Below are 144,179 nucleotides of genomic sequence, written 5' to 3'. Positions count from 1 at the left end.
CTAGCGTACTTTTTCTGGTGGAGTTTGAAACCCTTCCTCTTCTTCTCCTTTCTCTGTCTTGGTCACGGGTACTGGTGGTACTGGTACTGGTACTGCTGATGGTGCTGGACTTTTCATCAAGGTCTTAAAATCTTTCAGAGTGGGTAGAGCTGTTTCGTCTAAAGCTTTCTGGTGAAAGAGTTGCAGTCGTTGCAAGAGTTGACCGTACTTTTGCGATTTTTCTGTTTCGGACAAATCTTGGCGATCCATCAAGGACTGCAATTCGTGTTGGAACTGGGACATCTCGCTCAAATGGGGATTGGGAGGTAAATGCGGGGTGTGTTGTTCTTGCCACCGATGGTATTCCATCCATCGTTTGTAAGGTACTAAAGCTAGTTTTCGTCCTTCCATGGGGTTGTCAGGGATCGATTCTGAGATCTTGGAACTTCCGAGGCCTTTTTATCTTGCTCCCACCAGTCCTCCCAATATGGTTCCCAAGACTCCTTTCAGTATGGGGCCTAACAAGAGAGGTAAAATACCTCCACGTTGCACTAACATCTTCTTTTTTTGACGAATGGGAATTTTCTTTTGAACCATTTGGCGAAGAACGTGACGATGTTTGCCTAAGCATTGTTTCTGGTGTTTGGACAAAGGGATCGTGCCTTTCAAAACGTTCAAACAACATTCGCACACGGTATCGATGACCTCTTTGGAGGCTGTTTGAATGAGTTTTTTTTCGTACGGGTGGAGAAGCTTTGGACAGGACAGATAACATGTCCCCATGTTTGGCTAAACGTGGTGGCAGTCCTTTCCTTTTCTTTCCTTGGGGTTTTCTGGAGGGTGACATCTTTGAGTCTTCAGGAGCACCAAAAAAAACACTGATACCCGACTTGGTCACAGGCCTATTTTATACTGGAACGCGTCGCCACTGATTGTCTTTACGTCGTATTAGTTTGAGGACAGGCATGACACGTCGTGCAGCGGTACGTAACGGACTAAATCGAGCCAGTTCTTGCTTGGACAAATCCAGCAAACTTTGTAACATGCCCGATCTTTCTTGAACTTTGATTTTGGGAGAAGGTACTTTGTGAGGAGCAGCCACTGCCACTAAATTGGAAGGTCCTGCCACTGGGGAAGTTCTTTTGGGGGTCATCAACGGAGAAGTTCTTGGTGTGATCAACGTCTCCAAGTACTCTTTAGTTCTGGGTGTCATTAACGGAGAAGTGGACAAACGTGAAGCTGCCGGAGACGCAGTCACCGCCGTGGCAGGTCGTGGTTTGCGAGTGTAAGGTTGCGTCCTGGCCGAAGTGCCTCTCTTGCGACTAGTTTTCTGTGGACTTTTCTTTTTCTGGGGGCTTCTTTTCTTTTTCCGGGGTGGTGGTGGTGTCTGGTCAGAGGAGGGTCCTGCCACTGGAGAAGTTCTCCTTGGGGACCTGGTCTTTTTCTTCTTGGGGCTTCGTTGGACTTTTGTCTTGGGGATAACTTTGGGGGCATTAGGATCCCATCTTAAGAGTGAGCGAATGATGACCCCTCCTAGAGTACCGCTCCCTCCAGGTTTCAAAATGATTTGTTTTTTGGTTTGAGTGTCGATGCGGGGATCGGCCAGTTGGACCAAAGCGACTTTGTTTCGATCGAAAAAGCGTTTGGTTTGATGAGGAATCTGAATGATTCCTTGGAGTAATTGACGTGCTGTCACCGTGAACCATCGTAAGACTTCTTTGAGACTAGCTTCTAAGACACGAGCTCGTGTTTGTGGATCTTTTTCTCGACTGATGCCATACAAGGCACGAATCAATTTGACGGGAAGATGCGACTGAAGGGACGTCATGTTCGCACTGAGAGTGAGACAGACGAAAAAGGGTCTGAGGTTTTTATAGATTTTTTTATGGGGAGTGAAATGAAGTCGAGGACGGAGACGTGTACAGGACAGGCCCTCCGTCTTGGCACCAGTGGTGAAACAAGTGGGTACGAAATCGCAAATCCTCGGGAGTCGTAGGTTTCAAATCGACGAGTAAATAGGCGTGTGGAGTTTGAGTGGCATCGTCGTACGCCTGAGTCAGCCAAGGCGTTCCTAACTGTTTGGCTAAGACTTGCACTTGCGATTTATCTCGAGGGCTTTTAAACAAGACCACGTAATGCGCATTGAGACTGATGGTGCGATGGGCTTTACTTTGTTGAAACAAATTTTGGGTGATGTAAACGACACTGGCATTACGGTGATGCCCTTTGCGCGTGAACCACAGTTTAATTTCTTCTTCGTCTTCTCCTAACATGTCGTCGAAAATGACCAAATGGGTTAGACGGGAGTCAGAGACGATGCCGTCGTCTTCTTTAGGAATGCCTTCCACAAACACGATGGAATCGCCTTGACTTTCTCGCAAGAGGCTGTACGCCGATTGCCACTCTTTGTAACACCACACGATTCGTTGAGGGGGTCGATCGATCAAATGATGTTTATGTTCGATCAAACGTTTGACGAATTCGGTTTTGCATGAACCGCTAGGTCCAGCAATGAGCATGTTAAAGGGATGGCGAAGATACAAAGCCTCCCAACTGGCACGATCTAAGTGTTCGTCGATGACTTTGACAGTAGAGGAAGAGGGAGCAGAGACAGCAGAGGTAGCCATGGTGTGAGAAATGTCACTTGTGACACGAAAAAACAAACAAGACAAGAGTTTATATACTTTTTCAGAACACGTTTATTGAATGTTTCAAACATGAATATGAAAGACAAAAATGCATAAAAGCCAAAGGCTTAAGTACAAGAATAAAAGGCACATGATAACCGTGAACGTGGAATAAACACAAGTGTCTGTACAACATGTTTTGGGTAAAGTTCTAACCAGTTCTATAGTAGGGGTAAGGTCACACAAGTGTCCTCCCGAAAGGGTCTTTCAGGCCTGTCCACGACAGTCCTGTCCTGGGTGACGGGTTCTTCTGGCACCGTCACTAACACAGGTTGAAAAGTAACTTTTTTCCTTGAATAACTCTCGTGCATACTGGGTCACCTCTTGTGTCCAAGCCTCAAAACCCTGGTCTCGGTGATGTCCAACATTTGACTCCTAACCAATCTGGCTTCTTCGTCGTCAACGACATGGTAAGTTACTTCAATGAACAATGAACTATCGATCTTGCCTAGGGTTCCTTTTCATATACAGACCAATACCAACGTGACCGTACGGTAAGGTGAAGTGATTGGGAAGTCGCACTCGCTTCTGGTATACAATTTGATAGACTTTTTCCAAGGGTCGACTGACGATGTGGTGAGTGGGTAAACGTACAATCTTGTTCGGTTGATAGGTGGTCACTTTAAAGTTTCCATCCTCTCCCGATTGCAAGGCTTCTTTCAATACCCCAAAGTTGACCACTCGACTGGTACGATGATTCAGAGTCAGTCCTTTCACTTTGCACGTCGTGTGCACTTCTCCTTGTTTGTCCCGGTATTCGTAGCCGTAATTTTTGGGACCACCACTGACGAAACTTAGAATCTTGTCGTCGGGATGCTCGTCTGTCCAGGCTCCTAAACGGTCTCCTTCGATGTCAGGGTGCTGTTGACTCGGGTGATGGATGTAAATGCAACTGTCCGTGTCAAAGTACAGGACGCGTTCTTCTAACAGTTCTAAAGCTTCGTACAATTTTAAGCGAGCATGAGCTGTCACGTAAGCCGCAATGATGACGTTTCCAAAAGGGTCGTCTTGTACAAAGTCCAGATCTTCTTCGTAATTGACCAAGATCAAATCCTCTCGAACGACGTCCACGTGTTTCATGTATTTGGTTTTGTCGTGAATCATCTGGAAGTAGCGGGAAGGTTCTGTCAAATATTCCGTCTTGGGTAAACACGGTCGTTGTGCCATTTTACCCCACAAGCAATTTAACATCACTTTGGCAAACGATCGCCTGCCTTCGTTTTTTTCGATGTGGTCTAAAGAGATGCCTTCTTGTGCGTAGTATTTCTCTTTGAATTGTATTTGGTCTTCGGGAGTGTGACACCAGGAAGGATAGCCGCTGGCTTCTTGTTTCAGTTTCAAAAAGGCATCCACGTAGTCGGCGAAAATGCCTTTCTGAGTAGGGTCACCCTTGTGGTACTGTTGTGTCTTGGGAAAGTGGCAAATTTCGTACACTTCTAACAGTTGGTATCCCATGTCCAGAGCTTTGAACAATTCCACGCTGACCCAGGTTCCCGTCAAGGCACGTTCTTCCTGGCTGTGATGGCAAGGTTGGTCCTGGTTGCACGTTTCGGCACAAGTACGGCACAATGGAAACATCAGTTTGCCTTGACAATGGTGAGGTAAGACGGGATGGTATAGGTTCGTGGGAGGCAAAACTTTACACTTGATCAAGCCTTCGTATTGTCGAATGTTTTTCAGGTCGATGTGTTCCGTGAACAATTGCGGGTGCCCTACAGGAAAGCGACAATATTTGCACACGTAGGGATACAGCGAACACACGTCCAAGTATTTGATTTCTTCTCCTTTCTCTTCGTCGGCTTGGTACAGAAAACAGGTGGCATTGGTCCTTCCTCCGTACAAACTATCCCTCGGGTTCAGCGGGTCCATGAACTGGTAACTTTCCACGAGGCGTTTAAACTCGGGATCGGTTTTCAAACGGTGATCGTACTCGTGTTCCCACATTTCCACCACTTGGTATCCTTGCTGTTCTAACTTTAGGCGTCGCTGACAAGTGTCCTGGTACAAGTCTTCCATGGTTCGTTGCAAAAACTGATTTTTAGTGTCACGGTCAGGGTAACAAACGGGACATCCGTGAAATAAGCAACGGTTAAACTCGTACACGATGTTGGGGTTTTCTAAGTCTCAGCCATCTACCGAATACGTTCCTATGGTCTTTTCGCCTCCTCCGTTGCGGGCATGCTGAATCCATTTGTCTTCCTTGTCGCACAAGTAATGTAACCAACGTAGGGCTTTGACCGAGTATTGACGCTTGACATAGTGGGTCGTTTGAGGACTGATGACAGCCACGGTGTTTTCAGGCATGAATCGTTGGCGGTACACTAAGGAACACGCTTTGGCAATGGTGCAAGCTTCTTTCAAAGGATCGACCCCTCCGTGTTCCATGAACAGTTCTCGAAATTTTCCACAGCAACGCCGTAAAATGTCCACGTCGGAACGACAATACTTTAACATTTCTTCCTGAAAGTCGAAAGGGTCCGAGGCGTGAGCCTGGTACCAAGCGTAGAAAGCTTCTCGTTGTTCGGTACGCATGTTGTCGGGGTCGTAATAGTGAGCCTCAGGCAAATGGGGTAGAACAGCATGTTGATTGGCTTCCGTATTGAAAAAGTGTGGAAAGTACCCTTTAGCCATTTCTGTCATTCCAAACGTTTTAGGCATTCGGCTCAAAGGCATGGACAAGTAACTCATCGAATCTTTAAACTGTACTTGTCCCACTTGCATGAAAATGATTTTGGCTCCGTTCAAAATCACTTTAGGACGTTCGGTGCCATGTTCCGTATAGTACCTCAAATGAAACTGTCCATCGTATCCGGAGAAATTGTGAGCCATCACCGTGGCATGACGATGACAATCTCCGTAACGTTCGATGTCCTCTTGGCTCCACGTCTTGTCGATGGGGTCTAAGACCCATTGGGCAAAATCGGCTAACGTGTTTGGTCCCCGAAAGATTTTTTCACGTCCTCCAGGAATCTTGCTGCAGTGAGGGCAATCACTGAAGATAGGTTCTTGAATGCACTTCTCGCACGCTCGATGAGCCACGCAGAAATTAGGGATGTGAATGCCAGTCTCTTGCATGCATTCGAAATCGAAAAAGATGAAATTGCCTTTCTTCTTGTGACCGTCCTCTTTCTCTGGTGGGGGTTGGTATTTTTGCACGTAACATTCGTGTTCCAAGTCCACGATGTGGTGACAAATGTGACATTTTTTCTTTCCTCGACATACGTGTGCCTTGGCATTGTTGGTACGTATGCCTTGTCTACACGTAGGGCACAATCTCAGGAGTTGACAAGCACATTTCTTCTTTGAACCTTGTGTTTTCAAATGTTGTTGGTAACAGGTAGGGCTGACAAACGTGCGCAGACAAGTCGAACAAGGCACTGGTTCTTCGCTCAGACAGGGTGGAGAGGCCAAACATCCTGGGCATTTCCATCCACAATGCTTGTGTTACTCTCGATTATTATAACCATAGTCACATTTCTCACAGTAATATCTGTATCCCAGGAATCCGGTGATACTGGTAATGGTATCGAAATGGTCATCGTGATGATAAACATGAATGTATTTTCCGTCCTTAAAGTCTTGGCCTCGAAACAACAGAGACCCGCGCATTTCTTGATGGTGCACTTTCAAGGTGTAGCGTGGAGCTAGGGCATCTTGCAATTTTTGCATCTCAGGAATGCCACAGGGTGTGTCTTTGGACAGGCCAGCTTGTTGCAACAGGAGTTCTGCTTCGTTTCGTTGTTTGGTTCGGTTCGATTTTCGAATGTTCTCCCAGGTTCTTTTCCATTCTGTCGTGTCGTTCTTGTTGGCATAGGTTCGTCCCACCACGATGGCACGGGCTAAACACATCTGGTCATGAGGATTGTGAATTTGGACAAGACTACGCTTAATGCTGCGAAGCTCGTTCACCAATAACATCTTTTTGCGTCCTGTCCCTTGAGGAAGAGAGACGTGGGCCATTTTCAGTGTGGCTTTACCATCGGTGATGTCAAACTGGTCATTAGATTGTTGTACGTGTTGAATCTTGTCCATGATTTTGGAAGGGGTTAGTTCTGCAGGTCTGCTAAACTCGATCCAAACAGGGGATTTCAAACCGTCGTGATCTATGGATAGTGTCAAGCGATCGTCTTCTTTGGGTTGACATTGTCGCTTGAGTGCGGTGAGCAAAGAATCCCACATCTCGGTGATGAACCCTTCTGCTTTCTCCAAGGGTACGTCGGTCTTGAAATCTTTAAACTTCACCGTGTAGGTGTAAGCCGTGGTTCTAAATTTTCTAGAGGAGCGCTTTTCCGTCTCTCGAATGGAATAGTATTTTTCAGGGTTCACTAAGGGTGACGAACTTGGTTTAGAGGTTTCAAATTCTGGTTCACTCATGTCCTCTTCAAAATCACTGGCATGAATCTGTGCCAAGATTTCAGCCCTGGTACGAGGCGATAGATCACGTTTCTGCCTCTTACTTTTTTCTCGAATGAATTGGATCGTTTCATCTTGAGTGCAAAACGTCAAATGACTCAAGTTTAAACACCATAGACTAATTTATAGTCTTGGCCAACCAGCGTATATAAAAAGGGTGTGTGTCTTGTCCTTTCACTATTCATTTCACTCTCAAGCTGAGCACAACGATGGAAGAGACTACCCAGATGGAACGTTTCGTCAGAGCTTTGCGAGGGGTCATTAGAAAATTCTCTTCAGACCAGCCGACGGACTACTCTCCTTCCTTTCGAGATAAAAGTCAAGATACTTGCTATATCTGTCAGAAGAAAGGGCATTGGTCTTCAGAGTGTCCAGACCGTCAAAAAAGAACAAAAACAGGGGCTAAAAAAGACAAAAGTCAAGATACCTGTTATTATTGTAAAGAAAAAGGACATTGGTCTCCAGATTGCCCAAAAAAGAAACAAGAGGAGTCAGAAGAAAAGAAGGATTCTTCAAAAGAAGAGAGGGATTCTTCGGAAGAAGAGAGGGATTCTTCAGAGGAAGAAGAGGAAGAAAGAAGACAATTCTATTTAAAAGAGGCAAAGAAACAGGAGAAGAAAAGAAGAAGGGAAGAAAATGAGGAAAACACGGTGAAGAAATTCAAAAAACAGAGAGACTAAATAATGAAAAAGAAGAAGTGTACGAACTTTTTAAAGTGTTCTGTGGTGAATTGTGAATTGGATTGTAAAAAAATGGATAAAAGAATACATGAATGATATAAGGTAAGTGTCTTTGAGTTTTGATTTTAAAATAAGAAGCTACACTCACGCACTCATACACAGACACGTACTATAAGGGTAAAATGGGTGGGTTTATTTTTGAGTTATTGGCAAATTGAAATTGTATTTCTTTTCGAGAAATGTGGGTGGCCCTGAAAAGGGCCTTTTTTCTTTATGGTGTAGGAGTGAGTTTAACCAATCAACCTTAACTGCCTTAAGCCTTTGCCACGGCCAAGGTCTACTTCTGATGATTGGGTTGAAATCACTAAGGGTGGTACGACAGGCTTAGTCACAGGGTTGGCGTGTTTAGCTCGGGAAGGTCGTATTCTCTTCGGTCGTGATAAAGAAGTCTGATACATTTGTTTCAGACTTCTTAACTCCGCTAAAATGTCCAACAGTACCGTAGCCGTTTGATTTTCACCCTCTTGTTTCTTTGCTGCTACTTCTTCTTGCTGTTGTTGCTGTTGTTTTTTTCTTACCTCTTCTTGTTGCTGTTGCTGTTGCTGTAGGAGAAAAGCTTGTTCCGCTTCCTTTTGTCGTTGCATAAATTTCTCCAATTCTTCTTTCTGTCTCTGTCTAAAATTCTCCACTTGCGGTAATGAAGAAGGTAACGAAGGTTCCGGAACAAATTCTTGCGAGGTAAGAAAATCCACAAAATCCCAATGTACCTCTTCTGAAAGTAAGTCCCGGTTCCCTTGGGCAGTCTCCCCTGCTGGTGCACCCCAATGGATCGTTTTCTGAGTTTCCGTCATGTTGAATCACTGTCGCATAGATTGACTGCACACAAGCGCTAGCGAATCTATATAGACCAGCTGACGTCACAGACTACTCTCTTCGGATTGGATGCGGGCTGACTGAATTTTGTAACGCGTGTTTGGATTGGTGAATGAACTCAATCCGTTTCAATCCTGCCTCTACCTATAAATAAGCGCAGTTCAGTGCATTGATTCACCTGTTCTCGTCGCTTCAAGATGTGGACCGATGTGCAATCTTTTCGTTTGGTTTTGCCAAAGCGCACCCAATCTCCTGCGGCCAACACTGCACTCTTCTTGGGGACAGCCACTGTCGGGGACGTAACAAACAGACACTCAGAAACGGTCACTTCGTTGTCGGGAGTCACTTTTCTTTGGGGGCACGTCCGATGTTTCGATGGTAAGATTGGTTGTATGCTTGAATCAAGTGTGGTAAGATGTCGATGTATTTGAGAGTGTGTTGATGCGTAAAATATTTCCACATAGGTTTATCAAACTGCGTTGAAAACGTTCCACGATGCTGGCTTTGTTTCGGGATTCTCACTAGTGAGAAAACGAATGATCGTTTCATTATTTCATTTTGGAAAGCTTGGTTCAGAAATTCGGTGCCTTTGTCGGTTTTCTTTTGAAGAGGGTGCGGACCATTTTGTTTCAACACCAGTTGAGGGCTCGCACTAATGCAATGCTCGATTTGGAACTAAATGACACGACTCAGGCAAATTTGGAAAAGACGTCGATAAAACAAAACAAATATTTGAAGCCACCATTGTAGGTTGCCAAATGAGAGACATCGCCTAAATCGGCTTGACATTGATGATCGATGCCCTGCACTCGAGTGCGACTTCTGGAAAATGGTTTATGTAAAGTGTATGTGGCTTGTTCTTGTAACCTTCGTTGCACTTGTGGTAAACGGAGACTTGTCAGACCGGTTTTGGCAGCACAATACAATTTCTGAACTCCTCCGTATCCGGCATAATGGGATGGATCGTAGTAAATGCTGTCCTACACCTTCTCCGTTTTTGTTAATAAGTCACCCACTCTTCACTGATACTACTCTTTGTTTGTGTGGAATTGTATTGGTTTATAATTCTTTGCGTGTCCGGCGAGCGACAGGTGCCGAGGAAGATGATGTCTGAACAGGGTTAATTGGTTCTTATTTCACTTCTGTCTTCACCTTCCTTTTCTCTTCTGATGATGAAGGCGTGGTCATCATCTTTTTAATCAATCCAATTATGGGTGGTGTTGTCAACTTGTTTACTTGCGTACCTTTTCTGGTGAGTTTGAAACTCTTCTTCTTCTTCCTTTACTGCCTTGGTCACTGGGAGCAGTAGTGGTGGTAGACGTTTCATCAGGGTCTTGAAATATTTCAGAGTGGGTAGATTTGTTTCGCCTAAAGCTTTTTGGTGAAAGAGTTTCGGACAAATCGTTGCGATCTATCAACGTCTGCAATTCGTGTTGTAACGGAGACGTCTCGGTCAAATGAGGATTGGAAGGCAAATGCGGAGTCCGTTGTTCTTCCCAACGATGATATTCCATCCATCGTTTTTAAGGCAATATAGCCAGTTTTCGTCCTTCCAATCGATTTCAATGGTCACGTCTGAAATTTTTGGACTCCAAAGGTCTTTATTATCTTCTTGGTCCCTTTTGATCTTGTTCACATGAGTCCTATCAGCTTTGTTTCCAGTACACTTTTCAGCAAGGGTAATAAGAACAGGGGCAAAATTTCTCCGCGTTGTACTAACTTCTTTTTCTTTTGACGAATGGGTATTTTCTTTTGAACCATTTGGCGAAGAACGTGACGATGTTTGGCTAAACATTTTTTCTGGTATTAAGACAAAGTTATCGTGCGTTTCAAGTCGTTCAAGCAACATTTGATGATATCTTTGGACGCGGTTTAAATGAGTTCATTTCGCATCGGTGGAGAAGCTTTGGACAGGACGAACATCATGTTTAACTCAACGAGTAGACAGAAGAGGGGTGGCTTCTGGTGGGTGGCATCTTAAGGTTTTAAGAAGCACAAAAAAACACTGATTCCTTTTATTTTCCTAAGGCCTATTTTATATGTGAACGCGTTACCACTGACTGTCGTTGTGTCGTATCAACTTGATGACAGATATCATGCGTTGTGGAAGGGATTCTCAACGGTCTAAATTGGGACAGTTCCTGCTTGGACGAATCAGTAACCTCTGTAACATGCCAGATCTCTCTTGGACTTTGATTTTGGGAGCAGGTAATTTGTGAGCAACTGCCACTGCTGGAGGAGACAATTTTGGAGACGTGGGTTTCCATTTTTTCATCAACTGATGAAGAATAGGTGTCAGATTGGGTTTGGCAGACAATCTCAGCAACAATATTATTCAAGACACGAATGGATTTGACGGGAATGAGACTGAAAGGACGTCATGGTAACGCAGTGTGAGACAGACCCAAAGTATCCATGTTTTTTTTAGATTTTATTTTTAAGTCGACGACGAGGACGTGCACAGGACAGGCCTTCCGTCTTCTCACCAGTGGAGAAACAGAGGGGTTCGAAATCGCAAATAATCGGGGCAGATGGGACAATACACAGCCTAAATTTCTCTCCCAAAATTCAGCGTAACGCTTACATGCACTTATGTTGTATAAAACAATCAATAACAAAAAAAAAAATATAAAACACGCGCAGATACTACTGCGGTTTTACCGATTTAACTCTCCTCTCAAGCGACCGCTCCGGTGGCCCAGTGGTTAGAGCGTCCGCCTGGGATGCGGGAGGTCGTGGGTTCGATCCCCGGCCGAGTCATACCAAATACTTACAAAAATGGTACCAACAGCTGCCGCGCTTGGCCCTCAGCATCAAGAGGTTAGTGTTAGGACTGGTCGGCCTGGTGTCAGGATAATGTGACTGGGCGGGACATTGTGCTACATGTCTGCGTCATGATGCCCAGTGCTAGACATCACTGTAAACTGTCACACTGCAGACATCTTAGCGATATGACTGAAAAATTGTTAAAGCTACGTTAAAAATCCAAATCATATATACACACATACCCGGTACCCGTATGCTTTTTTCCCCAGTCGACAATAGTCGATTTCAGCTGAAGGGTTCTTAAACTCTTAAATACTCCAAATGATTAACCTCTAAAACACATAATGGCCACACAAGATAAATTTCCAGTGTCACACTTGTTTGGGTTTATTTGTGGTTAACAGTGCTTTCAATACAGTTTGGCAAAGGTGTCGAGGCACCTGTAGAAACCTACGCAGACACGTGAACAAAAAAGACCGTTTTTAACATTAATGAATATTTGAATTTTATCCTAATACACTTAGCAAATATTCCAGTATAAAATCTCTTATTCATTTCAACTATGTTCTATATGAAAGAATATATCCGATTCACATGTTCAATGATGGCATGATTGTATCAATATTATTTTTTCCTGAACTGTAATTCTCAGAGAGTGTCCATCCGTGAAACTGGATCAAGGTCAGTTACCAGTAAAGTCGTTAAATTCTGTGTTCAGTAAGTGAACAAATTTGAATACTTAATTCACGTTACATTGTTACAAGTAAACAAACTGACATCTTGATCATCCTCTTATTTACCACGGTGTATAACGTGATTATTACTTAACATACTGCAAACGTGTTTGCCTTTACGTAAATTAATATGTAAGACTCCAACCAAATATTGCCAACCTAATAATAGAAACACAAACTAAGAGTAGTGTGATCAAATTCAAATGAAATTCTTCCCTTCCCTGAGGAATACCTTTATTATATCAAAATTATATTATATTGTTTTGTATCTACATCAACAAAATGAAAAGACGGAGAGTGGGGGCTGATCCCTGTGTGCAAGAATAAACTTTAACGTTTGCTAGATTAAGTTGTCTTTGCACTTAGATAGTTTAAAGCATCCGCATTAAACGTTTACAGTGCTCATCACTACTAGAGTTTTCACCGTGTATGAATAATACACTAACAATTTCTTGTGCCTATCACATAAACGAACCAGGCAGTACGTTTTGGCCTATTTCTAAGTTGTGAACAAAGTTCGAGACAAGATCGACGCCAGAAATTACAGTGTATGTCCTGGTAGAGTTATGCAAAGACATTGTGATGGAGAGTATACAATAACTGTGTGTCAGGATTATTGATAATGACAATAATAATAATAATAATAATAATAATAATAATAATAAGAAGAAGAAGAAGAAGAAGAAGAAGAGGAAGAGGAATAATAATAATAATAATAATAATAATAATAATCTTCATTTGTAACAAAGGCCGCAGGTCCAAATTGCATGCATGTATTGCAAATATGGTACAACCTCAAAACAAAACGATTCAAAGATTGGCACACTGATTCCCTCACTTTTAAAGATAAATTGCAAACATTACGTAGGATAATAACATTGTTATTGATTCTCTCGATACAGTTTTACAACTTCATGTAATTTGCATAACAATGAATGTATGTAGGTACACTGGCCTTTCTCAAATTATCATATATAGGACATTTGAGAGTAAAATGAAACTCATCATCTATATCTGCATGAAAAGAGCACGATCTTTCAACATAGGGAATATTCTGATACCTACATATATTTGCCATTATGGGAAAGCTTCCCTTTCTAAATATGCATATTAGGCTAGCATTGTACAAAGAGTTCAAATAATCTATATAGTATTGACAACTCCGATTGTTTCTTATTTTACTTTTAATATAAAGATGTAATATATAAATTGAATATAAATCTCACATTTAGTTCTTGCGGACATCGTTGTTTAAATATAAAGGAAGAAAGGTCTTTCATCGCCTACCTCTTGATTAACCTAAATAACTCCCGTTCCGAATGAAAACAGTGGGTTCTTGACTTTAATTCATCCAACAGTCATAGTGTTCGTCCCATGACAAGTATAGGTTATCCCTTTGTTTTGGAAGTATATCATCAGTCTTCTTTAGATTAACCAGTACTAATAATTGTTCCCAGTTCATTAGAGATAAAAGCGGTTTTTGTGTGTGTTTTGCAAAATGACGCATGCAATATCAACTGTCTGTACTAATCGATTATAAGACTTTCAGCCCTCAAACGTTATAAAAATATAAGGTAATAAATCTCAGTACCATCAGGCCTCCGCAAAAGAAGGAGCATACTATTGTTCAGAACTGAGACCAAACGAAAATGATTCACAGTGATAACTGAGATCAAGACCAACCATACATTATCGAACATATAAAATTCTTATAAAACCCAAACCTTCAGGGCCAGCCGCACAAGGTGGCGAAATTTGGAACTAATTCAATACTCAAATCCCAATTCATGAGCCATGCTTAAGAACTTATCGAAATCATTACACATTATACTTACTCATTTTGTATTTTTTCATTTTCCAATTTCTTCTATTATTATTTCTACCATATGGATTCAAGCATGATATGTCCCCACAAAGACGATACATTTATGCTTCGAACTATCTGGAATCCAAAATTATGTCCAAGGATAACGGTTTTATTCAGCTGGCGTTACGATTTATTTCTCGGTCTCTCTTCAATGTTTCCCCATACGAACATGAGAATTAAGCTGTATCCGGTGCATACATAAATACGTGCAAGAGTATAGCCTACGGTGTGGGCATTAAGCAGTCATGCATTAAACATCCTAGTCACCCATCCATAAAGATGCCTTGTATTCCAAGCATACTTCGTATTCTCCCACAGCTTCGTACAGTCTGGAATTACTTCTCTCAAGCTATTGATTTCTAGAGTGTTATCAAAATCTTCATGCAAGATCACGTTCACGGTGTGCTCTATAACATGTACAAACTAAAGTTCCACACAAAGGTAGCCGGATATTAGAGGATAGAGTTCCCCCGTTGCTGACTGGTCTGGAGTGAAATTAAAAGCCCATAAATGCATATCTTCCTGAATATTCCAAACTGCATTGGCTGGTGTTGGTACCTAATTGCCCAATGGATTAATACAGGGACAAGTAAGATATCAAATAATTTTACTGCTCAAAGTTAGGTTCGAAAGGTCTGGCGAACAAGGTCTGGCAATCTCGATTGAATTCTATCTTGGGCACTTGGTAGTCCTTCAATTGAGGGCTACATTGCTGAAGATGAAAGTGATTAAACATTTGGGCAATTATTATTGGAAAAATTGCTCTTCGATCTTGGATCAGAATCCAGTGGTTGTTGTTCTGTTCAAAGTTTGATGTCATTTCCAAATTTTTGGTAAGACATTTTGGAAGATGAATTTTTACTTGATAGTATGAGCCACCAAATGTAAAAAGGTACCGTTTCAATTGAGTCTCTCGAAAACACCAAGTCCGTTCAGCAAAACCGTGTCTTGCAACCAATGTCCAAAATGCAAACGATTCATCAGTTCTAATCTACGCCCATGTCTGATTTTGTTTTGACGGTCGTTAAATCCTATATTGTGAGGATCATCAGATTATGTCGGGGTTATGTATTTGAACTTGTTCTTTCCCGGCGTGTCCTGTTTCCACTACTACTCAAGCATCAAGCTGATGTTCTTGGCTTCTTTTCCGAACGTCGACATATGTTCTATGTAAGCTTGGTAATGGTAAGTATCTATGCTGCTGGCCAATTTGTTATTCAAGTATAAATCCACTTCGCTGAACATATAATGCCTGAAATTGTTGACCGGAGCTACTGTGACTGGTTTAGTATTGTCCGTTTTAAGAACTTTGACTTTCAGGTACAGGAAACTGCTGTTTAGATCGATGTAATCTGCTGTATGTTCTTTGATTTCAAATTCGATATGGGCTGAAGTAGATACTGATAACACATGATGAAATTCTACCCTTTGGAATTCAATCATCGTCTGACTTAGAACTCGTCAGAATCTCGTAGCATCATTCTCTTAGTAATCAAAGAATTCTAAATTCTCTGGCCGTTCCTCATTTCTTAATCTTTCTTGCAATGTGCTTATGAGCTCTGAAGGAGTGTCGATGTATCTCTATATTTTAACCTTGCTGTAGATTGGAAGAGGAAAAGCCACCAGCGTGCAACTCATTTATAGGAGTTTATGAGCGAGCAAAAGGCCGTTTCCGGTTTGAAACAGAAAATTTGTTACTGTTGCCGCGAAGTCTTTTTTATTGAATTCGATCGTCGATGACATTTAGCGGCATCTAATTAAGTGTTCAATCATAATTTAACCATCGGGGTTAAGATGGAAGCCACACTACGAAAGCAGATTTGAACATATCTTCTAAACCATGACTCGTTGTTGAGCGACTCATCGGAACACAGGATGCATGACTTAAAAGACAGTAGTGAATCTTTTTTCCGAAATTATAGTTTCACTGTGACGTTTCCTTTCAAAAATAGAATATTTGTCCCATCCATATTACTTTCTATACCAATATTGGACCGGACGAACAACGACTTACTGAATGACAAATAATGTGGAACTCGAATTCACTGTGAATGTGATAAGTGTTTCCATTTTCATCGTAAGCAGCCATGGCAGAATCCACATTGAAAGGAATTAATAGCAGTAGCAGCGTGGCTGTGTCCTATCACGTTGACTTCCACCACATCAGATTACAAAAAGATCAAATTCAATCCTTCGTTCCATTGCGCAAGGTATTTAAAATACTTGAAAACTTACTCGTTGCTGTTGATGGCTTCTTTGGGACCATTATCGGTGTCTAGAGCAAAATTAGAATACATCTCAGAACAAAAGGTAAAAGCGAGATTGTTGGCATCCGAAAAATATACATCCAGGCTGTGAGAAATGCTATGGTATTCAGTCTTAACACTTTCGTTATGTAGGGCTGGGGATTCGCTAAACTGTTCGTCTAACTTGGAAACATTTATTTCCAATACATGCTGTGCATTACAATAATAAGCCACAGGAATTCCGATGCTATAGCTGTTCAGAGAATCTGTTTGTGATGTTCTTGTGAATTCGTACACCAGATTATCCTTTATGTCCAAGTGTTCTTGCACTTGCTCTTTGTGGATGTCGAACATAATTTGTTTTATTTTAGGTGATATAAAGGATTTTGGATTAAATGATTCTACCTAAGAGACTTACAAATGCGCTTTCACGATCCAATTGAATAGCTTGAGGTAACTGGGCCGTGGAGAAGGGAAGCACATGCATCTACCTGTCACTGGGCAAAGATAAAACACATTGGCTATTCATAATTCGAGTGTCCTGCTTTCTGAAGAGTCACTAGTTGTGAAGAGAGTGCCATAAACGGTGTTTCGATTCGTGGGTTTTGGAAAATGCTTTGCGTGTCAGACGCGCCACATGAGAAGGACATTTGGGTGGTGGTGGGAAAGAGGTTACTTTATCTTGGTTTCATTTTTATTTCTGGTTTCGCTACTTTCTGTTTTACTTCTGCTGCTTTCTGTTTTACTTCTGCTGAAGAATGGTCGACATTAACATTTTTATCCAAAGTTTGAGATCTGTTTAGGGACTGGGATAAGTGGTCACCAAAGTTTTGCAATCTTTCAAGGGAAAGGAGCCTACGGCGTTTAAAACACTCTCGTGTGTCATCTTTTCCATCTGTCATTCACGTCACCGCATCTGTCTTGGTCACTACTTGTGATGATTTACTTTTCATCATGACCTTGAAATAATCTCAGTCGGTTTAGATTGTAATTCTTTTTGTAAGTGTGACATCACGTTGAGATTGAGATTGAGATTAGAATTTGGTGGTAAATGTGGGATCAGATGAATTCCATCTATCGTTTGTATGCTATTAAAATCAGCTTTCATCCATCCACGAGTTTAGAAAGTACAAGTAAAAGATCTTTTCAGAAAGATGCCCTTTTCTCTTCTCATGGTTCCTCCTAAAAGAGGTCTATCAATCGATCCTAACAAAAGAGCAGTCACTTTCAGCATGGGTGATATCAGCATGGGTAGAAATCCTGTTCGTTGCACCATGTCCTTTTCGTTCGACTTACAGATATTTTCTTTCCCACCATTTGGCGAAAAACATTTCCTAGTCGTTCTTTCTGGTGCTTGGACAAGGGAACCTTTCCTTTCAAGACATGGAACAACATTCATACACAGTACCAATGATTTCTTTAGGGCTGATTGATTGAGGTGTTTTTGCGTCACTGTATGGGCGTTCATCAGTAGTGACATCACATCCAAATGTTTGGCCAAACAAAGAGACAGTCCATTTTCTTTTCCTTTTTAGGAGGAAAGTATTGCGTTATTGTGAGGATGGCATATTTTTCTTACGGGAGCAAGAAACACTGTAAAAAAGTAAAAAATCGCATAGCACTAGTCTTTTTATACTGGAATTCGTCACCATGAATTGTCGGTACGTCGTATCGCCTTCATAATGAACATCGCTCGACGTTGAGTGGTTTGCAACGGACTCAATCGTAACAGTTCTTGTTTGGATAAATCCAATAAACGTTGTGACATTCCTGATCTCTACTGGACGTAGATCTTGAGGGGGACGGGTAGGTTCTCAGCGTCCACGACTGCCGCTAAGAAGAATGTCCCTCTACTAGAGACGCTCCCTTGGAAATGAGTTACTATTTTTTCATCAAATTGGGAAAGATATTTGTTACATCAGGATTAGCCGACATCACGAACAAAGGTGAAATTGAAGAAGCTGGAGACACCGTAATTTAGGGCCGTGATTGGTTGGAGGGAGGGTACGATCAGCAGTTTCTCTCTGGTAGAAGCTGATTTCTTCGTTTTGGGACTTTAATTTGTCTAGGGGCTCTTCTTTTTCTTGGTATGTGACCTAGTCTTGCCACTCTTCTTCTAATGAAGATTTTTTTGCAAAATGAATTGTCTTAGAGACTGCTGGGGCATTAGGATCTTATTCTAAGTGGGGACGAATGATCGCTACTTTTCGAAAGTCACTGCCTACTTGTTTCAAAATCGTTAGCTTTTTGTTTTGATAATCAATTCTCGGCACTGCCAGTTGTCATAAGGCGACATTGTATTTGCCAAAAATGGAGTTTGGTTTTATGATGGATGTGACTGAAGCCTCGAAGTAATTGAAGTTCTCTGAGATTAAATCATCCTAAGACTTCTTTGGAACTGCTTTCTAACACATAACGCATTTGCGGATTTGTTTTCTGGACTGATTCCGAACTCGGTGCGAATCAATTTGGCTGGAAAATGAGAATGGAAAGGAAGTAGTGTTGACGACTGTGTGATAGAATTGAAGTGTCCGAGGCTTTTTAAATTATTTTTTCACACCGATGATGACGTCTAATTGACAGACCCTCGTTCCCGACACCAGTTGTGAAACAGATTGGTACGAAATCTCAAACAAACAAGTGTAGTGGGTTTTAAATCCACGATTAAATAGACATGAAATGTTTGAGTGTCATCATCGTAACGATAAGTCAGCCAAGGAGTTCTAACTGTTTGGTTAACACGTGTACTTGCTGTATGTCGATTGCTCCTGATGGTAACACCACATGATGAATTGGGGTGGAGTATCGATCAAACGGATTTTGTGTTCTATGAAATATTTGACGAATTCTGTTTTGCTTGAACTGCTCGATCAAGAAATCAATATGTTTATGGGATGGTGAAGTTGGATTGCCTCTTAAACTGGACGGACTAACGTTTCGTCAATGATTTTGGGAGCAGAGAAAGTAGATGAAGTGGAAGATACAGCCACAGCAAAGGTGTTCAACAACTTGAGAATAACACTACAATAAAAGAGATTTGGTACCTTAGTGACACATTTATTGAGTGTTCAAAGTCACAACGTGACACGAATTACAAAAGCACATAACAGCCAATTAATGAGTATATGGATACAATGAAAAGCAAATTGATCAACATGGAATACAAAGCCAATCATTGTACAGCATTGTCGATAAAAGTGTGGTGTCTTAGAATTTCTAGGGACAGGCTGTAATCATATACAGTTTCTAACATTTCTTCACAGACTAGCTTTTTGTTCGTATCGATGTCAGCGAAGGTACTTCCCCGAACCTGGTTTTCCTCTGCTTTGGGTCCTTCTATCGTTGTTTCTAACACGGGTGGAACTATCATGTTCACATTGGGTTTCAAGCCAAATGCACAGATAGTTGGGAAAGTTTTCCACTTCTTGCGTCTAAGCATAGAAGCCAAAAGGTTTCTTGGCACATACATCTTTCCATTGTTCTTGTAACCAACAAGCTAAAACACATTTTCTCAAGCATCCAAAGTCGGTCACGAATCCTTTCTTCACGCAGATGTTTAGAACTATCGATATGAAAGCGCAACTGTGTTAACATAGTCAGTTTCTCATGCACTTTTAAACGTTTAGTGGTCATGATGTCATTAGCAGGTACTCTTCGTAAATAAACCTTATGGATTCTGGTGGTATATAAGGACACTACAAAAAAACCTGAACGTCAAAGCAAATAGATTAAATAGAGAGACAAATTTAAAAAGTACTTGTTATTATTGTAAGTTAAAAAGCCATTGGTCTTCAGAGTACCCTTACAAAATAGACAACCAGCAAAACAAGAGACAAGAGGAGAAAAAGGAGAGGTCTTCGGAAAATGAAGTGACTACCAGGAAAAAATTGTACAGATGAATAAATTCAAAAGAAGTGGAAGAGATTGAAAAAAGAAGAAATGAACGTTTTGATGTGTTGTGAAATTTTATTGTACCTTCTAAAAAAGAATATACCAAAGACAAATGACCTTTGGTCTTGTTTTGTATACAGTAAAGACAACACACACACACGTACTCACACACATGCAATCCATTCTACATGAGAAAAAGTGATTTAAGCTTTTCTTGATTTGGTAAGCTTTGAATAGTATCTCTTTTCTAGAGAGCTAGATGGCCCTGAATCTATTTATATTCCCTCTTAATCTAGGTCACACTAGCACTTTCTGAGAATAAAACCCTAATGGAAAATTACATCAAACTGTAAACAGGTTCACTTTTAGAACCTTCTAAAGTCATAATCAAGGGTGTCTTGAACTCAAACCAAGTTAACAAAATCTATTTATAACATGCAAATAAGACAAAAATCGTGTATGCATTAAAACTGTGTCCTCAATAGTGCACAAAGGTCAAGGACAAAAACACTAAGCATACAGTTCACATCCCTTCATAAAGCTAAAGAAAAATGTATACAATAGAACATTGTTTAACATATTAGTCAAATGTAGATATGTTGATATAATAATACAATTTCACAAGAAAGATTTCTTATGAGTGTCATAAAATATACATTAAGCATTAGATTACTTCCATAAACATGGAAGTGCATCTGCAATTAGATTATCTTTTTCCTTGATATGCCTAATGTGAATGTTGAAATCCTTCAACATCAATCTCAATGCAAGCAATATTGTGTGGTCATTGAATACAATAATCGGAAAAGCAGCTGAAATAATGTACACTTGAAAGTGTTGCAAAGCCAATATCAAAGCCAAACATTATTGTGGAATAATTGCTCTGGTGTTTATTTAATCCTTTTTAGAAAATAGCATACCGGATGATCCAAACCATTTTTGTCTTCTTATACTCCACCAACTCCAATATCACTTACATCAGCAGACATTTTGAAGAAATTACTTAAATTGGGAGATTAAACAGTAGATGCACTATTAATTATGGCCTATAATTTATCATAAGCACTATGACTTATTTAAGACCAATGAAGATGTTTTTGACTCATCAGATTTGTTAGGGGTTCAGCAATTATGGAACAAATTTGAGCAAAATTACAGATAATATCTAGCTATAACCAGCTTCTTATTTCTAATATACATGCAAAGACACTGGAATGTCGATACAAAATTTTCATAGACACCGGCATCACTTTGTATTGATAAAATCAGTCTGGAGCTGCAAAATACCGAAACTTTCTTGCCCTGTCAGTTTGAAATATGCCAGAATCATTTCAAAAGATCAAAATTGGTGTCATATTTCGCATTTAAAATGTTGTCGATGCAGTTGACGACTTACGGAATTCGAAATGAGTCCTTTATGGTAGCAGTGTTAACTTTTCTATAGTCAGTACACATACGGACCTTATTGGCTGGTCTAGTCAAGGTGACCTCTTTTACTTGGTTCGAAAAATCATTTTCCAGCAAATATTGAATTTCTTGCTTGAAACAATCCTGATTGAGATGATTCATTCTGTAATGTTTCTATTAACCATGATTGGAATCTACAATTTCAGCAATATGGTAGATTGTATTTGTTCGTGGTTTAACATTTGGATAAACGTGCTCATATTCGCATTACAGCTGTTTTAGTTCACTATTTTCATGTGGCTGTAGATTTATCAAACCAAAGGCACTACAAGCCGATATCAATTCCGTCGTTTTCATCCTCATTGTGTGGGGCAGGTACAAACTAATTCACTGAATAATAAACACTGTTAAATCCCTATCAACATACTATTTGAATATATTTATATGGCAAAAACGTTCATGTTGTATCCACCCAGGAATATTAAAGATGCAATTTAAGTCAAGCACTTTCTTTGCAACTGTTTAGGGACCTTAATACTTAGCCTGAAGAGAATTTAGAGGTATGGATAAAGAGCTAGGGCGCAATCACCAAACTGATAGTTTGCGATTTTGTCATACCTTACTTTCATTTCTTAGCGAGTGCAGTAAAGAGTAGTTCCTGGTATTTCACAAGCTTTTGACAAGTTTCATTTGAAGAGAATAGATTAATTTCTGAATCTTAAGTTGCAAGAAGCTCCTCTTTTAATGAATTGAAAGGTCCAAAACCTAATTCAAAATGATCCGTGAACTGATTGGTGGCCAAAGTGATCATATGTAAGGGACTGACAACCTACGATTTCTCTGATAAACGGTTCGTCAAATGTTTGCAGACGTGCCGTATGTATCTTCTAACTGGATGTTCTTTATTTAGAATCACCATGTTTAATTTTCGCACGGTAAAAATGGTTAAAGATCTTGTGAGAAATCGTATTGATCCCTAAATGACCAGCAATTGGAGTTTCATTGACTAGACTTAGAAATACATTTTGATATGACTTATGAACAACAATTTTATAGCTCACTGTCCATCGGATACCTCGCGTACTCTCCACTGTCTCCTAAGCCACCCCCCCCCCCTCCAGTTTTCACAAGAGAACAAACAAGTACTTGTGTGACCTTTTTCTCGCTATTAGCCCTATGATACTAACAGGAGATTTCAGGGTCTTGTTCCTGTTTGACAATGAGTGATTGGCTTTGGTATCCTGATTAGAAGAAAGAAAATGAATACTAAAATTAATGACTATCCATCCCAAAATCAAAAGTAAATTCATGAATAAACGGACCAAAGAATGAGTCAACCAAAGGAATAATATCCTGATCAACGTCATTCTCAAGAAAGCCCGTGTTGCCATTGCGCCGATAATTGCACAAGCAGGATATGAATCAGGAATTTGATTTTCAATAGAATTAACGGTTTCGCTCAAACAAAGCTTACTAATTAAAAATGGATTAGCGACGACCTTATCTAAAGCTAAATCAGTAATAACTAAATATCCTAACTGGGTAAAGATCGCACTGTTCCAACCGTTACAGGCGTGAGAGTCATATTGATGTTCAATTAACACAATGAAGAAGAACATTAATAAAGGCATGTTCTACTTCCTGGATAATAACACCTCAACTAGAAGACATTTTAAACAAAGGCAAAGCACCTGATCATAAAAGACCATGCGACGCTCCTGCATAACTTAATATATTAGTATAAGTTTGATAGAATCATCAATAAGTGACATAGAATCGTTCGACATAAATGGCACATATTCTGCATCAGTAACTCCGACTGGCGTTTGTTTGGACTAATCAATGCACGGCGTGGATTACAAGTCCGTGAACTTCACGTGTTAGAAAAACAACAGTTGGAATTGCTTTGTCTTTATTATAAGCATGATCTTCTTACAATATGATCACGCAGAAAAAGATTAAAAAATTTCTAATCAGACTTATCAGACTTTTGATTTCTAAAAGCTCTGCCAGATTGAAATTAGGAAGTGTTCGTATTATACTGGGATGATTTTGTTGCCAAAAACACTTGTGAGCGGAAGATTTATTGACAAATGAATCTGTGTGAGTCAAGAATAATCGTAAGTTGCTCTAGCAGCATTTTCCAGAGTTGCCACATTTTTCTCTTCGAGATAGATCTTGACATTACTATCGATGCAGTTCGTGAGCTCTTCAACTGATATTAGCAGTCTCAGATTATTATTATTACACTTCTTGGCTGAGCACCATCTATTAAATTTTACCGCATGTAAACAGGTTTATCAAGTCTCCTTTACTCAAATCATAAATCTTTGTCTATATGCCTTAGGTTCCAACTCATAATATATTCCTCCAAGATATATTCCTTAACCGCATCATAATCAAACACCTGATGTACTCGCATTGAAGTGCAAACTTCACGAGATTTGCCAATAATTACACGATGTAATATCAGTGCTCTTTTGACGATTTGAAAGTTTCTAGCAATTGTTCCAAAATAGGCAAACTATTTATGTATCTACTTTTTTCTTTAACTTTGTAACCTAACATTTCTGGCAAAATCAAAATTTTAACTTGTGTTTAGAAAGGAAGCGTGCTTTCCGTCTTTCAGTTTTTCTGCCATTTTATGAAAACTGGCTCTTCCTTCATTCGTTCTGCATTTGGATATTGTCGTCTTTCTCTTTTCGTCAATGCATCTTCTTCTGTCTCTACATTTATCTCTTTTCTTTCTCTGAATTTCTCTCTCTTTCTCTCATTTTGAATTTCCATCACTTTCTTCTGAAGCTGAAACTTTCTTAACTAAATCTGGGATTTTTATAAACAAAGTAATTATGTTATTTTCTATCCGAACCAGATACAGACAGATCAAATAAAAAGCGCTTTGATCAAAAGAAAATCTTTCCCATTCAATACAGGACCAACATTTTGTTTTTATTTTTTCTTTTACCAAAGATATGCATTGTTCCAAAATAGAATAATGTCTCGCAAACTCAACCAACTCGTCTCGTATCAAAGACACCAACCCTTCCTGGGTGTTATTTAAAACGAAGCCCACTATTTTAGCTCACATGGTTGTTGGTTTAACTAAAGATCTTTTAAATATTTTAAATGAAAATCTTGATCAGGCCAGAGAGAAAGTAATTTCCGGGACAAAGTCAATTTAAATTTCAAAAGTAATTTGAACTTATCGAAGGTATTTTTAAATAACTTGCAATTCCAATGAATAATTTAAATAAATTATCCCTCACAAATTATAATTGAACATGGCAAAAATGATTTCACAAAGACTGATATTAAAACATGTAATGAATAAGTGTTTACTTATTCTTATATAAAAACTGCCTACTGGACTTATAACAAAACAACATGTCATAGATGTATGTAATTTCGAATGAAATTTTCAATCCAATTCTTAAATCAGGCTAGGTCTGCTTAGTTATATATTAAGGAACAACCTGACAAAATTTAGATAGATCATACTTTTTTGAAGAGAAAACAAGTGTCCTGAACTCAAATCCCCGTAAACACGTTGTTTACATATTATCATTATCTTTAAGTATAACCTTCAATCATGGACAAAAGGTAAACATTCACCATTGCTATGCATTACACCTCTGCTTAAAGACAAACATAAACATTTATACCACAAATCTCTCTTTGACATAATAATCAAATATACATGATATTAAAATACCTAGGAAGTTGTCTTACGTATATACAAAATCATGTAATATATTGTTCATGTACCACTGAGAGTGCATCGGCAACCATATAACATTTTCACTTGAATTAACTAATTACTGCAAAATCACACTCCACTTCAACATTTTCTGACTTTTGATTTTCATTTTATTAATGAAAATTAATGAAAGTGAGGGGATTCTGTTCCCTGTAGCAATAACAGGATAAGAAAAAATATATACTCCCAGGTGTCGCAAAGCCAAAAATTCCTTCTTGATTGCATAATAAAATCCCTGGTGCCTTCTTAGCTTTTCAGAAAGTATCATACTGAATGATGACTACTATTTTGTATTTTACACCAATATTACCCCAACTTCTACATCGTTTGCTTCAACCGACAGTTAAAAGTATGGAATGAAATCTGGACCTAAAAGAACTGGAGCTCTCTTAAATGCGGCTTTTCAATAATGTAGTGCCTCTTGATATTTGTTAGACCAAAGTAACTTATAGTTCATAAAGAATTTGTCACTTTAAAACAATTATGGAAAAATATTGAGCAAAAGTTATATTATATGCATTAAAACGTTTATAATATGCAACCATATCCAACAATATCGTCAATGATAAGCACTGTATTTCAGAACGAAACATATTACTAACATATGGAGATACTAATCACTCCATAGGTCAACATTTACAATCATAGCAAGACTAAACATTCTGACCTTTTTGAGATCATTTGGATACATAAATGTGACATTGTTGTACAAACGTTTTAAAACAGAAAGAATACAAGAAAAATTATATTGTTATGAGGTATGGAAAATATACGATTCCGCAGATAATAGAAAGTTTATTATGTTGTTTGATTATTGCAGTAACAAATTTGTCAAGATTTTGGAGAATTTCCGATTTTGGGCTTGTAACTTTCCAAAGGATAGTTTCTGGCGATAGAACAGTTTTAGAATCACACCCCTTTCTTCATGAAATTTGCAACAAATAAAGAAATAATGGTATTCGTCCCAGATGTCAATTTTATCATATTGATTACATTTTCTTCATCAAACGGTGTAATTTTCCAATGACAGAGATAGCTTCATCTTAATCTTCTAAGTGTTCAGCTTGACCGTGTCCCACAATATGTCTGCAAATGTAACACAAGCATGACATAACTCACTTTACTTAAATTGGCTGTCATTTTTGCATCACTAGTGGATGAAAGACTTTCTGAAAGGTTTTCAAATTATTTTTCTCGGTATTGTTGTAAATCATGACGTCATCAATGTATGCGTGACAGTTGTTTAGGCCAGGTTTTATCGTGTTCATTCAACTTTGGAATGGTGACGGATATTTGTTTCAATATAAAACGGCATTGACAAGTCAATCTGGAGTTGCAAATGCCAAAATTCCTTTGCTCTATCTGTGAATGGAATTTGCCAGAATTCCTTCACAAGGTAGAACTTGGTGACATATTTTGAATTTCAAACTTTGGCAATGCAGCCATCGAATCTAGGCACTAAAAATGCATCGGTTTGTGCAATATTGTTCAATCTTCTATTCAAATAAACTCTATCATGATGCTGAAAATGTAGATTCTAAATGTAAATGTGTATAGCCAGTACACATACGGAAAGTATCTGGTTGAGGCACCCAAATGCATGGTGAGCTCTAATTGCTTCAAAATGCTTAAAGAAAATGATTCTAAAGCAAATATTAAATTTTAGTTTAAAAACAATGTTTGAGAGGATTCATCCTGTAAGGATGCTGTTTTATATGTGTAAAATCTACAATTTCAGTATCATGGTAGATTTTATTTGTATGTGTTTGAATTTGTGGAAACAAGTGCACATGTTCACATTACAACCGTTTTAGCTCTCTTCTTTCCGGTATTTGTAAATACTACCGTTTCTGGTGGAGATTGCACATGTTTTCTGAATTCATAAGATTGTTTAAACAAAACTCACTGTCACATTGTACTCCATCGTTTACACATTCTCTGTGTCTCCACGAGGTGCACCTAAATTACTTCTTTAACATATTGATATGACAAAGATATTTTGTGTCTGAGTCACAAGAGAACAAATGATGTAAATTAAATAATTTTATCTCTTTCAGTTGCAAAATGGCATTAATACTAACCAATAGATTTTGAGTTATGGGAATGAGAGCCCGAACTCCATCGCGAGGCTGAATATTCCCACCTTTCGTAGTTTAGTGATAAATTGATTTTATTATTGTCCGGTCAGGATCAAGAATAATTATTGCTACTTCACAAGCACTTGACAATTTTCGTTTGATATCAAATGCATAATTAAGAAAATTAATCCTGAAATCTTCGTTTGCAAGGAGTTTCTCTTTTAACAACTGAAATGGTCTTCGTACAATTAAATAGTTGTCCTTTTCCGAAACGATTTCCATTTAGATTTATCCCCTTTCTTGTCTACAATTATCAAGCTTTGTCGATATGCCTTAGATATTTGCATAACCCTTCAAGATAATTCCTTTACCACATCATTGTCAGCACGTTTGTAGTAACAGTGATCGATATCACGAGGTCTGCCAGTTATTACCCTCTGTATTATCAATGATCGTTTCACCATTTCAGGTTTTCAGCAATATTCTCAAAGAGAGGAAATTATTTATCAACTTAATTTGCAAGGAAAGGGTGTAGTAACTTGATAATTTTTATAACATTAAAAAGTGAACCATGTTCGTAAATTCAGATATGTGGAGCAATGCAGTCTACCAGTACTATCTCTTTGAACATAAATTGTATTTTCCTTTCTTTATTTCTCTTCGCCTCTGTATTCCATTCTAGTTATATCTATCCCTTTCGTTTTGTCTCTGCTTCTCTCTCTACCATTCCTTTTCATCTACCTCCATTTGCATTTTCCTCTCTTCACTCGTCCGTTACATTTGTTTTTCCTTTGAGGCTTTTTAATTCGAACTTTGATATTTCCTTCCTAATCTGATGTTTTCTTAATTCTAATTAGACATAGTTTCTCAAAGGTAACTATATTATTTTTCTATCAAAACGAGACACATAACAACCAGTCAAAACCAAAGGACTAAATAATCTAAAACATTCTTTTCCAATCAAATTCTACATTAAACCTTCTTTATCTTTTGCTTTTTTACGGTATCATTTGCTTCATAGAGATCATAATGGTTGGCACGCTGAAGCAAATCACCCTTTTTCAAAGGCTGTAATCTTCCTGGTTAAGATTTAAACTAACATCGCCATTTTAGACCACATTTTGAAAGCATCTACCTGTGATAACGAAAATTCAGAAAGAACCTCAGCTTACATTTCAAAGACTAGTTTCTATCTATCTGATTTATTTTTAAAAAATGCTCGAATCACCGATGATAATTATAGCAGAAGGATGATGCTGAGGCCGGCTTGCATGGGTCGTAAACAAACTAAATAACCCCATTTATGTTAAGCTTTGCTCATTGACGCACTGCTAGTAAAGCACAATATATTCATTTGCAATCCTCTGGTACTATTAGTGCTGTGAAAGTAAACTATGTGCCACGATCTGAGGGGTTAGAGATCTTTTGAAAATTGTCATAATGCCTGCAAAGTCATTTACAGAATGTTGAATATCAAATGTGAGTTTAATTTTGCCTGATTAACTAGTGAATATGTTATGATATTTTACAGTAGATGTTCCTTTCGATACAAATAGTGTGAGATATATATATATATATATATATATATATATATATATATATATATATATATATATATATATATTTGTGTGTGTGTGCAGAAGCAAAAACTTTCAAAGAGTTTCATCTATACATTGTAACTGGTATGCACGCCCACAGCAAGGATAAATGTCGTAAAAAATCTCGCCTTAAGTACTAGCAATAATAACTTTGCAGATGGTCATGATGATATTTCACTTCTCGAAAGGAAATTTCGGAAAATATTTGCCAGGAAAGACATTTTGGTTGACTTCCTTTGAAAACAAAATAGACCTTTTACTGTGAAACAATGATAACATTGTTGTTGATTTCTTTATACGTGTCGATATATATTGGTTTTAAACTAGAGAATTGAACAAACCTATATATGCAAAATATAAAAATTACTGACATTTCTGTAAAATTTGAAACAACGAAGGTATATATTATAATTAATATCTTCGATACTGCAAAATTTTAAAATTATCAAATATATTAAATTTATTAGTGCTTTATCTATTGTAATGGAATGAGAATAATTTATTTTATTTTTTATTTTTATGAACGTCAAAGCACTCCAGCTGATAATGGAATTGATTTCTGATTTGATATCCATATGAACTTTTCTTTTCACAATATTCAGTAATCCAGCAGCTTGTGTTTAGGAGATATTTATGATTACAACAACGGCATTGTACCATGTGTATGTAACATGACCGTAGGCAAAAAGTTTAAGTGCCTTTCAAAATTGCAGTTATGTTTTAAAGCACATTGTAAGTCAATACTTTACAGATAAGATGTCCCTCACCCTGATAGATTTGTAAATTCATGAAAACAAGAGTTTTTTTAATGTTTAATTTCAAACCTTTGATACATGTTCTACGGAACTCAAAAGCCAAAGGTAATTTCTCTTTCAGTTCTGAATAATAATCCTTATGTGAATAATCCATTCAGTATAGTTATTTGTTTCTGTAGGCTGTCTTGAAAATTGAATCTGTGGATTTCGAATGAGCCTGGTCAGTTTCTGAGACTTGCTACACTGTGATGTGCTATTTTTGAATATATAACATATTGGCATTGTATTCTCAGACGTTGCTGTGTCATTGTGTACATTTTTCAAGCAATGGTGTCGTTTAACTTCCAAGACTGGGGAATTTATTCTTGCATTATCATGCTATGCAGAATTTCTTAACTTATATTGCACCTCAAATTAGTGTTTCATATGACAAAGTTTTCGGTTCCTTTATTGTACTTATTAGTATTTGTTCAAATAATTATACTTGCAACTTATATATGATGATGATTTGTTAGGTGTGAACTAAATGTAAAATTCGAAAAATATAAAACTGTAGAATTGCACTAAGAAACATGAAGACATCCATACCCAAAATAAATCCAACCAGGCAGTAAAAATGGATCAGCTGTATCAAGGATCGTGTAGTAAAAGTGTACAAAATGGTATATATATAAAATATATAAAGGTAGGAATAGCGTCAGTTTAGGTTGGAACACATACATTGACATTAAAGTAGAGTTAGATGACTGAGTTGACAAGTGTTTTCAATGCAGCTTGGGAAGGGTGTTGGAGTGTATAAAACTACTAAAGTAGGAATCATTAAGAAAGGTTCAGCAAATATTCCTATCCAAACATCTGGCATTGATGACTACCTTGACCTTTATAAAAAAATATATTATATTCACATGCCCAACTTTGACTTAAAACCCTTTTCCTCAACTGTAGTTTTCAAAGAGTGTATATCCTTGAAAACTGTATCTAAGTCCGTTACCATAAATGTCGTTGAAATCTTTGTACAGTTAGTGGACAAATTAGAATACCTAATTAACTACACATTGTTACAAGTACATAAACCGACATCTTTATCATTCTCATATTCACTACCGAATATAAAGAAACGACTTTACATAAATCCAGACGTACTTGCCATTCCGTAAATTAATATTTAAGAGACAAACTAAACATTTGCCAGCTTAAAATGAAAGAAAAACAAAGAGTTTGCAAAGGGTCATGAAAAATGTAAAAGTCATAAAAAAAATTGATTCTACCTGCGTTAAAATCACCAGACAAATCAATGCACTATACTGTATCAACCATTGTCTTGTCTCACAATCCGCTCAGTTACATCATTGATGAGGTAGAATGTACGTTATTATAAAATAATCGTCTATATCAAGGCAGATGTGTTAGTTTCAACCATACAACTATTATATAAGGATTTAATTATTGATACAAGTTTCAGTTATATCGTTTTAAATGAAGCGTCAATACTGCAAAAACAATATCGTATCAAGTTTTATTGCATTAAAATATTATATTTTAGAGAAAAAATCACCAGATTTGGCATAGTTCAGTCCTTAACAAAGAGTTACATTCTTTCAAACAACCTAAACACATGCTTTAATTCCATCAAGAATTAAATTTGTATTGCTTCTATGTTAGATGTTATTGTTTATATTAAACTATTTTAGCGACGTAAGTGATAGCGCCAGTAATAGAATTGGTGTTGCCGTTATCGCCAGTGTTGCTGGTATTCTTAACATCATCGCGAAGAAACTATCAACGTGCGCGGTTACGAAATTGCATGAACACACAGAATTACTATTAAAAGCAATGCACGCGCCCGCATAGCTCTCATTGGTGATATCGTCGGGGTTGAACGACGGTGTAATATCAGATGATGAATTTATTGCAATAATCAATATTTATCATACAGTGCGTGATTCATTAATGACTCAGACGTCTACGACATTGACGGTCGCTACCACCACATTTAGAATCTGTGTATATACTAATGATGGCTGAATTAGCAACACCACAATAACAGATTATCGCTAATACAACAACACTAACAACCACGGTGACATCAGCGACATCAACGCAGCTGGAATCTGATATTATTTGTCCCAGCCCAATAAAAGCGCCTAAAGGTAGAAACTTTGAAATCGCATTGGCACAATTACTAGTTTATAATAGTTGGCCCGTAAAATATCAAAGCAAACTCATTTGGTAGATTACAAGCTAAACATTCAATGTGATTTGCATGTGAAAATAAAGAGGGACTCTTTCCTCCTACACCTGACTGGAATGTCGCTGGTATTTCAACAGGGAGTTATCAGATCAATGATGAACTTCAACTCGGACTCAAATGAATAACGAGAAAAAAATCAAAGCTTGTAATGACTGTTCATGAACCATCATTCAATGCCGCCATGAAAATATCAACACCAGATTATGAAATTGATATATACGTTTCGTCTATTAGAACCGTGTTGGAATGGGCACAAGTAGCACCGGTTTATATTGGACCACCACAACCACAGAAATCCAATTTTATTATAACATACACAATTTTTAGGCTTATGAAATACCAGAAACTTCATGCATGGAAAGAAAGAACAGAAAAAGTCGGAGTTGATAGTAAAAGATATATCTCGTGGATTTATCATGATGCTGGAACCACTGAGGCTCGATATAATTATTAAAACTGGCTATTCTAGCATACAACGTGAAGATGAAATACCACCGGATCGTAAAAACAAACGTGATAATATGCGACAATTCACTGAATATCTGAATGATTATCTTAAACATATAATAATTGAGACAATATAATATCTGAACCAAGTAAAATCTGATGCATACATTTTCAAGACTCTGTGATAGATACCGTAATTATAGAAGTTGAAGACATTACTGAAGGTGAAGACGAATCCGCGTTCACGGTCAAGAGAAGCAGGAAGATAGGTAAAAGCTACCAAAATAAATTTCTTGATCATTTTAAAATCACAGCCACGGACGTTTCGACTTTTAAGCTCTTAGGGTTTGACATCAATAAAATGCAAATGGGTCTCACTGAAATCGTCAATGAATCTTTACCAAAACTTAAAGTGGCATGGAAAGAAATAAAAAATGAATCCATGTCAATAACGTTCCCCACACACGACAATGAATCTCAGCGTGGTGATCACTATATATAGGGAGGTATTGTAAATATTACATCGAGATATCTGTGAATCTGGTATGTTACGCTGCTGTCGACGGTAGTTATCAAGCAGACCTTGAAATATCCAAGAAGGATATATTCTTTTCAGCTTTTCTCCTGGTCATTTGATTGTATAAGTGCATGTTAACCCCATTTATTTACTATATCATACTCCATCATTATCAGGGTTACAGTTTAGTTTGACCGACCAAGATGGAAATTTAATTGATATACGTAAGGTAGAATTAACACTTAATTTGTATGAGCGTGTCAGAGCTTAGATCAAACTTTCTCTATGGCTGCTGCAAGTGGAACAAATTCAACATCAATATCTTAATTATATCTTAATCTTGTCACAAGATCGAAATCTTAATTAACTTAATATAGTCACAGAATCAATAACTTAATTATCTTAGTCTATTCATACAACGTCAATTTTACAGTCAACCCAGGAATTATGTTTGTCTAGGCCAAGGTGACTGTCACTTTAATTGATAGAAAGAAATTTTGTTCGTGATGTGATTCATACCTGTAGTAAATTCTTCGTTTCTTTTGGGAGGATACTCGCCTTGGTTGATCTTTTCAGACCATTTTGGGAGGCCAACCCTGCCCCTCTATCATGAGAGCCCAATGGCATTAAATTTACTGGTGGTGCTATATTTATGTTTTGTTTTCTTATTCTTGTTGTTATTTTTTCCTCCATTGTTTCCCATTTCTACAGTAATTTTTTTTATGATTATTTTATTATAATCTCTTTTATTGTAAACAATCATCATAGTCTAGTAGATAATTTTCCATCATTCTCTCTGCCACTTCTCTCTTTTGTCTTCTTTTTCTCTCCCTAAATTTCTAGCCCTTTCTCGTTCTTTCTGTCTTGTTCTTCTCGTACCGCTACGTATTTCTGTGATAATTCTTTTGTATTGCCCCTGCTGTTATTGTTGATGTCTTGGGTACTTTTTCTTGTTGAATTTGATTTCCGTGTGGTTTATTATCTTGCATTACTGTTTGTTTCTGATTAGATTCTGCGTTTGCTGTTTCTCCATTCATTGTTGCCGTTTTGGGTTCTGTTTGTGATGATTCTGTTGTTTTGGCCCCAGTTGTTGTTGATGATGTTTTTGATGCGTGTTGTAGTTGATTTTGTTTTCCCTGTTGTTTGTTCTCTTGCCCTTTCGGTTGTTTCTTGGTTGGTTTCCTTTTGATGCTGTTGCTTTTGTATTTCATGTTTCAATTTTTCTTGTAGTTGTTTTGGTGTTGCTTCTATTATATTATTGGTTGTTGTTGTTCTCTTTGTTGTTGTTCCGGGAATTGTTTTTCTTCATATTGTAGCTTTTCTCCCCTTTTGTTGTTTTTTATGCTGTTGTTGTCGCTTCTTCGTCGTTACTTTTTTTAGGGGCTCTTGGTGTTTACGGTTTTGTGTGACGTATGACCAGTCCGTTCACATATATTACATATTCTATATAAAAAAATACATTCTTTTAACCATGTTTCAGTCAGAGAACCATGTAAAAAGAGTGCTCATTTCACGTCTATTATTTTGCTCTTCTCTATTTCTAATATTCTTGTCCCATTGTATATTGTGGTTAAGGGAATAGTTGCTAGTCTTGATGTTATCACCATTATGTTGAACTTTTTCTCGAACTTTTCTACCGTTGCTTCTGGAGGTATCTCGAGTGGAATGTCAGATACGTGCAACTGAACAGCATGTTTCTTTGTTCTCCACAAAATGGGTGTGGGTTCTTTTGCTGTGACTGTCTCTCCTGCAATAGTTATTTTCCCGAGTGGTAGTATCGGTTCGGTTCATCTGGGTCGTAACATGTATCCCTTATACCCCTTTGGCTTGAGTGAGTAGATTCATTGTATGTAATCTGGGTTTTGGATATTTAGTGCTTTCATCACTGCTATTATCCCGGTTACCCTTTATCTTGGTAGTTCCGACATATCCAGTTCTTGGGTCCCTTTTCTGTATGCGCATTCTAGGAACGATCCTTCGCTTGTCTCTATCCTTTTTGTCTTGAAAACTTTCTCTAATTCTTTGACTTACTTTTTGGTCTTATTGGCCACCATTTTCTCTCGTCTGTCTCGTGTATCTTGTCAGTACTGTTTTCTGTTCATTTTCCTGTATTATTTCTATATTACATATTTTTGTGGTTATCCCTCTTTTAATCATCATTTCATGATAACATAGCAATGTTGTATCCTTGGTTCCTGTATTAAAATCATGTGAACTTACGCCCAATTTGTTTAGTTCATGCCATGGCAGACCTTAATTTTCAAGAATGAATGCCAAAAACAACAGAATTATCACTGAAATACTTGACGGTAGAAAAAGATCAAGAACAAGAACGAGAAAAGGCCGGAATCAGAAGGAGAGAAAAAAGAAGACAAAAGAGAGAAGACGAAGAGAGAATGGTGGAAAATGATATACTAGACTATGATGAAAATTTACAATAAAAACAACAACAAAAATATTACAAAATAATCATATAGAAAATAACTGTACAAATGGGAACAATGGAGGAAATAATGTTTCTTGATTGACTATCGACAAAATCAACAGCTTATCACATGTGGTGAATCGCCACAATATGAAATTTCAGAGACTTTGCTTGATGATTTCTGGAATTTGTGGCGCTCTAATGATCACATAGTTGCATCCAGAAAAATAGTTCGTGACTCACTTCAAAATAAATTATTCCCACTTCATGAGAAGAAATTTCCAGAGGATGTAGCCCCTTTATGTCATCGCCCATTAGATACCAGTGGATAGAATATTGACGTTGAGATTCTGGGATCTCTAAAGAAACAAAACGTTTTATTATTGGCATTATTGTTGTCCCCACTGACACTGTGGATAAAGCATTATCTAGACTCTAGGATATGCAATAACAATTAATTCTTCGCAGGTACCAACAATCCACGATGCCAATATTTGGATTCTCGATGATCGTGTCAAATGGTCAGAATTAGTGTATTTGGCAGTATGTAGAGTTTCAAAAATATCTCAGTTGTACGTAATGGCTTATACTATGTAAGATAATCAACCGAGAAAATTAACGAGACTACGGTAATGAAACAATTAGCTGGTTATCCGCGAAATGACACAACATATGCGAGTGTTTGTTCTTGATGTTTAATTCATCATAGTGTTGAAACACTATAATATTATGGCAATATTCTCCTGATGACCCATAACAATTTACCATGCACAAAAGCAATAGTAGCTTGGACCATACATGTGTGAATGTGATCATGTCCTGTCTTGTATGTAACAGATGTAAATGAGCTAGTGTCTTGATTTCAAGCGAATCCATGCTGGTGGTAATTGTGTATCTTCAGGAATTACTTGTAATTGTTCACGGACAAATCCACGCTGAGGAGTCGTCAAATCTAGTGTGTCGATTGCAGGTCTACCCGTAGATCGTACCACACTGGAAGTTTTAGGTGTAGTTACACTCCAGACAGGATCATATGCCCTTTTTACCATCTTCAAGTTCACCAGGTTCATATAAATACTTGACCGTCACATTACAAAGTAATGGTTCCAGTGATGGGTTTCATAGAAATTCCACGCCTCAATTCGTTGTTTAACTCGACTATTACGCTTGAGTATCATGCAAACGATTCTAGTTTCTTTGCAAAGTTCCTGAGCATACTGACATCCAAACAACGGCTCAGCAAGTGTTCGATTAAAGCTCTCAATGACTGCCTGATTGTGATATACTGCGGTGCGTCCACGTCTGAGTTTGACGTTATCTTGTTGAATCAGCAATGATTCTACACCAGGATATTCTTTACCAGGATCAACCTGTAGCAATCACGGCCATCATAAAGGTCCACGGTGACAATTTAAAACGCGTTGCAGCTTCAGTTGCTGTCTTAGTTGAGTGTGTGAACAATTTACAACAGTGTCATTGGTAAAAACAAAATATCTGCCTGATGAGCTTCGTTGGGAGAGATAACATCAGAACCGTCTATATTGAATAGTTTTAAGAGGTGGTAAACAAATTTGCCAAATTGCTTGTCTGGAAAACCAATCTGCTGATACCTTAATTGCGATACTAGCGAGTTTACTAATCGCCGCTCTGCCTTTCCAGTATCCTCTTGGACTATAATAAAATGGCTCCATTATAAAATTATTGGACAATTAATTGCCCGCCTCACCGGTAAATTACCACTCATTGCCACACTAATCAGCCAATTGGCAAGCGATTCTCTTAGAGCTTTTATACAGACTTCAACGTGTGAAAATAGCTGACGTTTCTGATATGTTGTTGTATATATTGATTTTTAAATGCATCATCATGAACATAGCACGCTTGATTGATCGCATTTACTAGATAATCTTCTGGTTTTGGTTGATTTCGTTCATCGAGTCTAGTATCAAGTCGAGTTCCACGGTCAAAATAATCATATACAGGAAGATGTTTTTCGCCAGTATATTTAATCCAAGGAGTTCCTGGTAATCTACTTAGTGCCTTAAGCGATATCGCGAGACGAAACAAATTTTTATTTTTTGTAGCGCATTTCACTCACGTCGTTATTGTTTTTAATCCGCTGGTATCAGTGACTTTTGGCATCGAACAAAGTATAAATTCATATACTTTTCATATTTGAACAACATGAATGTGATTGTCTTCTCAGGAACGCGAGAACAGGAGCCAGTTAAGCAGTATCAGGCATTGCCAAGCTCTGTCCATGACATTATCATTGGTCCGTCTGGGTCTGGTAAAACTCAATTGTTACTTAACCTGATAATAAGATGGCTCAAGTGGGACAAACATTATTTAGTGGCACCATTCGTGGATGACCAACACTACTATAATGTTCTTATGGAATTCAATGAAAATGCATATAGAGTTTGAAGAAAAAAAATGACGGTGACGGTAAAGTTATTGAATTTATCACTGACTTCGATGATGCACTGTCAGTCTATGATCTTGACGTTGGCACTAATAATATAGTAGTCTACGATGATGTTATGCCCGACAAACAAGCAAACTTGGCCAGAATGCTCTCGCGAGGTAGAAATAAAAACACTGACGTCATTTACGTCACGCAACGATAAATTCAGATCCCTAAAGATATCAGAGATAATTTTAATCGTTGGGTTGTCTTTAATAGCGTTGATACAAATACAATGCAAAATATTCATCAGACTTGGTATCCTGGCGATATGGATATGATTAGGTTTAAACACGTCTTTGCTAATGCTCAGAAAACCACGTATGGATGTGTTACAATGCATTTACACGATTCATGAACACGATATCGCATTTGTCTCGACAAAATCTTTGGTTAAGCAACCTCTGTCAGCGCTACCCCACTGAGAAGGTTCGTTTAAAAATATCGATTTACCCCCAACATTTTTGTGTCATATTTTGGAAAGCACATACTTTAAGCGTTTTTTTTTAGAACCGTATAGCGGAGTGGTCTGCACTCATTCGATTTTGCTATAAGCCTTATTTGAACGAAATAAGTTCTCGAATGTTTGGATTGTTCAACCTCCCTCTCTTCATCCGCCACCACTCCCTCACCAAGAAAGACCAACTTTGTTGTAAACCTTATTTGACAAAATATTTTGGTCTCTTGTGCCTCCCTGCCCCTATTATAAATATTTTGTTCCAACATCAGCTGGACTGAACACATACAAATATGATTCGGTTTATACTTGAGAAAATGGAGCAGCTAAACCACTAGAATGCCTGTTACACAAAAAATATTTTACAGTAAGGGCTAATTGCTGGTTAATTGCTAGGTAAATGGCTAAAAAAACGTATAAGTTCTTTATATGTAAGATAAATGAACATAAAGACTTCGGTCTTCATGGTTGTTTCTTACGCTTAGAATGTCGCTATTCTACTATTACTCCCGCCTCTCTTCCTACGAACTCTTGTGAATTATCTCCAGTATGTATGACATATATCGACCAGTATAAAACTGACACGATTGAACTTCGTCGAACTAGTTGAGTTGCCGTTTAAGGGATCATGGTTATTAAATGATTATAATATTATCCAGTGTTATTCTTTGGTACACAGAACTATATTCTGCTCTCTCCCTCTCTCTCTCTCTCTCTCTCTGTATAAAAGAGGGAAGTCGCTGTCAGAAGCATGCAGGTGTGATGATATATATCAGGAGGACCTTCTTCTTGTAAATACCATATAACATTTTCTAGATACAATTTTAGCTGTTTGTTATTTAACATTTCTACAATTTGCAACTGAGTTCAGTTTATTATTCTTTCTAGTTCTTCCTCATTATAAAGATTTTCTTATTTTGTGGTACCATTTGCATATTTTATATATTTAGCAATCCAGAAGACTGCATATTCATGGAATGAATAATTGTATTATACTATGCAAAATTTCATAGTTTTATCGTGTGCATGCAGTTACAACTGACAACTAAACAAGTTTATATTATTTTGCGGTCTGAGTCAAGATACTGTGTCATAAAGAATTTCCAGTTACTGGGGATCTCTAAAAATGATGTTCGTTATTTTTTTAAGTAAGAATTAATAAGTAGATTTTCTTCAAGACATGCTTTTTATTAAAATATTGAAATATGGAAGAATATTATAATGATTGCTTGCTAATATGATTGCGATTAACTATATAGGTGTACGAATATTAATGAACAATAATTTCCAATTTTTTTACATGAAACGAAGAAAGGCAATATGGAAAATAAACTTATTCTATATGTAAGTAACTATAATTATAGATTAACACTTACAGAGATGTATGGACCAATCGGAGACAGCTCATTATTTGATTCTGAGATTTAAGAAAAACCATCAACGATATTTTAGACTTCACAAATGATTATATTATAGTTTTGAAGAAGACTTTAATTTAGTCGTGAATCGAGAATTGATATAAATATAATATTGTGCATAATCCAAAGGCAGGAAAAATTATGTTTGTTTGGTGTTGGAATGTCGTCTGATAGATATTTGACTGGAGACGAATATTAGTGTCCAAAAGACAAACTTAGAGGAAACGCAGTTCAATAAAAATGCAAGACTTAAATTTTGTTCAATATCTGAAGATGTATATGCTATTGTTGAAAACGTTAATACTCACTGGGGATATAGAACGATCCATTCTCTGGTACAAATAGTAATATTTTTAAAACAGGAAACTAATGAACCTTTTACAAAATTCAATAAATAGCTGCTTATAGGCCCAGAATAAAGATAAAAAGTAAAAACAGTCTTTACAGTAATAAAATACCAGTATAGAACAATAAGATAATTTTATAAATATAACATTTGCTGATTTAAAATTCACTATTAATGTGCAACTTTTTTATATATAATAAAATACTTTTGCAAAAAAAAATGAAAGAAATTGTAATATCATTTTCTTCTTACAGGAAAAAGATATCACGATCGACATGGATATCAACTGCTTAAAGAGATAAAGCTCTTCAAGAAATAAACGATACTAAAGAATTATCCATATTTGGTAAACATTTTGAAAAAGGAAGATATAGAGCTACAGATCAGATATAAATGTATTAAGCGAGTAAAGGTAACCAAATACGTTTGTGATATGGAAAACAGAAAATGCATTAGTCAAGTATGTCTGCACTAGTCCAAATAATGGATCAATAACCGAAACCCTAAAAAAAACCACCTTAAATTTTACGATAAAAGCCACGGTAAAATACAAATAGTGAAATAACTTGATTCCTTGTGCGACCTTTTCATGAGAGAGAGAGAGAGAATTATTGACATGGCAGCCAATACATCTTGAACTTTCATCACTCTTGATTCTCTAAGAATGGGATTGAAACGAGGGGTTCTTTTACACAGAGGAGAAAGGTTATAGTGATCCCCAATCGTTTTACAACTTGCCAATATAGAAAATACAATTACTACCGGTCGCCATTCATGGTTTATCGTAGAGTTTGTAAAGAAGGCAACAGTAGTCGCGCGCAACTAAGTATTGTTTGATGAACAAAAGAACCATTCAAAAATTAATAACGTAAATATCAACACTTATTGCATAGTAATGAGGAAATGTTCTCTGATAAAATACGATTGATGTAAATATAACATGCATAATGTTGATTTAAAGCATTTAATTGTTTTAAATATTTGAAAACACCTCTTTCAAAGCTGAACAAAATTTAAACTGTTTTAATAAGCGACAAGATCGAGTGGGAAAAGAAATAGTTATAACGGGATTTCGAGACCCACACACCCTATTATGGATGATAACTATACTAGTGTATTGGTTATAACCACTCAGCCCAATTTCATTACCGCAGCTTCTCAGTGCAATAAAACAAAATATTCATATTTTAATGTAAGTCAGTTACCGACATCGTCGCCTGGTCTTCATCGAAATGGAGACATCTAAACGGCACCAGTCAGCATTTTTTGCGCTGAGGTGCTGGTAAAAGTTATGTTCATTATATCTACTGATCATTCTAATCTATGTATAAGCAGTTAGGAATATCAGACTGATTCAGCACAGTTGTCAATTTAGATGCTGAATAATCTTGGGCAGTTTGTGATGGGTGGCTATTTCAATATTTGGTTCATAAATAAAGTTTCTTGGATAATACTGATGCATACTTTGATTGTCTATGTATTATTGATCCTGCTTATTATCTAAAATTGGGTCTGCATGGTTTGTCACAAGCTTTATTGAATCTGACAGCGCTCAATGGACCCTTTCCTCTGAGTCCCATGTGTTATGGATTTGGAGATTTTAAAATTGATTTAAGACAGGTCATTTGAGTTTAAGACATTTTTATTACTTCAGCTAAACTGTACTAATGTCTGAGGAATTACCAGTTATAAATATCTTATGCATCTGTGTGTACATTAAGGATTCACCATAAAAATAGTAACAATGTTTATCAAAGGCTTATTATCAGTTCTACAGTCGAACTTTGCCTGTTACATCAACATAAAGTGTTTTGTTAAATGTTATGACCTTTCAGTCTCATCCTCTAGCAAACTCGATCAAATTTCCACTATTAAAAAGGAAGTGAAGGCCTACACAGAACGAAACCCTGCGCAATAAAAATGTTTTGTTTTCTCCTAACAAATAAATCTCTTCCTGAAACATTGAGATAAAATGTTATTATATTACAGCCGAGTAATTCAGTTTGAGACCTTGTTACAAATTACTTTAAGGTTTGCTCTGATCATTCATATTGTTATCATACATATATTATACGAGACATACCTTCGTATTTTAGAATCATTATAGAATGGAGCAGCATTAATGGTTGTGTGTGTGTGTGTGTGTGTGTGTGTGTGTGTGTGTGTGTGTGTGATTTCGATTTTAACGTAGCTTTAAAAGATTTTCAGTAATATCACTACGATGTCTGCAGTGTGACAGATTATATCGATGTCTAAGCACTGGGGCATCATGTCCCAGATATGTAGCATGATGTCCCACCCATTCACACTATCCTGACACCAGGCCGACCACTCCTAAACTAACCTCTTAGTGCTGAGCGCCTAGCGAGGAAGCTGTTAATACTATTTATATAAGTCTTTGATATGAATCGAAAGGGGTTCGAACGAACGGCCTCTCGCATCCGAGGAAGACGGTCTAACCGCTAGGCCACCAGAGTATAAAGGGCATTAGAATTTGCGAAATATTCCGTCAGTAGTAACGAACAGATTCAGTTCTTCAAATTTGTGTTTCTTTTATTTTTATTCTTTTCTAAAATTATATTTGTTGCAATGCAACTAGATGTTTTGAAAATATTTGCAACTACGTATGGATTATACGAAAATAAGTAAGATTCGAAGCGCTGTTTTGCTAGCAATCCAAGGATACTGTATTTCTCAGGGCTTAATATCAGGATATTCATATTTGACCTCCAATGTACATTGAGAAAGAAGAATGTTTGTCACAGTTATCTGTTTAGCTGCCTTTACTAAATTCGTCACATAGTATTATTGTGGAAAAATTGCACATAACATTGGCAATCATGAACAACACTGACCAGATTAAATTCATGCTAATGAGCATCATTGCAATGCTATAATCAATGTTCTGCTTTGTTAATTCTGAATCGGATATAAAATCATTGTTAAATTACATACCATAAGCTGTGCTCTCCTTTAAGGATCACCCAAAATTTGTTACAGCGAAATGTATAAGATTGTAATGTATTTTCTTCTGCATTATTAAAAACAAGATGCGATTTGTTTTAGTTGTTTTAATGCCAGTCACGTCATACATTAAAGATGCTTGCTATTAAGAAAATCGAATGTTTCACTTCATATCTTCCAGTAACTCTGTGGAATGTTTCGAACCCGATAATTTTTTATTATTTTGGTTAATAAACAGCTGTCTTCAAGCATGCAGGGATATTTTATAGCATCTTTCTTCTCAGTTTAATATTCTCAAAATGGACGATATAAAATTCTTGCGCATGAAATGTCATGGTACTATTTTCAATCATTAGAAATTTGGAATTTCAGTATCGGCCACATCGATGATAGCATTACGATGTAGATAATGTATCCATTTATTAGAGTCTTCTTGACTGCAAGTATGTCTAATAAATAGTTCCTAATATAGATTGAAAATATATATCCTTCTGTCAATCTGTCTTTCTTTGTGTCTATATGTCTGCCTTTCTCTCTATGTCTATCTATATTGCTTGTGGATGATTCGCTCATAAATATTTTGAGACAATTATTATTTATGTCTGCGCATCACGTAAATTGATCAGTTGAACGTCTGCTATGGAGACCGCTTATCTTATAAATTGTATTCGCTTCGAGATCAATACTATCTTATGGAAGTAACAACCAAAGGGCAGCCTTTACCATTTTTTCAACTAATAATTTCATTCAAATTTTAAATTTGGCTCTTGGAACATCATGAACAATACAAACAAATTCAGGGATAACTTTCCAGACAGTAGAAACTCTCAACGCTTCAAATACATTTCAGAACTACAAAAACCCACTTTAGAATACACTTATGTCACCTTCGTTTGCTCCTGGGATATCATCTATACGAAATGGCACGTCTTATTTTCTTGATCCTAAGGACTTCTTGAAAGTTTTCGTATTGATATTAGTCATGCTTCAGTTTGAATTGTATGCAGATTTTGAATTACTCTGATCGTTTTTGTATTGTATTTCAATAAATATCATTATACGAACAATTACAGTTTTATCAGAAAACGCTTTGTATACATGTCGAAACTACTATTCCGGAAGATAACTTACTATTCGTAAGTTACTTGATTGCAATCCGCCAGAATGTTCTTGCGAATATCAAAGACAAACCATATCTTAAAATCAACTTATTACAACAGTAATAAAATTATACTTTTATTTGTCATTAAAGTAAAGAGCCAATTGTTCTGTTATATGTTTAGTAGATAATGCTAGATATATAAAATAGTTCGAGAAAAGTACGTCTTATAGAAAACAAATATTCCTTCTTGCGACGGAATAAAATAGAATACTATACAATTTGAGATCACTTAAAAGGACACGAGGCATTTAAATCATACCTACCAAATCAATAAAATTGAAGATTTACATTTCAAGAAAAGATTTTAACAATTACAATTCAAAGCAAAAGTGCTTAGGTGCAGTTTATCAATGTATTTATATAATTCACTCGCATGCAATGAAATGTTGACCTTTGAATGATTTCTAACAAATTTCTTTAATGATATCTTATTGGACAAATGCTACAACTAACACAATATTGACATTTTGAAATAAATGTCAGAAGAGGGTGCATTGTATGACAAATAATTAAAGATTACTATCCAAGAGATGCAAAACAAAGACATTCTAAAGATTGAGTACCCAAACACAAGTCAAGTTTGATAAATCATATGAAACCGGAGGCAGACAGCTCTAACGTAAAAGTATTATCTTGTCAAAACATTCCGGGACTTGTGTCATAAATTGATTATCCCAAAAAAATTGTTTTCCAGAAAGAAACAAAATTTTGGAAAACTACTATCAAATGAAAATAATTTTAAAACATTTGTCAGAATCTGACGGTTTGTATTTAAAATCTTTCTAAATGGGTGATGCTGAATTCTCGGCAGAGACTTGTTTGAAAAAAAAAATTGGCTATTTTTATAACATTAATTATTTCCGTGGGCCGCATTACATGGCGTACTCTATTTGTTTAAATTTTTTTGTAGAAGATGTTTGAAAAGGGATACTAGATAGTTTTGCTTTTAATAAAAATGTGTTTATCTCATTTTGCAATGTCATGAAACAACTGTACAGTTTCCTCTACACACTACTCAGGCACCTAGTGCAATGCCACTTTCATTTCAGTCTTAACTGTTTCTTGTTCTATAATTACTAACGAAGATGTCCCTAAAGATTATGTTAATGGTATCACTACCTACTACCAATTAATAACTAAGGAAAACGAAGAAATGGTAGAAGTCTCGGTATTCTTATAATAAAACTATTGACTCGCGTTATAGCGACCCATTGCATTTCCAGTCATTATGTAGTATTAACAAAAGTATTGCTGTAGGTTCACGAGTAATTTGAAGCAATTTTCTTTCCAACTTCATCTTTGTGGTTTACATCATCAATGAATGAGAAGACTTCGTCAGCAGTATTATCTCGTACAATTGTTGATAGATTACAACTATGTTTTAGAAGAAATAAGTATGTGTACGATTCTCAGACAAACCATTGCAGAACTAAAAACCCAGAAATGACATTGCTGCTGTGAAGAACAAGACCTGAAGGAAATATACACTTTTTGACCTGTCGATTGCCGACTATGCAGTTTTAAAATCAAATTTACTACCGAATACATTTAATCTTTTACATTATTTCTGGGAACTCAAATATTCCATTGTTAGGAATGTCGTGGCATGTGTACACACAGACACGCACACACACACACACACACACACACACACACACACATGCACGTAGAGACACACATGCACACAGAGACACACAAACACTAACACTAAATTTACACAGACGGTTAGGAATATTTCCTTCGGATCCAAGTTGGAGAAAAATTTCCAGGCGAGGAAAGGTGTTCAAGTTGGGACTAACGTTATCTTAATTATAGAAATGTATTTCTTAAGAGTGAAGCAAATATAGTTACGTCAAGATTACAAGTTTGGTTTGATTTTAATTGTATCGTAACTATCTTATGTGCGGTGCATAACTTGTATCTTCCATTCTCAGCCAATTAAATGATAGTTCGAAAGGAAAATACCATTGTAATCAATTGATACAAAATATCAAAGTAAAACTGAACATGAATATTTACTTCATCGTCATTCCTATCATAATGTTATAACAATAATCTAATTCGACTCTAAACTTTGATATATTTTGCTAAGTGCTCAGCATTACGACTCTATGGTTATAAACTAAGTAACACAAGGAAGCGAAACAAACAGGTTCAGTAAAACTTATATAATTGAATTCTCATGATCAAAAACAAAACTCTAAGAGGAATTTACGTTAATTAAAACTAAATTCAAAACAATCATAAAATAGTGTACACAAGTACTACAAATAGAGTGCTCGGAAAGAATTACAGATCCTCGAATGTCATGGCCTGCGAACGGTCCTGGTACATCTCAATGACATTGTCCATAATCCCTTTGAACAAATTCACAATAGTCCCAGAATACAAACATTTTAATCCAATGAGTACTTTGAAATTCAAATGAATAATCCAACCAAGTGTTTCTTCTTAAATTATATCGAAGCACAACAGTAAACATATCTGCATACTGATGTTAAACAAAAAATTGTTAAGTTAGTGTATGACGTTGACGTTGAAGTATGCCGTTTCATGTCCTTCTTGCAAATATCTGTGTAGCGCAGAAGTGGTCGCCCGGTCGGTCGTGTACATTCTGCTAATTCCCCATATAACTGGTCCTTGGAAATGTGGCCTGGGTCCATGACCGAGCCAGCGAATGCACCGCTCACCTATCGCTGGCGCGTTCCAGAAACACTGTGCTGGGTACTTTGTCCTGCCACTGGATGTGCAGAATGCGTCGCTGGTATCTCAGGTGGAAGCTGTTGAGTTTCCTCTCGTGTCTCGCAAAGGTTGTCCATGTTTCGCTGCTGTAGAAGAATGAGCTGCTCACGCAGGCCTGGTAGATAGGCAGTTTGGTCTTCTCAGTGAGGTTGGGGTTGTTCCAGACCATCTGGTTAAGTCTGGCCATCACTGCAGCTGATTTGGCAATCCTGCCGTTCACCTTAGAATCAATGAATAGTGATCTGGAGATTTTTTACCCGAGGTATGTGACGTTCACAACAACTTCCAAATTGTACCATCCATGGTGATGGAGGGAGGGGAGTCTGTGTTCTGCGCCATGACGTTCGATCTCTTCAAACTGATGGTCAGTCCAAATTCCTTACAGGAGTGGGAGAGGCGGCATATCAACTGATGCAGTCCATCTTCTGTGTCTTATGTCAAGGCTGCATCGTCGGCGAAGAGCAGTTCACGGATGAGAACCTCTGTGACTTTAGTCTTAGCACGGAGACAGGCGATGTTGAACAGCTTGCCGTCAGTCATGGTATGGATGTACACTCTCTCGCTGAAGTCCTTCAAGGCGTACTAGAGAAGCATGGAGAAGAAGATGGCGACGAGCGTCGGCGCAAGGAAACAGCCTTGTTTGACTCCACGGATGACTGGGAAGGCCTCCGATGTTGCACCATTGAAGCACACTGTGCTGTGCATGTTCTCTTGGACCGACGTGACGTCAGCAAGCACTCGTGGGGGCAACCGATCTTCTGCTGGAGTCTGAAGTATTTACTCCGACTGACCAGGTCAAACGCCATCGTCAGGTTTATGAAGGCGATGCAGAGGGGCATCTGCTGCTCGTGACACTTCTCATGCAGTTGGCGTAGTGAGAAGATCATGTCTACAGTTGACCTGCCGGCTCGAAAGCCACACTGGGTCTTGGGTAGACGCGGTAGGCTAGGATCTGCAAGCGCTCCAAGGCAACACCGGCGAAAGCCTTTCCAACGATGCTGTGGAGGAAGATACCCCAGTAGTTGTTGCAGTCGCTACGGTCTGCTTTGTTCTTGTACAAAGGGACGATGTTGGCGTCACGCATGTCCTGTGGGATGTGTCCCTGTTCTCAGCAGAGGCAGAGGAGTATGTTTAAGAATTGGAGTAGCGCTGGTTTCCCACTCTTGAGGACTTCAGGCAGAATGCCGTCGCTTCCAGTAACCTTACCACAGGCAAGGCAATCGATGGCTTTTCCGAGCTCTTCCATGGTGGGCGGAGTTTCTAGTTCCTCCATGACAGACAGGTCTGAATGGCATCCAGGGTGGTGTCAGTGACGATGTTTTAGGTTGCATACAGCTACAGCAGTTGTTTCCCCTGGTCTGTCATGACTGCGCCCGTCTGGGACTTGAGGGGGGTGGTCTTCGAGGTGGGGGCCCTGTCACCTTCTTGATACCGGCATACATTCCACCGTGTCGGCAGCTGTCTGTATACTGGTGCAAAGGTTCAGCCAGTAGGTGATGAAACAGCTGCGGGCGGTCTTCTGGGCGTTGTTCCTAGCAGTCCTGAGGCTTGTAGTGTTCTGGGACTAGGTGCAGCCTTGTATGCCAGGAGGGCTTTCCTCTATGCCTCAGTCACGGGCTCCATTACCTCCCAGTTGGCCTCATACCAGTCGGCATCTTTTCGCGCCCTCTTCCCGTAAGTAGTGATGACTGAATTGTACATAGCGTCACGGAGGTGGTACCACATGGAGTCGATGGTGTCATCAGGTGTCACTTTGGTGAGAGCTTCCTGAAGTTTGCTATGAACTGCTGAGTTTTCTCTGGGTCGCTTGGTGTTGGTGTGTGGGCGAACCTTCTACTTGGCTGGCGCAGCTTCTTGGGTATTATTCGACCACGCTGGCCACGAGGGAATGGTCCGTGTTGCAGTCAGCACTGTGGTAGCTGCGGGTGAGGAGGACACTGGCCAGTTTCGCACGCCTGGTGATGACGAGGTCTAGCTTAGACCAGTCGCGTGAACGTAGGTGTCTCCATGAAAACTGGTGGATCTCCTTGCATTTGAAGAAAGTGTTAGTCATACATAGGCTGTGGAAGCAGCACATCTCCTGCAGCCGCTGACCATTCTCGTTGATCTTGCCCCTTCTTTAAAAGACGAGACAGGTGGACCATGCAACATGGTCAACTCCAATTCTAGCATTGAAGTCTCCTAGTAAATAGAGGCCTTCATTGATGGGGATGCTGAAAGTATATTACAAATATAGGTCGCAATATACCCAACATGCCAGACACCATTACTCAATCTAATATTTCCCAATATCTTCTCACGTGACCTACGTGGTGAAATAACCCACATGAGCAACCAATGTGAAATAATTTAATTAATCTAAGAACCCAACTAACCCCACTCTTACTAGCCAATACAAAATTCCTAAAAACTTGTCAGCAGGTTGAAAAAGTTGAATTTAACTATCAGTACAATATCTTTAAAGTAGAACCTACACCCATGACGAAGAATATATACTGTTTACAGATAATCGCAAAATTTACAGTATTGAGCAAAAAGAACACAGTCTAGATAGTCATGTCGGAAAGGATATACAGAATAAATATAAAAATGCTTACTTACAAACAGACAATTAAATCAAATAAAATATAAACTAAATCAAATATATATAACACTTCCCACATAAAGAAAAGGAAAGATTTATTTGATAAAACTTTCTTTTTACAATAGATTAATTTTACATGAGGTTAAAAGAACTCTTATAAATTATATAAATTGTACATGAAATCATACATTGTGATACACGGGAAAGTGCATCTGCTACTAACCTCTCTTTCCCCTTTCCACCTTAGTAGTCTTTGATTTTATTTTTCATCTTGCCAATGAAAGTGATGGGGTTGTGGTCACTAAACACAATAATCAAAGAAGGAGCTGAACTAATGCATCACATTGGATGATCAATACCATGTTCGTCTTCTTGAATTAAAACTGCTCTAACCCCAACATCACTTGCATCGACATACAGTTTAAATGATTGGCTGAAATTCGAAGCTTTAAGAACTGGCGCGATTTTAAGTATGGCTTTTAACTTGTCGAAAGCCTCCTAACATTTTGCAGTCTTAAAGGAACTTGCTTTTCTTATTCAATAAATTTGTCAAGGGTTCAGCATCTATATGTTTAACTTGTCCATGTCCTAAAAAGGTTACACTACCACGGCATAATTCATCTTTGGATAAATTAATTGTCAAGCCTGCAATTGTGAGTCTGTCAAAGAATTTCCGAAATTGTTGCTAAATGTTCTTTCCAGGTGTCTTTGTAGATGATGACACAATCGATGTAAGCATCACAATAGTCTAGACCAGAGGTAATCATATTCATGAGACAGTGAAGTGCACTTAGCAACCCTTTAATCCCAAACTGCATTACTTTATATTGATAAAGTCCGTCTGGAGTCAAGAATGCTGCAATTTCCTTTGTTCTTTCTATTATTGAAATTTGCCAAAATCTTTTCAGAAGGTAACATTTGTTCATATACTTGATCTTATTGATACAGGCATCGATTCAATGTAATGGAAATGAATCTGTTTTTGTCACATTATTCACCTTCTTATCTTCAGAATACATACAATTTTTATCTGGTTTAGGAACCAGTATACATGGTGAACTCTACTCACTTTTACTAGGCTGTATACAACCATTTTCCAGAAAATACTTAATTTCTTTTATCAAGTTTTCCTGTTTGAGAGGGTTTATCCTGTACGGGTGTTGTTGCACAGGTTTGGAATTTACAATTTCAAGGTCATTGAAAATTTTGTTTGTTCTTGTAGGAACATCTGGAAATAATTGCCCATGTTCAAATAATAACTGTTTAAGTTCTTTTCTTGCTTGCTGTCGCAAATGTGAAAGTTTCTGGTCCAGATCATTCATAATTTCTGAATTCCCAAGCTTTGTCTCTCCAATATCAGAAGAATCCGATGATATTACTTCACTTAACTCTTCAATGAGTGTGACAGGTACTATTAAAATAGTTGCATGTTTAGCCTGGCTACCTCTTTCAGTATACAAATTTTGCATGTTTCTGTGGCAGAGTTGTTTCTGTTTTCGCCTCCCAGGAGTATTTATAATGTAATTTAAATCATTTATTTTAGTGTTAACTGTGTGGGGACCATAATAGTTGGTCTGAATAGAATTTTGTGGATGGGAAAGAGAGCCAGGACGAAGTTGGAAATTTCTTTCCTTTGAGTTTTAATCATATCGTGACACCATTGTTGATTGAGTAGAGTGCAGATTTTCTCTTGCGACCTCACAAGCCACTGACAACTTATAATTAAAATTGGAAAGATAATCAAGAAGATTAATTTCAATATCTTCATTAGAAAACAGCTTCTCTTTCAACAACTTCAATGGTTCTCGCACAGTGTGTCCAAAAACAAGTTCAAATGGACTGAAGCCTAGAGATTTTTGAACTAATTCCCTAACAGCAAACACTAGGTAAATAAAAGCCTCCATCCTAATCTTTACCCGTACCAAAACAATATGATCGAATCATATTTTTTAAACTCCGATGAACCCTCCCCTTGGCTCTCAGGACGATTGGCAGAAGATTTTTAATTGTAGGATGCCTATTTCGTACATAACTTTCTGGAAAATTTCAAACATGAAATTTTAGCCTTTATCAGACTCTACAGATTCGGGAAGGCCAAAATGAGTAGAAAACTATATCACAGCTTTTACTTTTGTTTTAGATTTAATATTTCTCAAAGGAATTGCCTCTGGAAGCTATGGTGACGCACACATAATGGTCAACAGGTATTCTTTACCTGATTTGGTCTTAGGTAAGGGACCAACACAATCGGCCATGATTCTAGTAAATGGTTATTCAAAGGCAGGAATAGGATGCAGATCACCATTAGGTATATTCTGACTGGATTGTCCTGTTATTTGACAAGTATGACAAGATTTACGGTATTTACAAACATCACATTTAATGTTTGGCCAAACAAGTGAGTCGAGATATTATGATATGCCTTATTAATCACTAAATTACCAGCCAAAGAAGTTTCATGAGCCAGACTCTGTAGCTCCTGTCTGTAAGGTTTTCGAACTACAATTTGATTGTCCACTGACCACTCATCACTAGCAGGTAGCTTGGGAGGTCTCCATTTTCTCATCACAAATTCCATTTTTAATGAAATATCAAACAGGAACTTCAGTGGCTTCAGTTTCACTCATGGCCCACTCAAAAAATACCAGGAGATCTCTGGATCTTTTTCTGTTCGACGACAAGTGATTGTCGTTTGTCAACCTGATTAGAATAAAGAGAATAAGTAGTTAAAAGAGAATCATTGTGAGCAATACCTTTTGACTGATCCAAACAAGGAGTGAAAGTGACCTCATTAACAGTCTGAGCAATATATTTGTCAGCTAAATGAATGCTTTCCCTATGAACAGTATTCTCAAGAGCTTTCTTTGCCATAGCTCTGGTAACTCCACAAGCTGGGAATAAAGCAGGTAATTCTTTGTCAATTGGATCGACGTTCTGATCCAAGCAAGGTTTGTCAGTTACAAGTGGATTTACCAACCATGTCTCCAACGAGGACTTTGCCTAGTAATAAATGAATTTTCTCAACGGGTAAAATGTACACTGTACCGACTGTCACATGTCGTGCGACTGTGTGCGTGTGTGATTTGGATGTTTAACGTAGCTTTCACAATTTTTCAGTCATATCGCTACGATGTCTGCAGTGTGGCAGTTAATAGTAACGTCTAACGCTGGGGCACCATGCTGCAAACATGTAGCATGATGTCCCACCCCGTCACATTATCCTGACACCAGGCCGACAAGTCCTAACACTAACCTCTTAATGCTGAGCGCCAAGCGAGGCAGCTGTTAGTATCACTTTTGTAAGCCTTAGGTATGACTCGGCAGGAGACCTAACCCACGACCTCCCGCATTCGAGGTGGACGCTCTATCCACTAGGCCACCTGAGCGGTTTTGTGCTGACACTAGGTCTGATGACACATGTACACAATCAATATAGAGGAACATTAACAAATCCGCTCCTAACTCCCTGAAAAAGAACACTCTCATTAGAAGAAAACCTTTCAGTAAAAGGCGAAATACCTGACCAAAACAGACTCTGAGAAGCTCATATATTGCTTAACATTTTAATAGGGATAGGATTGGTCGAATCTCCAAATGTGATATCGATCCCTTAGATATGAATGGTTCACACTTCTAAATAATCAGATCAGACTGGGGTTTATTCGATCTCACAAATGTATTGCTTTTAATACATGACCATGACATTTACCTCTTAGAAATAAGAACTTTTTGAATAGGTCTGTCCTGATTCTGATACATATTTGTTCGATTGGTAGCAATTAGAACTAACGTATCGTTTCTTCTTACAATAGGTACACGTATTAAGAGACAAGTATCTTTGGTCAAGGTTTTCTGAAGCATGATTTGTAAATATTGTGCCAGTTTGCGATTTGGAAGGGCTTGTATTAGGCTGAAATACTTTTCTGCCAAAAGACTGTTGAGTGGAAGTCATATTTACAAAAAGAACTTCATGAATTAAAGAATACTCATCAGCAGAACGAGCAACATTTCCAAGGTTTCGATCAGATGCTCCTCAAGATAAGTCTTAATGTCACTATGGTAACAGTTCTTGACTCTTCAAGTAATACACGCTGTTTGAGATTTTCATAATCTTGTTCAACATTCTTGGCTAAGCACTATCTATCAAATAACTGATTTATTTCTCAGGCAAATTCGACATGAGTTTGTCCATCTTCTTTTTTATAGTGTCTGACTTTTTGCCGATAAGATTCAAGGACTAAGTCATAACCCCTTAAGATGCATCCTTTAGCGATATCATAGTCCCCACTTTGTCGAAATGTCAGTGAACTGTAAATATATCCAGCCTTATCAGCGGGTACAAATTGTAATAACTGAGTCCAATGTTCCCTGGGCCATTTTAAATTTTTAGCAACTTTTTCAAAACGAGTAAAATATCTGTTACTTCTCTTTTCTTAAAGAGGGCACTAACCTAATATTCTATGTAACATCAAAACTAATATTTTTATTTGAACTCAGAGTGCTTTTCACTTGCCAGCTCCATTTCTTTTATTCTAAATTGATATTCAATGTCTTTCTTCTATCTTTGCATTTGCATCTCTCTTTCTCTTTCTCGCTTGCTTCCTTATTTAATTGCATTTGCATTTGTTCTTTTTTAATTGCATATGTCTTTCTTTCTCTTTTTCTAACGCTTTGTAAATGCATTTGTTTTTCATTCTCTTTCCTGTTTCTCCCTCTCTTCTTTCTAATATTGAAACCGGATTTGTTTGTTTTGTGTGGTCTTCTTGTCACAATATTTGATCTGTTTCTTTCTCCAATTTCATTTGTTCTTTTCGTTCTCCAATTACATTTGTCCGTTCTCTTTCTCCAATTGCAACTGCATTTGTTTTACTTCTTTATCGTTCTGAAGTTCAATATTCCTCAAAACCTATTCCATCTTGTATTTAATTATAATTCCTTTAATTTTATGTCAGAGTCTGTTACAGACTTACTGATTAAAAACCAAAGCACTTTAATCCAAAACATTCCTTTCCACCATGTAATGGACCACAATATTTTTTATTTCTTGCTTCGTTAACGAAGCCTTTATTACAGAAAGATCTTATTTTCTGGCAAGTTGAATTAATTCATCTATTTTGAAAAGGTCTAATTGGTCCTGGGTAGGACCTGAAAGAAATATTTCCACTTTTGATGACATTTTAGAAAACGCTAACTGATTTCACGAAACGTTTTCTGTAATCTTTAAGCCAGAAGTCGTAAATCAAAGGACGACCGCCCAATTCTTATGTTACGTGTATATGCTCTAATAAACAGTAACAAAACAGTTAAAAAGAAAAGAATGAGAATAAACATGCTTTGAAACACTTAACAAATAATTTATTTCCCTGGAAAATCACTGTAAAAATTGAACAAAATTCCGAATAAAACTGAATAAAAATCGTGTAGAATCCAAATAATTTGAATAATATTTAATACATAACTCCAAACTGCCACAACAGACACTTTCCAGTGTAAAGGCCCAACTGAGACATATCTCAATAGACATCAATATAAAACCTGACTACTGCGCAATTGCAGAAAAAATATATAATTGTGAAATAGAGGCTGTTTACATATAAAACAAATTATGTAATCCTAGTTTGACTTTGATAAAAGCCAATCATTTTACTAGAGAATAAAACAGGTTCTTTATTTTTGTCTCACTGATTTCTGTTTCAAGGTCGGTTACTAATTCAAAAAAAAAAAAAAGTGTTTATATTATTAGGTGTTTATGAAAAGATTCAGATCAAACTGAATTTTCGGGAAAAAATTACATTCCTAGTAAACAAAATTACATTATATTGATATGTAATGAAATTTAAAAAATTTAAAACTTACAAACAGACAATTAAATCAAATCAAATATAAATTAAATTAAATATACTATATATATATATATATATATATATATATATATATATATATATATATATATATATATATATATATATATATATATAAAGAAAGAGAGAGAGAGCGAGAATTATAAATATACACCAGACAGAACGGAAAGTGCTATCGCTTGATTCCTATATAAGAATGCGTGATAATAGTAATCAGACTTAATATTTTAATAAAAAGATAATACTATCATACAGGTTAGAGAATTTTATTTCGTATTCTTCGACGATTCGATTACAGTACCGCGGATCAACGGCACCCAACGCCATGTCTGCACACACGATACAATATTCAGTCACGACTAAACACACACCAACAAATATCGATGTTAATCAATTGGTTTTATATCCACTCGTATGTAGCAGAAACTCGCATGACGAACTAAAAATTAATTATCATGTATCATGTATATACAGTCATTCCGGATTCCTATAAAGGAAATCAAGGTATATATAATTAATTATAGAGAATTATCCATATATACCAGAAAGAACGGAAGGAGTTTTCCCTGGATTTCTATAGATGAATGCATGATGTAAGTAGTCAGAATTAATATTTTAATACAAATAATACTATCATACAGGTTAGAAAATTTGTTATTCGTTCTGTACTAAAATTTTAAACCAGGTCCTCGGGTAAATGGCACCCATCGCCTTGCCTGCACACTCGAACCCATATTCACTCACGACTAAGCACACATCACCAAAAAATGATGTTACTTAATAAGTGTTTTATGCAGTCGTGTGTAGCAAACACACACACACACGTACACACACACACACACACACACACACACACACACACACACACACACACATATATATACATATATATTCACACATTAGCTGCATTAAATCATTACTCTTCTCTGACTGTAGATGTCAAAGTTTATTATCAAGATTTTGTTTAATATATCAGAATTTTTATTACTGGTTGATCCAAAATCATTGTATTCCGGTTGTACGGCATCATTTAATAAATCGTCATTGTGTGGAAGAGGAACAACTAAATTTGCTGAATGATTAATGGAGCTATCTCTATCATTCTACCCATTTAACATATTGATGTTTCAGAGTTGGTTCCCTTTCCGACTCCAAGGAGTATCAGTGATATAATTCAAATCAGTTACATTCTTTTTAACTTGAAAAAGACTTTATCACATGGTTGAATAGGGTTTGTTTTCTTTATAGTTTTGTTATGCCTCAGTTTAATTTGTGGTTGGGTAGACTGAAGATTATTTCTTGCCATTGCATAAGCTGTAGATAATTTGCATTAACAGGTAGAGTGATCGTCGATTAAAATTTAAAATAATTCTTTCTTTCAACAACTTCAATGGTCCATGAACAGTGTGTCCGAAAACAGGTTCAAAAGAATTAAGTCCAAGGGTCTCTTGAACCGACTCTCTAACAGCAAACAACAGTAAGTGAATGTGTTCGTCCCAATCATTTTTGGTATGAAAGCAATATGACATTATCATATTCTTTAAAGTATGATACAATATTTTCAACGCACTCTGGCTTTCATGGTGATACGCAAAGGACTTGAACTGTTGAATACCTAACTTATACATAACTTCCTGGCATGAAATTATAACTTTGATCAGAATAAACGGGCATAAAAAATACCAAAAGTCTAAAGAACTTAATTAATTATTTAACTATAGTTTAAGTCTTAACATTCCGTAAAGGAATTGCCCCTGGAAACTTTGTTGATGCACATATTATGGTCAACAAGTATTGGTTGCCTGACTTGGTCTTGTCTAAAAGACCTACTTAATCTACCGTTATTCTACGAAATGGTTCGTCAAATGCAGGAATTGGTTGTACATTAACTTTAGGTATCTTTTGTTTAGGTTTTGCTACCATTTGAAAAGTGTGACAAGATCTTCATTAGTTAGAAACATCACTCTTTATTTCAGAACAGTAAAATTTATTATGATTTTGTGGTAGATTTTATTAACTCTCAGATGACCAGCCAGTGGAGTTCCATGGGCTAAACTTAGAGATTATAATGTCCTGTATAATGCTTAGATACCACAATTTGAAAGCAGACTGACCTCTCGTTAGCAGTGGGTACCTATGGTGGTCACCTTTTCTCATAAGGTCCCCATTGTTTAAAAATAGCAAGTTGGTACCTCTGCGGAGTCAGCTTCGTTTATAGCCCTCTGCAATAAACCGGGACTTTCAGGATCATTCATATCGTTTGTCATCATGATTAGACATCAGAGAATGAGTTGTTAAAAGAGAATCACATTGTTCAGAACATTTTGATTGACCATTAGCAGAATCTAAAACCGACTTCTTCAAAAGCCCAAGCAATACATGTGTCAGCCAATGATCAACTTCATTCTCATGAGCTCTTTTTGCCACAGCTCTATTAACTGCACAAGGAACGTATACATCAGGGACTTTCAACAGAATAAACATTTTGATCCAAACAAGGCTTGTTAGTTACAAGTGGACTAACCACAGCCTATCTCCAGCTGAGTCGTTGCCTTGCAATAAATAAACACCCCTGATGGGTAAATATGCACAGTGCCAACAGTCACTGAGCCTGAAACTAAGTTTGTTGCTAAATTCACATTATGGAGAGTAATATGAATTTAACCGAACTCTACTCCTTGAACAAGAACACGTTCAGAAGAAGAAGATGTCTCAAACAAAAGCAAAGTACATGACGATTAAAGACTATGAGAAGAACATGTGTCCTTTAATATTTTAGTAGAGATATGAATAGGTCGAATCACACATAAGTGATATAGAACCCTTTGATACAAATGGTTCATATCTCTCCATAATAGAATCAGACTGAAACTGCAGCTTGTTTGACCCCATAAATGTATTATTTCCAATACATGACCATGATCTTGAACTATGAAAATAAGAGCATTTTGAACAGCTGTGTCTGTATTATGTTACTTATATTTTAACTTAAAACAATCAGAAATAACGTGCCCATTTTCATGCAACACTCGGAGAAGGAAATGATACGGATTTCTGATTAATATGCATTCCTTTCCCCTATCATAATCCGCACTTTTTTGGACTGATAGTGAAGTATATACATCACTATCTTTGCCAATACGTGTGCTCTGTAATAGTAGAATCCAGTGCTCTGGTGGCCATTTTGAATTATTTGCTAATTTGCAAAACGAAAAAGATACTGGTCTGCATCTTTTTCTTTAAGGGGAGGTACAAATCTAATATTAAAAATTAAATTTTTATTAGTGAAGTGCCTTTTACTTGCCATTCCCTTTTCTTTAATTTTACTTGCATTTCCATCTCTTTCTCTTCTTTTTGTTATTGCATTTCATTTGCATCTCTTTTTCTTCCTCTTGCATTTCCAATTTAATTTTCATCTCTTCCTTTTGCTATTTGATCTTTATCTGTTCTAAAGTTGTTTCTATCGCTTTGTTTTTCCTGCATTTGCAATCTACTTTCGTTTTCGTTTTCATGCATTTGCATCACTCTTTCATTCTCATGCATTTTTATTTCAATTCTTATTTTCGCATTTGTAATTATTTCTCTTTTTCCTTCTTTTGTAATTGAAGCCCGAGTTGTCTTTACTTCATTTCAATCTTTTATTTTAATTAAATTCCATAACTTGTAAATTAGAGACAGATAACGACCTACCAATCAATCTCAACGCACGTTTATAAAACAATGTTCTTTATATTATCAAATATTGAGCCCAGACGTCTTTTATCTCTTGTTTTTATAAAGATGGCTTTGCCTCGGAATATTCATATTGTCCGGCAAAATGTGACAATTCGCTATTTCTCGAGAACATCTAGCCGTTCCTGGCTAGGGTTTAAAATAAATTTCTCCACTTTAACTGACATTTTGAAAGCTTATTGGTTTCACTATGTAAAATCAAAAGATAAGGAACTAAGGAGATTCCGAAATAAAATAAATTTTCATTTCAAAACAATTTCAATTTCTTTGAAATTCCTATATCGGATGAGCCCCCAAGGTTCTGCTACAACTCTATGGTCACAAAATGTATCAACAGAACAGATGAAAACCAACACTTTTTTAAAACTTAAGAAACAATTTAATTGTTAAAGTAATAAATGAAAAACCGAGAGGAACTTACAGTATAATAAAGAAAATCAAAATTAGTCGTTGTAAAGAGTCATGAAAGTCCTAAACGAATGCAAAGTACCATATGATTTCAATACAGGAAATGTACAGGTCCCCTAATAACTATGACGTTGTCAAGGTGTCGCTGTCCAAAACTCTTTCGTATTCAATTCCAGAATAAAAATATTATCCAAGTAATGAGCATTTTCTATCCTCGCTGAAGATTCCAAACAAGTTTTTCCAATAATACAATCACACAGAATATCCTTAATTGAAAGTTCACTAACATCCAAGCCGCTATTTCCAAGAACGTTATTTTGAATGTTTTGTATTTCTAGTGAAGAATACTTTTTAACAAATTTGAATAAATCAATTCCAGCCAAAATGAAATACTTGAAACATCAATAATACAACTGACTCTGCTCAGATCCTACAACACAAATAAATAACTTCTAGATATATAAGGATTATATAATCCTCTTCTTGACCTGTACGTAACTAGTACCAAAAAGACAATTTCATTCTGGAAGGTTCCAAATGTTTACAAGATAAAATCCTAGTTAAAATTGACGGTCTGATACTAAAGTTATAATATCAAATGTGGTAAACAACAGGTAGACCAAGCTACTTGTGGGTAATTTCCAATGCCCTTGACTCAGATTAAGAAAAATATATACTTTACAAAACCAACATCAATGATTCAGGTCAGGTAGAAAATGATCATTTGACTCAGAATGAGACAAATATTAGAAAATTAACTTAGTTTTGGATAATATCAAGTTCAAAAGACAATCATCCGTAGCATATAATGCAAGTAAACATGCTTATTAATTATAAATAACAACTGCCCTCATACGGAAAAAGAAAGATAACTTCAATAAATAAAATATTTTAACTATAAGTAAAATGTACTTGTGATACACAATTACATTAGATAATCATATGAATGGCACAAAGTAAGCATGAAACAATAAAATGTGAAAGTGCGTCTGTTATTGGATTATTTTTCCCTCGACATACCCGATTTCAATATTTTATTTTTGTTGTAAATATATATAGGGCTGTAAATTGTACAGCATATTGTAGTTCTATTTTGCCTAGGTGACTTGATTCTGTGATAAATTGAGTAGGAAGATCAGTTTGGTGAGGTATGCTGTGAAATAAATTAATAATATAAGTTCTATACAAAAGATAGAAGGAGGCAATCATATTTATTAAGGTTTTGGAATCATCCTCCTTTATTGTGCTCATTTTGTAAGTCTGAATACTTGTTTTCTGTTGCACTTAGACATTATATGAACGGAAAAACATTTTCTTTGGAAATAGAACGTGCTCATTTGTTTGGACTATAAAATTATTCTGGAACTGTTGTGAATTATTCAAAGGAGTTCTGGATGAAACCTTCTTGACAACCTCACAATTCTTGAGGGACCAATGCATTTCCTACTTTATAATATTGATAATTAAAATATTTGTGAAATTTTACAAAACTTATTTGTTTTGCTTCTTTATGTTACTTAGTTTAGGGTCATAACATAAATTTGGGGTTCGTCCGGGATTCAAATTTCAGTGTTATTTCTGAGAAATTGAAGTTAGTTTGAAATTTAAAATTCTTTTATTTCGGAATTTTCATAGACCCTAGATTTTTCGTTTTCTGTAGTGACACAACCAATCTTTCACAGTATCATCTAATATGAGGGAGAGTTTGTTCGAAAAGATGAATAGCTGGAACGTACCATATAAAAGGAGGCAAATTCATTTTTGTTAAAACAAAGATAAAACTATTTTGGATCAATATTTAGTAGAAAGAATATATTGGACACAAATCCATTTGGTTTCGTTAGTAAGTTTTCATATGGCCCTAACTTGCATGTTATGAAAATTAAATTAAAATACAAGAATGAAAAAAGTTTAGAAAGCTTGATTTTGAACATGAAGAAGAGAGAGACAAAATTAAAAAGAAAAAATGAGATGGAGATGAAATTGCAAATGCAAATGCTGGGAAAAGAAAGAGGGACAGAACTGTAGGAATAAACAGAGAGAGACAAATGCAAGAAAGAAATAAGAGCGAGAGATAGAAAAAGTAGAAACAGATATGCAAATGAAACTGCAAATACAAACAGAAGGAACAAAGAGAATTTCAAATTAGATTAAAAGACGTAGAACTGACAAGCAGAAAGTACTCCACTACTGAAAGTTCAACTTTTGTTGATACAAAAATAAAAGTAGATTAGTACTTCCTTTTAATGAAAAAAGATGTTGATCAATAACTCCACTACTGAAAGTTCAACTTTTGTTGATACAAAAATAAAAGTAGATTAGTACTTCCTTTTAATGAAAAAAGATGTTGATCAATAATTTTACATTTTGAAAAAAGTAGCCGAGAATTTAAAATGGGCAAGAGACCACAGGACATTGTTATTACAGTGTGTACGTTATTTTTTGCTAGGCAATGACTCAACTGGAGATAAGGTTGTGGTTAATCGACTTGTAACTGACAAACCTTATTAGGATTAAAATATTGAGCTTATTGAAAATGAAATCCCTGCTTTATACCCTGTTTGTGCAGATAATAGAGCTATGTCAAAAAGCCTCTTGAGAATGAAGTTCATGAGGATATTATTCCTTTGGCTGACACATACATTAGTCAGTATTTTGATTATGTCATTTTTGCTATTGTTACTGATCAATCAAGATGTATTATTCAATGTGGTCCTCTTTTAACTTCACATTTGCTTTCCATCAGGAAGACATACGACATTTACTTGTCATCGAACAGTTAAAGATACTGCGATCCCCAATTTGTCTTGGAAGGGCATTAGAGGTACTAAATCTACCAAGGTAATATCTTATGCATTCAAAAATATGGTATTTATGAGAAAATTGTGACCACATAGAGTACCCGCTGATGACGAGTGGTCGGGTCCGTGAGCTATTAAAGTATTGTACCTAAGTCATATCAACAGGAAATTCTAAGTTTAGTTCATGACTTTCACTGTGATAGTCAGTGGAGCTAAATTGCTAGATGCCTAATTCATGCATAACTTTCTGGAAAATTCCAGACATAAAATTTGTCCCTTGATCTGACTTGGTCTAGGGTAAGGGACATACATAGTTTGACATTTTGTTAAACGATTTGTCAAATGCAGAAATTGGTTTTAGATGAGCTTTAGGTATGGTTTGATTGGAATTTCTGTCCATTTGAAAAATATGACAAGGGCGACAGTATTTATAAACAATTTGCAACATTTTCGTCTAATAGAAGAAATAATATAAGATAGATCTTATTGATCTTTAAATGACTTTTCTCTGGTAAGGCATTCATTTTGAAGGACCAATTGATTTTATACGTTAAGCACTTTAACCAAAATTTGCTAAGAGAAGCATTATTCTCTAGAAGAAAAAAAAATCATGAACACCCCAGAAAGGTACGTGTACCTTACTCCCTTTCTTGCGAATACAATGCTATATTATCACCAATTTATACAGCCGAAGAACAATATTAGAACATATAGAGTTAATTCACGGGACAATTTTGAGTTGAAATCATATGATCTGCATCTACCTATGTCGGGTTGGGGCACCTGTGACCGGAAATCTGCTTAGGCGAAAATCACCACTCAGATGATTCACTGACTTTCGTTTCAGCTGAAGTTTGGTTTCATATTTATTTGGGCATAATTTGTTTCTTTTTATCATAATCAAGGTTCACAACGCAAAAGCGAACAAGTTAAACGTAGACTGGTTTTCTGGTAACTGCCTCGAAATACAGTGCTGAATGTTGTCATTTCATTTTGGCTACATGGTCGGGTGTTTTAGATTGTTTCTTTGTTGCCGTAGTCATTATTGTAGTATCATTTCATGACAAAGGCATGGGTGTTTTAGTTGCGTAATTGTTAAAATGTATTATCTAGTAAATGGCAAGAAGAGGACGAAAAGACGCAGAAGAAGAAAAACAAGAAGAAGAAAGAACAATAACAAGAATAAGAACAAGAAGAAGAACAAGAAAGTGCAGGAAGAGGTGGAGGAGAAAACAAATAAATGAATTTTGATTATTTTTTTAAAATTATACAATGCATATTCAATTAACATTTTACCGTTTTAGTAACTGGTCCACATAGAATACATAGGAAATAAATGTATTCAATTTCTGTCCCTTGGATGTTGAATTTATGGTAAAACCTAATGATATATCCTTTGATTCCACCTTTTCTTTTCCAGACGTTGAGTTTTTCCTTTCGATTTAAAGACTTGATAACTATGGGAAGATATCACTATATATAAACATTCCTGTTCTAAAATGGCGCATGTGTATCTTTATAATTCGGTAGTGTACCGGTATGTTCGAGTAGCTTCACGTTGCTTGTAATTTGGACTGGGGTTCTTTTCCATATATTTGAATCTATCTTTCTCTAATATAATTATTACTAATCAAATGTTGTGATCTAATAATAATAATAATAATGAGGACTTTCTATAGCGACTAATCTTTAGAAGCTCTAAGCGCTTTACAACATTAGACAACACCTGTAAGATAAAAAACATATAATGATATGATTACAAAAACAAACACCATGAAATTAGAAAACATTAAAAAAAAACATGCTGAGAATATTTAAGGTAGGAAACATTATTGGGCAATTCATTCCACGTTGCTGGGCCCTGCTATGAAAAAGAACGCTGTCCATATGACTTTTTTTCATAGTGGGAATATTGAGTATACGATTGTCAGAAGAGGACCGTAAGTATCTTGCTGGAGTGTACACATGGGTGACGTCGGATAGGGATGTTGGACTAGAGTCCGACAGTGAAAGTAGCACAGAGAACAAATTTTGTGTTTGATTCTGAATCGAATGGATAGCCAGTGTAGGGTACAGAGCAGCGGGGAGGTGTGCTCTGATTGTGGTAATCTAAGTATGATCCGAGCAGCTGTGTTTTGAACTTTTTGAAGATATTGAGATGAACCAGACAGAATTGAATTACAATAGTCCAGTCTTGAAAGTACTAATGAACACACAAGTGTTTTAGTGGCATCAACTGAAAGATATTTGCGAACTGAGCTGATGCGTCTCAGCTCAAGATATACAGCCTTGCATATGTTCATGACATGTTGGTGCAATGTGAGAGTACTGTCCAGAGTAACACCTAGGTTTCGTACTGATTGTGTGAATTTAATGTTGGCGTTGCTGATATTTATTGTTTGAGGTGAAGGATGTGAATGAGAAAGTCTTTGTGTTGTGATCAGAATGGCCTCAGTTTTATCATCATTCATCTGCAGCTTGTTACGTGTCATCCATGATTTCACATCAGAAAAAATGCACCTCTCTACACCTTGGATGGTAGCATCAACTTCAGTTGGGTGGCTAGATTTGTATATTTGGGTGTCATCAGCGTACAGTTGGTGAGACACTGGATGATGATCTATGACACTTAAAAGCGACTGAGTGTACAGAATGAAGAGAACAGATCCAAGAACAGACCCCTGTGGAACACCACAACATAGATCAACTGGGCTGGAGTGTATTCCATTTGCAGATAAAAGTTGTGTCCTGTTGACCAAGTAGGACTTCAGCAACAGTAAGGCTGTATCATGAATGCCAAATACATGCTGGAGACGGTGAAGTAATATATCATGGTCTATTGTGTCAAATGCTGCAGACAAATCAAGGAGGGTGAGGACTGTAATCTTTCCGCTATCCAATGCAGTACAGTGGCAAGGGCGGTATGCAGATTGTGCATTGCTAAAAAGACTGTTTGAATTTAGATGAGATACAAGCTGGGGTAGAACAACCTTTTCTAAGATTTTTGATATGAATGGGAGATTAGAAACTGGGCGGTAGTTCTTTAAATCGTTATGGTCTAGTGTTGTTTTCTTCAGAAGAGGCTTTACAATGGCAGTTTTGAAAAATGATGGGAATTCCCCGGATGAGAGAGAGGTATTAATAACATCAGTTAGTGAAGGCAATACTGGATCTAAGCACTCAAGCAGCAGTGATGTTGGAATTGGATCAAGTTCACATGACTTTGGTGCACTCTTCATCACGTTTGTCCATAGAGACAGGTTCAAATGATGCTAATGGTTTCCGCTCAACTTCTGTATCCCAATTGTATGGTGACGACTAGTCAATTGAAATTGTGGTGTCAAGCTTATCTCCAATGGTTTGTACCTTGTCACGGAAGAAATTTACAAACATGTCCGGAAGGTCGACTGGAGAGAAGGTAGTTGGAAGTGGTGTAGATTTTCTCATTGACATTAGCTTGTTAGTAATCTCGAAGAGCTCTTTGCAGCTGTAACTGTCCGTGATCTTAGTAGTGTAGTGGGTTGATTTCGCTGCATGGACTATATTTGTAACACACTTCTTAGAGGCTTCATAAATTTGCTTATGAATAGTGAGTCTGGTGGAAAGCCAAAGCCTCTCAGCTTTACGGCGGTCTCTTTTAGCAGTGCGAAGCTGGTCCCTAACACTGCTATACCATGGAGAACACTTTTAAATTGATACTCTGCACTTGGTAGCTGGTGCATGTTTGTCAAGCAATGAACGCAGGCAGTTATCGAGTTGTTCTGTGGTAGGAGGTAAGCAAGTTGTTAAGTTAGCTTGGATGTGGTGCATTAAATTGGTTCTATTTATCATACGGAGGTTTCTCTTAGTAGCAGATAAAGGTGGAGGGTTAGGGACTGATAGGTCAAGATGGCATATAATGCAGAGGTGATCTGATGCAAGATCATGGGATACCAGGGAGGACTGTAGAATGTTATCATCAGGTCTATGAAGAATCCAGTCTAAAATGTGACCGTGTTTATGGGTGGGATGGTTAACTGACTGTTTCAGGTTGAAAACATTAATACAATCTATAAGTTTTGATGTATTTGGGTTTACGGGACAGTCAAAGTGAAAGTTGAAATCTCCAAAATAACCAGGTTGCCACCTACTGAATTTCCATAGTCCAGGAGATTCGGAAACTGCTCCAAAAAGAGAGAGTCAGCCAGCTTGTTGTTTCTACTAATAGGAGGACGGTATAGGCAGAAAAAAATGGACTGACCTTTACTCCAGTGTGAGTGTGGTTTGGACTGTTTCAAACGATGTGTGGTCGAAATTGAATGTTGTGGTGTGGTTAAGACGTTTTATCATGGTGTTCTTTCTGATGACAGCAATTCCACCTCCGCGAGAATTAAAGGGGAACGACTTGATGGAGTAACCAGTGGGTGTCCGGAAAAAATAGGTAAATATTCTAGTCATTGATAAAATTAACTATTTATGCGCGCTTTTTCGGTGGTCCTACAGACTGGGCATTGAATAGAGCAATACGCATAAGTATCTCCTGGATAGTTGACACGAAGGTTGACGAATTAATAGGGATTTAAATTAGGTTATCTAAATTAACGGTAGATATTTTTCTTCCTGTTCTACGCCGGCCAGCTTTGAAACAACGTTTCTTTTTTCGCTTCTGTTTACATTTAGGTAATGATGAATGTAGTCCCAGTTCGTTTAGTCTAGAGCACATTGTAGTGTGGAGAGCCAAAGAGTGATCATTTAAAGCAATGAATGAGGGCCTATCGTAGCAAAAAGGAGTTGACTGGCGAGTATCACGTGATGGCGGTTTGTTCAAAAACAGTGGAGCAAGACAGCTGAGAAAAAGTCTAATTGCTCTCATTTCCAAAACACGGAGATGAAGAAACACATACAAATTTAACAGCCAATACATAATGAACACAATAACGTAGATGAAAACAGGCAACAAGCACAAATATCATGAAAACGGCAATAAAAAACGGAACAGATGCTTCAAGCCATCTTGTTTCTATCTTGTTTAATAAATGAGCTGTTCTCTGAATAGCTGTAAACAGTAAATCTATTGCATGGATACAAAATTATGATATCAAATAAAATTGACTATACAGTGCGTTCTATCTAAAGTCAAGTTATTGTCTTCCCTGTTTTTTCTAGCTGTTTTGTTTTCTATTTTCATCAGGATACAACAAAAAACAGTACAGAAAATGTATTGCATACGTTAGCATCTTACCGTGTACCTGATGTACGCCAGTTTATCATTTGACTATGTATAACCGCATAATGTTTCTTCATATGTTGTACGTATATTTACGATACTGTAATTATTATGCGTTAATGCAGTGGTAAAATTCTCGAGAAAAAGAAAAATCTAAATTGCGATAGAAATCATTGTCACTTTTTCCCACTCATATCGCAATTTTTCAGCGACATTACTTTTAAAACCTGTTTATATATGAGGCCCAAAAACTTCAATTCTATTTAAATATCGCGAAATTCCTTCTTCACTGTATGTTGATCAGGAAATGTTTATCTGTATATTGTTACAAGATTAAACACCGTTGCCAGCATGTTATTGCATCACAACAAAATTCTAAATATGTACACTATCCTGTCAACACTAAACAAACCTGTTGAAATTGGTAAACATAAATTTGCTGTAAAAATCTTTTTCTAGTCAACTGTACGGTAGATTATTTATTTGCACGGAAGATTTTTAATAAATTGGGTTTTGGCGTGCATCTATAAAGATATTGAGGGTTTACGAAACAATTTTGTATGATTTGTATTTAAAAATCATTATGTGCCAAAATGGATAACAGGATGTCGAAACTTTCTAATATTTGGTTCACCGGTGCAGCTTCTGTGTAAAGAGACCGCTGGCAAACCCATTCGATATGACATTTTAATATCATTTGGAAAGATCTTCAGGAAAGTGGAAAAACAAATTAAAATCTTCTCAAGGAATAAAAGCGAAACCATTAGAATTATGAAGACTATCTCCTTAAATTCAGAGCAAGCAGGAACACTAAAGGCCGTACATGTTACATCACTGAGGCTCTCTTTTCTTTTTATCCCAATCGTAATTTGCTGCTCATGACCTGCAGAAGGACGAGCGTGAACATTCGAGATAACCAATAGTTACACTTTGACATAGGTAATAGGTTTCCAAAATGTTTAACTCATATGGAATCATAATGCACATTCCACGCCTGAAACGCCATTTTAAACAAATGTATATATTTACGTTTTATGGTGTTGTTGAATAGTGCCACACCCTAAAGTACAATTAAATACAGTGAGTTAGCACGAAAACGTTGCAGTGCAGAATACGGCTATTGTAATGGCTAGTTCATGATATTCATTAGTTTTCAATACTTTAGGCACAAGTTAGACAATTCAGCCAGTCGTAGCGGTGCATTTGAAGCATGCAAAGAAAAGTTAAACGTTTCAGTTGGATCAACCGTGACAATACAGAGCCAGGTACGAATGGCATTCGAGATCCGACAGATCTAACTTCATGCTGATATAATTCGAAATAGGTATTCAGTTTGCCCAGTTTCTGTCTGCCACAAATGTAATGTAGGTGCGAGATAACTGCAAGAAATGCCCTTCATTTTCTGCTATATATTTTTTGCTTGTTTTGTTTTCTTCTTCTCTTTTTTCACCTCTATAAATGCCGTTGTGGGAGAGATTCAACATTTGTCTTAAGCTGCCTCTGGGAAGTGAGAAACTAGTTTTCTCCCAGATATGGCAGCTTAAGATAGCTTTAGAAGCCAGTCCTCTAAAGCCAAATGTTTATTTAACGAAAGTACATCATTATACGAACTAAGTCTTTGGGCCCTTGACGAAAGTGGTCTCTCATTACTGGTTTTTGCTTAATACATGTAGCAAATTTTAGGGTTTCACCGTATTTATTGTTTCTTGTCCACCGTTACGCGTGTGTCAAGTTCCTACGCACTTCATCTTAACAACCACACCAAAAACGAAATAGAATAGGCTTAAAATGCACGTATATATGATATGATTTAATTTTCATATACTTATACTAACATTTGCAGTTTATATAATTATTTGGCTGTGATTCAGATCCAAAACTTCTAAGAATCATGTCACAAAATTGGCCGGATACGCATAGATGAAATTTGTATATAGTGATTCATTTGCGCGTGCAGGCCAGTGTTAACGATGTTAGTACTGTTTGCAATGTGTTGTGTTGTGTGGGTGTGGGTGTGTTTGATTACTTGTCAGCACAAATTGACCGGTCTTGTTTTGAGATATAGAAACTTTGGCACATATATTGACCACCTGACATTATTATTGGACGTTACGGTTTTTGTCGAGGATTAATGATAAAATGAAAATTCTCCAGTTGTTTTAAAACGATAAAAAAAAATTACTTTCCCCATGCTTCTCGTCCGATTTCAGTAATGCATTATATCTTACGCCTTTTCTTCAACTATGGGCACACATCGTTATTACTAAGACCTCCATAAGGAACAATACAGAATTGTTATTCAAGCAATGCAGTGTCAATACAGCAACTATAACAAGCGATTACAATTGGATCAAATGTATCTGACTTATTTTTAAAATCTTCTTTAAATATCTACCACATTTGGATTTTTAAAACTTTCAGTTGAGCAAGACAGAATAAAATGTGCATCAGTTAACGCAGATTCTGCTGTTTTGACCACGTATCCTTGTGTATGTAGCCAAGACTTGTATGATGAAACAACATACAAGTAGCCTAGACTTATATGAGAAAACATTACAGAACGACAGAACACATGCAACCTAAATTTGAACGAAGAAACGATACAGCATTACAGCACACATAATACTCGTATGCACTGTGACTTAAGTTTCTTGAATAAAGTCAAATACCATAAGCTAACAATATTGGCATAAAATCTCCGGATGTTCACCGTATAATTGGACTTGTTTTCTGTGACGGCCGCACCGTTATCAACATATTTTCATGTATGTTAAAGGAACGATGAAAACGTTTAGCTGCTTATAAATGATCCGAATTGAGAATATGGTTTTATGCCCCGTATTTATAGCGAAAACACGTGTAGCAACAGTGCTTGGCCACATCAGGATTGTTACAGTTTTCTATTCCGTATTCCTGGAGGTAACTCCCGCAATCAAGAATTCCTCTTCTGGTACTGAACTGCACCGGACTGTCTCCATATTCGCAACCTGAAGAAAGGAATGTTGTGTGAAAGTGAAGGAATGGCTGCAACAAAAAGTAAATATAGGTATCAACGTCATGGCACTAATCAACAAACCTCGAGAACATGATGTTAGATAGGAACTTTATATAAATACATCTAAATTTCATATTGTTTATGTGTTTAGATATTGTTCATTCTTTGAATGTTTGGTACATTGGAGAACAAACGCCAGAAACTTTAATGTAATAAGTATAAAGGTTTCCTTTAATAGGACCGGATTATTTGGAGACATTACTGCTGTATTCTTTCAATAAAAATCTTGCTAATTCATGTGAAATAAAACTAGTTTAAAGAAACCCAGACTGAAATGAATGTTGAGATTTAAGGAAGTGGTGAATTTAGAAACAATGTATATATGATAAATGCAACTAGTCTTGATTTTGGCGAAGTTGTTTTTAACGATATAATTTCGTTCATCCATAATATTTTATTTAATGGAAATAGATAAATTGATTAACAGCAAAGATACAGAAAAACTGAGCATCACACAAAATAACATAACCAAAAATATGATTTTTATGCATCTTTCTAACAGTAGTATGAAAGTGAGACTATTACGTTTTTTGTCACCCTTTGTGGACATACAGCACGTCCACTCCTCTCTGTCCCTCATGACAATTTATCCCACATGCGAGCGATGCCTGTTAATCGCTTTCACATTTATCCGCGCAAGCACCCAACACACACTTAAAACGACACAAATGAGCCACTCAAAAAGGGGGTGAGTCTCGTCCCGATGAAAGTGCCCCAAAGGATCTCCAAGAAAGGACAAAGCCAGACATTTGATGCTACTAATCTGCTGTGATTGTAGGAAATAATTCCGTAAAGTGTACGTGTTTTAGGCAAGCATATGGTAACATTTAATACACACTGATTGAATTTACAACATACAGACAGGCTTGGAATCCTATATCAAGAAAAAGCTCAGAAATTATTTTTCTCCATTGATATGCTTATACTGAAAAGGATAGAGACAAAAGATATTAGTTGAGTTGTAAATATTTATTTTATTAAAGATTTTCTGGCAACGGTGTATGTACAAATACTGATTGGTAGCCGAAGGGATATATGGATGTCTGTAATAATGGCATAAATCTTGCAAATGATTGGAATGTCAAAAGCGTAACAATAAAGTAAGAACGCTGTATCGTTTAAATACATTATACAGCTTCATTACAAAATTACAAGAGATATCATACGACTTGTTCGAAAGACCATAGAACTTGAATTAAATAAACTTGCAGATTTTCGAGGTAAAAAAAATAAACGAGTCGTGCATAAAAGAGTACATCCTAAAAAAATTGTAAGTCGTCACAGCATGTGAAGCGAGTGATATTTCTGATGCAGTTAATGACGCAGATGTTCAAGTGTAGGCTATTAAACAAATGCTTCAGGGTCATCTTTATAAGAATGGCACCTGATCTCTTCTCTTCTGTGGATATACGAAAGGTATATTGGAACGCGGAAGAGGAGAGAAGAAAGTATCGACAAAAATGTCCAGAAGCTATTGCCAAAAGAAACGAAGCGAAAACGACTCAGGAAATTTACCAGCACTCCAGGAAAGATGATGTCATTGGATTCCAACGCACAAAGTCTGGTCGTATTCGATTTGGAGTAGTGCTCACTGACGGGTACTTTCAGCTCAGTGATGGGTCATGTGTTCATCTGGGCCGATGAGTGGCTGGAATTCAACTTATTTGAATTTGCAGATGACTTTGATGATATTATTGATAATAACGAGGTATTTTACTCGGGAAAGCCTGATTTATAATTTTGAGTTACCATAAGGTCGCGAAATGGACTCTCTAAAGCTCACAAGTAGATATAGCAAGCTCCATGGCATTGTGACGTAACAAATACAATGCTGTCTGTCTTGTAACATACGAACTGTGTGGCAGAATATCCCATCGTGAATACTGTAAACTAAACACCCAAGTGATGAATTAGGTGCATACTCCTGCGTTAAATGTGGCATCTGAATCAAATCACGTAATCAGCCGTGTGGAACTGTTCGTGAGCACTATAAAGCGCACAGATATATATCAAAACTTCAAACAATTGTGGTTGCCTAAGCACAAACAGATACAACAAGAGAAAACAGTAAAACAGAAATAAGTGAAATAATAACCAGGATTGAAGCGATCGCAGTTTATGATCCTGATAAGATACTAAATATAAAACAAGTTATTGACCTAATTTCCCAATCAAAAAGACGTTAAGGCCACTGGAAAAGGAAAATCACAACCGTTGATGAATATGAATGTACTCGAGGGTTAAACTGGGCTCAGTTATATGTGATTGTCCCGTCAGCTGATGATCAGCCGCTTATGTCTTAAAAGATGATCAAAAATTGCTACGTGATAAAAGATAGTTAAGAAGCTGTGGTGTTAGCAAAATCAATGTCTTTTCCATCATTGAATAATCCCCTAACATTAACGGTTTGGTTGAATAGAAAACAATCTTGTTGTGTACGACTATGTGATGCTTGAAACTTAAGTCAATCCCGCACAAACGTTTTCACGAGGCATGCGCAAAAGCACGGACGTGATTTATTTGACTCAAAAATAAGTACATATGCCACAAGCAATATGTGACAACTGAACAATTATGATGACATTTCGTGGCATTGAAGCGAATGGCCTTTAAAATATTCATTGAACTTGATATGGCTCCGACCACGCATAGGATGAGTTTCGTGACATTTCTGCGAGGATCACAATGGCCCCTTGTATCTTTCTCACCACTGATTTGACAAGGCGGGTTTAGATGTGGATGCGTCACTTTAACAGTAAGAAAAACTATCATATAATAATATAGGCAACTGATATCATAGAGGAGTATGGGAAACTTCGTCTGAAAGCCGATTAGCAACAGCAAACTTTAATTCAATTTGTGATAGAAGGTAGCAAACAGTAAAGGATATGTTACATTTTCGATAAACCTTACGAGAAGACCTTACAGATGGGTTTGAACAAACATTTTTGCCACTGATTAAACCCACTATAGAAATTGCCGAAACTGACGAGGATATTAAAAAAACAATCAGAGTAAACTTACAATAAATGACAGCGTTCACGGGATAGAGAAGCAGTCCCTGATCATGTTCGTAAGATAGCCAAACATTCCAAATATATATAAAGCCATAAGAGCAATTGCCGACACTGAGGAGGTCAAATAAGACGTTGAAGAACTTGGAGAGGTCCAAGAATACCTACCAAAGGCAACGGTTAACTTGATGAAGAGGTAATTGCAAAGGTATCAAACGTGCCACCTGATTGCAGGTCAGAATTGCAAACACTGCCTCAATTTTTTAACCAAGCAGTACGCCTGGCGATGTTTGAAAAATCCCATGCGTGTCGGTCTTAACAGACTTCCAAAATGGAATGATTATTTAATAAACATGACATCAAAGATACTTGATAAGTATATGAATGTTTAATGGCCTGAAATGATATATAGAGAGTTGACTGGTAGCAAAAGAAGATACAGGGTAATCAGTGAAATTATGTTAAGCAAGCGCATTCTGCATTTCCAGAAAGGAAGTACAGAAGAAGGTGAGACGTTATATAAATATTTTTACAATTTAAACTAGTGGAATCACAACCAGTGATGTAGCTACAACCAGATTTGGCAGCTGCACCAGAATATGAAGAACAACAGCAACGTGCCACACCTGTACCTACATCAGCAAAACCCCAAAAAGGGAAACAGTCTACATAAATTGACAAAATGGCAGACACAAACTCAGGCAAAGTATATTTTGAATATTATTTACCATATCAGGAAGTTGATCGAGAACGGAGACAATATTATAAGAAACAACCACCATCAACACTAAGATACATACTAATCCCATTTGAACGATCTTTTATATCACCGACTGAAAAAGAAGGCCTTATAACATTTCACTAGATGAAGAACTAAGGCAACAACGAAGTAGACAACCAAATGTAGCTCCTGCACCTCCATCTACACGTGTACCCAAAGAGAAGATAGAGGAGAAATAGATCTGGCAAAGACGTCCACTCACATTAGGAGAAAAAGCCATAATACAATTGAAAAACGATTGTGAAGAATATATATCGAATTAAGGAAAGATTCATAATGGACTATGTGACCTTGATGATCTAGCGGATAAATTAGAAATATTTGTGGGATCAGTTTGTGCGGGCAACAATTTACCTGAAGTGATTAATGAGGCCATATCGATTTGTCAACGATTGCTTATTAGTGATCTTATGGACAAAAGACATATTTCGAGCGTTGATGCATGAAAACATTGACAATATGCGCGTCTTACGTGAATTATTTCAACAACCCAAGTAAAATTCAACGTGTGATACCATAAGTGATAATTATGAAAACAGTTCAGAAAAGACAGGTTTTTTTTTTCAGGGACATATTCTGTTTTTTGTGTCGGCAACCAATAAATAAGGTGATTTGATATCGATTTCGTCCATGACACCTGTGTGTCTTCCATGCCATAATAATTGGTTGGAAAATTTGTTTCTCCCTTGTGGATCGAGAAGGGCATGTTGTTGATGGGCACGTTGTTGATCTGTGGAATGAAACATTAACTTTACAACTGTACATTAGAGATCGATCTGATATTTCATAATGATAAGAATGACAGTGGTTCGTTAACATGTGAAACCCATTCGTGTTATTAACGCGATAAAACCCGTATTCATTACATATTACGGAAATTGAATATGTGATGTTGTTCGTGGATTATTTACGCGTGCAGCAAAAACACAGTCTTATCATCCAGTGCTGCACCCATTGCTAACAAATTGCAATGCTTATTGTGGATATTATTAAAAGTATTACTGTGGATCGATTAAAACAACTGGGAGCACAGGCAGCTCAGTCGCTTCTGGGCCGAATACGGCGATTAATAACATGAACAGCATCATCAGATGAGTTCCGCTTATGTTAACAGCAACAAAATATACGCCGTCTTCAATTACTAAAATCATTAACGGGGCCACTCAACAGGAGTTGTCAGATTCAGCGACTGCAAATCTGGCGATGGGGTGTGAATATGAGAGAAACGTGGTACTAAAGAAAATCAGTATTGTATCATTTTGCAGTGGCTAAGTTCAAGGAGGTATTTGATTGAAACATTGACATGAAAGCGCCCGTGTTAGTGGAACGAGGCAAGGGGGGATTTTCAATATTAGTCATACCATGTCAGGTATAAAATCAATTAAAGCAAATTGTAAGTGCAAGACATTTAGGGTTTTCCTTCCCTTTGAAACATTCTTGGACATTTTTGGAAGTTGAGGGAAAACTGGTACGCGAAAACAAAAGCAATTACCATGCAAATACCTTAATGGTAATAGAAATTGTTAACAATGGAATTATGTAGTTGTTAAATAGTGCACGTTATTCCCACAATCGAAAGGAAATCGGATGAAATTTAGACTATGTTGACGTGGCTACAACAGTTCGCGGACTCACCAGATCAGCGATGGTTACACGAGAACAGCTTGTCAAACAACATGGATGCTTGTCAAAGATGTAACTGATCACGCAGATTATCGACTAATATAATCAGACGGCCTAGAAATGCTGCTGCTCATGCTGATGCAGCGGTAAAATATTTACTATTTCATAGGTAGCCTGATTTCCAATTGGATTTGCATAGTGTCTGTCACTCATTGGTGGTTCGTTAAGATGTTCGTGCGACATTATCATCCGTCTCTCTTTGGGTTTTGTAGAGATATTCACATGGTGATTTTTGTAGCTAAATACAGTCATAATTTTCGTAAAAACAACTCCAACGATGCTATTTGACGTGATGCGTGTTCTTCTACTGGTAAAGTTGTATTAAAAACATTAACATTGTGGATGCCTGTGGTTTTCCGTTTTACTCACTGCAGAATAGTTTTTGTTATCGTTTATGCAGTCGGGACCACTTCAAAGTTGTCATTTCTCGCACTTACCACAGACGCAACCCCACCAAATGCTTTTGCGGGAGAGTTCACTTGGAAAATAAGTATTCTATATGGTCTTAATGCACCAGAACATTTGTTTGGGGATTTTCAACTTACAGCGCGAGATAATGAACAGGCACAGGGTAAAATTATATTTGACAACTTAGAACTGACTGAAGTCTCTTTGCGTTAATTGGCCACTAAAAACCCTCAGAAGAAATTCGTTTTAGCTATGAAGAAACCACTCCTCATATTGCACATGCATATCACAATCTGTAGTCGTACATAGACTGGCAACAACACGTTGACATGGGTCTGCAGATTTCTCAACAATACTTTCCTACGTTTCGCCAGATTTATTACTTTTCATCGGAACACTTGGAGTTGTTTAGGCAGTCCGTTGTTGGTGTGTATTTTCATGCACGTGTTGGAACTGTGACGGTGATCATCAGTGCTATCTTGTGCTACTTTCTGACAAGATACTATTGTAGAAGGATGTTGGTGGTCGAATGAGAGTGATGAATGCATATGTTGAAAATTCGTAGAATTTTCTCAAATTCATAATTAAACCAGTTACATATTATGTTAGTAATGTCCTATTAAGAAGTGTGGATCAGTCTCACTTATAATCAACTTGAGAAAATATAAGACGCAATCAAAACCAATTGTGGATTACGCTAAAACTTTCTCCAGCAAAAGTAACAAGAAATGTCCCCGTGTGGTTGACCCAAACACAGCTTACTCAGCGTAATGAAGCCAAACAAAATAACAGCGCAGCGATATTATTATTATCCAAGTCGGAGGTGACGCAAATGCAAAAGAGCGGTTGAATATTTCCATTCCATCTATAAATTACAGCATTTTTTGCAGCAGTGGATCCTGAGGTTGCAAAGGCTGCAGAGTAGCAGGCTCTCGGAACCGCATCAGAAATGTCGGTGGAACAGGCGGTTGGAGTCCGTATGAAAAATGAAACGAACTTCGATTACCAGGCACGAGTCGTCCAATACCCTCTGCCAGAGGTCTTAGATTACAAGCTTGTAGAAGATCGCGCATTTGACACCTGCATTGACCAATCATGATTTAATCGTGATGGCTAATACAATCAAACATGTTCGTGGTGTTGTTTATGCGATTTTGCCACGCACACGTGAAACCGGCAGCACAAATCTGTATTCATCAACATGCTCAAGGATTCACTGGGTACGTAGAGTTCATCAACCCGACACATATTTATTGATTTCACATTAAAGTATGTGTAGTATACAATCAACGTCTATTAACATTGACGGACGTTACTCAATTCAACGTCACAGTCCCGATGTGGATCTGAGTACATTTGCCACCAAAACAAATCTAAGTTCGCTAGTTGTGTTGTTATTGATCTCGATCCAGGCAAGCTTGTGATTTTTCAAATGGCAAACTGAAAACGTCAAATGTATTCATTAAGATATTATTATCAAGCTCAACGGCGACATTGTGGTTTTAAAAATTCTGGTTTAGTTCCCTGGAAATGGTGGTATCACCGGCGTGTCGGTTGCGTTTGTAATAGATTATGTCGATCCTGAAAATAGTGGAATGTTTCAATACGTGCACGCACCATCACGCCTAGTACCTTCTTGGAAAGAAATGAATGAACTCTAATCCAGATGTTAAAAGTTAATTGAAGACAAAACAACCGCTAAAATGGTCAACATGTTTTTAGTTTGTTCGCGATGGCTTTGATAGATCTAAACGTCAAATCATAAAGCACGAGTCCAGAATATATTTATTTATTCTGACTTGAACTAGATGTATGTGTGGTAATCTGTTCGTGTTGGTAAACAATTGGTCGCATTTTAACTCTTATTGATGAATATCAGATCACGGAAAGATTGTTTACACAGACGTGTTTCCAAAATCATTAGTTACCAAAACCAGAATTCAGTTTCACGATATGCTAACCGTTACTAAACCGTCCTTGGCGTTTGTATTTAAGATAACATGCTATCATTATTATATAAGTAATGGAATGTGATTGTGGTGGTAAACTTGTTGAATTTTTGGCAACAATAATGTCGTTCCTATTGTCATGGATATCTACGACAAAGTGGTGTTACCAAATCTTCATAGGAACTGTCATATAATTTTGCTAAGGAGGAAGTAGAAATTGCCATTTGGAATCAGCCTAATGTATCACTACCAACTCAAGTCCAGCTTGGAATCATCGCACGTTCACATGAAACGCTCAAGCTTTAACTGCATCAGCAGACGCAAAACCTCTCGAAGATTATTTTTACAGCGATGAGGTGGCATTCACCGATGTATCCTCAGCAGTTACGTTCCTATTAATTATGTTAAACCACATTTTATCCGCTAGCAGCAAAATACAAACCTGGTCGACTGACGTTCATCAAGGATACACTTTTTTTTGTAATAGTTGTTGGGCACATACGATTGTTAGAAGCTAAAGGTGCTGGCGTAATCGGTGTTTGCAGCTGAAAAGGGTGGTAAACAAGTATATCGCTCAATCGCGGGTAATGTAAATATTCCAGAGTCTAACATTTTCTACAATAGTCTGACAGTTGTACCAGTAAAAAGGGTAATTTGCTACAGGTTAGTATGTGCAGTGCACCTTCGTGTGATGATGAAGCTGAAGCGGTTGTATTATTAATATAATAACTATACAGGACCATCAGTCTTACCGGTTGGACAAAATATTCTAAGCGGACCAATAGCGGCAAACGAAATTACCAAGTGGAACGCGGATGATCGTTAAATACAAACGCGAGTGTTTGGTTGCATGTGGTGTTTGTTGTCTCCCTGAACAGAATTTGTTCGTCTTGTTCTGACTGGAATCAGGACAACATCAATAAGTGTCGATGCACCAGTCAGTATTATTGTCAGCGCTATTTCAGTAGGAACTGGTGTCTCTGGTGGTGCTAGTAAATTAATTTCGATGCGACTGCACTCACGGATATGCATCTATTCTGAATTGTTTGCGGCCGCACAGAGCAATCTCAAAAGGATCTGTAAATTTGCACGTTAGGAATCGAGGATAAAACAATTAGTATGGCTGAGTTTGAGAGTTTGCTTGGAGAAATGGAGAATCACACATATTTACGAGCACAAATAAGAAACAGTGCGGATTTACAAAGAAAGTAAACTAACAAGAAAGATTTTCACGCAGAGAACTGGTTTTCGATCGAAAACGTGTGTATTGATCGTTACATTATGTTTGCCTGAAATAATTACATTCCGAGGTGTTACGGATCTATGGCCACAAACAGAAAAGGCGAAACCAACAAGTTAATAAAACTTAACAAACAATTTAATTATTAAAGCTATAAACGAAACTTTGAGAGGAACAAACAGTATTATGAAATTAATCAAATCTAATCCTTATAAAGGTCTAGAAATGTCCTAAATGAATGAAACGCTCCTTATAAGTTTCAAAACCGGCAATGTGCCTCCAAGAACCATGACGTTGTCAATATGGCGTTGTCCAAATGTCCTTTATTATGACATTTCCAGAATAATATTAAAGCCCAAAAAAAATGAGCACTTGAACAGTGAAAACAAATGTTTCTCCTCTCGAAAAATATCTAAGTATAACAGAAAATATGTTTGCAGACTTACAACAGGAACACAAGAAATGTGATGACTCCAAAATCGGTATGAAACCTATAATTCGGTTTTCTCTTTATAAACCGCATCTATTGCTACTGTATTTTGTTATAGACACATGTTAACAGATAATATTGCTCATTTTGCGTCGATCCGCTCTATTTAAGTGATATAGCCCATCCAATGGAAAGTTACTGAATTATTCTAGTAACGTCCAAACCCCATCAGGCAACGAAAAATTAAGCCATTAGATACATTTAAATCGTATTATTCAGATTATCACTATTAATTATCAGAAAATAGGTAAACATCTATTTATAGATTCTACGTAATATTATGATCTTAACAGATTCAGGTCACGTTGGCAAAACTACCAAAAGATATTATGTACAATTCTGATATAAATTTGATAAAATCATGTGCCATCAGTTACAAAATATATAGGTATATTCTTAACAGACGGATTTCGCTTCTAGAATCATAGCAGATTAGTAGTATCAAGTGACGGGATTTGACTTTTTGAAAACCTCTTGGGGCATTTCAATCCGCATTGGGCTCAATCCCACCTCCATGACTGGCTCGCTCACATCGCTCCACGTGTGCGGGGTTCTTGCACATCCGCAGACAAAATGAAAAGTGATCAATAGGTATCGATCGCGTGTGGGCTAAATCGTCATTGGGGTAGAGGCGAGGAGAGATGGAATGACCACAAAGGGTGACAAAAAAGGCAAAAGTTCTACTTTCATACTCCTTTTAAAGCTCAAATAAAATTATCTAGGATGTTTCATATTCAAGATTTTAAAGTGGTTATTGTGATAGGTTTTGTGTAATTCGTTACTTTTTATCCTTGGCATAAAAAACATAACCGGAAAATATAAATACTAAAATTGATCAAAATATAAACACTTTATGTCTTAATACATGGCTTTTAAGATAAACATGATAATAGGATATAAGGGTTTTAAGTCGAGAATCGTATTTTTCTTGAGGTTTTAGTGATATTCGCTTTTACGATGAAACCTTTAAGTATACTAGTTATGGTAAGTTTTTTCAAAGAGAGATCACGCATCATTATAAGCAACAGAGAAGTTAGGAGACACTGTCAAAATATTTTCGTCTGCTCAGACACTGTTATGGTTACACCAGATCATTTGTATTTTCAAGACTGTTAGGATTTATTAATACACTATCACGCCAAAGTAAAGACGCCAGCATATATTTATATCAGTATGCAACTACTTTTCGCATGACAAATGCCAGAAATTTGCATTTGAATGAATCATTCAAACTGTCCGAATTTTAAAAAGTGTTCTTACTAAATTATTCATATCGGTCAAACCTCAACTCTAGAGGGCGCATTAAAAAGGAAGTATGCTGATTGGCCGAAACAACTGGAACATTTATATGTCATTACATCAAAATATACTTTACCAATTGGCGTTTGTCTTGAAATTATCTACTTTATAAATACTTATAACAGCATGTATTGTGTGAAAGCTGTTAGAAATCGGCTGAGACACTTAAACTACTCATTTCGTATATACATTGGCAGAATTTGTCTTGTAAAAAGGAGCTGGAATCTTATAGAAGTAATTGCTTGCATCATCCGAGTGGTATGTCAACTAACACTAAATATTCTGTCTTTAAACACTGATGACCTCCGGTAACTGTAACAATGACTAACGATATGAAAAATCATACAAACTGAGGAAGTCTCTATTTCCTAACTTTTAGGAGATCTTACTCATAAAAATGAGAGATTAAATTACTAAAAGTGCCACTGTAAATGCAAACACCTTTAAGAAATGAAATTTATATGTGTAAAACTGCAACTGAATACGTTCTTAATGTTTACTCATTTTAGTATCAAGCTGAAATCATGTACATTAGGAATGCATACATTATGTATTATGTGACGCAAGCAAAAGTATAAGCCATATAGAACTTTGGCACTTCTTGATAAGGTTTGAAAATGCATTCCGCTTTATTATCAGTGAGCGAGATTCACTGACTACTCGGGCCAGAGCACTGACATATATATATATATATATATATATATATATATATATATATATATATATATATATATATATATATATATATATATATATATATATATATATATGTGTGTGTGTGTGTGTGTGTGTGTGTGAAAATGATAATCGGGTGGGATTCGTTTAATGACGAATGACTTGAATGAGAAACGACAAATAAATGACCTCATACAGTACAAGTACAAGGGGTGAATGATTCACAGTAATTTCGCAATGAAAGAATAATGTGTTTAATTCAAATATTAAAACTGTGGTATTTTACTCATGTAGTACATATGTATGCTCTCAAATAGCGAAAATGACTAAAACAAAATATCTTTATAGTCCCATAAACACACTGGGTATTACAAACCTCAATGATAAGCCAACAGCTAAAATGATTACATGTATGGAGTTACACACTCCGTCCCCAGCACACATGGCTACCAGCCACACTGGTCAATCAAGCAGTCAGTATTCCAGGTTCATCAATCAAGCAATCAGCGCCCACCATTCTCGGTCAGCTACGCCCTATCACCGTCTATTCGACTAGCAACACTGTTTACTCAGCTCTACATGGTAAACGTCTATGGTTAGTTCTGAAGATGGTACCACTTTGACTCCGATCACTTCGATAACTCTGATCATTCTGATTACTCTGGTCAGCTATACAGCTGCGACTCCTATCACTCTGGTCACTCTGGTCAGCTATACAGCTGTGACAACGATCACTATTGTCACTCCGATCACTCTAAGCTCTACAACTGAAGATGTGCAAGTCCTTAAAGTAGACCGCTCACTGACAAGACGTTCCGTGATGTATAGATTTTGACCTACGGTGAGCTATTTATGCACAGACGATGCCGAAATACATCATCTGTGCACTGGAAGTACTCGTTTCTTCCACTCGAAAGCACTTCGCACGTGCGGTATATGATGAACCGAACACACTATTTCGAAATGTTTGTAGAATATACATAAATCACCATCGGGTATCGTTGTACACAACCAACGAAACCCGAATACATGTATTTAATAAATAAAAGGATTTGTACAACTCTGTGACAATACCTTCCCCTTAAAAACGTGGTAACACTTTTAGAAAAATCACAGTATGTGAACATAAACAATTGTTAAAACATTTAATTTTGAATACTGAATGAAAATGATGTGCCAATTACACCCTATTTAAAAAGGAGCACCAACATTTCCTGACCCTCTAATATACGGTTGTAAAGACAACGCGCAACGCATCAATCTTGCATTGGCGACCTTTGCATTGTTCACGTATAAGAGCGGATGATGGTCCGTTTGTAAGGTAAAATCCCTCCCGGGAAGATACGTAATAAATTTTCCTACCCCCATGTTAAAGATAGGCAATACTTCTGAATCAGGGAGTAGATTTGATCCCTAGAGAGCAATTTCCTACTTGCATAAGCAATTGGCAATTTCATCCCATCCCCTCTTGCTCCTTAGCAAAGCATCCCCAAGACTCATATCGGACGCATCATTCCTCAGCACAAAAGTTTGGTTCCATTCTGGTAACTTTAAGATTGGTGCACTTACTAGTTTCTGTTTTAAAGCGTTATACGCTTTTTCCTGGCACACCCTCCAGGGAACTTTATTCGGTTAATCTTTCCTAGTCAAATCCGTTAATGGGCTGGCATTAGCCGCAAAATTGGGGACAAATTTTCTGTAAAACCGAATCAAACCTAGGAAAGATCTTACTTGTTTCTTAGTCTCTAGCCTAGGTGAATCTCTGATTGGTCCTATTTTGTCTGGGTGAGGTTTCAACTGGCCTAGCTCAATTACAAGATGTCCCGAAATTCTAGGTTAAAATACCCTATACTACATTTGGTGGGCTTAGCTGTAAGACTGACAGTGTGAAGTCTATCGAAAAGATCCCATAATACCTTAACATGTTCATCCAAAGTATATGTATAAACAAAGATATTATTTAAACAATCTGTCGACGTTTTCCATACCGTGTAACAGTTTGCGCATGATAAGTACGCACGAAGCACCTGCGTTGACTAACCCAAAAGGCATGACTTTAAATTGATAAAGACCTTTTGGAGTCGCGAATGCCGATAACTCGCGGACATTATCAGCGATTGGTATCTGCCGATATCTCTTGGTAAGGTCTAACTTGGAAATGTATTTGTGACCTGCCAGCTTTGAAAATGAACATATGTCTTGCACTGGTTTTGCGTAGAGCACGGTGATTTTGTTCAGTTGCCGAAAGTCAATGCAAAAAATGTTCGTTCCGTCTTTCTTTCTGACTAAAACATCCGGGGACTAGCACGGGGAAATGGAAAGTTAGGTCACTTTCTGATCTAACATTGACCCCACTTCTTCGTTGTTTGTCTCCCACGCATTACAGGGTATTTAATATCCTTTAATGCTGATCGGCTCTGAGGTATTCAACTTGATCTCGTTTGCATCAATCCAGTACGGCCTGGTTTGTCCGTAAACACGTCTGGGCATTGGGACAAAACCTTTAAGATATGCGTACGTGTACCCTCTGATAAATCTGGTCATACATTGATCTGGTCTATACCTTCTTTTCCTACATCAATGGGGTATTCAAGGGGCATTTCTGTACTGGAGACGAATTCCGGTTCTTCACATGACCTATCTTCTATCACCGTTACACATACTACATTTAAAACCCCTTTATCATTTAGTTGGCTAGGTCTTTAGGCGTAGAGTTTCAGCATATTGGCGTGAAATATCAATGACTTATCTTCCATGTCGATGATGTTGACTTCTTCGCCTTTCATCTGTCTAACTTCGTATGGCCATTTCCAATGTTTTCATTCGTAGGAAGAAGCAACAACACTTGACCGCCTATATCAAACTTCTTACTCCGCGTTCCTCAATTGTAGTACTTCGCGTACTTACGACTAGATTTCGCGAGTTCGTCTTGCGCCATTCGACATGTTTTCTCTAACCTTTCGCGCAAATCTACCACGTATTGGTAAGTGGTCTTAACTTCTTCATTCGCGAACTCGTCATGCCACATTTCGTGTAGAATACACATAGGATCACGAACTGCCTTGCCTTAAAATAGTTCAAACGGGGAAAAGCCGCAGCTTTCGTGAGGAACCTCACGATACCCGAACATAATTGCGTTCAGGTACTTATCTCAATCCTTAGGTCTTACCGCACACATCCTTCGCACCATTTGTTTCAACGTCACGTTGAATTTCTCTAGCAGCCCATTGCACATAGGGTGGTAGGGTGTTGTGCACAACATTTTAAGGGACAACAACCTACTAATTTCTGCCATGATATCTGAGTTGAATTGCGCTCCACAATCAGTAAGAACTTCTAGCACTTCGACCCAGCTTCACATGACTACGAGCGCTTCGGCTACACGTTCGATTTCAATCGATGCGAAACTATGGCTTCAGGTTACCTAGTGGAGTAACCTACCAACGTTAAAATGAATGGGTTTTTCCGATCTGTAAGTGGAAATATAGGTCCTACAATGTTAAGGTCACTCTTTTAAACGGAGTATCTATCAGGTGCAACTGACCTAATGGTACTCTAGTTACCCTTCCCTTAGAGACCGTCTTCTTGCAAACATCGCACGGCGACAAAACTTCGCTACGTCGCTATTGACACCAGGTCAATATATTTCTCTTCATATATAACTGCTGTTTTCTTCCTACCTAAATGAAAGGCCATACTCGACTCGAGACCTTGAGTATATGCGACCTGAATTTCTGGGCAACCACTAGTTGCAAGAACATCTTATCAAGTGTAGAGTATCCCATGTACATTAAACCTTTAACAAGTAGAAATTTAGAGGAAACCCCTTTTACACGTCCTCACGGTACCTGATAACGCTTTCTCCGCGGTTGCACGTAAAGTCGCGTCAAGTTCTTGCTGATTCAGTAATTCTTCGTTGGAGATATCGGTAATGGCTACGTTCAATTTACGTACCGGTTTGTTATACTCCTTTACTGAGCTCTAGTTTGCACTGCTTTGATGATCAGGAATCGTAAGTCGGACATGGTTGGGAGTCTAGATCCCTTTGCATTGCCAATCGTAAACTCATAAATCGGGTTGGCTATGCACAACGCTTCCACAGTTCCGGTCAAGAAAGCTGTCTCGATATTTATCTTTGAGATAGGAACGTGGTCGATTATTTAGTCCAGTAACATGCAAGGCGATTTAAACCCAAGCGATTAGTCATCGCGGACGATGCTCCGTTTCACGAATACACTAGTGCATCCTGCGTCTTGTAAAACGGTCACTTATTGTCAATTGACACTGCCATTAGCCGTCGGTAAACTTGCCTTAGGGTAAATACACGTGTCGATCGATTGGATCGCACGGTGACCGATCTCTGCACTCTCCACTGGCTCATGCACTGCTTCCGGCATAGCCTGCTGAGAAATATCCCTAATGGCCACCGCGACTCTCTGGACTGGTCCCTTCTGCTTAGGACAATTGGGGGATATATGTCCCCATTCCTTGCAAGTCAAACATTGCTTGTCCTTATTTCAAACTTATATCTCCAAAGCTTCTAACCTCACTTGTTTTTCCCTTTCTAACTTCCTATCCTCTACTCTAAGCAGTTCTACCTTTTCCCTTTCTGCTTGCTTTCTTAACTCTATCTTTTCCCTATCTGCCTCCCTTTTCCATCATATTATTTCCTTTTCGGCCTGTTTTTCTAACTCTATCTTCTCCTTCTCTAATTCTATCTTATTCTTCTCTGCCTGCTTTTCTAATTATATCAACTCCTACTTGACTTCCCTTTCTATCACTAATGTGTCCCTTTCAATTTCCGTCTCCTTTAACCTTTGTTCCCTTTCCCTAGCCTGCTCTCCATGAACAAAATTTCTAAGGGATTACCCCTAGCATCCAAACTATTTCCCCATATATACAAGATCTTTCAGTAATGACATTTCACAAATCTGAAATGAAAACAACCTACAGTACAATATTATGCAGAAAATGCGTAATTACTATAATTTCAACGAACCGTATTTTCATTCTCGGAAGGCAACAAAAACATGAAATGTGTACAGAAATTAAAGTAATGGTATGTGTCTACCTAACATCAATGTCTTGTCAAGAGCATGTGAAACACATAAAAGATCATCCAAGAATAAAGAAACAAAATAAGGGTTCCGTTAAATCTGAGATAACCCCACTTCTGCCACCATTTGTAACACGATAACCGGGTGGGATTTCGGATTCAAATACAATGTTTAATGACGAATGACTTATACAGTCCCATAAACACACTGGATATTACAAACCCCAAAGATGAGTCAACGGCTAAAAAATTACAAGTATGGAGTTACACACTCCGTCACCGGCACACTTGGCTACCAGTCACACATGTTCAGTAAAGTAGTCAGTATTCCAGGTTGGTCAGTCAAGGAATCAGCGCCCACCAATCTCGGTCAGCAACGCCCGATCACCTGCTACACTACCAGCAACACTGTTTAATCAGCTCTACAGCTTCTATGGCTCAGCTTCACAGCTGCCATGGTCAACTTATATGGTTAGCTCTGCAAACGGTACCACATTGACTCCGATCACTCAAATAAATCTGATCACTCTGGTCAGCTATACAACTGCGACTCCGATCACTCTGGTCACTCTGATCACTCTTGTCATCACTCCGATCAATCTGGTCAGCTCTACAGCTGAAGATGTGCAAGTCCTTAAAGTAGACCGCTCACTGATAAGACGTTCCGTAATGTTTAGATTTTGACCTACGGTGAGATATTTATACACAGACGATGCCGCAATAAATCGTCTGTGCGATGGAAGTATTCGGTTCTTCCTATTGAAAGCACTACGCAGTTGCGGCATAAACTGAACCGAACTCACTATCTCGAAATGTTTGTAGAATATACATAAATCACCCTCAGGTATCGTTGTACAGAAAAAAACTAACCTCGATTACGTTTATGTAATAAATAAAAGGATTTAAACAATTACATGACTATATATATATATATATATATATATATATATATATATATATATATATATATATATATATATATATATATATATATATATATATATATATATAAAGAATTCAAATCATATGGCGAATAACAATCTTTTCAAGTGCACTGGATCCAGCAAGGGATCACGCGTGTCAGGGTTTGATTAAGATAAATGCAATAAACTGACAACGAACAGTGCGAAACAAGTATCTAGCTAGCCCGAGCGCTTTCAACCCTTTAAAGTGTTTATTTTTTCAAAAGGCAAATACAACAAACTGAAATAAACTAAATGACACATAATAGAGTTTTAAAAAATGAATTCCTGTAGAAACAGCTAAGTAAAGTTTCGAAAACGTAACCGTGTTTCTATTTTATTTGTTTGTCTTTTCTATGCTTTGTATTTGCCTTTGAAAAAGACTCTTTAAATGGTCGAAAGCGCTCGGGCTAGCTAGATACTAGGATAGGATCGCACCGTTCGTTGTCAGTTTACTGCATTATATATATATATATATATATATATATATATATATATATATATATATATATATATATATATATATATATATATACGACTCTGGTTATTAAGCTGTGTAAAAAAAAAGAAAATTTAAGTTAAGTAAAATCAACAAATATTATATTTATCTAAGTTACTAGGTGAAAATTTAAGAAACACTTGCGGTATTGTGAATTAAAACCCAAGTAATCCTAATGTCGTATCACAATTATAGAAGTATAGAAGGTTCAGAATGAATTCAATTTAGTCTTAAATGTCCTGATGTACCGCCATTATACAATCCAGTTTATCTTTGATTGAGTTCTCAATAATTTCAACGTCGCGTATTAGTCCAGAAGTCAATGAGTACTTTGTAATTCCAATTAATAATTTGGATAAATAACTCGCCTCAAATTATTTCTGAGCACAAATGTAAATAATTCCAGAAACTGATTATAAAACAGGAATTAATATTTGTTTACCAAACCTATATATATCAATACCCACTTGACCTACGACGCAAAAGATTGTTCTGTAAAGACAAAGTTTCCGATGGAAAATTCCACTAACTTATGAACTCACATTCTAATAACATAAAATAATGACAAAAATCAGGCTGAACAAAAAGAAACATTGACAACCCTCCATCATAATTATGACAAACTTCAGGCATGCAAAGTCTTGACCCTCAATCAATTGCAAAATTCAAGCACATAATAAGTAAACATAACAATATATTTCGCTAAACTAAGTTAGTAGCAAGTTCAACAGTTTAAAAACTATCCCCATCCCCTGATTTTCCATCTGATTATCTGTATGACTAAAATAAAGGCAACTTTACCAACAAGAACTTTACAATTAGGTAAAACAATTCGCAGCATGTCTGTAGGTGGGATATTTTTTTTGTAACTGCAACAATATTAAGAACAATTTCCAATTAACTTTTATACATAAAATGATAATTATGGGGTCGTACAACAACTTGATTTACTGAAACATAAAAGAAACATTTGGATAACAGCTAGCTGAAAAAGGTTACATGCATGTAGACAATGTTCACGATTTTACAATAAACTTAGAAGTGGACTCTGAGTCTAAAATATTGATCAATCTGGATTTTATCAACATATTTGAGTTCAGGACTTAAATTTAGAATCCAGCTCAGCATTGTACATATAGATTATAATTTGAAGCATTGAGAGATTTTGTGTCCTCACGACAAGGAAATTCCTTATCCTCTAGGCTATCAGACAAAGTAATGAATAGCAAATTTTAGGGAGAGTTATCATAAGAAAAGAGAAGTTCCGAATGATATTTTACTTCAGTGGAATAAAAGATGTAACTTGATTCACAAATCAAACCACAACATAACATGGCCTCACATCGGTGCCTGCCGGATTTACTAAATGATCAATGATAAACGATCTTGATTTTAAGGAGATTGATCTAGATTATATCAATGTTATCTGGCGGAAGATAAGACAATCATTTGTTTTGGATAAATAATTTCGGCTTATAAATACTTTAAGAACTCTATCTACATTTACACCTACAATGAAAAGTACTTCGCCTCTAGCGGACCGATAAGGAATAAAGATCATGGGAGAGACTGTTAAGTTTGAGAGTTTCCTTGTTTAAAGGTCAGATATACCTCAGTAGGAAGTTATTTACAAATTGGCCATTAGCAAAGACTATTACTCCAAGGGTTTCCAAAATATTACTATATAAAAGCGAGTAAGATTCTAACTCTAATGCTTCGAACTCGTTCTGTATATTTTTTTAAAATCTCTCCAGCACGCAACTTTTAAGTCCGTCTTCAAAGATTAGATTAGTCGGGAGATAGATAATATGTTCAATTTGTTTTGTATGTTAAAATGTTTTACTGATGCATGAATCAGTAGCAGATTTACAAAACTTGTTCAACTCATTGTTTATGTTGTTGAATTAACCGCACCGAAATGAATTCAGAATTTTAATGAAGCCAAGTAGAAACCAATACAAACACATATAGAGTAATAACAAATAAAAATATTTTAAACAAAAATAAAGGCTGTAAACAGAAATATTCCTTCAGATTATGCTTTATGGAGTAAACTGATGACGTGGGGGTCATTTTGATTTTTTAAATCAAAATCGAAAATACAAGTTTTCCTCAAAGATATAATTTGATGACAATGAGTTTAGATGTAAACAAAATTAAAACATTCACGAATATTTCTAAATTTAAAGAAGATGATAAAAAGATCCGATTACCGGGGATATTTTGGGTTATTCTCTCGCGGAGGCTTTTACATGTGGCACAGCATACTTCTCGGATGGCTGATTGATAACAGTTGATCCGGAGTCTTCTGTCTGAATCAAATGGTTGACACAAATCCGGATTCTGGTTACCCCACTTACAGTCTAAGGAGAAAATTAGAGTTCATTAACATTAACACACAAGCGAAAAATCCTAAACCGCTTAGAATACTTAAGAAAAGACGGTAAGCAACGTATCATATTTTCTGAATAGATTTTATACATGAAAACAATAACAAAAAATTCAGAAAAGATAGCACTTAATTTTACTATCGCAGCAGGCAATATTTCCAACAAACGGAAATCACCTTCATTCAACGCACATGAAAAGATACTGCACATGCATCTTCTCTCTCTCTCTCTCTCTCTCTCTCTCTCAATATATAATACATGTCTAACAAGAAGTGAGATGACGTAACTCCTCATTGTACTTGGATATATAATATAACAAAGGTATTTGTTTGTATGGAGAAGCGATATTGTAGAAGTAGTCGTCTTCACATTTGCGTCATAGTTATGGCAATAGTCAACGCTATTGTAGTTATCTCAGTAGCAATAGTACAAGCAGTAATAACAGCTGTAATAACAGCACAAGTAGCAGTAGTAGCTTTTAGCAGTAACATCAGTAAAGGTCGACATCATTATAATTGTTATCGTCGTCAAACAAGCCGTATTAGTAATATTAATAGTATTAGTATTGTAGGTGTGGGTGTTTGTTGTTTTTATTTGTTTTTTATGTTGGAGATTACGCGTGTGTGTGTGATTTGTATTTTTAACGTAGCTTTAACAATATTTCAGAATATCGCTACGATATCTGCAGTGTGGCAGTTTATAGTGATGCCTCGCACTGGGGAACCATGCCTCAAACGTGTAGCATGATGTCCCACCCAGTCACATTATCCTGACACCAGGCCGATCAGTCCTGACACTAACCTCTTAATGCTGAGTGCCAAGCGAGGCAGCTGTTAGTACCATTTTTGTAAGTCTTTGGTATGACTCAGCCGATCGAACCGACGACCTCTCGCATCCGAGGTGGACACTCTAACACTAGGTCACCGGACCGCTTCGTTGGTGATTTCAGTTATGTCATTGATATGTGTTGTGGTAAATATTCATGTCGAAACGATGTGGTCAACAACAGCAATTACAGCTAATCATTTTTGCTTTTCAGCTGTACATTATTATTTATCAATTTATTTCTAATTTTCAGTTATACATTATCATTCATTAATTATTGTCTAATTATCAATTATAAAGTTTCATTTATTAATTCACCTATAAACATAGACGGATTCTTTGCATGAAAATATTTTACTTGCAAGAGAAAACGAATAATAAAAAATTAAGCATTACTTATTAAGCGACTTTTTACCTGGCTGAGATTGGTCGACTAGGCGAGGACACGTAACACAGCAGAGTCGCTGATTTTCTCCAACGTAACAAAGGTGAGGTCTTTGACGAATAAGTTGACATCTGGGAGTAAGGTCACCATACTCACATCCAGGCCTTGCATCTGACATGTACATTAGAAGAAACCGAAGTCATGTTATAATCCTCAAAAATGTTTTCAGATTTGTTTATAAGATAACTAAAGTCAAGTACGACTCAATCATAACTACTAAACTTACTGCTGAAATAATTGCCCTATATCGGCCCCAGGAATCATATAGTGTGGTGCTCTCCTCTTATTTGTCAGTGTTTGATTCTGCAAAGGGACATATTTTTGTTTAGCCAAAGTGAGAAGAGATGTCTCGTGCTTCTGTGAACGATGCAGATAACTTCTGCTATGTTTGTGGTGAAGTGACCTTTGCGTCACAAAAGTGCAGTATAACCAATATGGTTAAGAAAGCCTATTACCTTTATTTTGGCGGCAAAATTAGAGACCAGGACAAGAGGTGGGCCCCACACATATGCTACAACACGTGTGCAACACATCTTCGCCAGTTGTTGAACAGGAAACGAAAATCTATGCCTTTTGCAATGCCAATAATTTGGAGAGAGCCAAGAAATCATATAAGCAATTGTTACTGCTGCATTGTGCCTCCAGTTGGGAAAAGTGTGTCAAGGAAGAAAAAGTGGACTGTGCATTATCCAAACATTCCATCAGCTATACACCCAGTACCACACGGAAAAAGAATGCTGGTTTATGATGCAACGGAATCATTCTCACTCAAGGCAGAAAAGGAAGAAGAAGACTATAAAACTTCTAGTCCTGAACCATCAGTGTCATATGACCCATATTGTCTATCATCATCCTCCTCTGAATCACACCACATAACACAAGGTGAACTGAATGACCTTGTCCGGGATTTTGAACTATCCAAGAGTAAAGCAGAGATCTTGGGCTCCAGACTACAGCAGTGGAATCTCCCGGCAGGTAATGTTAGGATTTCCATGTTCCGTGACCGTCAAAAGGATCTTGTCCCATTCTTCTTCACGAAATGTGATCTTGTAGCCTGCAACAAAATAGATGGTGTGATGGCAGCCCTCAACATTGTTTATGATCCAGATGAGTGGAGACTGTGAGCGACGAGCACAGCTGGCGTTGCAACAATGGAGAAACGCTATCAGGGCGAATGGACCCCATCAATCCTTGCAGAATTATTACTGACAGTGATAAGAAATACACCATTTAATGAATACAAGAGACAATCCAAGATGCGCCGAGTAGACAAAAGTAGTGTTCATGTTTTGACCTTGACCTTGAACAATGGCACAAAACATGGCATGCAATACACTCTCTGTATGAAGTACATACAGTCTTCCTAATATCTTAAATAGCCTCTGAGCTACAGTCAGGGTACAAAAATAAAATACCTTAATATTTATATATACAACGAAACCGGTATATGAAACACTGTCAGAAAGGTGAGTAATCTTCCACATGTGAGATAATGTTTCATTAAATAAAACTTTTCGTTCAATTGTTGGGACTGTAGCAGAAATGGATATATATATATATATATATATATATATATATATATATATATATATATATATATATATATATATATATATATATATATATATATATCAAATGAGAAAATGGAAAACGGCTAATAACAATTTGCACATATGACGGTTTATTATTATTATTATTATTATTATTATTATTATTATTATTATTATTATAGTGCTAAGTCCAACAGTCTTATTACTAATGTGTTTCATTGCCCTTTGGGCGTGCGCCAAGGTTGTGTTTTATCGCCTCTGTTCTTTTCTTTATATTTGAATGATTTGAAACCCTTCTTAGCTGAAGGAAACAGTGGATTGTCTGTAGAAGCCATAGAACTATTTTCACTGTTGTTTACAGACGATTTAATTATCCTTGCTGACACTGCTCACCAGAAGCAAAATATGCTCATTAGTTTGCATACATATTGCAAAAGTGGAAATTAAAGGTGAATATAAAAAATAAAATTAAAACAAGAATGGTTGTATTTCGCAGAGGTGGCTATCTCGGATGTTACGAAAAGTGGTATCATGGCCATACAGAGGTAAAGATTGAATCATGTTATAAGTATTTATGATACATATTTTTCTTCAACAAACGCTTGGTATATGTGACAGAAAACACTATCCTTGCAGAGGCTGAAGGATGTGCATACATATAAACAAAGTCTTTCAAAATTTGGCAGATTACCCGTAACTGGTTTGCTTCGTCTGTTTGATGCAAATATAGCTCCCATACTTAATTATGGAGCTGAGGTTTGGGGGTTTTATGATTCCAATGATACTGAAAAAGTTTATGTGTCATTTTATGAATGTATCCTAAGTACATCGAAGTCTACTCCAAAAGCATTTGTATGTAACGAATTAGAAATATTTAGTATGCAGTGTATAAAATATAAACGTATTTTGAAATATTGGCTAAGAATTCTAAAAGTGCCAGAAAACAGATATCCTAAAAAATGCTACGTTCTACAGACAGTTAAGATGGTGGGAAAATTGTGATTGCTGGGATATCTTGAAAAGCTTCTATTTATATTTAGATTTGACAATGCTTAGTGTACTCAGGGTGTAAATGATGAAAATATATTTCCTAGATTGTTGAGCCAGAGATGCGAAGATATTTTTAGGCAGATGATACAGGATGAGATTATGTGTATAGAGAGACTGCGCTTATACAGATCATTGGGACTAAAATTTACTTGTCAAGCATATCTAGAATTGTTGGGAGATAATGATCTTTGTTATATAATCATTATGCTTAGAGCGGCCAATCAGAGGTAATACCTGAAGATATGAAAGTATCTGCTATGAGGAAAGACTGTGTCACATTTGTAACGGTAACATCGAAAATGAATTCCATTGTATTACTGCTTGTCCGCTATATGGAGAAATACGAAGAAAATACTTACCCACCTTTGTATCTAAAAAACCAACTTTAGAAAAATTTAGGTCCTTTATACACAATGATACTAGTAAAATTCTGATAACTAATTTAGCATTGTTTCCTATAAAAGCCTTAAAGAGAAGAGAAACTGTTTTATCAACGACTTCTGCTACATACGACTTTAGATCAGTATCACAAATCCTGCTCCTCAAAAGTTTTAGGGTTAACCTTACATTCGTTTGTTTGATTACTGTCAGATATATACTTGTATCTCACCTATATCCGAAAGAAAGCAATTATTATTACTTTCACGTATATTACGTTCGTATAAATGCGATGTTCTTGTGTTACACACTATAACATTTTTCATAGGATTATGAATATGCATCATAGGCCAGTGGCCTATATTACAAATAAACACGATTATATAAAAAAAAAATTATTATTAAAAAGAGATTGCACAGTATTTTTATTTTTTTTGTTGTGAACTGCCCTTTTTGTTTAAAGTAATTCGCACTCTGCAACCATAATTTTTATTGTGAAATGGCTCATTCAATCCGACAATCAGTTAATTTTGCTATCGGTTTAGACCAAAGCTGTATCCAAATTCACCCTTATATTCATTAACCATCCAGACAATACCTGAACGTTGGCTTCCAATAGACGATGTACCAGATTTGAAAACTACTTTTTAGCCTAAACCTTAGTCCTTCGGTTTTCGGTTAAACGATGGAATGAATAATCAATGCAAGGCTCATTTGATATTTGGAGACAGTAAATTTAATATATCCTTTCCAAAGCGGATTCCGATATGACCGTATTATCATCTGGTTAGACTTGAGACATTCATTTGTAATACTTTTATTAAGAAACATCATTTGCTAACCCTATTCGTCTACTTAGAAAAGGCCTATGATACAAGATAGAAGGACAGAATAATGAATGGCATACATAAACTAGGTCTATAATTCAGTCAACTCAATTTTATATCAACTTTCTTCTGATAGGGAATTCAAAGTACGTTTATTCTCCGCCCTCTCTAAGATGTACGGTCAAGAAGTAGACGTGCCTTGGGGAGTAGTCTATCTTTATGTTTTGACATCAATTTTAATATCAGCAGGTGTTTGGCTTCCTCCCTATATGTTGAAGATATGCAGATATGTTTTCCATCCAAACATATACATACAATCGAAAGACAATTACAACAAAATACAAACAAGTCTCAAAATTGGGCAACTGCAAACGGTTTAAAATTCTCAAAATCCAAAATAGTTTGTATGCATTTGTGTCATGCACGAATGCAACAAAGACCTATACCAGTTGCTGACTAAACAATGTTTAAGGTATTGTCTGAGAAAACTCAAATTCGTTTTATGCATTTGGAAACTGAAAGCTAAATGCTATAAAGCCCTTGCTTTACTCTGAACATGGGCGCACACTGGCGTTCTGATTGAGAAGTGTTCTTAATCTATATAAAACATGTATTAGATCCCAAAGTGGACTTTGGTTACGTTGTTTATGGTTCAATCAGAAAAGACATTTTTAAAGATGCCTGACCCAATTCACTATCAGGCAATACTGCTCACTTTGGGAGTGTTTAGAATATCGTCTTTTCGATTCAGTGTGACATCTTCAATCACAACACAGTCGGAAGTTGGATAACCCGTTATTGACCAACGTTCTATGTAAACAGTGGACGTTGTATATCTCTCACAATGTAAGATATTGTTCGTTACCCACTCACACCGGTATTAAAGGTAACGAAGGAGCCGGACTCGCTTCCTAAATAGCCATATCTTTTGCAACCATTTTATGTCATAATAGCATCTACTGATTTTAGACCTTACATCAAAATGTACAGGCGTCATGGAATTATGCTATCAAGAGCAAGCCACATGTGGTAAACTCTTCTTAAACCAAAACCTCACTCCTACGGAATCATCCGGAAAGCAGAAGTAATCATCGAACAGACTAGAATTATTCGTACTTCTATAACCCACCTTTACATATTAAAGGCTGAATATCAACCAAAGTGTGTTTCTTGCAACGAAGCCTTTACGGTGAAGCACTTTCTAATTATTGTTTAGGTCTCCAACCTACAATGCTCAACACATAAAGGAGATTTTTACGATGGAGCATAATGGCCAAGTGGATTTATTTATCCTGTGGAAAGTAACTCGAAATTTCGATTTATTGCTATTTTGCCTTAGTATCTCTAAATTTCCAGTTGGTATATAAAAATTTCGACTTACTATCTCGAAATTTCGAATTATATCTCAATATTTCGACTTAATATCATAATTTTATAATGTGGCATATGTAAATTGAAGTTGAGCAAGTAAGCCTTGGTGAAATAAGCCATTTGTTGAGACTAGTAAAAAGCCTTTTTCTTCTGTTTAACAAGTTTGCAATTCCATCCCAAACAAAGTTACGAGAAGATATGGCATTTTCTATGTATATTTCTTCCTTAATTCCTATACGTTTCTTGATAAACTCATTATCATACATTTGTTATATTATCAGTTTTGTCTCTACTCGCTTAATGCACTCTATTATCTTCGACCCTATTATATTGAGACGAAGCAGACTATGTGAGGATGCATCATTAGGTTTTTCTGACTTAATTTTTCTGCATGAGTGTTGCTTGTATTTTATATGCAATAGTGCAAATTTAGCCATCATATCCAGTTTATATTTTGTCAACTACACGAATGTGTTCCTTTTGGTAAGGGGAATTGTGTATATCTTCTTTATATTCTTTATGAACTCTCGTTATTCTGTCAGAACGAGTTCTGCAATCGTGTTTTTTTCCCCTTCCTTCCACTGAATAATAAAGAATATATTGTACTTAGGAATGATACTTAAAGTATTTATTTGTCCGCCACAATTTTCTGGAGCTGTTGAGCTTCATTTGCTGGCTGAAAGTTTGCTCTGAAAATGTTCCATTTGTCGTTATGAACAAGAATAACGCAGTACATTAACCCATGATACGCTTATACATTGTATAGAATATATTTTCGCTGAAACAAAATCTGAGAAAGTTAGCAAAAGATAACCTCAGAAGTTTTGTATCATTTTCACCACAAAACAGCTTCATTTTCTTGCCCATTTAAATATTCCTGAGATAATTTTGCATTTTGTGGTAAACGTAACTAACAAAAATACAATGTTTGCACTGACAGCTACTCCAACCATTTAATCTGTTATATGCCTGCTATAGGGTGAAGTGTATTATGATATGTTGTTCGACAGTCCATCTGTCTCTTTCCAATTTAGTTTCCACACAAAAACTCCAACATTTATTGTTACCAAACTTTGTGAATTCTTGCATTTAGGGTAAAGAAAATGCCTATCAGTTTTGGGGTCAATATGATAAGGTCACTTAGACTGAAAAAAGACAAATGGCTTCTGCACAATAGCATTGGTTTTCACGCCATAGACCTATGTCAAAATTTGTGGATGGCTTGCACTTACGGATAAGGAAAATGGCTACTGATATTAGGGTCAGTCAAAGGTCTAGATCACTGCGATTGGAAGAAACAAATATGGTTGTTTCATAAAAGTTATCTGTCTAGAAGAATATTAACCAAGGGGCAGGTGTATAATGTGCCACTGACAGTAATCTCATTAAAAGTGAGTTGCAAAAACCTCTTGGAGAGGCAATATTGCTGGACTTCTTGCGTTTATCGTTAGTCAACTAATTTTGATTTTAAGTTATATTGCCTTCTGACTTACGAGGACAGCCATTTTATATGTTCATATTTTGTTGTGGTTAAATTCACTTATTATATGTTATGATTATTCTCAATCAGAGTACCAAGGGTGATTTTCATAGCTGTGTATCAAAACTTGTAGTTCATGCAAGACTTTGTATATTAGATAACGATCTTTTTTTAATGAGACAAAATATTTTGTGATGTAAGGCCATTTTGTGATATGCAATACTTAATTAGCATTGGATATAATTTTTATTACTGTTAGCACTGTCTCATTAATCCGCTACGATCCTTTTTCAACCGTGGCCGCCTGTGCAGATATGTACCTATTAATAATGAATATGCATAAACCTGCGTAGCCCATCACTACAAGCGCGAATCAGTTTAAATCGCAGTGGTGAACAAAATGACTATTCATACCGTTTGAATGAGCCAATAAAAGTTTCTCACGTGAGTCCTCCATTGCTAAAGGATGTGTATTTGCACAAAGTACCACGAGATAATAGCTCGAAACTTCGAGATGAGAGCCTAAGTCAAACTTTTTGGATGATAACTTGTTTTCGAGATACTTAGCCAAAATTTTGACTTACTTGGCACAGGATAAATTAATCCACTTGGCCCTAATGCCCCTTAGTTGCTTTTTGATATAGTAAATGCGTCTTGTATTTTAAATTTCTTCATGAAAATTTTCTTTCAAAATATCTCATTTGGCCACTGTGATGGCACACGTGACACATGTCAAACATGTGATTAAACAATATAACTATAATTATATTTGGTAAGAAAAGTCATACCGGCCTTAATTATTTTCTCGTGTAAATTAAAATCATGTTAATATCACCAAATTTCTTAACAGGGTCTTTCACGAATTTCTATATATTCGTCACTGATGGAAACTACCTAATTATCGTTACATTGAAAATGTACCGTGGTATCTACCACTAGATAAAATCAAACAAAAGATTAAAAACACGAGGCAATCAGTACTCTCAGTCATTAATTCTTTCTTCAATGTTTTATTTCATTCCTTCAGTCGCGCATTCATCTTTTGATTTCTTCTTTTTTCCTTGATTTTTGCTTAATAATGATCATATTAAATGATAATTTTGCTGCATAAATATTGGTCAAAATTAGTTGCTGAAAAGTCATATTTGGATTTGGATATTTATAACGTAGCTATTACAATTTTTCAGTCATATCGTTACGATGTCTGCAGTGTGGCAGTTTCTAGTGATATCTAGCACTGGAGCATCATGCGGCAGACATGTAGCATAAAGTCCCACCAAGTCACATTACCCTAACACCAGGCCGACTAGTCCTATAACAAAAACTCTTAATGATGAGAGCCTAGCGCGGCAGCTATTGGTACCATTTTTTTAAGTCTTTGGTATGACTCGGCCAGGGTTCAAACCTGCGACCTACCGCATCGGAGGCGGAAGTCCTAAACACTTGGCCACCGGAGCGGTGAAAAATTAATATTTTAACATGATATTTCAGTAACTGCTTTCTAAAACAATCAGCATAATATCACTAAAACGAAGTTCGTTGGAACAAAACAACACTGAATTAACATGTTGGTCAATATCCAGCAAGCACCGCCTATCACTGATTCATTAACCAATTGGATTGCAGTGAATTATTAAGTACGTAGCTATCTTCTCAGCTGATGTAAATTTATTATTTTTAATCTGAAGCATTTTGTAAATTGTGCAATGAAATATAGCACACTTTGATCAATATAAATTTAAGGAACCGCGGCTATAATAAATCGTGGCATCACAAATATTATTCTGGGTGTGATCTTCGTGACAGATGAAGTGCGGGTAGCAGATGTTGCGTGATTCTTATTATATGAACAGTTAACTGACCAGATATAAAAGATATTTTCCCGTATCTAGTGGTTTGTTTTTCATACTTTCTGTAGCAAAAAAAAAAAATCAAACTGAGGTAAACGTAACTCAATCAAATGTCATCATGCAAACAAAGCAAAAACTAGAGGTCTGGGGTTTACGCTGTTCTGCATTTTCATTAATTTCGCTAAAATTTTAATTAGACTTTTACAAGCGACTAACTTTGAGTTAAGAAAACTATTGAACACTTGCCTCTCTTGGTCCTAATGAATGTAACGAGCAACAACTCTTATGAAATGGCAATAATACCTAGTGAGTTACATCCCTTTACCTGTTTGCTGGCTCTGAAACTGTTGACAACGTTCACAGCAGATGTTTCTATTTCGATCCACATAACAATCAAACGGTTCGATGTTCCGACACTGGAATGATTTATCCCCATACTCACAACCTTTAATACAAAAACGTGTGTGAATGAATGATACAAAATCTATGTAGCACGAGTTACCTTTAACACTGCCAGATTTTTAAAATCTTTCTTCTATTACAACTCTTTCGTCTTAAAATAAGTAATCGAAAAGAGTGAGAACAACAAGTTTTGTAAAATTCAACAAATAACGTACTTCCCTAGAATATAAAGTGAAAAATGTAAACAGAAGTTATGCTATTGCGAAATAGTTCCTAAATAATGATAGAAAGTACTAATGATTCAAGTTCTGAACAAGCTTCAGTGGTATTCTAAACTAATCTAACGCTGGACGTGTTGATGTGACCGTGGTGGCATGTTTCGTAGTGATGTGCCAACATTATTTTGTTTAATCACAATAATAAATCGAAACATATATCCTTATTGAAAATGTCACTATAAATCCAAATTTCTATTTGCAAGTAAGTTATATTTGAGCATTTTGTATATTCAGAGAAGAATCACTTGAATTAATTAATTAAAATTAGTAAATTCCAGCCCAAATGAAATACTGGACACAACAATAATACACCTGATTCTGAAACGAAAAAATACAGCAGATTATATACGAGGCGAACCTTTCATCTCAAACATCATCACTTTATATTGATAAATTCCATCTAGTGTTATGAATGTCTAAATATTCTTTTCACTTTGGGTGAGTGGAATTTACCAGAGTCCTTTCAAAATGTCAAACTTGGTGACATATTTTGCATTTCCAATGTTATCAATGCAGTCATCGATTTTTGGCAATGGACAAATCTGTTTTGGTCACAACTGTTCACGTTTCTATAGTTGGAGCACATGCGGAAAATATCTGGTTTCGGTACAAGAATACATGGTGAACTCCAGTCACTTCTACTTGGTTCTATGAAATCATTCGCTAGCAAATACTGAATGTTTTTCTTCAAATATTTCTGTCTGAGAGGGTTCATCCTGTACTGATCGTATTTCACATGTGTGGAATCTAGAATATCAATGTAATTGTATATTACATTTGTTCGTGCAGGAACGTCTGGAAACAAGTGGTCATATTAAGGTAATAACTGGTGTAATTCATTCTTTTCTTGTTGTTGCATATGTGAAAGTTTCTGGTCCAGATTATTCATAATTTCTAAATTCTGAAGATTGGTTACACGAATGTCACTACAACCCAACTGCATTCCAACGCTTAAATCCTCACTACGTGGGATAGGTACAACTAAATTGACAGCTTCATTAACCTGGCTATTTATATTAACATTGGTACATCCTAGGAGTATCAATACTGTAATTTTACTCATTTCTTTTATGTCGAACTTTGTAAAGATTATATTACCGAATTGGATGAATGAGCAGGAGAGACATAAATATCAGGAGAATGAAAACTTATTTTCATTGTAGTTATGCCATACATTAACTTTCTTTCTGACTTGGTTTTAGGTAACAGACCAAAAAAAATATATCATTATTCCGCTCAATGGTTCGTCAATGAAGGAATATGTTGCAGATGAGCCTTAGGTATATATTAATAATTCACCTACCATTTGAAACGTACAACAAGATCGATATGATTTGCAAACATCGCATTTAAGTTTTGGACAATAAAAATGATTCAAGATATTGTGATAAGTTTTATTGGTCCCTTAATGACCTCAATGACCTCAATGACCAGCTAAAGCAATTTCATTCTAAAGTAAGAATCCCCTGTTTCTGCAGGGAGCAAATGTGACCTCATCAAAATCCAGACTTTTACATGTATCTGCTAAAGGAGTACTTTCCTGATCAACATCGTTATCAAGAGTTTCTTTACCATAGCTCTAGTAACTGCAAAAGGTAGGAACTAAACCAGGGATTTCATTTTCAGTAGAATCGGCAATCTGATCCAAACAAGGCTTCCGTTACAAGTGGATTACCTACAACCATATCTACAGTTAGGTCATTACCTAGTCATAATTGAATACCCTCGTGACGGTCAGAAACTGTTGATTGGAAGACTTAGCGACAAAACCTTTATGCTAAGAAATATTGGTCAGATGTACGAGCAGCATGTTCTAAAATTTCGACATTGTACTCTTCCAGGTAAGTCTTAACGTCATTATTGACGCAATTCATGAACTCTTTAACTAATCTGAGTTGTCTGAGATTGTCGTAATCACGATCAACTTTCATTGCCGAGCTCCACCTATCAAAAAATTTGCTCTTTTCCTCTAGCAAATTCGACATGGTCTTGTCCAGTTTCTTCTTTATAGTTCCTAAACTTTAGTCAATAAGCCTCGGGTACGAATTCCTAAACCTCAAAGATATATTCTTTAACCATATCATATCAACACTTTGCTTTTACTGACAGGGAAGAATGGATATCACGTGCTTTGACCAACAGTGAAGTTAGTAATTACAAAATCAAACGCTTTCTTGGCCACTTCAAATTTGCAGCATTTTCTTTTCAAAATGAGGAAAATGTTTACCTACTTCTTTTCATTTAAACTTAGATACTTCGGTTGTTGGCATCCGATAATCTCGAGAGACGATGGAAGTGCGCCCATGAGAGATATCCCGGATGGTGGTTGTGCAGCGTCTGCTATGGCTATGTAGCCCAACACGGGACTGGCAATCCTTGCTGCACTTGCTGCACTTGAAGGTTGGGTCTGTGTGGGTTGGAACTGCTTCTTCTTCCTCTGCGATCGCTTTGCATCAGCTAGCACGCTTAGCTTGACCTCGCCGACTTTCATACCAGTGATCAGAGCATGTTGCCAGCTGGACCTGTCTAGAGCAAAAGCTCTTCCAGGTGTTGACATCGATGTCAATGGCTTTCATGTCGCGCGTGCAGACACCCTTGAAGCTGAGACCTGACCGTCCGATAGACCTTTTGCCAGAGGCAAGTTTAAAAAAAAAGAATGCCTTTGGTTATCCATTTGTCATCCATCCAACATACATGGCCCAGCCTTCTGATGGAACGTTGGTGGAGGAGTTTGACCATACTGCTGAATCTTGGCACGTTTTAGCACCTCGTTGTTTTTTACTCAATCGCTCCAGGTGATCCAGAGTATGTGTCGGAGGCGTCGCGTGTAAAAAGCGCTCAGTCTTTTCTCTTGTGTGGCGTGCATAATCCACATTTAACCGGCGTACATGAGAGTGGTTAACACGCAGGCACGGTATACAGAGATCTTAGTGTTCAGTGTCAGAATGCTGTTGTCCTACACTCTCTGCGACAACCTGGAGAGAGTTGTTGATGCCTTTCCAATCCGCTTGTTGTGCTCAGCATCGAGCGAGAGGTTCTTGGTGATGGTAGAGCCGAGGTACGTGAACTCACTGACCACCTCAAGTTCGTAGGTGTTGATGATGATGCATGGGGGCTCCGCGTCCTGATCCATCATGTTTGTTTTCCTTAGACTGATGGTCAGCCCCAACTCATCGCATGCTTTAGCAAAGCGGTCCGTCAGGAAATGTAGATCAGCTTCTGTGTGAGTGGCTAGAGGAGTATCGTCTGCGAGGAGCATGTCCCTGGTGGTTGCTTCACGCACTTTGCTCTTTGCCTTAAGACATGCCAGGTTGAACAGTCTGCCGTCTGATCGCGTGTGCAGGTAGATCCCTTCTGTGGACGTCCAACTGCGTGCTTGAGCAGGACAGAGAAACAGATGCCGAAGAGTATGGGGGCAAATACTCAGTCCTGTTTCACTCTGCTGCGGATGGCAAGGGGTCGGAAGTTGAGCCATCGTACTGCACTGTGCCTTTCATGTCATCGTGGAAGGACTGGATCATGCTTAGCGGCTTTGAAGGACATTCAATCATCGCCAGGATTGTGAAAAGTCCGTCTCTGCTGACCAGATCGAACACCTTGGTGAGGTCAATAAAGGCCAAGGAGAGAAGTCTGTGTTGTTATCTGCATTTCTCCTGCACTTCTGGTACAGGTGGTCATGCAGGTGTGTGAGCAGCACGCTGAAGCCGCATTTGATGACTTCTGTTGAAATGGCATCATATCCTGGGGCTTTACCTAAGGACAGTTTCTCCAATGCCTTCTTTTGTTCGGCTGCAGTAAGTTTGCCGTCCAGTTCTGCCATTAGAGGGAGGTTTTCAATGGCGTTGAGGGCATCGTTGATTACGTGGTTCTCTCTGGGGTACAGTGCAGAATAGTAATCCACCCAACGCTCTATCTGCTTGATCTTGTTTTGGATGGTACTGCCTGCGACAGACTTCAGTAGTGCTGTCACTTTCTTCGTGTGACCCATTGCTTTCTTTATGCCATCGTACATGCCTCTGATGTTTCCGATATCTGATGCTAACTGGATGATCTGACAGAGCTGAAGCCAGTATTCATTGCTGTGCTAAGCTCTGAACTTTGTTTCTGGTAGACATTTATACCTGTAGTTCTTCTGGCAGGGGGATTGTTTGTATTACACGTGAGCACTGCGGCGCTCTTCTGTGGCTGGTATGAGTGTGACGGAGTTAGCCTCAAACCAGTCGTTGTTATTTGAGTAATTCTTACGAAAGATCTATGTGGATATGCTGTATACAGTCTCTCTGATGTAATCCCATCTCTCTTTGACACTGCAGTTGGAAGGTTCTGAATCAAACGTCATGGGGAGGGCATATATGAATTCTTGAGTCTTGTCTGGATGTGTCATTTTGCTCACATCAATGCGTAGTTTACTCTCTTGCCTAGAGCGGAGGATCTTCTTCTGCTGCAGCTTAATTTTGCATCACACCAGCGAATGGTCAGTGTCGCAGTCAGCGCTGTGGAAGGTACGGGTAAGAAGCACACTATTCATGGCAAACCGTCTCGTAATGATCAAGTACAGCTGGTGCCAGTGTTTGGACCGGGGATGCCTCCATTACACTTTATGCTGTGGCTTTGTCTGAAAACATTAAATTGGTGATGCTGACGTTGTGGTGCGAGTACATCTCTAGGAGACGCTGCCCGTTCTCATTGATCTACCCAACGCCAAACTTGCCAAGAGAGGAAGGCAAAGAGTCATGGTCGGCACCCACTCTACCATTGAAGTCGCCCAGTAATTTCAAGTTCTTTGCCACGGGAATTTTGTCGATGAGCAAGTCTAACTATTCCTAGAACTCATCCTTGGTATCTGCCGTGGCGCTTAGTGTGGGAGCGTAAACGCTGATCAAGTTGACAGACCCGGATGTGGTGTGGTGGCGGAGGGATTGCTATATTCCGTTTCCTTGTTTCCAGGGTTCATCCCCAGCAGAATATTCCTGACGGCGAATCCAACACCCAACTCTCAAGTATATAGTAATCTAATATAAAATAGCATCAAATGAAAACTCCCGTGTAACGTGGGCATATGCTTTTAACTTTCGAGCTTCCATTTATTTCATCTAAATTGAAATTCACTTTCGTCTTTTACTGTTTCTTTCTGTATTTCTTTTTCCCATTGCTTCATCATTTGCATTAGCCCAGCTTCTCTTTTTCTCTCTCCTTTTCTCTTTCTGCAATTGCAAATGTGTTTGTCTCTCTTTTCTCTTTCACTAATTGCATTTGTTTTCCTCGAACTCTTAATTCTAGAACATGTACGTTAGAGACAGATGGACACTCATTAACCAAATCCAAAGCACGTTTAACCAAAATATTCAATTTTACCAAATATTGGACCAAAATAATATTTACTTTTCGCTTCATTAGAAACGAAGTTGCCTCAGAAATGTAATTGTTTCTGGCACGCTGGAGCAGTTGGTCCTTTTTCAAGGAATCTAACCGTTCCTGGCTAGAATTTGAAATAACGTTCTCCACTTTGGAAGACAACGTAAAATCTGGTCGGTTTCACTAAAAATATCTAAAATGTACCTGGTACCTGGGACGTACAAAATTATAAAACAAGGTCAATCTAATGTTCAAAAACAAAGTTCTCTCGAATGTTTTAGAGAAATTCTTATCCCAAAGAAAAACCTTCGATTTTCTGTTACGACGTAATGGTCTGAAACAAAGTAACAGAAAAGAGTAAGGAACAACAACCTTTGTAAAATCAACAAATAATTTATTTCCCTAGAATACGATGTGAAAAATGTAAAAGAAACTTACTGTGCTGCGAAAAAAATCCTTAATTTCGAACACGTTTCTAATCATTAAAGCTCTGAACAAACTTAAATGGCATTCTGGAATTGTTGATGTGACTGTGGTGGTTGTGTCGTAGTGATGTGTCAACAGTCTCTTGTTGAATCACAATAATATAATTCAAGAATATATCTTTATTGGACATTTCACTATACATCCACTTCTATATTTCCAAGAATGTTTCAAAATTCCAGAAAAAAAAACTAAATTAATAAAATTGAATAAATAAATTACAGCCCAAATGAAATACCGGACACAACAACAATGCAATTGATTCTGCTTAAAGCACGAATAAATAATTTCTAGAAAAGAGATTGTATAGTTCTCAACTTGACTTCGGTTCACAATTAAAATATTCGAAGGAAAACTATTACCTAAAAGACAATTTCATTCTGGATGGTTCCAAATGTTTACGATGTAAAATCTTAGTTATAATTAGAAGTTCTCTCACTAAATATATAATAAGAACATGATACACACAATGTCTTTGACTCAGACAAAAATAATAATTATGATAGTTAACCCATATTTATAGAGAAAATATTAGCTATGTATTTGTTGTTTATGGAATTTAAAACATTAATGATCCATGTCAGGTAGAAAATGAAATTGATTTAATAAATTCAGTATTTTCTTTTTTTACATTAGATTTGGGTGTAAGAACTTTCTCATTTCACTAATACCTTCAAGTATTTCTTCCTACATGGGGATAGGCTGAGCAGCAGCTGTTTCAGTTGGAAGATCTCGTAAAATCTTTTCTGTCTGTTTAGTTCTTTCTGCTATCTTTTCAGTTTGCTCAGCAGTTTGTTTTAATGTCGGCAGAGGACCTTCAGTAGCTTTTGCAACAGGTTTAAATAATTGTTCTATACCTTCTGTAAATTCAACTTGTGCTTCTTGTCTTTCCTGTAGTTTTTGTTTAAGAGAATCACGGACGGGAAGATATTTTTTGATTGCTTTTAATCGTTCTCGAGCTAATTTACCGGTATAAGATTGCGTAGCTGGTACCGTTATTTTATAAGTGATGATTTAATTACCCCGAACGGATTTATAACAATAAATTTACATGTCCCCCGAACACGATATCGTAAAGGACTTGAAAAAATATTTGGATAAAATATTCAGATGAATAAAGATAAAATATTCAGATAAGAAAAGATAAATATTCGGATGAAAAGAAGAGATGGGATGAGGGCGGACATCTTGTAAGTGCCCATAATAGTACAAAATATATTTTACAAGCCTTATTTCAGGGGAAAAAAAACTTTACGGTAGAGGATTTCTTTTCGATTTTTTTGTAAACAGTATTTTTCAAAATTGAGGGCTCTTCGGAAGTGGTTTGTTCGTCCCCCCCCACACACACACACACACACCCACACACACACAAACAAACACTATTGCTGTAATAAAAACAGGATGTCCTTATACGAACGGATGTAAAAAAATTAAAAAATTAAATATGTTATAATTATAAAGTGTTTAATATTAAGACTAATTAGCATAAAGAAAACTAATTTTGGAAGAAAAATAACATTAATGTTTACGTCATGTATTATCTCTATGTCTAAAAGAGAAACAAAACAAGCATTTTAAAAATGCGAAAGGATTTTTATGCAAATGCAAACAACTCTGAAAACAACGGGAAGGTACGGTAAAGAACTTTCTTACCTGTGTTGGAGGGTCGCCTTAGCGGCAAACAGGACTGGCAACACTCTCTGGACACACGCTCGTAATTGTAACAAACAAAAGAGCCTAGGGTGTTAACAGCTGTGGTGCAACTCATCCCGTTTATGTAGACACGTGACTCTGTTGTGGGACAGTTCTGAAAGAATTTTTGAATCCAAAGTATCTGTCTTGGAAACAGAAATTAGAAGAAACTTGGAAAAAAGTGAGTTTAATGCAGTGTCTGCTGGCAAGGACTCAACAGAGATTTCAAAAGATCACTGCGTTACTTGAAAGTAATACAGTAAAACCTGTCGTTTTTAAACCCTATTTCTACAATAAATTAAGATCCGAATTAAAAACAAAACACTTTAGAAAGGGTCTCTCTAATACCAAAGAAATTTGCAATGTAGAGGCATCCAAACATAGGATCTGAATGATTTCGCGTATATTATTTGAAACCCAATCTTCCGAATTCTTTCAAGTATGTGCTGACAAGTATATATCAACTGCTTTTTCTTAAGTCAGAAACAAACAATACAGATGACAATCTCTCTCTCTCTCTCTCTCTCTCTCTCTCTCTCTCTCTCTCTATATATATATATATATATATATATATATATATATATATATATACACACACACACACTCACTGAATCAGTAGATATATAGAACTGAGCATTGTCGGACATTTGTGGTAATGGTGGTCCCATTTGATTGATTGGTTGATGGTAATGACCTCCACCCTGACTGGAACCGTAATGCGTTCTGTAGCCCGTGCCAGTACTAATTCCGGAATAATACGTCGCTCCCCTCTGTCCACTTGTGTAAGGGATGCTACCAAAATTCTGACTTTGGCCGGTCCAGCCCGTTGTATAAGGGTATCTGGTACTGCTCCCTGCATGAAAATATCCAGCGGTGTTTCCACTATTTTGTGTTGTTCGTCTGGAGGACAGGTGTTGACGATTGGTAGCTTGTCGTGGACTGTACCGAAATTCGTCATAATAATAAGTTCCGGATCCAGACTGGTCATGTGATCTGGCTGTTTGAGATCTGAATATTTCCGTCACACCTGCATGCTCATTTTCAAAGTTTTCGGGATTATTATTTTCCAACTCTGGCTGGAAAATCTGCTGTCTATACTCAAAGTCTCTCGCAGAAAAGATGCCGGTGTGGGAGTTTGAGGTGTTGCCTGCAGTAGATCTTGAGGACGGATTTCCTCGAGGGTCGAGTGGGTCGGACGCCCGGCGTCTTGCATTAATTGTTATTGGCTGTAAGATGCAATGAAGATTAACATGTTATATAAAAGTTCATTATTTATATGCGATTGTTTTGTTAAATCTCTTGTTTAAAGATGATGAAATGAAAAACCATACATTTGTTGAAGGTTTTGTTAATATATATAATGTCAATAATATCCATTTAGGCCATACATGATCTGAAAGCATCCTGTCAGAACAGTACTTCAATGAACGGCAAAATAGGACGGAGATGTAAAGGCATTGTGAAATATGTCAAAATAATTCGAGAACTGCATGACGGTTTGTATATTTATTTTATTATAAGGTAATTTATAAAGCTTGAGCATCATTTACATCCATTACATAATTTACAAACTTTTTGGATCTCGATAAAAAAGGAAATTTACTAATTTTCAAACACAAAGTGTTGTTATTATGTGGTCCGGGTAATGATCCAAATGTCCGGTCACATGACTATAGTACATAAAGCCTGAAATAGCTAATATACAATAGAACACATGTAATATGGTTACGCAAGGGCATTATTTTGTCGTTTTGGCAATGAGTCGACTACGCTGAAGTTTGTTATCATTATGAGGCCATACCGGATTATAATGTCATATCATATTGTTTTTAACAGTCTTAGAAAAGTATTAGATGTATATATTGTTAGAGGGTCCGCTTCAGATGTGGCAGGTCGCGGGTTCGAAACCCGATCGAGTCCTACCGAAGATTTATAAAAATAGTACAAGCAGACGCCTCGTCATGATCTCAGGATTGAGAGGTTAGTATTAGGACCGGTCGACCTGGTGACTGGGTGGGACATGGCGCTAATATGTCTGTGGCATGATGCCCCAGTACTAGACATCACAATAACTTGCCACATTGCAGAATTCGTAGCGATATGATTGAAATATTGTTAAAGCTACGTTCAAAATACAAATCAGAGAGAGAGAGAGAGAGAGAGAGAGAGAGAGAGAGATAACATATGATCTTAAAAAGGAACATAAAAGAGCGAAAACGAAAAGGTTTTGTAAAATTCTAAATATGATTTATTTCCATATACTACAATGTCTGCAAATTCTGCGCATCGGCTAATTCTGCGCAACGATACGTCATTTATTTAAATATTGGATCACGTGTTATTTTGATTCTAAAATCCATTTTGTATCAAGACAGTATGATTGTACTTTAATCAACGAAAGTGATATTTATAAACTGTATAAAATTACCCAACACTTAGACTCAAAATGCACATGAAAATGTGTTTTCTAAATGTCAACATAAAGACCCACTCCATGACCTTCTTGAACCGTAACCCAGAAAGTCCGATTCACTATGTATCTTTTAGAATTATATAAATAAATACATTATATAAAAGATGGAAATATATTCCGTAAACCAATACTGCATTTTAAGTTTCCACTTTTGCAACAATTTGTCTAACACGTACAAAATCGTCTGCTACCTAACGTGTCAACTTGCCGCTAGAACATAAATTCTCAAGAAATTCCCAGGCGTATAGTTTCTTTCTAAATTCTGTAGTAATTTTTCCCTCTCAACAAGACGTTGTAATCACATTGCATCATATTCATTGTTGTTTCTATTCCATGTAATAGCTTATTTTTTATAAAATGTTGAACATTACTAACTTTTTTACAAGATAGGTTTAGTTTGCTTAATATATCTTGCCATTTATTGGCATTTTTACGTTGAATGTTGTAAAACTAGTTTTAAACCTGACCTAATGAATCGACTGATTTTTCCTGACAGAAATAGTCCAAAGTAATGCAATCTCATTTCTATAGCCCGATGGATAAACATTGCATCTTTTCAAAAGCTGTGCGCAGAATATGCCGTCATATATCGAGTCAGGAAAACACTGGAGTAGTATCCGCTGTTTCCAAAATTAATATTATTTTGAACAGAATGTTCTTGTGACAATTGCATCTTTTCAAATGGTAAGCATTGCTGTATTTTATTATCGTCAATCGGTCGAATTGGGTATGCGTTTTGCTTCAATATTGGAAATGGAAAGCTTAAGTGCGCATAAATGTCCGACAGCAATGTACTACAAAATAAAAAATTAAAATATCTCTTACACTATTGTGAATAAATTCTAAATAGCCCTAAATTTATATCAAAAGTCCCAAAGTTTCGAGTATTCCAAATGAGTTCCGGTGTTAGTCAAATGTTGTGCTGATATGGCAATATTCTGGAAGAGTTTGATGTGCAAAAGTCATGATATATCACAGTGATTGAATTCAAACTATCTATAAATGATTTCATAGAGATTTACTAGTCAAACCCAAAGCACATTTATCAAAAATACCCTTTTTTCACAACATAATGAACCAAAATATTCTTTATATCTTTCCTCATTAAAGAAACCTTTGATTCAGAAATAGTATAATAGCTGGCAAGATCAAGCAACTGGTTCTTTTTATAAGGATTCTAACCATTGTTGGGTAGGATCTGAAACAATGTTCTCCACTTTTGACAGCATGGTGAAAACTCGATGGTTTCGCTAAAGAGTTTTCAAATATGTAAAACTAAAATACAAGCGACATACACCATTCCAAACCAGAGTGAATTTAAATTTAAAAAGCAGTTGAAATTTCTCAGAAATATTTTACATAAATTCGAGTCGCAGGACAGTTGACCAATTTTCTTGCTACGACCCTGTCGTCTTAATTAAGTGATAGAAACAAGCGAAAACGAACAAGTTTGTAAAATTCTAAATAAAACTTATTTTCCTAAAATACAAAGTGAAATTTGTTTTAAACAAACTAGATTCTAGTATATTGACGTAAAAACTAAATAGTCTTAAGGTTCTCGTACAAGTTCAAAAAGATTCGCGTATTCCAAATGCGTTCCAGTGATATTCCAAATAAACTCAAAACTATGTTCCTGATGTGAAAATAATCTGTAATAGTTAAATGAAGTATCACAATGATATAATCCAAAATATATTTATCTAAATCAAGTTATTTTAACAACAGCTACCAAATGGATGGATGGATGGATGGATGATGGATGGATGGATGGATGGAACAGGATTTGGTTATTTTTTCTTAACCAAAAATATATTTCACTAGTGTGAATCTCGTGACTTTGAAAGGGAGAAAGCAATTTGACAAGAGTCCCTCGAAGTGACATATGCTCTACTGGCCGTAAAGAATTTCCAGGAATTTTAGATATGGACATTTCTCTCTTGTAGACTGCGGAGCGTGCAACCATCTTTCTTTTTTACATGATTACTAGATTTTCAAATTAATTTCTATGATGGGCATAGTATATGTCCACTTGGCACCATTTCATTTAGGATGAACATGGCATAATGAGAAATCTTATGGTTGCAACCCGATGTTGATGGACTTTCTAGTTTGGAGAAGCAACTAAAACAAGATTTACAAAATTAGTGACTGATAGGACCATTTCTATTTAGTACCAATAAGAAATCATAAGAAATCTTTGGTGAAGCAAAAATGTCGATATGATCAGACATCTAGGAAAAGTAGTGATAACAAAAGTTTCAAGTTGATAATGATAGTTATGTTATATTCACATTTGATCGGCACCATTTTTATCTATGACCAAGTATACGTCATAAGAAATAGCTGTTAAAGTTAGGGAATTTTGGACTAGTTCAGGCTATAGTTTCGAGCACATAAGAGAGAACATTTTGATCAATATGTGCTTAGATTATCCACGATTTCCACAACTACAAGATGAAAATAAATTTTAGCTATGATACACGAAAGCTGCATAGAGGTATGCCAAAATTCTCTATAATGTACATGCTGCAAACGCAATAAACTTTTCCTTGGATCTGTCACTCTTTCAGAAGTACATAATACTTGTGGAGAGCGTCCTTGGTTGAAACCTCCAATTGGTATTGCCATCCATTCAAGAGGAATAGCGGGACAAAGATTTTCAGGATGGCCTCAGTGGCGGCAATATTGGATGTTCAAGGAGCACAATTTATAGTTAGGATCAAGTAGATTATATGATGAATTTTGTGTGTAAAGTTTCATGTCAATCTTCCATGTAGTTTCGGAAGAGTAACGATAACATACGTTGTGATTACAGACGGACGGACAAAAGACCGTTCCATTAACTCTTCTGGTCTATTGCTAGCAAAGGACAACAGTTGAAGCAATATATAGCAGTGAAGAAAGTCCTCTGAAGTTATACATTGTCGTAAAAATTATTTGACATATGTTGCATCATGGAAATAAAGAAATATCGATATAGTTGTAAAACGCTCCAAACGTTTTAAACAACAGACAAAAAAGCAAACCATTGTTATAATTGGAATGAAAAGAACTTTTATTCACTACATGTGTTGAATGGATAAATCTGATAAATTCATCCACATGCTGTTGGCTAAGGCCGCAATTATGAATCCACATACCGTAACGATGCCGATGACAGATTACTACAGACCTACAAAAGAATGTAAAATCTCACAAAGAGAGAATTAGTTAACGCGTGGATTGTTTGCCCTGGCAACCTGCTAATCATGAACCGGCGGGGAAATACAAACTTTCTTTCCATTCATTTGCTACAAAGATAAATATCTTTGCCATATGCTCTTTGTATGATGTTTCGAATCCTCTGGGTTGTTAAAAATATGTACTCTCCGTCAACATCCTCAATGACAACAGCCCTTATCACCACCTTATCATCAGCACACGGGAGGATTATATGTGCTATTTCTAACTTTAGGTGTTATTAGGCTGATGATTTAATAGCATAGATGATGACATAAATCCTTAAGTCATCGTCTACATTATTTGGATACATATGACTAAAAGGTAATAGAAACAATGTTTAATGAGAAAATGCATGTGAAATATTATCTTCACCTGTTACTTTATTTTTCAGAACATATTCAAAAGAAATGAATCCATCAAAATGCTTATATTTATATTAAAGGAACTTTCTGCTTGTAACGCTTCATAAGATTTTTAAACTTTTTTTCTAAGACAAAGAGCATAGACCAATTCTCAATGTTCCACCTGTCTTCACTCGTTTATTCGAAATGTCTATTGAGAGCTAACAAATATCAAGCCGGTATATATAAATGAATTGTTAAGTACTAACACTTGGAGTGCTAAACTTGTTTAAATCATCGACAGTGTTTCACTGACTGCCAGCGATGTGGTTTTCATTATTCACAGTGTACAAAATAATATTATCTATAATGGCGAAAGATGTGGATATTTTGTCGTAGTACATTTGGTCGTGATCCGAGTGATGCGTAAACATTAAGACTGACGTATGGCCGTGGCTCTCAGAAATTGGTAGCTTGCGATGGTTATCATCTCTTGTTTAGATTTTATTTATGACTCGCTAGGATAACGGTCCGACAGATATGTTAACGTAGGGTCAAGTGGAGGAAATGACATTGTAGAAACAAGGCAGAGACATATCTTGATAACTATTGGATCATCTGAAATAGATTTCATAAAATAATATTTTCCAAAATAGTTATTAGTAAAGAAAGACAAGCGAGAATGATTATGACTTCGATGGGAGTGTTAGAATTTTGGCGGTTATAGGATGTTAATCCAGATTCGCTAAGCGAAACGAGGAGTGTGTATTCCCAGAAGAAACTCGAGGTTTTAAATAATTTCCTTGTGAAATTCAACAGTTTAAGTTTTATGTGGAATGGGAAGCTGGCGCCGAGATCAATAAAGAGTACTTTTCTAGTTACAATTGTCCAAGGAACGTGGGTCTGGAAGAATTTGAGAGACCCGGAATCAGAGGCTGTATTGAAAGAGCTAGTCTCAGAAGGGTACAAAGGTATAGTCTCAATCGCATACAATGTGCTCAATGATGTAAGTTTGCAAATATTTGTTGAATTCATTTGTTTAAATTCATACTGCAGTTTTCGTGGAGTTCACAAGTTAATTGTGCATTCATTGTCTTGAATTTTATACGATTCAGGTGTTGTAAGATTGTAAGGATGTCATACAATATTGTATTAACATGAATGTATTCTAATTAAATGGCTTTTATATAAGAGAAATGGTGTATTTTAGGAATTTCATGTATTACTCTGATACGAATTGTGAGAATTAATTTATCTGTCTGAAATTATATGTAGTATGTATGCTAAGAACTGACTTTACTATGTATAATGGTAATGATTCGCTATTTAGCAAATAATGCTGTTAAGACAGGACGTTAAGTCCATTAATTCATCTGTGTAAACAAGATGTGAATTCTCTTAATCGTGTAATTTGGCATGTATCAACCGACATCGTTCAGCGATTAATTTACAGCCCACAGTGGGATGTAATAATTTGTCTAAGAAGTCTAGTTCCAGTAGGGATGCGGCTAGCAGCTGAGGGAAAATGCGTTAATTTATAATAATAGGGCTGTGAGTAAGAGTATCAGGTTACGTACTGACTATATTAGCTAGTTAGATAGCACGATATCTGACGCAAAAACAGCGGAAATATTATTTGATCCCAGGATATGATAAACCTGACAAATATTTAGGTTGCGCTTTAAATTTATTTGAGGTGGACAAATATATCCATACCTGTGCTACATTGTGGGCAGGAGTGCAAATCACAGCCAACCTATGAGTGATAACCCGAAGCGGTCGGAGAGAGAGAGAGAGAAACGTCAACGCTGACCTGTCACCAACAGTGATTTGGAAATCGCCGGAAGCAACCAGATTGTACTGACATGCCGGCAATCGATCAGTCACTCGATTCTATGATAAAATTTGTTTTCACGGTATAACAGAAGGGCTAATTGCATATCGCATACGTTTTGTAATTATATTTATAAGAGGAAGTCTACCATTCAAATGTCATGTTCAATGTCATTTTCTTTATATATTTGAAATCATTATTGTATTTTATATACAAAGCTTTGTGTTATTCTATTCTATATCTTTGTTATTCCATAAATTAATTTCATATTTGATGCTATTAATTACTCAATCCGGGCAATAAGTCTGGTCGATAATCTCCTAGAAAATGACAACCAAAGCAACATAACAGCTGGGGGATCATATAGCACTACCATATCACCACACACACACACACACACACAGTATCACTTCAGCCTCGATCCAATAATTATTAATACTTTTACTATTTTTGTAATGTTTCTTGAAATATCCCTGTAGATTATCGGAATGAAAACTATTAATTTTATAGAAACTATTCTAATGAGTAGGTGTTGCTATAGATGTTCTGGTGAAACATTCATTAAATATCACATCAGTTTAGTTTCTATCTGAACAACTGTCACCAGGGCCGGATTATCCATAGGGCAAAGGGGGCAACGTGCCCAGAGCCCCCAAGGCTCAAGAGGCCCCGTATATTATCGTCTGATTTCACGGGCATGACCTCCAAGGCTGAAGGGGCCCGGTATATTATTGTCTGATTTCAAAGGCAGTGTTGTTAATAGTAATGTAACCATATATTTGGACAAGATGTGATAGCTATGTGCCCGTATGTTAACTGTGTCCAGAGCACCCAAGGCATTATTTCCGCCCTGACTGATGCAGTCCAGTATGTCCGTTATATACCTGTGTAACCATTGCAGTGACTGCAAGCATACCAAGAAAACCTTTTCATTTGTGAAATCATAAACTTTACCCATACGTATCATATTTTGTTAATGGAATTCGTTAGATTCTGCTCTGGATATTTTTATTCTTCAGATTTACACAGGGTTGTAAATTAAAGGAAAGACATTCATCTGATTTTCACCATTATTAATCTTTATTAAAATTAATGCCCCCCCCCCCCGAATATATGTAAAAGACCATTTCGTTCAATACACTTTTTATATTTGAGTGATCAGGGTTGACTTGGGTTTGAAAATACACAGCTAGGCTTTATTTCTGGCGTGTACTTCACAGAAGACTCTTGGATCTCCATGCTCATTGTTACTTCCTTAATTCGAGAGGTAAATTATTATAAGAAAACAGAAGATACATGTTTGTAGTTTTTCTTAATATTTGAAACATTCACTTTCAGAAAATCGTAAAGTTTATTTTATGCTAGGCAGTGTGTTAATGGATTTTCTGAGATATATGATCTTGACATATCACTTGGGTGAAATAGTATATATATATATATATATATATATATATATATATATATATATATATATATATATATATATATATATATACGGATAACATGATAACCAAGACATTTGAAGTTATTCTTAGAAATTTACGTATATGAGAGGTAAGTATGACTGCCTCCGTTAAAGACGAATCAAGTTAAAAACAATTTACGTGCAAATTATCTTTTCCTTCTTAATGTGCTATCCTACTTTGATAAGGAGAATTATATTACTGTTTATATTTTCTGTGCCAATAATTACAAAACACAGGAAATCATAAACAGTAAACCGCTGATATCAGGCGAGATCCAGAAAGAACTCTTCTACTTAAATCTGTTCTACATGTTGCTAACCAATAAATCTGAGCATCAAATAAGATCAAAATTTCACTGAATGGGTGAAAAACAAGTGACGAAATCGAGAGTGAAATACTTTTTGCACCCACCGTTAAGCCATAATGTTTTTGAGTGCTGTTGTTTCTTCATTTTATTAAATTCCCTCTGACGAGAAGAGAAAGTGATATGTAAGCAGCTCTTGGTAAAATCTCTTATAATAAATCAATACATACAGCAGACCAGATATGTATACATTTTGAGAGTCATAGATACATGCATGTGACGTAACGCTTGAGAATGACAATTATGTAAAAATGTCAGAGAAAGAAAAAACAATTCAGCTACTTTTCCAAAAGCATACTGCAAATTCCTGGAGTTCTTATATACTATCTGACTGGTATTAAAGATGACTTGGATGAAGTTTACCGACGTAATTCGCTGTCATTCTAGAACTGCGAGGTGGTTTCATCCTTTCAAAGATGACCCACGTTCTGGAAGACCGTTGTCCGCAATTGGTGAGCAGGAAGTGACTGCTGTGAGGGTTATAGGTAATTGAAGAAGATGCTATATACACACATGGACATTAATATGCCAATTGTTTATAATATACATCAAAGAATCGTTTGAAGCCCAGAAAGGTTTGTGCAAGATAGGTCCCACATTTGTTGATGGTTGATTAAAAACAGACTCGGTTGAAATCGCCAAACAGCTGCTCATCAAATATGAAAAGAGTGCCAAGAGACGTTTAAAAAGAATGTCACAGGTGTTGACACGTAGATTTACTTTTTTGAACCCAACTCAAGAGAAGAAATAAAGTCTGGATTGGTGAATTCGGACAGACATCACATTCAAGAGAGTTTTATATGCATTAAATTTCAATGCAAAAGAACCGGCTGCTCAAAGTATCTTTCCATGACTCTACTGTTTACACTGGACAATTTTATGCCTGCAAAGTATTGCCAAACGAACACTACCGAGAAAAAAAACTGAAGTAGCACAGCATCAAAACTTTGCCACTGGTTTAGCTCAAACTGAGTTTTGACTGAACGATATATCTCAAAGTGAATACAGAATGGCACTTTAATAATTCAAAAATCAGACAAAGAAAATGTCTAGTGATACATGGTGAGTATTTTGAGGTGAAGCACTGTTGCAATTAATTTGTTTTTTGATTAAAAATGGGGGGGGGGGTAAAGTTAAATGCGTATTAAAGATGCACATGTGCAATTAAAATATACAGACATTACCTCGGGAAATTATACCTACATCTACCAGACAATACATTTCAAACATAACTGATGAACGTATATGGCAAACTACTGACAACTAGATAAGTAAATAAAATATTTAAACCCTATGCATATTTAATATATCGCTTATCAGATATTTTTTTTACATACCGCATTCTGATAGAAGACCTCCCTCTTATGAGGAACTCGTTCCCCTCTCTCCTCACCGTCTTTTTCTGAAAACATTAAAGTAGAGTCAAATTATCAAGCATATATTCGAGCAATAAGAAGCTGTATATAAACTAATAATTTGCGATACTCCTATCTCACGGACTGGAAATAAATAGGTATCTGGAGAACCTCAGAACAGAAGATTGCAATAAAAACTCATGGTTCTCAGTCGAAATACGTCGAAATACATCGTAAAAAATTTAAGTGATTCACCCTCCTTTTTCAAATGTGGAAGCCTTGTAGTAATTATCCTTTCTGTTTGTTCGTCTACCTGTCTGTCTTTACGTTCACATCTTATATTAATATAGTTCAGTAACTATACATCATACAATCTTATTGTTTCATCTTTTACAATCTATGCATCATATATGCTACGATTTATTAATTTCCTACATTTTGGGGGATGGGGGTGGAGAGAGCGTAATGGTCTCCATTTGGTCAATATCGGACAGTAATAATGGGCACCTGCTCTTAACTAGCATCGTTCTGCTATTGTTAAACTAGTTCTGAATATAGCTACAATAGAAACAACAAGAACTACTACTACTATTACTACTACTACTACCAACAACAACAAAAACCACAACGATAATAATCATTGCTACTAACACCACCACTACGACTATAACAATTTCTGCATCAGATAAATTTTACTATCTTAAATCTTCTAATTACCATTTGTTACTGAATCTACCTTTGTATCATCAATGTAGATAATAATCGTAAAAAAATGCGTAGCGCCTTCAAGTCTTCAAATAATATCGCTAAATTGTACTAACAGTGTGCAGAACTCATTATGAATAACAATCGAAATTGCATGCCTAACTTCAAAGGCATTTTAAAAGAAAGTATACACACGATTGAACCAGATGCTACATTTGTAGCTAATTGCGCAGCACCCTATTCTGAATCGCCAGTGCAGTCAGATAGATGCTTACCGCTTTATTCCTGACACGAACGTGGAAAAGTTACTTTGTTAATTCAGGAGGATTTTGAAGAGGCCCAATATTTAGTCTCACCCAAAACAATACGGTTGTACATTTACACATACGTATAGACATCACACAAAAATAATGACCAAAATTTAAACGAGTTCACATATTTCTGTGTGGATAAACAGTCCTTGTTCTTGCTGCCAATTACATGACCATGCCACCACAATAGCGGGGACTCACCTTGCACGGAATCAGAAAAGTGTCAGGTTTCGCTGATATGGGAAGGAAGAGAATAGGTGTTATAATAATTTTATTATTTTTACTAACATGAACGAGTACCTTTTTAATGGATCAGCTCTTATTTATAACCTGGGTGGCCGTCTTTTACAATCGATAATTTAACAAGAACGACACTGGTACGTTAGAAAACGCGCAAGAGACGAAGGTAGTGAAACATTGCACGCAACAGTTATTTCAACTTACAGAGGATCACAAAGAAGAAAAGAAAAATGTCATCATTTGGAAATTTGAGGGGGAATCCCCAAGGAGTACCACATAAATGTACAACAGACAAAGTTTATACATTAGGAATTTATACGTGAAGAATACTCACTCCTAGGTAACCAACAAAACGTTCTTCAAACAACATAAAAGAACACAGTAATATGGAGTTGAAGATTACTAAATATTATAGACATAGCACTAATATAAGCGTCTGTTGTTTTTTGTTTGAATGACGCACACTGGAATTTAAAGACGGTTACCTTATACATATAGACAAGAGTTCATCGAAGGGACTGACGCTCTACTAGGTGAAAGAATTTCCATGGCCATTTCTTCCTTTTAACTGCAAAGTGTTAAAATCATCTATGATATTCGTCAGCGAAAACCATTTTCAGTTACGACCGAGTAGATATCATAATACTTCTTTCAATAAAAAACCTATGTTGATATGAACATTCATTCAGGGGTAATTGTGATAACAAGAGATTCGAGATGCCACTGTGACAGGCATATTGAATGTCTGAGTGAAACCATTTGGACCACATAGACATCATAATAAGTTGTTTTGCAAACGTATCATGTTTATATGACCATCCATTCAGGAGGAGTAATGATAACACTATTTTCAAGATAGCTACAATATTTGACAGCAATAAAAGAAATACAAAGCAAAATATGCAAGGCTCCTCCTACTTTATCTACACTACACGCAGGAGAAATAGCATACAAAATGATATCAGAATGCAAATACTCAAATGCCCATTGGATACACTACACGCATGAGAAATAGCATACAAAATAATATCAGAATGCAAATACTCAAATGCCCATTGGATACACTAAACACATGAGAAATAGCATACAAAATAATATCAGAATACAAATACTCAAATGCCCATTGGATACACTACACGCAGGAGAAATAGCATACAAAATAATATCAGAATGCAAATATTCACATGCCCATTGGATAAAATGTATCATCAAACTTAAAGTGAAACGAGGAAATATCAAAGAAGAAAAATGTGCAAAGTAAGCACAAATATAGTATATCAAACTTAAACAAAAAATAAATCTCAGTCTACATATATATATTGGCATTGTCCTTCGAGATAAAATGGGAGCCGCGGCAGCTCAGTTCGTAGAGCGGCAAACTCATCAACATGGGTTCATCACAATCAGGCCCTAGATAAAGGATCTCCAATTTCCTTGGCATGATAGAGACAATAATATGTTAAAATTACCATTAACCCACAACCACCACCACGAAAAATCCCATTAAAAACCCCACAAGAAAATGAATTTTGAAAACAGAAGTTTCGCTTGTGTAGGTCTTTATATTAATTTATTGAAGTACTTTGTCGGGTTGAATAACCTACTTTTCAATCAAAAGTGACGCTGGTCATTACATTGTGTTATAGATGTTATCGTCATTGGTGTTTGTAGGATATATACAATAATTATATATATATATATATATATATATATATATATATATATATATATATATATATATGCTTTCGCGGAATGCGAGGTGTCCACAAATTCAGAGAAATAAAGATATTCATATCAGTCATAGCTGCATCAAAAAGGTACTGGTGAGGGAGATAGTGGTTGGAACGTTATGGTGGCTATGTTCTCTATAGTTTCTTGAGAGTTACTGCATGTATTGTGGGATTAATGTGTACGTATACTAGTTAGGTCATTGATGTATAATTAATAGTAGAATACACAATAGACAGATAGCTTCTTTCTTTCATACTTCGTTTGGAAGAACCCCAATCCCTTGACAACTTCATATCTGCAGTGTTTCGACTGTAAACAACATTAGCGTTTTCTGTTAATATATATGCACCTGGAGATAATACCGGGTGCGTACAACGTCGACGTAGAATACATAATTCCCAAAGGTTCATGTATGTGCCAAAGCAGCCTTGTCTCGTTATATCAGAGCTCAATATACGTATGTGTGTGAAGTGTATCCAGCCAGAACCACTAACTCCGAGTACACTTCAGATGTTCCTAAAAAAAGCATTTTCCACTACCTTTAGACCGAAGTATATAGGGTACGAAAACAAAAATGTGTCTTTTGTACCCATTTTTGTGATTTCACTGTCTTTTCGGCATATAACTGATAATACTTTAAGCAGAAGTATACATTATAAATAATTGTAACTGATATGAGTACGTACATTACAGATTACATTATTGATATTACAAATAGGTAAACGTACTTCAACAAACGATTGTCATGTTTTCGTTCATATATGAACCGACTCCATAAAGATGTTATTTTCCTTTATTTGCTAGAGAATTGGCTGTCAAGAGGGCTTGCCTTACTATCTGGGTAAAAGTGTACTCGAAACCGCTACACGGCAAGCAAGTATAAGGACACTTAAGTGTTTAACATTGGAATTCTGTTTTATTAATATGCGCCTGGTGAATATAACACTTGAAAATGTATATTATTGATAATTATTTGGATTTTTTTCATCACGAATTAGATAACAGCAAAGTGTTCAAAGGTATGATGAACATCACAGTCGCAATCTTGCAGACCGAATGAGACTGGTAGAAGTGTCATTCTCAAAAGAATATATAAATATGTGGCAAATTCTATCCGTTTCGTTTCTGATAGTCCAGTAATATAGTCCACTTTATCTACATCGTGTACTTACCAACCAATAACTGAGTTTTATCGGTTGATGTTGACACAGATAATGTCTCGAAAGTTACATCAGAACAATGCATTATTGCGTCATTTGGTTTAGATGTAACAATTAATAAGATCTTATTGTTATTGACTAAATTGAGAGGCCGTATGTTTAACTCCTATCTGTGGTATTCGCACATACTCCTGTTTGTTTGTACCCCTCTATTATTTTTCAAAACTAAAAGCATAAAATATATTAAGATATCAAAGACGGTGAACTACATTACATCTGTTGCTTCCAAACAGACTAGTCCATGCAAATATGACAAACGTGTTTCTTAAGAAACTCTCGTTTGATTCTAAACGTAAACAAGTTGACAGTGCTTGGGACCATCAAATGACAATCAGATTAGAAATTAGAAATCAGTGAATGATATGACTAAGTTTTGAGCATCCTTGATGTAATTTGTTTTTACAATCGATACCGGGGTACAAAACAAACGAGAGTGTGTGTGAATACTTTGAGTAAAAATGTTCCGGATCCAAATGATGTAACTTCCAATTCTAAAACTCACATAAATTTATTCAATTTCAAGTATGTAGTGCATATATGAAAACTAATATAAGGGTTAATTAAAAATAAGATTCAAAGCCTAATTTTAGTTAGCAAGATGTTTTTATAGTTTAGCTATGTTTTACGGACAATCTATTTAGCTTATACTCGTCCAGGAAACAGATCATAGGTTGTGCACTACTTTGCTGCGAAAGAATTTTGTGCTATTTGTTGTTAGTTACCACCCCCCACATCTAACCCCTACAGACCCCAAATCCTCCTCCACCACAATCTATTCACTTCATACATCGAAAATTAAAGCTGGCTTTACCAAAAAGAATCATAGTTTGCTACGGCTGAATTTAAACGATTAAATTTGTGACATACATTTGTGACCCGGTCATCTTTCTGAGTTTTACAAATTGAATATTTCCACCACCACAACTATAACAATTTCTGCTGCTATAACCACAACTACCCGTTTAATTTATGAGCAGAACTCGTGAGATTTATAGTCAGAGTTGTCTGTTTGCTATACTAAAATCATATATACATACGTACCTACCTACGTACGTACATACATACGTACGTACGTCCATCCATCCATCCATCCATACATACATAAACATGCATATGAACTAGCCTGATCGGTACATTTATATATAGAGAGAGACAAGCACGAAAAGAGACACGTTCTCATATAGATTGTTGTATTGATAAAGATCTGTAACATAAAAATATTTCGTTTTATATGTCATATTATTGCTGATTATGGTGACGTAACCCCAAAAGACTAAGGCGAGTATTTTCTCTCGAAAGTTTTTAATTATCAGAGTCATTTCAATTAAAGCAAAATTGTCTTGGGCATATAAACGTAAAATGAAAGAACTTTAAGTACGATGGGGGCGAGGAGTGGAGGGGTGGGGGTGGGGGAGATAATCATACACATTTTTAAACGTGCACATATGTATGACCACTATGGAAAGATTCATCAAAAGCAATGTTCAATACAATTTCTGTTTCAGTACTGATTTGATAACCTTTTACTTTTGTTGGTTCTACAGAGACAAAGTTAAGAAATCATTAGACGTCAGAAAACAATATGTTCTATGCTTACCTTTGATATCTGGAACTGGTAGTATGGCGCATATTCCAACTATAAGAACAAATATACATAGGTAACATGAAGCCATTGCCATTATTTGTCTGTAAAAACCCGCACTCACAGCACAAAATCCACTGATATTTTACTCTTCAAGTACCATAGATTTAATCGTATCCTTTTAAATGCATCTAGTCACTTCCACTAACACTAATATACGCCTAACTTAAATGATCGAAACACACAAGAGTATAAAATTATAGAGGCACATAATAGTGTCTGGTGCGCAACCGATGCAAACTGGATGAACTTAAAATACACCTTTCCTCCTCTTTCATGCGCAATATTCCCAACTCATGAACAGCTATTAAAACCACAAGTGGTCATACAAATTGGCAATAAGGCCTTTGAGGCAAAGCACGTGTAGAAGTAATCGGCTTTTTATCAAGCCGGGGGTTTATTGTAGAGGTTACCAAAACATTAGATGAGCTCCAAATCTTCGTCAGTTATGGCACCGGCCCAGGTAATTACCGTATATCTAATTTCGCTCGTCAAACCTGAAGGATATACCGCAATCCCCCATTTTGCCATCTCTCTCTCTCTCTCTCTCTCTCTCTCTCTCTCTCTCTCGAACACTACAGCCAATAGAAACTTTTGAAAATGTTAAAAGAGAAAATACTTAAAACATGCAATTAAAAAATTTTTATTTTCTAGACCGAGGAATAAATCAGTACATACGAGAGCCATCAAATGTTTAAAGGTAGTCATGTATGTATTGACACATACTGAACACACCCCTATATTTAAAAAAACAAAACAAATTACGCACAAATTTTAAGAACATTTCATGTCAATCAGTTTGAACATGAACTGTCCACAGTAGAGATTATTTATAAAATATTTTTATTACTTGTATGGCAGCTTGAAAACATTACATTAAAGCATATTGTTACCACTCTATGCTCTTAAATAAGTAGCGAAAAAGAGTGAAGACAGCAAGTTTGTAAAATTTAACAAATAATCTATTTCCCCTGAAAACAAAGTGAAAAATGAGAAAACAAAGAACTTACGGTATTGCGAATCAAATCAAAATGTAATCCGAAAATTAACGACACAAGTCCTAGTAATAAAAATTCCTGAGTGAAAGTTAGTTCAAGTCCAGAAGAGATCCATACTTGAAGGTGATGATGAGTCTGTTATGGCCTGCGAAGTGTTGGTGTGTCAACAGTCTGTTGTTGAATCAGAGAAATATTATTCCAGGTTTTAATTCAGTAAAAATTTCAGTGAATGTCTTTATCCAAGAATTTTATCAGAGCACATTTTTATTTCCAGAGAAAATAATCACTTGAATTCAATAATTTGAAGAAAATAAAATTCAGCCTAAACTGGTCACAACATAATACAACTTAAAGTGTTTGATGTTAAAGCACGACTGGTAAAATCCTCACAGCCACAAGATACTATAGGTCTCTGCTTGACCTCACCTCACAATTAGCATTTTCTAAAAACAACCGTTACCTAATGGAAAATATCCTTCTAGAATGATCTCATAAGCCTTGTTTATTTACAATGCAATGCTAACAAAATTCAATTTGGAATCTCTAAAACCATAACCCTGATTAACATATTTACTCCTTCTTTGTTTACCTGAAAAATATTCATGATATAAAGCTCATACACATAGAGAATAATGAGTTATTATTAGTTGTTTAAATATGAGAAATAAAAAATAAAAAAGTCAGTCACACCAAGCGGAAACCAACTCAGTTTTGGACATGGTCAAGTCCAGCAAAATATGTTACATTACAATAACATGTAATTAAATTTTAAAATAATAAAACTAACAGATAAACAATTAAATTAAATATACATAACAAGATATGCACGACATAAAATCTACAATTGTGATATTAACGTCTGTTTTTTCGAACACACACACACACACACACACACACACACACAACTTATCCCTCTACTGGTATCCCGGTAGGCCAGTCCAAGCATGATCAAATGTCTCTTTATCTAAAGACCTTGGTAAGAATCGGTTAAACTTTGTAAACAGGGGTCACACTAAACGGAGAGAGATAAGATGATTACTCGTATCTAATTCAATCAAGTACGTCAACAAACACAGCAACTACAAAGACTGTATGATTACATTAAGTCAATTGAATCTGATTTATTTCCTGACAACTGTTTTCACGCGTGAATAATGTTTTTTTTTTTATTATTTTAGAATGAAATGACTGTTTCCGTATTTATTGAAGTATATATTTTTTCCAAAATCACTCATAATGTACAAATAATGCCTTCTTTTGAGTGATTAGCTACAATGTAAATTTGTTAAATACCCAGCCATACGAATTTAATCCGTATAATTGCACTTTTCCTCATTTTTGACGTCAAATTTACAGACTCAGTCGACAAGAGAAACATGTATTTAAGTATCAGGCTTCGTAGCGGACAATATCTGGTCAAATGAGAACGTTGCAGTTAAAATTTTAGTGTCATATGTCTCGAGTTATAATTTTACATCTTGAATTAAATTGTGTATTCATAAAATTCCATCATCTAAGTCGAGATTTTATATTTTATATTTTGAATTGTTCAGCTGTGGTTGAAATTTCAATGTCCTATGTCTACAATTATATGTTCACATGCCAAATTTAAATGTTTGTCTGGAAAGTTCCATTTGATGCGTGGAGTATTTAGATTTCAACTGTTGAATTACACAGCACTGGTTGACACTTCGATATCAAATACTGATTTCTGTAGATTTTGTCTAAGCTGTTCCAGTGAGAACGCTCTTGTTGAAATTTCAACGTCATATGTCGAAAAATCAAATTTCGCATTTTGAATCAACTTGTTTTTCCTTAAAATTCCCTTGTCTAGGTCGAGATTTTAGATTTTATCTGTTGAATTTTACAGCGGTGGTTGGAACTTTTATTTCATATGTCGAGTATTTAGATTCCACCTGATGAACTACATAATGTTGATTGAAACTTCGATGTCCAATGTAGAGTTTTTAAATTTTAGCTGTTGAAGTGTACAGCAATGATTGAAATGTTAACGTTGCACATCTTGAATCATGTTCGTTGTGCTGAAAGTTCCATTTCGTATGTCGAGTTTTTAGATTGTATTTGCTGAATTACAGAGGTGGGTGGGCGCTTTAATTTGCTATGTCAGATTTGCTACTTTTATATAGTGAAATACTTGTTGGTCTTAATAGTTACATTGCACGATGAAAATGTTTACTGTAACAATTCAGAATAATATTGAGTTTTTGTGTTGCATCATTTTTGTATTCAATTATGAGGACCCATTACATTTTATGTATTTGCAGTTAGAATCTTTTCATTCATGGTTCGAATTACTAGGTACTTCTTCGCTAGAGGTCGCTTTCGCTAAAAGAACTGCGTTATTTTTAAATATGAAAGTTTATCGTTGATTGATTTTGATGAGCGAAACTACAATGAAATATCTACTTTTATCAGTTTTCTTACTGCTCTTTATTGAATAATCTGTAACTAGTGATCTGCATGACTACATTTCTTATGTTTTGCTTTATTACATCTATCAAAAAATATGGACTTTTTTTTACCTGAATCATGTATTTTTTTCATGAATATTTTATATTAGGCAGGTGTATGCAACATTAAATTTGTTCATAAAAACTGTCCCTCGCACTCATAAATAGTTCCCGAATGACGTCATCAGCAGCCATATTTGTGGTATGCTGGCCGTGATGCCACTGAGTTTATGTGACATTATGTGGTGTTTGGAAGTTGAAATAAATTCACTGAATCAGACGATACTGTTACAAAACAGACATTCATATATAGAATGCAAATCAGGTTTTCTTTTTGATATCTATCTAATCTCTTGATGCTTGACTCTGCGTTATTAGTTGATTTTGCTTCAGTTTCAGCTTGTTGAAAATTGTCAGTTTTGGTGGTTGCATGTAGGAGAAACTGCCAGGTTGCCCATTGTCCAGGTAAAATGGGCAGACTATCGTCTGCTAGTGACTTTATCGGGAAGATTGACATCAAGTTGGTTACTTATTCCTTATTCCCGAATGTGTATGGTGTGCATGGCGCGAGATATATTAGAATCTGTTCCAACATAAGCCAAAGTCATTAAAAGAATTTGTTTAACAGATTTCCAGAAAATGGGGCTAGATAAGGGGGGGGGGGGATACAGAATATGCGGCAAGAAGACAATATCTTAATTATGCAGCTGGACCAATACATTTCCTCTTTCAAGAGTTTTGACATAGACTTTTCACTGACATTTTATCTCTAGGGGATACTATCGAATCACGAAAGAAGTCCTGATGATCTCATCGAGAGGAAACAGCAAACAAAGAGTCAAACTATGGGCACTGGGTATGAAAATGACGCACAATTTGTACGATTTAATAGATTGTAGTTATTGAACCCATAACTAGAATATATCGATCTGAACGCCTCTCTGTAAATATCTAGTTAGGGATTTCTTCCAACAGTAGGAAAAGTTGAAAGAAAATTCGTCGACCCGATTTCTTGGAATCCGGAGATTAATATATGATAGTTGTAACAAAGTCCATTAGCAGATTGCCTCTTCAGTCCATATCTGGTTCCTACAGTTCACAACTAAAATGATCTTGGCATTTATTATTGTACGAGATCTTCTAAAAAGAGATTTATGTGACTATCAAAAGCAGTTTTGATGGTGTTTGACTAATGCAAGAGGAAAACTAAGAGGGTCTTAACGGATACCATCAGTATTTAAAACCGTTATAAACTATGAACAGATTGCAGTCAAACTTTGCGATGCTTGAACCCTTACTCGGAGAATTTTGATTTCAACCCCTGTTTGGCAGTAGGTAAAGAATAACCAATCCCAACAGTAGGAAACCTTAGAAGAAAATTAGTCGAGACTATTTCGACGAATTCGCGGTAAGATGAAAGAGGTCGAGCACAATACATGCAATCAGAATATTATACCTTACGTATATAGTTGAGCCTCTACGTCTCCTCTTTAGAGAGTTCTGACAATGGACCTTCTTTGATATGTTATCTTTGTGCGACAGAGTCTATCCACAAGGAAGTCCTGACGAATATCATCAATAGAAAACACCGATGGATACCGGGTATGAAAAACAGTAAAATGTTCATAGACTGTATCAAACTTTTGCACTAATTGAACCTCTACTGAGAGGAATTTGATTGCAACGACTCTTGGATATTTATGTAAATAACAGAAAGACAAAGTAGAAGAAAACACGTCTAGCCAGTTTCGAGAAATTCTCGGCTAGATAAAGTTAGTCGAGCACAACACATAACGTGAGACTTTATATTACGTTTAGATTTTAGCTAATATGTTCCCTCTTTAAACCGTTTTTACATAGGCCCATCTTTGGTATTGTAATAAATTTCGAGTATCAGCCATTGACATATAGATATCCATTTTAAGGATTTCATAGATTTAAGTGATCACTTGGTTGATTTTGAGAAGTCGTTGTCCTCATAGGGGAAAACGTCACAAATTGCAATGTTGTTGAGATTCCAGGATGGCATGGTTTAAATTTATAGTGAGTTCAGGTCAGAGTATCATAAGTGTCCCTGGGAGTAGTCCCTATTAAACATAACTGCATAGAACGGTTATGTGAGTGCATGTGTAGTATTCGTAATGGGTGACTAGTAAATTGACCAAAAGAGTAATTCAGAAGGGACGGTTTCGTTGTCTGGAGACGTCTTGTGCTGTTATAATGGTAGATATGGTGGAAGGTTATAGGCGAAATGAGGCTTAAAATCATGTTTTGACTGGCCTGAGGTAGCGCAGGTAAAATAATTCCCTGTATAGGGTGTTTGAGAGGTATATTTTCAAGGCGTGAAATACAACAGATACGTTACAGAAATGGAATAAGGAGAGAATGTACAATTCTCAAATTTGTGGCTTAAACAGCAAAATAAGGGAAGCCTTAGGAGGTACCGGTGTGAAAAACGCGCAAATTTTAATAAACTGTATTAATAGTTTGTACTCAAGGATTTCGATTTCAGCGCCTCTTATACTGTTTCGAAATAAGGCCTCATTCTAACAGATTAAAAAGTTTTTAAAAAATTCGTCGAGTCGATTTCGCGAAACTCGCGAATAAATAAATGACGTCAAGCAGATCACATGTCGTAAGATTATATGCATGTGGGCCATTACATCCACTCTTTATTCAGTCTTGACATGAACCCTCAAAGGATATTTGATCTCTAGGAGAGAGGGTCCAGCTACGAAGGAAATCCTGGAGAATTTCGTAGAGACCAAATAGGAAAATAAGGGGCGCCTTAGGGAATAGTGGGTGTGAAAAACACGCAAATGTTAATACAGCGTCCCAATAGTTTGTACTAATGGAAACCTTACTTAAAGTAATTTGATTTCAACTCCTCTAATACTCTTTCGAAATAAGGACCCATTCTAACAGCAGAAAAAGTTTAAAGAAACTTCCTCTAGCAGATTTCGAGACACTCGCGCCTAAATAAAGGAAGTCGAGCAGATCATATGCCGTAAGATTATATGCATGTGGGCCATTACGTCCAATCTTTATAGTCTTGACAAGAACCCTCCATGGATTATATGTTTTATCTGTAGAAGATAAGTTCCAACTACGAAGGAAGTTCTGACGAATTTCGTGAAGACGAAACAGCAAAATAAAGGGCGCCTTAGGGGGTACCGGGTGTGCATAAACACGCAAATGTTACACTATATCAATAGTTCATTCTTATGTGAACAAACTTAAAGAAATTTGATTTCAACGCCTCTTATAATTTTTCGAACTAAAGACCCATTCTAGCAGCAGAAGAAGTTTAAAGAAAATTCGTCTAACCCAATTCGAGAAACTCGCGACTAAAGTAACGAAGTCGAGCAGATCAGATACGGTAAGATTATATATATGTTGGCCATTACATACACTCTTTATACAACCTTGACATGCACCCTCCATGGATATTTTATCTCTAGGAGATAGGGTCCACATACGAAGGAAGTCCTAACGAATTTCGTGAAGACGAAACAGCAAAGTAAGGGGCACATTAGGGGTTACCGCGTGTGAAACTCACACAAATGTTAATGGACTGTATCAATTGTTTCTACTTATGGTAACCTTACTTAGGTGGACCCTGTCTGTTATAGATAATTCATATATGGAGTGTTCATGTCAAGACTGTATAATGAGTGGACGTTATATATAATCTTACTGCATGTGATCTGATCGATTTCCTTTATTTACTCGCGAGTTTCTCGAAATGGAGTAGAAGAATTTTCTTGAAACTGTTTCTGCTCTTATAAAGGGGATTTATTTCGAAACAGTTTAAGATGCGTCGAAATCAATGTCCTCTAAGTAGGGTTCCCATGAGGACAAAATATTGATACAGTTTATTCACATTTCTTGTTTTTCACACAAGGTACCCCCTAAGGCGCCCCATATTTGCTGTTTCGTTTCCAGAAAATTCGTCAGAACTTCCTCCGTAGGTGCACCCTATCTCCTAGAGATACAATATCCACTGTGGGTTCAGTTCAAGACAGTATAAAAGTGGATGTAATGGCCCACATGTATATAACCTTCCGATTTGTAATCTGCTCTACATCCTTTATTTAGTATCTCGAAATCAACTTGACAAATTTTCTTTAAACTTTTTCTGCTGTTAGAAAGGGGAGTTATTTCGAAACATTATAAAAGGCGTTGAAATAATAATTCTTTAAGGTTAGCATGGGTACAAACTATTGATATAGTTACTGACATTTGCTTGTTTTTCACACCCGGTACCCCGTAAGGCGCACATTAATTTGCTGCTTGGTCTCCACGAATGTCGTTAGGACTCTTCTTCGTAGGTAGACCCTATCCCCAGAAAATACAATCTCCATGGAGGGTTCATGTCAAGGCTGTATAAAGATTAGACGTAATGGCCTACATGTATATAATCTTACGACATGTGATCTTCTCGACTTTCTTTATTTGGTCATAAATTTCTCGAAATCGGCTCCACGAATATTCTTAAAACTTTTTCTGCTGTTAGAAAGAGGCATTATTTCGGAACTGTATAAGAGACGTTGAGATCAAAATCCACTAAGTAAGGTTCCCTTGAGTAGAAGCTATTGGTACAATTTATTAACATTTGGGTGCTTCTCACGCGGTACCCCATAAGGCGCATCTTATTTTGCTGTTTGGTCTTCACGAAATTCGTCAGACTTCCATCGTAGATGGACCCTATGTACTTGAGATAAATATCCATGTAGGTTTCATGTCGATACTGCATAAAGAGTGGACTTAATGGCCCACATGGATATAATCATACCACATCTGATCTGCTCGACATCCTTTGTTTAGTTGCAAATTTCTCGAACTAGAAGAATTCTCTTCAAACATATTCTGCTGTTAGAAAGGGACCAAATTCCGAAACAATAAAAGAGGCGTTGAAATCAAAATCCTCTATGAAGTGTTCCCATGCGTAGAAACTCTTTATATAAGTTATTGTCATTTGCTTGTTTTTCACACCCGGTAAACCCTAAGTCGGCCATTATTTATCTGCTTCTTCTCCACGAAATTTATCAGAACATCGTTCGTACTTGGACCATATATCCTAGAGATAAATATCCATGGAGGGATCATGTCAAGTCTGCATAAAGAGTGTACGTAATGGCCCACATGCATATAATCTTACGGCATGTTATCTTCTCGACTTCCTTTTCTTAGTCGCACATTTCTCGGAAATGGCTTGACGAATTTATTTTAAAAGTTTCTGCTGTTGGAAAGGTGGCTTATTTTGAAACAGTATATGAGAAGTATAAATGGAAATCCTCTATGTAAGGGTACCATGAGTACAAACTTTTGATACAGTTTATTAATATTTGCGTGTTTTTCACAAGCGGTATTCCCTAAGGCGCCACTTTTTTGCTTTTTCGTCTCCACTAAATTCGTCAGGACTTCCTTCGCATGTACACAGTATCCCCTAGAGATAAAATAAATATGGAGGAATATTGTCGAGACTACATAAAGAATGGACATTTTGGCCCACATGTAAATAATCTTACGAAATGTGATCTGCCACATTTCCTTTATTTAGTCAGAAGTTTCTCGAGATCGGCTGGACCAATTTTCTTTAACCTGTTGCCGTTGTTAGACAGGGGCGATATTTCGAAAGGGGACGTCCATTAATTATGTCAACAATTTTTGGGTAATTTTTTACCCGCCCCCCCCCCCCCATTGTCAACAACTGTCAAACTTTCAGTGACCCCGCTAATAAAATTTTACCCCCCCCCCAAACTAACAATATTTTATACGGCTGGCTTTTATGCTAAAAGTATGCTAAAAATAGAATTATGGAAATTAAAAGGTCTACAAATAAATTTTAATACATTTTTTTAAACTTGTTTAACAGATTTCAAATTGACTATAACACTTTGAATTCATGAAAAAATCGAGAGTTTATATTCTAGCTTCTATCATCTTCCCATGTGCTAAACAGATGTCAAGGCTATCAGTCGGCCCCTTATGTTCTATAACGACCTTAGTTAGTTTAATGGCTAATTCATCACGCATTAGCACCACACGAGGCATAACGGTTCCGAGCCAGCTTCAATTTACACGAATGAACGAAATACATTAAATGTCTTACTACGTCAAGTTGAGCGATTACACATATTCAAGTCTATACATACATAAAATCACACTTTATGGATTAACATCGTTAATTTCAGTCAATACACACCAACCCTAATCATACGTGAACTCTTCTAAATTCGGTGAATTCACACTGATTCTCGTAACTCATTATAACAAATGTAATGCAAGAACTTCTTAGAACCTACTTCTTATGCACACAAGGCGACAAATTCAAACAATTCGTCAAACTTATCTAAAGAAGATTAATGTACGACTTCCTATGCACAAACTCAACACAGTTATACTTCATAAATTAAAATGATATACTAAGGTAGCAAATAGATGCATGCAAATATAAGTAATTAAATTCAGCAAAGCATTATATATGGGCATCCACCACTTACATTTAATTGTCACAGATACCTTTGAGCTTTCAAGCGTTCCTCGCTTCTACCGCTAAATCTGTCCGTCGGTTTTCCTCGACAACAGTTCTCTTGGACAACAGTTTTACGAGAGAATTTCTCCCAAATTTACTCTCGAAATGTTCCTACACTTGTTTTCTCTAGCAGAAAAGCTTAGACTGATGTGAATTTCGATGAATACAATATTTAATGCCCAAAGAGTTTCGTGTAAAAGACGCGCCCTTAATTTAATATATTCCTCCTTTTTCCCGAGGTACCAAAGTCGTGGTCAACTTGACCTTGTAGTTTGAGCAACAGTGTTCTGGAATCTTTCAATTCTGACATTTACACTATGGAATCAAAGTTAGCCTTTGTCTCTACCAGTCTTCTACTGGCTAAATAAACGAATGCTTAATTAAGAATAAAATTCTCCCCTCGAAAAGATATTACCGATCATGGCAGTATGGCGATTTGATATGCGCCTGTCCCCATAAATCTAATTAATTGTTCTGTGGCCCAAGTTAATGTGTACTTCATAGATCGCCAGAAATTCGTCCCTTTACATCACACATGTATGTAATATTACGGCATATGATTTCTTCGACTTCCTTTACGTAGTCGAGAGTTTCTCGAAATGGGCCCGACGAGTTTTCGTTAAACTGTTATGAGGATATAAAATGGCCATATTTCGAAACAGTATAAGAGGTATTGAAATTAAAATCCTCTAAGTAAGGTTCCCATGAGGACAATCTATTAATATAGTGTATTAACATTTGCGTGTTTTTCGTAACCGGTACCATCATAGGCTTCAATTACTTCTCTGTTTCGTCTACACGAAATTAGCCTGGACGTCCTTCGTAGGTGGACATTATCTCCAGGAGAAAAAATATCCGTGGAGGGTTCATGTCAAGACTGCACATAGAATGGATGTAATGGCCCATATGTATATAAGCTTACATTCTGTAATTTGCTCTACTTACTTTATTTAGTCGCAATTTTCTTGAAATCGGCTTGACGAATTTTCATTTTCTGCTGTTAGATAGATGCCTTTTTTCGAAACATTATAAGAGGCGTTGAAATCAAAATCCTCTAAGGTTAGCATGGGTACAAACTGTTGATACATTGATTGACATTTGCTTATTTTTCACTCACGGTACCCCGTAAGGCGCACAGTATTTTGCTGTTTGGTCTCCGCGAATTTCGTTTCGACTGTCTTAGACCCGATCCCTCAGAGATAAAATATCCATGTAGGTTTCATGTCAAAACTGGGGCCCCGAGTGGCCGAGTGATGTAAAGCGCCCTCCGCTTCGGATCACTGGCATCTCACCTCTGTCTGCGTTGGTTCGAGTCTCGGATTCGGCTAATGTGGGTATGTGAGAAAGCATGCCAGTAGCTTATCGTGGGTAGGTGGTTCTTTCCGGGTTTTTTTCAGGGTTCTTCCTCCACCATTAATACTGGCCGCCATGTATAGCCTATCGTCTGCTGAAAAATGGCGTTAAAACCTACAACAACAACAACAAAAAATCATGTCAAAACTGTATAAAGAATGGACGTAATAACCTACATCTATATAATCTTACGGCATCAGATATGTCCGACTTCCTTTATTTATTCACAAGTGTCTCGAAATCGGTTCGACAAATTTTCTTTAATCTCCTTGAGATAAAATATCCATGGAGGGTTCATGTCAAGACTGTATAAAGAGTGGAAGTAATAACCAACTTGATTATAATCTTACGGCATGTGATGTGTTCGTCTTCTCTTATATGTTCACAAGTTTCTCGAAATCGCCTACACCTGTTTTTGTAAAAACAATTATGCTGTTAGAAAGGGTACTTATTTCGAACTGTATAAGAGGCGTTGAAATCGAACTCCTCTAAGTAAGGTTTGCATGAGTATAAACTATTTATACAGTTTATTGACATTTGCACATTTTTCACACGCGGTACCCACAAAGGCTCCCCTGATTTTGCTGTTTCTTTTCCACGCAATTCATCAAGACTTCCTTCATATGTGGACCCTATCTCCTGGAGATAAAAAAAATCACGGAGCGCTCATGTCAAGACTGTATAAAGAGTGAACTCCATGTCCCACATTTACATAATCTTACGAAATATTACCTGCTTACTTCCTTTTTTTAGTCGGTTGTTTATCGAAAGTGGCTCGACGAATTATCTTCAAAATATTTCTCCTTTCTAGGAATCGATCTATTTTCAAAACAGTATAAGAGGTGTTGAAATCAATATACTCTAAGTAAGGTTCCAATGATTACAATCCATTGACTGTTTAGTTTGGTTGTTCACAGCCGGTACCCCCAAAGGCGCCCTTTATTTTGTCGTTTCGCCTCTACGTAATTCGTCAGAACTTCCTTCAATGGTGGACTTTATCTTCTACAGATAAAATATATGATCCATGGAGGGTTCTTGTCAAGACTGCATAAGAAATGGACGTAATGGCCCACATGTATATAATCTTACGGCATGTGATCTGTAAGACTTCCTTTATTTAGTCGCGAGTTTCTCGAAATCAGCTCTATGAATTTTCTTTAATCTATTTCTGCTGTTAGAAAGCGGCGATACTTCGAAACAGTATAAGAGGTGACGAAATCAAAACACTCTAAGTTAGGTCCCCATGAGTAAAAATTCTTGATACAGTTTATTAACATTTGTGTGTTTTTCACACGCGTTACCCATTAATGCGCTTTGCTGTTTCATCTCCAGGAAATTCGTTAGGATTTCCTTCATAGGTGGACCCTATCTCCTAGAGATAAAATACGCATGGAGAGTTCATGTCAAGGCTGTATAAAGAGTGGATGTAATTGACCATATGTATATAAAATTACGACATGTGATCTGCTCGTCTTCCTTTATTTAGTCAGGACTTTCTCGAAATCGGCTAGATGAACTTTCTTCAAACTATTTCTGCTGTTAGAAAGGGTCCTTATTTCACAACAGTATAAGAGGTTTTGAAATCAATGTCCTTTAAGTAAGGAGTACAAACTATTGATATAGTTTATAAATCTTTGCTCTTTCTTCTCCACGACATTCGTTAGCACTTCCCTCGTAGGTACACCTAAGTCTTAGAGATCAAATGTTCATGGAGGTTTCCAGTCAAGACTGTATAAAGAGTGACGTAAAGGCCCACATAGCAAACGGATGAAGCCGCTAAGAAGAACGCCACAAACATAGTTCATGCAGCTGCAAAGAGTTCTTCGAGATTACTTACAAGGAAATGTCAAGGGACAAATGTACACCACTTCCAGCTACCTTCTCTCCTGTCCACCTGTTTGCAAATTTCTTCCGTGACAAAGCACACACCATTAGAGATACGCTTGACAACACAATTTCAATTGACTCGTCGTCACCATACAGTTGGGATACGGAATTTGAGCGGCAACCAATAGCAGCATTTGAACCTGTTTTTATGGATTTAGTTGTACTATCTTGACGAAGAGTGCACAAAAGTCATGTGAACTTGATCCAATTCCGACATCACTGTGGCTTGAGTGCTTAGATCCAGTATTGCCTTCACTAACTGATGTTATTAATACCTCTCTCTCATCGGGGGAATTTCTCATTTTTCAAAACTGCCATTGTAAAGCCTCCGCTGAAGAAACCAACACACGACAATAACGATCTAAAAAAAAAAACTACCACCAAAGTTATAATCTCCCATTCATATAACAAATCTTACAAAAAGTTGTTATATCCCAGCTTGTATCTCATCTGAATTCAAACAGTCTTTATAGCAATGTACAATCTGCATATAGCCCTTGCCACAGTACTGAAACTACTCTTCTAAAATCAGTTAGTGATATTCTCTCTGCTTTGGATAGCGGAAAGAGTACAGTCCTCATCCTCCTTGATTTGTCTGCATTATTTGACACAATATACCATGATATATTACTTCACCGTCTCCAGCATGTATTGGCATTCATTATACAGCCTTACTGTGTTTCAAGCCCTACTTGGTCAACAGGACACAAGTGGTGTCTGAAATGAAATACACTCCAGCCCAGTTAATCTATGTTGTAGTGTTCCACATTGATCTGTTATTGGACCTGTTCTCTTCATCCTATACACTCAGCCGCTCTCAAGTGTCATAGATCATCTCACCAGTTGCACGCTGACGACACCCATATATACAAATCTAGCCACCCAAATGAAGTTGATGCATCCATACAAGGTGTAGAGAGGTGCATTTCTGATGTGAAATCATGGATGACATGTAACAAGCTGCAGATGAATGATGATAAAACTGAGGCCATTCTAATCACAACACAAAGACTTTCTCGTTTACATCCTTTACCTCAAACAATATTCCCACTATGAAAACGAAGTCATATACACAACGTTCTTTTACATACCAGGGCCCAGCAACGTGGAGTGAATTGCCCACTGAACTTAGACACAGAGACACAGTAATCCCAATCAAGAGTGCTCTTAAAACTCACTTATTTCGACTGCAAGAACAAACTTAAAAACCTAATAATGTTTCCTACCTTAAATATTTTCAGCATGTTTTTTTATGTTTTCTAATTTCATGGTGTTTGTTTTTTTATAATCATATCATTATATATGTTTTTACGTTATTGGTGTTGTCTAATGGTGTTAGGCGCTTAAAGCTTCTTAAGATTAGACGCTATATAAAGTCCTCATTATAATAATAATAATAATAATAATAATATTTATATAATCTTACGGTAGATCTCCTTTATTTAGTCGCAAGTTTCTCGAAATGTGCTAGACCTGTTTTGTTAAAAAAAATTCTGCTGTTAGAAAGGGTCTTTTTACGAAACAGTTAAAGAAGCGTTGGAATCAAAGTCCTTTACGTAAGGTTATCATGAGTACACACTATTGATGCAGTTTATTAATGTTTGATAGTGTTTCACAAACGGTATCCACTAAGACGCCCCTTATTATGCTGTTTCTTTACCAAACAAATTCGTCAAGACTTCCTTCCTATTTGAACCAAATCTCTTAGTCATAGAATATCCTTGGATGGTTCATGTCAAGCCTGTATAACGAGTGGATGTGATAGCCCAGATGTATATACTGTTACTGACTACGACTTTCTCGAAAACGGCACGACGAATTTTCTTCCAACATTTTCTGCTGTTAGAAAGGGGCCCTATTTCGGAACAGCATAAGAAGCTTTGAAATTAATATACTTTAAGTAAGGATCCCATGAGTAGAAACTACTGATACAGCTTATTAACATTTGCATGTTTTTCACACCCGTTACCCGTACTGCACACCATTTTTTGTTGTTTCGTCTCCACGAAATTCATCAAGACTTCAGTCGTAGGTAGACCCAATCTCCTAGAGCTAAATGCCCATGAAGGGTTCATTTCAAGACTATATAAAGAGTGGATGTAATGGCCCAAATGTATATAATTTTACGACATCTGATTTCCCTCCTTCCTTTATTTTTTCGCGAGTTCTCTAAATCGGCTCGACGAATTTTCTTTAAAAGTTTTCTTCCTTTAGAACGGGTGCTATCTCGAAAGAGTATAACATGGGATGAAATCGAAATCCTCTAAGTAACACTAAAATGAATATAAACTATTGATACAGTTTATTAACATTTGCCTGTTTTTCACACCCGGTACACCTTAAGGCGCCCGATATTTTCCTATTTCGTCCATAAAAAATTCGTCAGGACTTCCTTCATAGCCTGAACCTAACACCTAGAGATACAATATCCATGGAGGGTTCATGTCAAGACTGTATAAAGAGTGGACGTAATGGCCGACATGTATATAATCTGACATTATCTTATGTACACGTCTTCCTTTATTTAGTCCCAATTTCTCTAAATTGGCTTGACGAATTTTCTTTGAACTTTTTCTGCTGTTAGAAACGGACCTTATTTCAAAACGATAAAAGAAACGTTGAAATCAATGTCGTCTAAGTTAGATTCCCATGAGTACAAACTATTAATACAGTATATTAACATTAGCGTTTTTGTTCCACCTACTAATGCGCACCTATTTTGCTGTTCCTTCTCCAGCAGCAGAGGAGGTGAATCCACCTTTTTTCGAGCCAATTTTCTCGAAAATAGACCCTTTTACGAGGGTTAAAAAACGGCAAATAACGCGAAACCGAGGCCTCTAACTAGCCGAGAGCGGCGGTTGTCTAACCAAAATGACTCTCGGTTAAAAAACCTGTGGATTTTGTGTTTTTTGCCGGGTTTTGTTTCTTAAACTACACCGCGGGTTTATTCTCGTGACGCTTATGTTGTGGCTTCAGCTCCTCTGCTGCTTTATCCAAAAATCTTATCAAGGCCGATTCGATACCTTGTTCAGGGATCGTGTAGATTTATTGTTATAAAACCGTGCTGTGTTAACTGCGCCTCGCTAAATAAATTGTTAAAACGATTATAATCCATATCACCACTACACCAAGTCTAGTGAATATTTCGCAAAGTATCTGTATCAGCTCTGTTAAATACGGCTACAATATTACAGTTTTCTCTGATCCGTTTAGGCATTTGTTTATACCGCTGAGTAACATCAATTACATTAGTGTTTTTATGCCTGCCTGGGGAAAATATTCTTGCTGGGTTTGACTGTTTATCAAGCATTACGTCATCGTACACAACTAAATTATTAATAAATTCATCAAGGTCATCTACGGATGAAGCTTCATCAATATCGATGATGCATTTAATAACAGTATTGCCGTCCTCATCTAACATTTTTGCATTTTCATTAAAATCCTTAAGTACCTCGTAGCAACGCTGATCATCAACTGACGAAGCTTCTAAATACAACTCATCCCACTTGAGCAATCTCATTATTAAAGTAAGCAGTAGTTGTGTTTTACCAGACCCAGATGGACCTATAATAATTGCTCTGATATAATTTGGTAACGCTGGATGATGCTTGGCTGGTTCTTGCTTTCATGTCGCTGAGAAATAAATTACATCCATGTTGTAGAAATACAATAAATAATATGGATCTATATTGTGTAAGATGCAGAACACCCACCCCTACGAGAGGACTAACAACTATAACAACAAAAAATAAAATACGTGCGGTTACGGGCAAATGTGAACGATGTGGTAAAAAAAAATATAAATTTGTCTCCCTGACCAAAAAGATCTTTGGTGATATTCCTGCGTCGTTTGGAAAATTGCCGGGGACTTCATGGGCTAAATATCCAGGAGAAAAACATCTTCCGGGATATAATTAGTGTGGTCCTGGAACCAGACTTGATATCAGACTCAATAACCAAGATCAGCCAAGACATGGAGAGTATCCCGTAAATGATATTGATCGAGTATGTCATGCTCATGATGTAGCTTATAAAGCAAAAGATTTACAATAACGACATATCTCAGATGTGAAATCAATGCGTGCGCTCAATTCTATAAAATCACCGTCGCTAAAAGAATCATTAGCTAATTGGTTAATAAGATCCCCGATGAAAGATAAATTAACACTAGGGGTTGCTAATTAATCATCCGATTATTAAAATAATAGAATCGATTTATTACAGACAAAGAGGATATTGGAGGGGCAAATCTGCAACAGATAAACACGCCAACGCAGCAAATGTTACACGCGCCGCCGCCGCAGCGTGGTTAGCACGACAGGCAGTATGGCAAATTTAACTACCACCGCCTAAACGATTCGAGTTTGCACATTTTGATGCCAGCATGTAAAATAAGGTTCATCAGGCGGATATATTATTTTTACCACATGATACTATTAAAATTGGAAGACGTCGATCAACGTACAAATACACGTTAACCGTTGTTGACGTAGCAAGTAGATACAATGAAGCAGAACCAGTATCTACTAAAAAAGCAACTGAAGTAGCTTCTGCGTTTGAACGAATTTATCGGCGAGGATCTGGACCACAAGGCGATCTGCAATGGCCACAGCTGCTACAGGATGATCCTGGCAACAAATTTTAGGGTGCAGTATAGTTGTTAATGAAGCAAAATAACGTCAAAATACGAAGAGGACACACAGCAATTCATCGTGATCAGGCAATTGTAGAGCGATTTAATCAAACGCTTGTTGAGCGGTTATTTGGATGTCAATATGCGAAGGAAATAATTCAGAAAACAAAGATCTCGTGAATGGGTTGCAAGACTACCAGTGTGATAGCTTCATTAAATAATGAAATCGCTCGAACAAATGCCATGAATCCCATCAGTGCACTCACAAGAAAACATATACCAATACAATGATGCGATTTTTCAAAACAACCAGTGCTAGGTAATGTTACTATAAGACATTTATATGAGCCTGGCTGGCGAACTTGAAGGTGGTAAAAAAGAGCAAC

At 36.7% G+C, this 144,179-nt stretch overlaps 1 protein-coding gene and 1 non-coding gene across 3 annotated transcripts; one reads left to right on the top strand and one right to left on the bottom strand.

Annotated features, from left to right (window-relative positions):
* Positions 1-11,315: 11,315 nt before the first annotated feature.
* Trnap-ggg (transfer RNA proline (anticodon GGG)) lies at positions 11,316-11,392 on the top strand. The gene has a single exon. It is a non-coding gene; the product is annotated as a tRNA-Pro (tRNA).
* A 55,912-nt stretch (positions 11,393-67,304) lies between these two features.
* LOC149787602 (uncharacterized) lies at positions 67,305-126,270 on the bottom strand. Of its 2 annotated transcripts, XM_089973769.1 has the most exons (8): positions 125,866-126,270; positions 120,044-120,108; positions 109,615-110,232; positions 108,968-109,121; positions 101,122-101,241; positions 92,261-92,401; positions 90,844-90,993; positions 67,305-70,506 (listed from the first exon to the last, which is right to left on the bottom strand). In XM_089973769.1, exons 1-8 carry the CDS (start codon positions 125,945-125,947, stop codon positions 70,349-70,351), a joined length of 1,488 nt encoding a protein of 495 aa, XP_089829895.1. In that variant the 5' UTR covers positions 125,948-126,270; the 3' UTR covers positions 67,305-70,348. The 2 variants fall into 2 exon arrangements, with proteins under 2 accessions (XP_089829895.1, XP_089829896.1); XM_089973770.1 differs by lacking the exon at positions 109,615-110,232 and having other exon boundaries at positions 125,866-126,266.
* Between the last annotated feature and the right edge of the window lie 17,909 nt (positions 126,271-144,179).

This window comes from Sinohyriopsis cumingii, chromosome 11, assembly GCF_028554795.1.
Source record: "Sinohyriopsis cumingii isolate HCF-2022 chromosome 11, ASM2855479v2, whole genome shotgun sequence".
Lineage (NCBI taxonomy): Eukaryota > Metazoa > Mollusca > Bivalvia > Unionida > Unionidae > Sinohyriopsis > Sinohyriopsis cumingii.
Note: the sequence above shows the minus strand (reverse complement) of the source record. Positions and strands in the feature narration are given on the sequence as shown.

Bases quoted from the DNA above. Each gene is read 5' to 3' on its own strand.
- LOC149787602 (XM_089973769.1), bottom strand. From the start codon at position 125,947: ATGGCAATGGCTTCATGTTACCTATGTATATTTGTTCTTATAGTTGGA. The intron at 120,109-125,865 runs GTAAGCATAGAA...TAATGTTTTCAG, and splicing joins ACCAGTTCCAGATATCAAAG to AAAAAGACGGTGAGGAGAGA. The intron at 90,994-92,260 runs GTAAAAAGTCGC...TTTTCTCCTTAG, and splicing joins AGTCGACCAATCTCAGCCAG to ACTGTAAGTGGGGTAACCAG.